Here is a 128,414-nt window from a genome sequence, read left to right as displayed (position 1 = left end):
AGTTTTCATTAGTGAATAAATTATAAAAATTACTTAGTTCTTCAAAATCATGTAACCAATTTAGAGTTAGAACAACTAACTCCATGTTTTCAAGAAGAATGGTAGAACAATACTTGGTTAGCACATGAGACCCAAGGCTAAAAGCGGATTCATTAGCAGGTGTAGTGATTGGAATGCTCAACACATCTCAAGTCATTTGAGAGATTTTGATAACAATTATGATGATCCCTCTAATAAACTAATACGTCTAACTTTTCATTAAACTTTGGAACAAGATTTTCTCCTTCCAAATATAGATCTAATTAATATTTTCCATTAGTAGAAGCATTTTGGCTCAAATATTAAACATATTCCTAAGACATTATGGAAAAAAGAAATTAAATAGTGAATAATAATTACTAAACAAAAATAAAACTAAGTAAATTACTAAACAAAAATAAATTTTATTAACTTACATCAAATGTATCAAGGACTTGCTCATCATTAGTAAATGGAATTCGTTGTGGTGGATGAGACACATGAGAAGTTGAAACATTTAACTCATTTGATTTTACTTTCTCATACTCTTCAAACATTCATAAATTTTTTTTCCTTAAAGCACTAATTTTCTCTTCGAAAACGGAAGGTTCAATTTTTCTATAAGCAAACTCAATAACTCTAAACTTCATTCATGGGTCAAGAATAACATCAATGGCAAGAATCTCACAATAATCATGCCAATACTTTGAAAACTCAGTCATCATTTTTGAAGCCATCTCTTTAATCACTAGATCATCACACACAACAAATTCGTGCAACAAACTTTCAATTTTTGAGACTTGCATAAAGTACCAATTAGATGTTGAGTAAGTTGAGCTTAATATCAAATTTGTCATGACAAAAAATGGCTTCAAGAACTCACATATTCTTGTAGCTCTATTCCATTCATCATTTGATGGGCAATGAGCATAGTTCACATCACAGATAGCCAAACAACCTGATGGACCATGGGCTAAGGGCCCAATCACTAGAGCTATGGCCAGGAGCATTCAGGAAGGACTGGACAACTTGAAGACCAGTGGGCTTTCTAAGCCCAAGGTACTATTCATTTGGACCACTCTATCATGAAGAGAAAACATAGTTCTTTTGTATATAACTTGTACATAGTTTTCATTGTATAGGTCATTTTTAGCCTTTGTATTTCTGAGGCACTTTGTTTTCTTTTTATAAACCATTATATATTATTTTTAAGGTAGGTTACTTGGAGACTTTGACTCCATTTAACCTTGTATTGAAGGTCACTTTCTTTTTCTCTATTTTTCAGTAGTAGAAGTGGAGTGGCAATTAGCACGGCTTGAGGGTGTGTTTAACAATTGGGCCAGAATTGGGCCTAGGCAAAATTTTACATATTAGACTCATTTTGCTCCTAATTTTTCATGGATTTGATTTAGCTAGGTCTCATCATTTTTGCATGAACCTAACTAAACCATACCAAACATTTTAGAAAGCATATTTTTGGAGCAAAATAGTGGATGGCCACCTAGCTTGCCTAGCTTTCTTCCTTGGCCATAATTGCTTCTAAACCTTTAAGCCTTAGGAAGCTTGTGCTACAAGCTTCTCATTTAGCTTGCTTCCCAAGCAAGCTAAGTGAGAAGCTTGCTCCACAAGCCTCCTAACTAGGTTGGAAGGTCAAGCAACCAAACCACGGTTTCTTTGAACCATGGTTAAGGTTAGTTTTCTCCATAAGCTACCTCCTCCTATATATTTGTAATTCTCTCATTTTCCCTCACTTTGGATGAATGAAATCAAAAATTCTTTTAGAATTCTCTCTTCTCAAAGTGTTAGAATCCGTGGAGAACTTTCTCCCTAGGTTCCTTCACAAAAGTTTCCACCTTTGTGCCTTGGCTCCATCAAGCTTCTTCACTTGCATGGAGTGGCCGAGCCACCTGATGGAATTAGATTGGAGAAGTGGATGAACTTGCTTGTTGAACCTTTCACCAACTCATGAATCTTCTTCTTGAGGTGAATGCTAGATGAACCTATTTAACAATGATGGGCCAATGTTTCAACAGCGGAGAATGTCCTGAAGAAAGGCCAATTGGCCAATTCCTACTTAACAATGATGAGTGATGGAAGAGCATGGGCTAAAGGCCCAACCACTAGAGCTATGGCCAGGAGATTACTTGAAGAGTTGACTGCTTCAGAGCTTAGTGGCCCAATGGGCTTGGTGGGCCTAGGGTGCTTCTCACTTGGGCCTTGATTGATTAAATACCATGTTTTATTATATTTTCTTAGTATAGGAATTTACTTTGATGTTGGTCTTGTATTTTGACCATAGATTAGGGTTTAGGCTTTTGGGCTTAATTTTGGGCTTCTTGTGCTTTGGGCTTTTGATACCCAATATTAGGCTCATTCTTCTTCTTGTAATTTTTCCTATTCATTGTATTCATTAGACCAATGTATTTCGGTCAATAGATTAGGTTTATATGTAGAATACATTAATAAGAGAAATAGGTTTCATTTATGCATCATTTAGTAGTAATTTGAATTGAATTTGAGTCACATGGATGGCATGGAGTGGTTCCGGCCATGTGAGCTTCAAATTCACTCCAAATCACTCCTAAATGACACCTAAATGATGGTAGCATCCGTGTGAGCATGTGAGTTGGCCAAAGTTTGAATTTCAAATTCAAATTTGAAATTCAAACTTGGAGCCAACTAGGTTTACTAAAGGTGCCGCCAAGTTTAACCTAATTCTCTCCTATAAATGTATCTTTTCCCACCTTAAAACACACTTTTGAATATATGATAATTTTTGAATTCAATCTTCAGCTAATTCCCTCAAGAGTAACCGAAAATTCCAAGAGAGAAACCAAAGAGAGTGCCTTCAAATCCCTTAGGAAAACCTAGTTTCCTTCTCTTTGAAGTGAGCAATCCTTTGAGTGCTTGAGCTTGGATGGTTCCGTAAGTGTTCTTCCTTCTAAGGTGTTCATCATCTTGGTCTCATCTCCATTGAAGAGGATCCGTGCCTACAAGGAGCTTAGGAGGAGATTATTCTTCACTTCTTCTACTTCCTTCTATCAGAAGCATAAGTTTATAAAGAAGCAGAAGAAAGAAAACACTTCTCCTTTAGAAGGACTTCAACAAGAAGAAATTCTTAAACAAACACTTCTTGTTGAAAAGCCTTCTTATATTCTTCTTTGTGGAAGTGTGCTTAAGTGTCATAATTTAAATCTTGAACCTAGTTCTTTACCACTTGGGGTCACACAATTATTAAAAGAATTTGATGATGTATTCCCTAGTGAGGGTCCAAAGGGGCTTCCACCTTTTAGGGGTATAGAACATCAAATTGATTTTGTGCCTGGGGAAAGCCTACCAAATAGACCCGCTTATAGGACAAATCCACAAGAAACTAAGGAAATAGAGAACCAAGTTCAAGAATTATTGGATAAGGGTTGGGTACAAAAGAGTTTGAGTCCCTGTGTTGTCCCTGTGTTGTTAGTCCCTAAAAAAGATGAAAAATGGAGAATGTGTTGTGACTGTAGGGATATTAACAACATAACAATCAACTACAGGCACCCAATCCCTAGACTTGATGATATGCTTGATGAATTGCACGGTGCTAATATATTTTCCAAAATAGATCTTAAAAGTGGTTATTACCAAATAAGAATCAAAGAGGGAGATGAGTGGAAAACTGCTTTTAAGAATAAGTTTGGATTATATGAATGGTTAGTTATGCCTTTTGGCTTAACTAATACACCAAGTACATTCATGAGGCTTATAAATCATGTCTTGAGAGAGTGTATAGGGAAGTTTGTAGTTGTTTATTTTGATGACATCTTAATCTATAGTAGGTCTCAAGATGATCATTTAGGACATCTTAGGAAGTTTTGATGATTCTTAGGCAAAACCACTTGTTTGCTAATGTTGAAAAGTTTACTTTTTGTGTGGATCATGTGGTTTTCCTAGGATTCATTGTTAGTAAAGAGGGGGTTCGAGTTGACCCCGAGAAAATCAAGGCCATTCAAGAGTGGCCCACTCCATGGAATGTTAGTGAAGTTAGGAGTTTTCATGGGCTTGCAAGCTTTTATAGAAGATTTGTGCCTAACTTCTCTACCATTGCTTCACCCTTAAATGAACTTGTAAAAAAAAAATGTACCTTTTGATTGGGGAAGTAAACATGATCAAGTTTTTAAACTCTTAAAATACCAACTCACAAATGCACTCATACTAGCTCTACCCAATTTTGAAAAGACTTTTGAGCTAGAATGTGATCCATCTGAGATTGGTATAGGGGTTGTGTTATTGCAAGGAGGACACCCCATTGCATATTTTAGTGAGAAGCTAAAAGGTGCCTCCCTCAATTACCCTACCTCTGATAAAGAGTTGTATGCATTGGTTAGGGCCTTACAAACTTGGGAACACTACTTAGTGTCCAAGGAGTTTATGATACATAGTGACCATGAGTCATGAAAGTATTTAAGAGGCCAAGGTAAGTTAAATAAAAGACATGCTAAATGGCTAGAATTTCTTGAAAAATTCCTCTATATTATTAAATTCAAGAAAGGCAAAGCTAATTTTGTGGTTGATGCTTTGTCACGAAGACATACTTTGCTTATGTCTTTCAGAACTCAAATTCTTGGATTCAACAATATTAGGGAAATGTATGAGAAAGATCTAGACATTGGTGCTATTTATGCAAATTGTCAACAAAAAGCCTTCAATGGTTACATGGCTGAGGGGTAATTGTATAAGGAAGGAAAACTATGTATACCCCAAGGCTCCATGAGGAAACTATTGATAAAAGAAAGTAATGAAGGTGGACTTATGGGACATTTTGGGGTTGATAAAACTCTTAATTTTCTTAAAGAAAAATTCTTTTGGCCCCATATGCGAAAAGATGTCCAAAGGCATTGCCTTAGATGTATGGCTTGCTTGCAAGCCAAGCCTAAAGTTATGCCTCATGGAACATATACACCTTTATATGTTGCTTCATCCCCGTGGGTAGATATTAGCATGGATTTTGTGCTAGGGTTACCTAGAACCCAAAGGGGCATGGATTCTATTTTTGTGGTAGTGGACCACTTTAGCAAAATGGCCTATTTTATTTCATGCCACAAAATAGATGATGCAAGTAACATTGCTAAACTCTTCTTTAGAGATGTGGTTAAGCTTCATGGACTTCCTAAGTCCATAGTGTTAGATAGAGACACTAAGTTCCTAATTCATTTTTGGCGTGTCTTGTGGTCAAGGCTAGGAACTAAACTCCTCTTTTCTACTACTTGTCATCATCAAGCTGATGGTCAGACTAAGGTAGTTAATATCTCTCTATCCACTATGCTTAGGGCTATTTTGAAGGTTAATCACAAATCTTGGGATGAGTACCTGCCACACATTGAGTTTGCCTACAACAGGGTAGTCCATAAGACTACCAATATTTCTCCTTTTGAGGTTGTGTATGGTTTTAATCCTTTGACCCCTATGGACTTGATTCCCTTACCTAATGTTAATCAATTTATTCATAATGAAGGGGCTTCAAGAGCTGATTTTGATAAGAAATTACATGAGAGGATTAAAACCTATATACAGTTACAAAATGAGAAGTATACAAAGGCCAATAACAAAGGCAAACGAAACATGATCTTCGAGGAGGGTGATTGGGTTTGGCTTCACCTTAGAAAGGAACATTTTCCCTAAGAAAGGAAGTCAAAACTTAGTCCCCGAGGAGATGGACCCTTTCAAGTCGTACAGCATATTAATGATAATGCTTATAGGCTTGATTTACCCTCTGATTATGGTGTTAGCCCTACTTTTAATGTTAGTAATTTGAAACCTTTTGTAGGAGCTAGTGATGATAATGATGAATACTTAGATTCGAGGACGAATCCTTCTCAAGAGAGAGGGGATGATGGAAGAGCATGGACCAAGGGTCCAACTACTAGAGGTATGACCAGAAGAATACTTGAAGATTTGACTACTTTAGAGCTTAGTGGGTCCAATGGGCTTGGTGGGCCTAGGGTTTTGTTCACTTAGGCCTAATGGGCTAATGGGCTTATTTTACTCCTTATAATTTTTCTTTTCTATTGTATTTGATTGGCCATTGTATTTAGGCCATTAGAGGAATATAGATGGATTTAAATATTAGGTCTTTTAGGCTAAATCTAAGTTTCATTAATATGTCATTGGTATGAATTTAGATCACATGTTTTAAGCATGGTTGAGCTGAACATGTGCATCCTAAATTTGAAGTTAGACGTGAAACACATAGAAGGGGAGTTGAATATGTGTGTGTGAGTACGAAGGAATTTTAAAATCTTTTTTTGCAAGAGTAATGTTCTTCGTCCAATGTACTTTTAAATACCAGAAGGTTATGTAGAATTTTCTTAACACAAGGTCATTACGTATGAAAGATTCATCGTCTGCTTAAGAAAATAGTTTATAATAATAATTAAAGTTCTTGCTTTTCCTTTTCAAGATAGTTTCATTTAGGGATAAGCAGTAAATAAAACTTTTCTGTATAATATAATAGTTAAACAAAATTTGCGTCTTCGTCTAAAAAATGGTTTTAATGAAGAATAAATAGTTGACAAAGATTTAACATGATTTTTCAATCAAGAAAAGTTTGCGTCTGAAATATAAATGAAACAATGCAATCATTTTTATACTGGTTCACTCAACTGAGCTACGTCCAGTCTCCTTCAACTGAAGGGTTCCACTAAATGTGCAATTAAGTATAAACATATTGTAGACCACTTTTGACCCGTTAAATTCACTCATCAATGCTAGTATCTTTTCATCAGCCTCTTAAGGCTAGCATTGAGTATTATGGACCACCCATGTCAAAACCACTCCTGGTCCAGGTATTCTCGACCTCTCCAGGCCTTGAGTATTCTAGATCATCCCGGTCACGAGTATTGTCAACCACACCTAGTTGGCTAGCTTCACTCACCAGCTCTAGTATTCTCAAACCATTTCTGGTTCCCCAAGTATTATCGCCCACTCCTGGCCTGCTAGCTTCACTCACCAGCACTAGTATATTCTTATCAGCCACTTCTGGCTAGTAGTGAGTATTATGGACCGTCCAGGTCAGAACCACTCCTGGTCCAAGTATTCTCGACCACTCCTGGCCCGCTAGCTTCGCTTACCAGTGCTAGTATTCTTTAATCATCCTCTCCAAGCTTGTAGTGAGTATTCTTTGATAAGCCCCTTCGGATTCGGGCTTTAACAAGTATTCTTTTTCTAGCCTCTTTAGGATTTACATATGATAGACGTATAATCAGGTTTGAGTGTTTGGGTTGCTCTCATAGAGAGGATACATATATGATCTACACTCACTAAGGTTTTGTTCCTAAGATTTACACATTTGGAACTCCTTAGTTTACAGAGACGAATACACTAAGGTACATTTGACTCTATACGCTCTATCTCTGCTTTCGTTGCATCATGGGTTGGATATCACTCTTTTTCTCGCTTGAACCATTTCGGGCTACACAGCCAACCTTTTAAGGTTTGATGTTGAGACCTATATATAGTCTTGTGAAATATGCCCGTTGCAAGTGTCCGTTGAAGGAGATATATTCGTTCACGACTAGTTTGATCTTCTCATTTAATGCTCAGGTTCTTGCATTAAATGTTGCTTCTTGTGATAGACCTTGCATGAAGTATTCTTTGTCTTGTTAGCAATAGTATCTAAGTTTAGCAGAGACCTAGGAATCTTTTTGTCCTTTTCTGGTCTCATAGTTGTGGAATTGTGTCCTTGTCTAAAAAAATCATGTACTTTTTCTGAAACATGCAAGACTTTAGTTCTGCGCTTGATTTTCTCCTTTCTTATTTTCCTCTCACAATTTTGATGACTTTTTTTGTTCTCCTATGGGTGTGGACAATATTCAAATTGTCCTTTGAAAGTTGATTCCTCAGGTGATTGCGTGACAATTTTCGTTTGCGTCTAGTAGTCAATATGTAGCTCAAATCTTGACCTTTGTTTGAGCATTTATTATTAATGCATTGACTTTTCCTTTCGTCTAGATAACTTGTATATGATCAGACTTTCAAATTATCTTTGACCAACCTTCTTTTGAGCCTTTATGTTTCACTTTAGGTTGTGCTTGACGCACTTTTGTCTTGTTCTTGATTTGGCTTATTGAATGCTTGTGTTGGCCTTTTGTCTGTCATCTTGTATCGTTTGGTCATTACGCTTGCTCTTCACTTTTCCTGTACATATGTTCTTCTGAAACACTAACACACTTGTTAGAGATAACCACATGTATTATATTTGTGTCATTCAAAACCTTGCTGGGAATTGCTTCGTCTAACTTAACAATCTCCCCATTTTTGATGATGACAAATATAATTGATCAAATTGTTTCAGATAGAACTAAAACTTCTAAAACTCATAGCAATTTCTTGTTTTTCAGCAAGTTCGCATATTATCAATGTATTACAACTCTCCCCTTTAGTATATGTTCTCCCCTAACTTGATTATTTAGCAATTATTGATTATTTGATTAATTTCTTTTCTATTTTTCCCCCTTTGTAATCATCAAAAAGAAATAGATGAGTCGCTAGGATGAGATAAAGATGGAATAAATCAGGTTTATAACATAAAACAATAAGGTATTTAGGACAATAAATTTGAGAGAGAAGTGTGTATTGAATGGAATAATGAGTGTGTACAAAAAGAAGATTCAAAAAGAGGTACAATTTTTTTTCTCCCCCTAACATGACTAGTCTTGCACAGTTGTCCTATCTTCCTCAATATGATCTTTACGACAAAGGTGGATCTTTGGAGAGCTTGGATGCAATCAAATTAAACAAGCTAACAAACTTGTTATCCAAGTCTGTTCTGAACTTCAACTGAGGCGTATTGTTGTGCCAGTTCAGAAGCAAAAGGAAAAACCTCCAGAGGAGCAGACACAGAGATTGGTTCAGTAGAGATAGGCTTAGACATTTGTGATCCAAACTGTGCGACTTCGGAAGAATCATCCCAAGGCATAGACATACCTGTTTTCAATGGTGGAATATCCCTGCACCACTTATACTCAACCTTATGCCATGTGTCTGTGACCGCCTTCCACTCATCTTTGTAGAGGTCGAGATTGAAAAGAGAGAAGTGGAAGAAGTATCTCTTGCTAAGAACGTCAAGATCAGGTCCATGTCGTCTATGAAGAAAGGCAGCAGATGTGTTGCCAAAGTGCATTCCTTTGCATGGGGTCATCCAACAATACCCACGCAGCATGAGCGTCTTAGCCTTTTCATCGTCTGAGAGACCAGACGAACTAGCTTCCTAACTGCATTTGTGTATGAAGTTCTGATAGAACTTCACAACATCATCTTTAGTGTAGTTTAGTTCTCTAGTAGGATCTTGTTGCCAATTCAAGCTTACACCTTTATAGTGATGACCTTCATCAGCCTTCATCTTGTGTTCATCAATTGGAGGAAGACACGAGCAGATTCGGTCATGATAGACATAAATTTACGCCTCTGCTAGAGTGTATAAAGAGGGAGGTATGTACAATTGTAGGGGTGTATCTATACATAGGTGCAAATGACCTATTGTTGCTCAGTCTGACGTAGAGAAGGAGCGATAGTGACTTATATGTACAGAAAGGAATTTGGTTGGTGGATTGAAAAGCTCTACCTTTGGTAGAGAATATGAAGGCTTTCTTAGATGGTTGGAGGATTATGATTGTTGTTGATGTAGAGGACAGATGAGTTGAGGAGTTTCTTGTGGTGGAGTCTAGGCAGATTTGGATTTAATTACCCCTCCTGGGTAGATTTTTCTCTTAAAGGTAAGTGGAGGAAGAATAGTTATGGTACCTGGTGGAACAACTAGATAGGCCTCAGACGGAGAGAAGGTACGTCTAGGCAATAAGGTGTGCACTTGTACACCCCTTCCTCATATTCATACAAGGCACAGGTAGAATATGTTGGCCAAGTGGAATGAAATTTTCAACTATTTGACCATGAGGGTCAATGACAGTAAGTGCAGGGAAGTGCTTCAATAGAGAACACACAGACAGAGGATGTCTAGGCTAACCTTCTAATGGCTGTGTAGAGCACAGAGGGGATGAAGGAGATTCTTGTTTTAGTCCAAAAGCGAGTGGATGAACAAGAATGGAGAATGGAGCCGGAGGTGGTGGCTGCTCCAAGTAGTAGTAGTCTGGCCCATATGTAGACTTGTTGGGCAAGATGGTTTCATACTTGTGAGTGTTTTCTCACGATTCGTGCGGAGGATTCCCTGAAGTGTCCAGTATGGATGAACCTTCCTCAAGCCAACAGTACACTAGTCTATAGTACCCTAGAGCGTGTGTGGTGGGCTTCTGCAAGACGTAGCGCCCAGGACAGTTGATGGGATAGCATCCACAAAGCACACTAACCATCCTGTCAATAATGTAGGAGTGTGGGTTTGATCACATACCAATCCTATTTCTTTTCCTAATGTCCTTATTAGTGGTGAGATGGTCAGTGAGCAATTCTGCTTTTCCATCAGTGTTAGCTATTCCAAGGAAGATGATGGATGTCGCCACCCGCCGAAACGGCACTTTGGCATTCGCGAAGACGGTCAAACTCTTTTTAGTTTTGAAAAATGATGGATTGTTAGAATGACTCATTCTCAAACTGAGACCTCATCGAACTAACAATTTTATTAAATGATTCTCACCCATCCATGTTAATCCCAAGCGGGACCCTTCATGGATTGATGGTTTTCGCAAAAAGGGGGTTCTTGGAGTCGCCACCAATATTTTACTCAAAACATTGGAAAAAGATACAAGGCAATTGATTTTCGCAAATCAACTTCGGCCATTACAACCAGAGTTGGGTAAGGGAGTCGGTTACGTGTGGGGAAGGTGTTAGCACCCCACAACGCCCCTTTCGGGTTCCCTATGACGGATTATTTCATAAATAAAAGCATAAAATTACTAATTACTCCTATTTATTATAAGCGATTATAAATTAAATATTTACATAATTTAAATATGCAATGCAACGATCAGAAAGCCGTAAATAAAAGCAGTAAAAGAAAGGATTTAGAAAGAAACCTCCGAAGCAAGCTTTTATATATTCGAAACGAAGTTTAGGAGGCTTTTTGGCGCTCCTTCACATTACAAGCTTGCTCGCTCCTCTCCTAGAAGATAATTTTTACTATGGAAATCAAAAAGATTTCCCTTCGACTAGTTCGAATCCTCAAGCTAAGTGCTCAGAATTCAAGAACTTCGTCGGATCAACTCTTGGAGAGGTTTCTAGGGCAGAGAATAGCTCAAAAACCCAAGAATACTCAGCCAGAGGGGGGAGGAATGATCCAAATGTGTGGGAGAACGTGCCAAATGCGTTCTATATATAGGAGTGAGGCGCAGTACGGCCTCTGACATCAATACGGCCCGTACTGAAGTTTTGAACTACAGTACGGCCGTATTGAATTTGGTACGGCCGTATTGAAAGTTCAGAACTTTCAATACGGCCGTATTGGTTTCAGTCCGGCCGTATTGTAGTTCAAAATGCTCAGTACGGCCGTACTGAACTTCTAGGAGGCCGTATTGAGCTCCAATCCTCCCACTTCCTTATTTTAAGCTACTCTAAGACTTCTAAACCTACAGGTAAGCATCCTAAGGTCTTCCGGGGTCTTCCAGGAGTCCTTCCGGCTGACTTCCCTTCGGTCTTCGAGAGTCTTCGAGTCTTATTTCTGACCTGGACAATTTTAGGGGTCTACAACTGCCCCCCCTTTACTTAGTCGAACGACTTTTTTGGTGTACCGGTTGACAAGTAAAGGAGTTGACCCAATTGTCCGGGGAGTAGGCCATCCTTCCGACTTGTAGTGTCTTCAGGTGGGAAAATTGTTGAGTAGCCTCTCCAGGTCGAGTATTAGTCGTCGCCTCTCCAGGCTCGTGCATACTAGCGTGTTTCTGATGACACTGGTAGCTGAGTACCGCCTCTCCAGGCTCTGCCTCCATGTTTCTGACGATGTTGGCAGCTGAGTACCGCCTCTCCAGGCTCTGCCTCCGTGTTTCTGACGACGTTAGCAATTGCACACCTCCGTTGTTTCTGACGACGTTGGTGGCTGAGTACCGCCTCTCCAGGCTCTGCCTCTGTTGTTTCTGACGACATTGGCAGCTGCATACCTCCGCTGTTTCTGACGAACGGGGTAGCTGAGTATTAGTCGTCGCCTCTCCAGGCTCGTGCATACCAGCGTGTTTCTGACGACACTGGTAGCTGAGTACCGCCTCTCCAGGCTCTGCCTCCATGTTTCTCACGATGTTGGCAGCTGAGTACCGCCTCTCCAGGCTCTGCCTCCGTGTTTCTGACGACGTTAGCAGTTGCACACCTCCGTTGTTTCTGACGACGTTGTGGCTGAGTACCGCCTCTCTAGGCTCTGCCTCTGTTGTTTCTGACGACATTGGCAGCTGCGTACCTCCACTGTTTCTGACGAACGGGGTAGCTGAGTACCGCCTCTCCAGGCTCTGTCTCTGTTGTTTTCCTGACAACTTTGACAGCTGCATACCTCCGCTGTTTCTGACGAACAGGGTAGCTGAGTACCACCTCTCCAGGCTCTGTCTCTGTTGTTTTCCTGACAACATTGACAGCTGCATACCTCCGCTGTTTCTGATGAACGGGGTAGCTGAGTTTGCCCTCTCCAGGGTCTGCGGTTTGCCCTCCCCAGGGTCTGCCTCCGTGTTTTTGACGACGTTGGCAGAGTGAGTTTGCCCTCTCCAGGGTCTGCCTCCGTGTTTCTGACGACGTTGGCAGTGTGAGTTTGCCCTCTCCAGGGATTTGTGATGGTTTTGTCTCCACAGTCCACGATGCTGCTTCGACGGTTGTTTTTGATTTTGGTGCCGCTGAGGGCTGGATAACGCAGGGATCTGTCTAGGGGATGTGCAGTTACTCATAGGTTCTCGTGTCCCAACTTTCCATTGCGTAGTTGGTGCCCACTGGGGAATTTCTGATTCCTTGGGGTGCAGACAAAAAGATGCTCTTTCTGAGGTGAGCGGTGCCTTATGATTGGCTGACGTCCTTTCGACGTTGGTGGAGTATCCCGGTTATCCTTATTCGGGTGACTCTTTTTGATTTTTTGATTTTGTTGGGGTGCCTCTGAGTAGGCTGTTATCCGCTAGGGGATTCTGTCATGTTGATCTTGATTTGGCCTCTTCTGTTAGGCAGATTATTTTGATGTTCAATGATTGGCCAAGTGCCAAATTCCGCTTGGGGAATGATTATTGATCTTTTTTTTTATTTTCTCTTTTGAAGGGGTGCCTCTGAGTAGGCGAATGGGAATTGAGGGTCTTATGCATCCCAGAATATTATTTGGAAAGCCTCTTCAGGCTTAGCTTCACTCGTCGCTCGAGTTGGAAAGCTATCTTCCACTGAGGAAGTCTAGGTCCTTTGACTCGGATATTCTGTTTGGATGATCGTGCTTCCGTTGGGGAATTTTGCTGATCTTGATAGCTTTCACTGGGAGTTCGACCCAAGAGTGGAAGCTAAGGATGTCTCTGGGGAGTATTATTTCGGCAAGCCTCTCCAGGCTCAGTTATTCTGTACGATTTTGTGGATTTTCTATATTTTGCCTTTTTTTGTCGATTTTTGGCTTTTTCTGTATTTGCCTTTTTTGTCGATTTTGGCTTTTTCTGTTGGTTGCTGTCATACACAAGCAATTTTTCTATTTTTCTATTTTATGAGATGCCTCATGATGAGGTCTTTGAATGTGCAACTAATGGGTGTGATGCACAAAATGCAAGTTTATTCATTATTATTATTTTTTCAATAAACAGAGAATAAGTGATCTTCCAGTACACCTATCATCTGTATGCATGTATGCGGTATGATGCACCTAATTCTATTTGATTTATTTTTCAAAAGAATTAACCGATGCATTTCTTTGTTTGGATTTTTGCCATTCCTCTAGACGGGCTGTGCGCTGCCGATTTCTATAACCGAGGAATGATGCGTTGTTATATCGAGATGGGTGTCATCAACCAAGTGATCCTTCCCTTCCTTTAGAAAATGTATCAACCCTCCTATTGACCACTATATCTCCATGTTTCCACTAGATTATTCTAAAATCATTTGGGGCAAGAGAGAAAAGAAAGGAAGGATATATTTTTTTGTTCGAAAGTTTGTGTTTTAGAGGGGATTATTATTATTTAGAAGCGGTTTTTGTAAGAATGGCTGGCCAAGGTAGGCTTATGTGTTTAGGCTTGTTTGATTAAACACTTATGAAGTTAAGAAAGTCTTGTTATTGATGTTGTGATTTGACAACTTGGATAGCTTCCCTTGAACCTTTCTTTTTGAATTCGGCTCATGGTACCATCATGGATTTCTTTTGCTTTTTTGATTTGTCCTTATTTTTGCCTAAAACACCCCTTTATGGTGTCTTAGCGGACCTTTGTTTTTGTTTATTTTTGTAACCCTAATTTTTGCCTAGGTCACCCTTTCGTGGGATTCCTAGCGAGTTCTTTGCTCTTATTTTTGCGCAGCCCCCTTTTTGGGTTTCCTGCCGAGCTTTTTGTTTTTTAGGATTTTATTTTTATCCTTGATGGCACTTTTCGAGGCCAAGGAAAGGTGCTCCAAGCTGTCATGCACATTTCCACATAAAAATGATGCAGGTTTATTGTTATTAAGACGATTTTAACCTCATTCATGTTTATTCAAACAGGGTTAAAAATAGTGTGGTCTAGAAATTTAAGCGAGAAGAGAAGCAATAAGAAATAATGAAGAATGATTTTATTATAATCTTAATGGAAACATGTGCCCTATCGAGGCTCGGGGGTCGGGCTGTCCCCGAGGAGTGATCTCTAACAGTCATCAGGTCTATACATCCCTATCGGAAGAAGAAGAGCACTTGATGACGATGACCGGCCTTGACACTTGTGAACCGGCCTTCCTAAAGATCTGGTTTAAAGAACGTCGAGAAGGATCTTGATTCCTCTTCGTCCTTTGATCTTTATTAGGGTTGTATCCTAACCCTTGTTTCCCCGGATTCTCCTTAATGATGGGTAGCTCGGGAATTCCTTGGGAATCCTTGCCAAGTCCCTGTCCAGGCAAGTATCCGTGCTTTGTGAGCATGTAGGCTACCTTCTTCGTTTCTCGGGGAAACGTTTCGACATTGGCGATTTCCAATGCTTGGAAGGCGGTCTCTAGAGCTTCCTCTGCTGCGTCCACATAAGGTATAGCAGATGGCTTGCTGATGAGTATGTCATCTTCAGCTTGTACGGTCACCAGCTTGTCACCCACTATGAATTTGACTTTCTGGTGGAGCGTAGAGGGAACAGCTTTCGCATCATGAATCCAAGGTCGGCCGAGGAGACAGTTGTACGCGGGAGTAATGTCTATCACTTGAAACTCGACGTTAAAGATGGTGGGTCCAATTTGGATTGGAAGGTTGATTTCTCCCACCACTTCTCTTTTAGAACCGTCGAAAGACAGCTCATCAATCTCCTCCTTGGATTCTTTATTTTCCTCGGTTTTCTATTTTTCTTTTTCCTATATCCTTGGGAGCTTTATCATGAAGATCTTCGGGAGTGTAGATCCTGCCACTCCTAGTCATGCCCCCAAGTCCAGCGATGTTTGAGATATCGCTGTCGGCAGAAGAATGGATGTCGTATATCCATGGCACAGCCTTATTCGATTCATAGGGAAAAGGTCTTGGAACCGTGATCTTTAACGGTGTTGGACCTTCCCCTTTGTTCGTCTTGATTACCAACAACGGAGTTGACGGGTGTTCGCTTGGCGCGGTTGTTGGCTTACATTTAATAACAAATGGCGTGCGATCCATTCTGAACATACGCATCGATTAACTCTTTCTTTTTATTAATGTTATTAATAAATTACTTGGAGAGATGTATGCAAATGAATGACTATGAAATGCAAAGGCAATTGAAAGATTTCATAGATCTCAAAAACTCGATTTTATTGATCATAGAAAGTGTACAACTTATTATACAATGCTTTGAAGCAATTTTTTACAAAATGAGAAAAGCCGATAGAAACCCACAGGCGGGTTCATGTTTCTTCTCCATTCGTCTTCGGCTTCCTCAACATGGCGGGCCATTGCTTCGACTTGCGTATGGATAGCTTGGCTCATATTATCACTGATTTTTTGAGCGTCCTTCACCTTTTGAGTATAATAGTTGATCATGGCTTGCAACTCATTAAGCTCGTCTTCGGCTCGATCCCTCTCCTCTCGGAGCTTAGCCATAAATGCTAATCCTTCCCTTTCCTTCTTGCGAAAGTCGGAAAGGCTTGCGGTTTGTTGTTGAGCAACTTCCCGCCATTGTTGCGCATCGGATCGTGTCAAGAAAAAATCATCTTGCATGTCCTTGATCAACTGTGCCTGCCTTGCGTATTCGGCTTCAAGGCGTGCTATCTTTGCGTTGACATCTTGGAGTTGACTACTCGGTTCAATCTTTGGCATTTTGGATGCCCGAATAGCCTTCTCATTAAGATTAGCACACTCGTCTTTGAGCCGCTCTATCTCATGATCTTTTTTCTTGCATTGCCTTTGTAGACCATCAATGGTGAAACTGGATTCTTCATTTTTCTCCTCAAGAACTCTCATTTGAGCTCCCATAATTTCCAGCTTCTTGGTCAAGGCGTCGACTTGTTCTTGCAACACCCTCCTTGTGACTGTGGTTGCGCAAGAAGTGGATGGTTGGGGCACCCCCCTCTCGCTCCTCCAAATCTCGTAGTCGGTGGAGACGGATACCTGAGGCTTTCCAAGCTCTCGATCTCCCTCATAGATTGGTTTCTCCCACGCTCTAATGACAGCGTGCATGTCCCTTTGATGCTCGGAATCAAAGGAGAAACACAATCCTCCAAGCTCCTCTTTAGTAGGAATAATTTGAGTCTTCATAAGTTGCCTCATAGCCAATCTAGGTGAATAAGCTATGCAACCTCTGAGACCCATCAAAGGTACGCTTGGGTAACTGTCGCATCTCATCAATATGTTGCTCGGACGGAACCAAGGACAAACCCACGTGAAGTGCCCAATACTCCACTGTTCCATCTCTTCCTTCCATTCGGAAGCATAACGGCTGTAGACCCCTAAAATTGTCCGGGTCGGAAATAAAGCTTGAAGACTCTCGAAGACTGAAGGAAGATCAGCCAGAAGGACTCCTGGAAGGCCCTAGGAGGGTTCTCTGTAGGTCTAGAGGTCTTAGAATAGCTCAAAATAAGGAAGTGGAGGGAATGAAGCCCAATACGGCCGTACTGAACTTAATACGGCCGTATTGAAGCTTCAATACGGCCGCAGTGAACTCAATACGGCGTATTGAAGTTTCTGAAACTTCAATACGCCCGTACTGAAATCAATACGGCCGTATTGAAGCTTCAATACAGCCGTATTGAACTCAATACGGCCGTATTGAAATTTCTGAATTTCAATACGGCCGTATTGAACTCAATACGGCCGTATTGAAGTTCAAAAATTTCAATACGGCCGTATTGCTTCTGTAGGCCGTATTGCGCCTATTCCCTATAAATATGACGTCAATTGGACGTCATTCCACACTTTTTCAGATAGTTTTAACCCTCTCCTTGAGTATTCTGGGGTTTTTGAGCAGTGTTCTGCCCTAGAAATCACTCGGAGAGTTGATCCGACAAAGTTTTTGAGCCCTGAGCCATTTTGCTTGAGGATCGAACCTAGTCGAAGGGAAATCCTCCGGATTTCCATAGTTAAAAGTTTTTAGGAAGGAGCGAGCGAGCTTGTAGAGCGAGGGAACGCCAAAAAGCTTCCCAGTTTTACTCAATATATAAAAGCACGCTTCAAGAGGTTTCTTCTTAAATCCTTCCTTTTACTGCTTTCTGTGTGCATATTTAAACTGTCATCATGTAGATAATTAATAATCGCTTATAATAAATAGGGGTAATTTAGTAATTTTACGCTGTTATTTTAGAAAATAATCTGTCATAGGGAACCCGAAAGGGGCGCTGTGGGGTGCTAACACCTTCCCCACGCGTAACCGACTCCCTTACCCGACTCTGGTTGTAATGGCCAAAGTTGATTTATAAAATCAATTGCCTTATCCCTTTTTCCAATGTTTTGAGTAAAACATTGGTGGCGACTCCACGAACCCTCCTTTTGCGAAAACCACTAATCCATGGAGGGTCCCGCTTGGGATTAATATGGATTGGTGAATCATTTAATAAAATTGCTCGTTTGACAAGGTCTCAGTTTGAGAATACGTCATTCTAGCAATCCATATTTTTAAACAATTAAAAGAGTCCAACCATCCTTCGCGAATGCCGAAAGCCCGTTCGGGCCGGTGGCGACAGATGGCGACTTCACTGGGGAAGCCTCGAGAGTCAGTCCCATTTAGTGACAGATTGTTTTTAACAAATAATAGTTAAAAATTACTTCATTACCCCTTGCTTGTATGATAACATGCTTTATATATTTGGCTTTAAATAACTGTTGTTTGTTTAAATTTCCGCAATTGTTTGAAATAAAAATTGCACACAAACCTTTGCACACAACAGTTCCCTCTATACCCGGGGGCATGAGTGGTAATCCATAGGGAGTGGATGTTAGTACGGCCGGTTGAATGGGTCTATAGGAGCCTACGAGACCGTTGTCGGAAAAACATCACTCAAGGTGATAACCATGAACTTGAGTCCGACAGTGCGTTGGAACTTTCCATCGACTTACGACGAGAGGAATTGGGTCCCTATAATGGGGGCACCTTGGGGGCCTTTGACCAAGTGAGAACAGTTAGATCCTCCTTGAATATGCACTTTTCTGCAGGAGACCCCCACCTCGTGATTCGTTCGTGACTGTTCGTGGATGAGTGAATTGTTTATGTAAATGCTTATGTGCAATTGTTTGTGCATTAATAAATAACCTCGTAATAAGGTCTAAGAATAAATCCCCATGCATGAAAATGTCATGACATGAGAGGAAAAACCAATGTGTGAAAATATAAAAGTAAGGGGCATGTGCATCATTACCAATAAGAGACCATGCATCCTCATAAAAACATACATTTTAGGGTCACCAATACCTCTTGACATGAGTGAAAGAGACCCATGACTATAGAGATTCTCCGTTGGGGAGAGATCATAGATAAAGAAGGGTGGTAAACTTCCGTCTTAAAAAGGCAGCGCCTTAAAGATGGAGGTTTATCAAGCTCATGTTAAAGAGTGTATTCATTCCATAAAATAAACTAACTAAACATTCATTTTAGAAAGTGGCTGGTCATCTCTCTGTCCTTACGCGCGCACAGAGAATCAAGAAAATGGAAGCATTGGAGGAGCAAAACAAGAAGCTCACAACCGAGCTTTCACAGCTTAAAGAGCAAATGGCGCAAATGATGGAACTCATGCGTCACCACAACGTCCATGGATCTCATCACAGTGAACATGGGTCCCATCATGAGGGAGAGGAGGAAGAGCATGAAAAAGATCCTCCACACACTGTACCCCTTGGGGCTGGAATCATGATTAAAGAGCCCGAGGTTTCAAAAGAACAATTCCACGCCCTAGAAGATCGGTTGAGGGCTATGGAGGGGCATGATTTTGACATCAAAGATGCCGCTGACATGTGCTTAGTGAGGGACATCCAATTCCCTCCTAAATTTAAAGTGCCGGATTTCCCAAAGTACGTGGGATCGACTTGCCCCAAAAGTCATCTCACCATGTACTGTCGCAAGATGGCTGCATATGCCACAAATGAAAAGCTCTTGATCCACTGCTTTCAAGAGAGCTTAGCTGAAACTGCACTCAACTGGTATATGCAGCTAGATGGAAATCTAGTACATACATGGAGGCAGTTGGCCGACGCCTTTCTCAAGCGCTATAAATACAACATCGACCTAACACCCGATAGGTCTGATCTTCAAGCCTTGAGTAAAAAGAATGATGAATCCTTCAAGGCGTACGCCCAACGTTGGAGGGAGTTGGCGGCACAGATAGAGCCCCCGCTGTCGGATAAGGAGACGGTGTCCTTATTCATCAACTCGTTGACTGGTCCCTATTACGATAAAATGATAGGGAACACAACGACACTTTTCTTGGACATCATCACCATTGGAGAAAGGGTGGAACAAGGACTTAAAAGTGGGAAGCTAGCTAAGCCTTCCCAACCATATGAAGCTAAGAAGGCCTTCGGGATCAAGAATTGAAAGAGGTCAACATTGGGACCCGTATCAGTGATGGAATAAAAACACAATTGATTCAATTATTGAGGGAATACAAGGACGTATTTGCATGGTCGTACCATGATATGCCCGGGTTGGACTCCAACATTGTCGAGCACAAGTTGCCATTGAAAGAAGGGTTTCGACCCGTTAAACAAAAGCTTCGACGAATCAAGCCCGAATGGTCTTTAAAGATCAAGGAGGAGGTGGAAAAACAATTAGACGCGGGATTCTTGGTTGTATCCCAATATCCCGAATGGCTGGCTAACATTGTGCCAGTTATCAAAAAGAATGGAAAGGTTAGAGTGTGTGTTGACTATAGGGATCTGAATCGTGCCAGTCCAAAGGACGATTTTCCCTTGCCACATATTGATACACTCGTGGATCACACAGCCACGAACACGCTCTATTCCTTTATGGATGGATACTCGGGGTATAACCAAATCAAAATGAATATGGAAGACCGCGAGAAAACTCCTTTCATCACACCCTGGGGCACTTTTTGCTATAGGGTAATGCCTTTTGGACTTAAAAATGCGGGCGCCACCTACCAACGAGCGATGGTGACACTATTCCACGACATGATCCACAAGGAAATTGAAGTATACGTGGATGACATGATCGCAAAGTCGAAAGACGAGATGAACCATATTCAATATTTGAGAAAATTATTCAATCGGCTTCGCAAGTATCAGCTTAAGCTAAATCCGGCTAAGTGTACTTTCGGAGTCCGGTCGGGTAAGCTTCTCGGGTTCATCGTTAGTGAAAAAGGCATAGAGGTGGACCCCGATAAAGTAAAGGCAATAATGGAAATGCCTCCTCCTAAAACCGAGAAGGAGATAAGAGGATTCCTTGGCAGGGTGAACTACATTGCAAGGTTCATCGCACAGTTGACTGACACGTGCAAGCCAATATTCAAGCTATTGCGCAAGAATCATTCCGAAACTTGGGATGAGAATTGTCAACGAGCTTTTGACAAGGTCAAACAGTGCTTGGCCAATCCACCAGTATTGGTGCCACCTGTCGAGGGAAGGCCATTAATCCTCTATCTAACAGTGCTTGATGAGTCCATGGGAGCCGTGCTAGGGCAACAGGACGAAACTGGAAAGAAAGAACGAGCCATCTACTACTTGAGCAAGAAATTTCTAGATTATGAAACCCGCTACACGCCATTAGAAAAGACTTGCTGTGCGTTAGCGTGGGCAACACAAAGGCTCAGGCAGTATATGATAAGGCATACTACTTGGTTGGTTTCCAAAATGGATCCAATTAAGTATGTGTTCGACAAGCCAATAATCACTGGGAAGATCGCCCGATGGCAAGTACAATTATCAGAATTTGACATCATACATGTCACACAAAAAGCCATCAAGGGTAGTACCCTAGCTGATTACCTAGCACACGGGCCGACCAATGATTACCAATCCCTTCAGGATGATTTCCCCGATGAGCATATAATGAGTATACAACATGAAGAACCAAAAGATGATGCGTGGACCATGTATTTTGATGGAGCCTCCAACATGCTTGGACAGGGGATTGGGACAGTGTTAATCTCCCCACAAGGAAAGCATATCCCTCTAACAGCAAGACTCAATTTCGACTGTACAAATAATATGGCCGAATACGAGGCTTGCGCGTTAGGAATCCAAGCGGCTATCAACAATGGTATCCTCAAACTCAAAGTATTTGGAGATTCGGCTTTAGTCATCCATCAGCTACGAGGTGACTGGGAAGTCCGAAATCCTAAACTGATACCATATGTTGAGCATATCAAAGATTTGACACAATTCTTCCAAAGTGTCATCTTTGAATACATTCCAAGGGAGGAGAATCAGTTTGTTGACGCCCTTGCTACGCTCTCATCAATGTTCGCCTTGGATAGTGAACATGAAATGCCTGTCATTAATATCCGGCGGCATAATAAGCAAGCGTTCTGCCTTCTGATAGATGAAGATATCGACGATTGTCCATGGTTCCACGATATCAAACAATATCTGAAAAAAGGGGAATATCCTGACATGGCCAACGATAATGACAAAAAGCATATCCGAAGAAGGGCCATGGGATTTCTGCTAATAGGAGAAACCCTCTACAAAAAGAATTATGACTCGGTCTTGTTGAGGTGTATAGACCAAGTCGAAGCTCAAAATGTGATCAAAGAAATACATGAGGGGGTTTTCGGTACCCACATTCCCGGACCTGCAATGGCTAAGAAAATCCTTAGGGCAGGGTACTATTGGTCGACCATGGAAAGGGATTGTTACCAATACGTTCGGAAATGCCACAAATGTCAAGCATATGCCGACAATATTCATGTCCCACCAACGCCACTCAATGTGTTGGCTTCACCTTGGCCATTTGCAATGTGGGGCATGGATGTTATTGGACCCATCGAACCAAAGGCATCCAATGGACACAGATTCATCCTTGTGGCCATTGACTATTTCACCAAATGGGTAGAAGCGGCATCATATGCTCATGTGACCCGAAAGGTGGTAACATCCTTCATAAGGAAAAACATCATATGCAGATACGGTATTCCCGATAAGATCATCACTGATAATGGATCCAATCTAAATAACAAGATGGTGGAAGGATTGTGCCAGGAGTTCAAGATCCAACACCACAACTCTTCCCCATACCGACCAAAGATGAATGGGGCAGTCGAGGCAGCCAATAAGAATATCAAGAAAATAGTACAAAAGATGGTTGTCTCATTCAAAGACTGGCATGATATGTTACCCTTTGCTCTCCATGGATACAGGACTTCAGTACGCACATCCACAGGAGCTACTCCATTTTCCCTTGTTTATGGAATGGAGGCAGTTCTGCCTGTTGAAGTCGAAATACCTTCTCTGAGAGTAATCATGGAAGCAAAACTTTCCGAGGCAGAATGGGTTCAAAGCCGGTATGACCAGTTGAACCTCATTGAAGAGAAACGGCTGAACGCCATATGCCATGGTCAAGCCTATCAGAGGAAGATCAAAAAGGCTTTTGACAAGAAAGTCCACCCTCGAGTCTACCATGAGGGAGAGCTAGTGATGAAGAAATTGCTACCAGCTCAAAAGGACAAAATCGGAAAGTGGGCCCCGAATTACGAAGGACCGTACGTAGTAAAGCGAGCCTTCTCCGGAGGAGCACTGATCCTCACAAACATGGACGGAGAAGAACTTCAATACCCAGTCAACGCTGACGTGGTAAAGAAGTATTATGCTTGAAGACGTTGCTTGCACAAGCCCGCTAGGATGAAAACCCAAAAAGGGCATCCTAGGCAAAAATTAGGGCAAAACAAAAAGCCCGCCAGTACAAGGGTACTAGGCAAAACAAAGGCAAAATTATCCCCGCTAGGATACGTCCTAGGCAAAAATTAGGGGCAAAAGAATAAGATGTAAAAACAAAGCAAGCAACGATCACTTGAATCGAAAACCGAAAGGCGGTACAAGTGATAATCTTCTAGAAGCAAGCGTCTTGCAGTATCTACACTCCTGGCTCAGGCATCTCACCCGAAGCAATTAGGGGAACGGGAAGGGCGACAATTACAGATATAATTGTTTAAAGCTAAAATGTATATAGCCTACCCTGGCCAGCCATTCTTCGGAAATTCCTTCTGTACATCTTTCTGTAAAAACATTTGTGAATATTAATAAAATATCCATTCATTTCTTTTCTCTCTTGACCATGTGATTATGCCTTTAAATTGGTATTTCTAAAAATTGTATGAGATTCCTTAATAATCGGTCAATAAAGAAAATTGGAGGGGTTCCTGTAAAATCCATAATCTCCTGCATAAAAGGCTCACAAAAATCCTCCCTCGCGTCTATGACAGAAACTCCTCCAAAAAAAGAAGAGGATAGGGAGAGTCATTCACTTTTCTAAATAAAAGAACAAAAATAAAAACTTGCATCGCGTGCATCACACACATTAGTTGCACATTCAAAGACCTTATCATGAGGCAATTACATAAAATAGAAAAATAGAAAATTGCTTGTGTATGACAGCAGCAAGCAAAATACAAAGATTCAGAAAATCAACAGCATCATACAGAATAACTGAGCCTGGAGAGGCTTGCCGAAAGAATACTCTCAAAATAACTGAGCCTGGAGAGGCTTGCCGAAACAATACTCCCACAGAATAATTGAGCCTGGAGAGGCTTGTCGAAATAATACTCCCACAGAATAATTGAGCCTGGAGAGGCTTGTCGAAATAATACTCCTTCAGAATAATTGAGCCTGGAGAGGCTTGTCGAAATAATACTCCTTCAGAATAATTGAGCCTGGAGAGGCTTGCCGAAATAATACTCCTGCAAAATAACTGAGCCTGGAGAGGCTTGCCGAAATAATACTCTCTCATAATAACTGAATTTAATTTCTTTAGCACTTTTAATTTCTGTACAGCAAAAGCCAAAAACATAAAAAAGGCAAAATACAGAAAAAGCCAAATCAGAAGAAAAGGCAAAATACAGAAAAAGCCGAAAATGAAAAAAAGGCAAGGATATAGAAAATCCAACAAACAGTTTGTACAGAATAACTAAGCCTGGAGAGGCTTACCAAAATAATACTCCACATCCTCCACAGTATGCAGAATAACTGAGCCTGGAGAGGCTCGCAGAAATAATACTCCCCAGAGGGAACCTCAGCTCAAGCTCACGGGAAAATCCCCAGCGAGAGCTATCAAAGCAAGATCGACGCAATCCCCAATGGAAGTGCGATCATCCAAACAGTATATACAAGTCAAAGGACTAAAACTTCCTCAGTGAAGATAGCTCTCCAGCTCAAGCGTTGAGTGAGGCTAAGCCTGCAGAGGCTTCCTAAATAATACTCTGGGATACATAAGATCCCTAAATCCCCAGTCGCCTACTCAGAGGCACCCCTTCAAGAAAAATCACAAAAAGATCAATAACCATTCCCCAAGAGGAATCCGGCACTCAGCCGAACACTGAACATCAAGATAATTCGCCTACTCAGAGGCACTCTTCCAAAAAAGGAAAAAAAAATATATCAATAAATATTCCCCAAACGGAATGTGGCATCCAGCCAAGCACCAAACATCAAGATCATTTGCCTAACAGAAGAGGCCAGTCAAGAAATGAATGACAAAATCCCCAGCGGATAAACAGCCTACACAGAGGCTACAAAAATCAGAAAATCCAAAAGAGATACCCGAATAAGGACAACCGGGATACTCCACCCACGTCAAAAGGACGTCAGCCAAACATAAGGCATCGCTCAACTCAGAGAGAGAGCATCTGTGTCTACACCCCAAGGAGTCAAAAATTCCCCATGGGTACCAACAATGCAATGCAAGTTGGGGCACAAGAACCTATGAATGACTGCACATCCCCTAGACGGATCCCTGCGTTATCCAGCCCTCAGCGGCACAAAATCAGAAAAACCGTCGAAGCAGCATCGTGGACTGTGGAGACAAAAATCATATCAAATCATTGCCGAAGTGATCAGAAGACACGGAAGCAGGCCTGGAGAGGCAATACTCAACTGCTGAATGTTAAGAGGCAGGACCTGGAGAGGGTAAACTCAACTGCTGAATGTTAAGAGGCAGGACCTGGAGAGGGTAAACTCACACTGCTGAATGTTAAGAGGCAGGACCTGGAGAGGGTAAACTCACACTGCTAAATGTTAAGAGGCAGGACCTGGAGAGGGTAAACTCAACTGCTGAATGTTAAGAGGCAGGACCTGGAGAGGGTAAACTCACACTGCTGAATGTTAAGAGGCAGGACCTGGAGAGGGTAAACTCACGCTGCTGAATGTTAAGAGGCAGGACCTGGAGAGGGTAAACTCACGCTGCTGAATGTTAAGAGGCAGGACCTGGAGAGGGTAAACTCACACTGCTGAATGTTAAGAGGCAGGACCTGGAGAGGGTAAACTCACACTGCTGAATGTTAAGAGGCAGGACCTGGAGAGGGTAAACTCACACTGCTGAATGTTAAGAGGCAGGACCTGAAGAGGGTAAACTTAGCTACCGAGGTTGTCAGGAGCGCCGAGGTATGCAACAACCTGGAGAGGTTACTCAACAATTTTCCACCGGAAGACGCTACAAGTCAGAAGGTCGGCGCATCACCCGGACAATTGGGTCAACTCCTTTACTTGTCAGCCGGTACACCAAAAGACCGTTTGACTAAGTAAAGGGGGGGCAGCTGTAGACCCCTAAAATTGTCCGGGTCGGAAATAAAGCTTGAAGACTCTCGAAGACTGAAGGAAGATCAGCCAGAAGGACTCCTGGAAGGCCCTAGGAGGGTTCTCTGTAGGTCTAGAGGTCTTAGAATAGCTCAAAATAAGGAAGTGGAGGGAATGAAGCCCAATACGGCCGTACTGAACTTAATACGGCCGTATTGAAGCTTCAATACGGCCGCAGTGAACTCAATACGGCGTATTGAAGTTTCTGAAACTTCAATACGCCCGTACTGAAATCAATACGGCCGTATTGAAGCTTCAATACAGCCGTATTGAACTCAATACGGCCGTATTGAAATTTCTGAATTTCAATACGGCCGTATTGAACTCAATACGGCCGTATTGAAGTTCAAAAATTTCAATACGGCCGTATTGCTTCTGTAGGCCGTATTGCGCCTATTCCCTATAAATATGACGTCAATTGGACGTCATTCCACACTTTTTCAGATAGTTTTAACCCTCTCCTTGAGTATTCTGGGGTTTTTGAGCAGTGTTCTGCCCTAGAAATCACTCGGAGAGTTGATCCGACAAAGTTTTTGAGCCCCGAGCCATTTTGCTTGAGGATCGAACCTAGTCGAAGGGAAATCCTCCGGATTTCCATAGTTAAAAGTTTTTAGGAAGGAGCGAGCGAGCTTGTAGAGCGAGGGAACGCCAAAAAGCTTCCCAGTTTTACTCAATATATAAAAGCACGCTTCAAGAGGTTTCTTCTTAAATCCTTCCTTTTACTGCTTTCTGTGTGCATATTTAAACTGTCATCATGTAGATAATTAATAATCGCTTATAATAAATAGGGGTAATTTAGTAATTTTACGCTGTTATTTTAGAAAATAATCTGTCATAGGGAACCCGAAAGGGGCGCTGTGGGGTGCTAACACCTTCCCCACGCGTAACCGACTCCCTTACCCGACTCTGGTTGTAATGGCCAAAGTTGATTTATAAAATCAATTGCCTTATCCCTTTTTCCAATGTTTTGAGTAAAACATTGGTGGCGACTCCACGAACCCTCCTTTTGCGAAAACCACTAATCCATGGAGGGTCCCGCTTGGGATTAATATGGATTGGTGAATCATTTAATAAAATTGCTCGTTTGACAAGGTCTCAGTTTGAGAATACGTCATTCTAGCAATCCATATTTTTAAACAATTAAAAGAGTCCAACCATCCTTCGCGAATGCCGAAAGCCCGTTCGGGCCGGTGGCGACAACGGCGGCATACGGGGATCTTCGAAAAACTCCTCAACGGATCGGGCAAAGTCCCCATGTGACTAGAGGCGTAGAAGTGTGTGATGCTCCACACATATAACAAGGAGGTGCAGCATCGGATAATCTTTCCTTGCTTCTGTTGAGATATGCTGACAGAAAGCAAGGTGTCGGCAAGAATGGCAGGCACGGGACTCTTCATGTGCACGTCCCATGCGAAGAAAGCGTCCATAGCGGCATGGTCCACTGTGTTAGCGTGAAAGGGGAATAGAACCGTCCCAAACACGGCTAACGCTAGAGTCTTGTTGAAAGCTAACCAATCTCCCTCATCAGCTAAGGAAGAAAGGTGATCCTCAATCATAGCAAGCTTCCAACCTTTGATACTGCCGTTCCCCACTAAGGCAGATGATCGTGATGGTAGTTTGACTTGAGTAGCGACCCTCTCCACGGCCACATAATTACCATGAAAGACATAGACCCCTGCTGATTTGGGCCATCGCATCATGAGCTCGTACTCCTCGAGAGTAGGAACTAAGTCAAGCTGGGGGAACTCGAAGCAATGCAGATCGAGACTCCAAAAATGGACCAATGCTCTCAGAAAGGTCGGATCCACACATATCTTCATTAAATCGAGGACTCGTCCATATGATTTCTCAAACTCAACACGAGCCTCACGTGGTATCAAAGAACAGAGGTGGTCCAACCTCTCGGCACGGTATAATAAGAAGTCCACTTTCTTCAATTGCCCTTGCACTCCCCTAGATCCCTCCATGATCTACAACAAGAATGCATGATATGAGATGATGTTGTTGAATATGCATGCATTTGTGTTTATTCAACTAAGCATTATCATGTTTTTAGGTGTTCCTAAGATGATGCATGATATTGCTTGGTTGGGATAAATAACCCTTTTTCTTTTTTGTATTTTTGGGTATTTTGTTTTTTTTTTGTATTTTTTTTTTGTATTTTTTTTTTGGTGAAAAGGGAAACTACCTATATGAATGTGATGAAGGTAGATGTTAACACCATGTAATGGAAGATTCTTATTCCTATTTATTCTTATTATTTTTTTTAAGGAAATGTTGTATGTTTAAAGAATGCAATGTATGCTCAAACAATGTCACATAACAATGCACAAACAATTCACTCATCCACGAACAGTCACGAGCGAATCACGAGGTAGGGGTATCCTGCAGACAAGTGCATATTCAAGGAGGTTCTAACTGTTCTCACCGGTCCAAGGCCCCCAAGGTGCCCCCATTATAGGGACCCAATCCCTCTCGTCGTAAGTCGATGGAAAGTTCCAACGCACTGTCGGACTTGAGTTCATGGTTTTCACCTTGAGTGATGCTTTCCGACAACGGTCTACGGGCACCTATAGACCCATTCGACAACCGGCCGTACTAACATCCACTTCCTATGGCTTTCCACTCATGCCCCCGGGTATAGAGGGAACTGTTGTGTGCAAAGGTTTGTGTGCAGTTTATATTTCAAACAATTGCGAAATTTAAACATTCAACAATTATTAAAGCCAATTAGATAAAACATGTTATCATACAAGCGAGGGGTAATGAAGTAATTTTAAACTATTATTTTAGAAATAATCCATCACTAAATGGGACTGACTCTCGAGGCTTCCCCAGTAGAGTCGCCATCTGTCGCCACCCCGCCGAAACGGCACTTGGCATTCGCGAAGACGGTCAGACTCTTTTTAGTTTTGAAAAATGATGGATTGTTATAATGACTCATTCCCAAACTGAGACCTCATCGAACTAACAATTTTATTAAATGATTCTCACCCATCCATGTTAATCCCAAGCGGGACCCTTCATGGATTGATGGTTTTCGCAAAAAGGGGGTTCTTGGAGTCGCCACCAATATTTTACTCAAAACATTGGAAAAAGATACATGGCAATTGATTTTCGCAAATCAACTTCGGCCATTACAACCAGAGTTGGGTAAGGGAGTCGGTTACGTGTGGGGAAGGTGTTAGCACCTCACAACGCCCCTTTCGGGTTCCCTATGACGGATTATTTCATAAATAAAAGCATAAAATTACTAAATTACCCCTATTTATTATAAGCGATTATAAATTAAATATTTACATAATTTAAATATGCAATGCAACGATCAGAAAGCCGTAAATAAAAGCAGTAAAAGAAAGGATTTAGAAAGAAACCTCCGAAGCAAGCTTTTATATATTCGAAACGAAGTTTAGGAGGCTTTTTGGCGCTCCTTCACACTACAAGCTTGCTCGCTCCTCTCCTAGAAGATAAATTTTACTATGGAAATCAAAAAGATTTCCCTTCGACTAGTTCGAATCCTCAAGCTAAGTGCTCAGAATTCAAGAACTTCGTCGGATCAACTCTTGGAGAGGTTTCTAGGGCAGAGAATAGCTCAAAAACCCAAGAATACTCAGCTAGAGGGGGGAGGAATGATCCAAATGTGTGGGAGAACGTGCCAAATGCGTTCTATATATAGGAGTGAGGCGCAGTACGGCCTCTGACATCAATACGGCCCGTACTGAAGTTTTGAACTACAGTACGGCCGTATTGAATTTGGTACGGCCGTATTGAAAGTTCAGAACTTTCAATACGGCCGTATTGGTTTCAGTCCGGCCGTATTGTAGTTCAAAATGCTCAGTACGGCCGTACTGAACTTCTAGGAGGCCGTATTGAGCTCCAATCCTCCCACTTCCTTATTTTAAGCTACTCTAAGACTTCTAAACCTACAGGTAAGCATCCTAAGGTCTTCCGGGGTCTTCCAGGAGTCCTTCCAGCTGACTTCCCTTCGGTCTTCGAGAGTCTTCGAGTCTTATTTCCGACCCGGACAATTTTAGGGGTCTACAATGGAAAGGAATGAGACTTTGGGGGCATGATCCTGAGATCGTTCTTGATAGCAATCTTCCTTTTTCTCAGAGCCAAGGTATTTGCAGAAATAACCTATAAGGACACATTAGGTAGGATTCATAATTGTTTGGTTTATCAGTAAATTTTAATCAGACACAGTTTATATGAGTTCAAAGGAAGGGAAGATAGAGAAATGTCACTTACGAAAGAGGAATGTATAGTGACGAGAAGAGAGGGAACATTTTCAGGTATTTTCATCTACGTTGAAGTAGTGAGAACTTTAGACGCAGGTTTAGCCACCATTTTTTATCCAAGCTTTATAATCCTTTTCTTTGTGGATTGAGGTGGTGCAGGAGGAGGTAGCAAGGCTTTTCTTTTTACAACATTTTCGATGGGTTGGCTATCCTCATCATTAGACATGGATTCTTCCTCTATTTGAAGAACCATTTTCTATCTAGTTGTTGGTGTTGCGGCAGCTAGAGGTTCTATCTTCATGGGAGATGTAGATGATTGACGCTTTCTTGTTGAACATGTTGCATGCTGCCTTTCTCCAATTTCCTTATTTATTTATATTTCTTCGGTGAGGTCAGGAATGGTGTAGTTTACAGGCATTTTCTCCAGATTAACCTTTCTAAAGACAATAGGTTGTAGCCGTTTGTTTGACCCCATATCCGTGATCTTCTACTTTTCTTCCTTGATTTTAAGCAAGTGGAATGTGTGATAGACGTTTTGATCCTAGAGGATTTTATTTAGAAGAATGGTATGAACTATGAAATTCTTGTATTCTTTCAAACACCTTTTGCAATGCTAAAATAGTGTTTGAGGCAGGTCAAAGGAAGTTCCTGTCATCATATGAATAAACAAAATTTGTGCATATCTGATATGTTGTCTCTGCCACCTATCTTGTGGAGGATTAATTTGTTCAAAATTTGTTGATAAATTTTGGCCTTGTCATTAAGCTTGTTGTAAACTATTGGTCCTTTTTCACCTTCTTTGTGAAGAGCTTTGGTAATTTTTGTCAGCCCACTAGCATCAGACATCCACTCTTCCCAGTAGACGTTTCTGTCTCTCTCCATCCTACTGCTTGAGCGATGGTGTAAGGGGAGATTTTGACTCTTACCCCGAGCACCGTTCCTTCAAAGTATCTTTGATGGATCCTTAAAGATTTGTAAAATGTTTTTATTAGCCTAGGATAAACAATTTCCTTAATGTTGAAAATACCCAAGTATTTTGCAGTTGGCCAAATCCTCATAGATAGGTATACCCCATTCCTACATTTTGTTAATGTCGAAGCGATGTTCTAAGTACATAATTGGTTTTTCCTCTATAGAGAAGGTATGAGCACAGTCAGTAGCTTTGCACATTTCTGTGGGAATGTTCACATTTGCGGCATTTCTAGTTTATGCGGCCATTACAATGGAAGAGAAAGGTTTCTGAGATGAGAGATTAGGGTTTAGAGATCTGGGCCAGAAATGAAGAGTTTTGAGTTTCAAAGATATGAAGCATAGGGAGTACGTTTTCGAACACGAGGGAAGATATAAGGTTTTCGAAACTGAAGAATAATTTCTATTTTTATTTCCCTTATGATTCGCATGACATGGTGCCCTTTTGCCTTCCTTATGTAGAGTGTCCTACAACTTGCATTAATTTTAGGTTAGAGGATTTGTCTTTTCAAGAGAAAATCCCAAACGACGGTTTTCTCGTTTAATAATTTAATCTTTGTACACTTTTAAGTGTGGAGAATTTTTGTCTCTGACTATTCTGAGTTTATTAATAAGGATTGTTTAATGAGAGTATGAAGAACTAAATGTTCAGACGTAAAGAGAATTTACTTTCTTCATAAGACAATGAGTTTCAGACACTCTCACTTCTTACAACATTTTGAGAGATATTAAGACGTAGTGGTTTATTGCGTTTACTTTCCTACTGTGTTTCTAATTATATGAAGTGGTACATGTATAGGTATTATGATGCATCAGATGTGATCTACTCTTATATCATATACAACATTTTTTATTTGAGTAGATAAGATGATACCTGTTTTACCTTTACCAGTCATCAGTCTTCCTTACTCTTCAGCTTTCCTTTGTCCTTCGTTCTTCTATGGATCATTGTATTCCTGATGGAGGGCCACCCTTGGAGCTTCATGTTGGACCCATTACTAGGTTCATGGCTAAGAGAATGGAGAAAGATGAAGCAGATACCATGCCTAGAGCCATACACATCATGAGTGTGGAGTATTGATCCATCTCCTAGGCCCATTTTGAGTAGTATAGGATTTTATTGCTTTATTTCCTTTTTTACCCTTGTATTTTGGGGTACTTTAGATAATACAAATTTATTGTGTGTTTTCATTTAGCCTTTGTATTATGGGGAAAATTAGTTTAGAATTTATTTTAGGGCTTAAACCTTGACTTGTGAGGTCAAAGTCAATTTTTTTTTTCCATTTTTAGGTCAAAGGGTATTTTGGTCTTTTTGTAGGAAGGAACCCACACATCACTAGGGTTCATTTAGGTTGCATTTGGGCTGCATTACACGACCATGCAACCCTAAATGCAACCCTAGATGCCTTCCCACTCCTATAAGTACCCTTAGCCTAGCACCTTGTACACACTTTGGAATATATGAATTTGAGTGAGCATTTTTGCCTCAAATCCTTTCCTTAGTCACTAGGTCTACATGGCCTACCTCTCCTATCTCCACCCTAGAGGGAGTTTAGGGTTCCCTTGAGTGGCCTTCATCTCCACTTGGTGAAGAGAGCCAACTAGAACACCCAAAAACACCATCCTCCCAACCTTTCTCCCATTCGCCCAAGACTCCACCTTTCACGCCCACCATCAATTAGCCTCACCCTTGAAGGAACGTCCACCCTCTAAGGTCACCATCTTGGCCTTGGCAAGGAGCTCCTCTTCACCATTGAACATTTTGATCATCCCCTTGGTGGAAGGAGTCCATCAATTCCCCTACTTTGTTAGATGCTCAACCCAAGGGGTCAAGCTCTGATACCAATTGAAGTTAGACATGAAACACATAGAAGAGGGCTTGAATATGAGTGTGTGAGTACGAAGGAATTTTAAAATCTTTTTTGCAAGATTAATTTTCTCTGTCCAATGCACTTTTAAATACCAGACGATGTAGAATTTGCTTAACACAAGTCATTACGTCTGAAAGATTCATCGTCTACTGAGGAAAATGGTTTATAATAATAATTAAAGTTCTTGCATTTTCCTTTTCAATATAGTTTCATTTAGGGATAAGTAGTAGATAAAACTTGTCAGTATAATGTATTTGTTAAACAAAATTTGCGTCTTCGTCTGAAAAATGGTTTTAATGAAGAATAGACAGTACACGAAGTTTTAACATGATTTGTCAATTAAGAAAAGTTTGCATCTGAAATATAAATAAAAAAATGCAATCATTTTTATACTTGTTCACTCAGCTGAGCTACGTCCAGTCTCCTTCAATTGAAGGGTTCCACTAAATGTTCAAATAAGTCCAAAAGTATTATCGACCATTTCTGACCTGTTGACTTCACTCATCAATGTTAGTATCTTTTTATCATCCTGTTCAGGCTAGCATTGAGTATTATGGACCACCCAGGTCAGAACCACTCCTGGTCCAAGTATTCTTGACCACTCCTGGCCCGCCAGCTTCACTCTCCAGCGCTAGTATTCTTTAATCAGCCTCTTCAGGCTCGTAGTGAGTATTCTTGGACAAGCCCCTCTAGGCTTTAACAAGTATTCTTTTCCTAGCATCTTCAGGCTTTACATATGATAGAAGTATAATCAGGTTTGAGTGTTTGGGTTGCTCTCACAGAGAGGATACATATATGATCTACACTCACTATGATTTTGTTCCTAAGATGCACACATTTGGAACTCCTTAGTTTACAGAGACGAATACACTAAGGTACATTTGACTCTATACGCTCTATCTCTAGTTTCGTTGCATCATGGGCTAGATATCACTCTTTTTCTCGCTTGAACCATTTTGGGCCAAATAGCCAACCTTTTAAGGTTTGATGTTGAGACCTATATATAGTCTTGTGAAATCTGCCCCTTGCAAGTGTCCGTTGAAGCATATATATTCGTTCACGAATAGTTTGATCTTTTCATTCAATGCTCAGATTCTTGCATTAAATATTGCCTCTTGTGATAGATCTTGCGTGAAGTATTCTTTGTCTTGGTAGCAACAGTGTCTAAGTTTAGCAGAGAACAAGGAACCTTTTTGTCCTTTTCTAGTCTCATAGCTGTGGAATTTTGTCCTTGTCTGAAAAATTAATGTACTTTTTCTAACACATGCATGCTTTTAGTTTTGCGCTTGATTTTCTCCTTTCTTCTTTTCTTCTCACAATTTCGATGACTTTGTGTGTTCTCCTATGAGTGTGGACGATATTCAAATCATTCTTTGAAAGTTGATTCCTCAGGTGATTGTGTGACAATTTTCATCTGTGTCTAGTAGTCAATATGTAGCTCAAATCTTGACCTTTGTCTGAGCATTTGTTATTAACGCATTGACTTTTCCTTTCGTCTAGATAACTTGTATATGGTCAGACTTTCAAATTATCTTTGACCAACCTTCGTCTGAGCCTTTATGTTTCGCTTTAGGTTGTGCTTGACGCGCTTTTGTCTTGTACTTAATTTGGCTTATTAAATACTTGTGTTGGCCTTTCGTCTGTCGTCTTGTATCGTTTGGTCATTACGCTTGTTCTTCACTTTTCCTATACATATGTTCTTGTGAAACACTAACACACTTGTTAGAGATAACCACATGTATTATATTTGTTTCATTCAAAACCTTGCTGGGAATTGCTTCGTTTGACTTAACAAAATTCACATCAAGTGAATCTCAAATGGAACTTAGATGATGCTAGTTGTAATAAATCTCGAATTAGCACATGGCACACCAAATTTTGAATTTCAAATTCCATTTGAAATTCAAATCTTGGCACCAAGCTTGTCATTTGAATTAGGCGCCAACTAGCTAGCTTATCCAGCCCTATATATTGATGCATTCACCCTTATGTAATCACTTTGAGCATTATATGAGAATTTTTGAATTTGAATCAGCCATTCTGTCCCAAAGTCACCGAGAAAGCCATAGGTCTTAGCCTTAGGAAAATCTTCTTCTCCTAAAGCTTGTCCATGAGCTTTCCTTTGTTTCTTTAGCTTGGATGCTTCCAATCCTTAGCTTAAGGAATCCTTCATTTCTTGCTCTAATCTTCCAATTCATCTAGCATTCACCTCAAGAAGAAGATTCATGAGTTGGTGAAAGGTTCAAGAAGCAAGTTCATCCACTTCTCCAACCTAATTCCATCAGGTGGCTCGGCCACTCCATGCAAGTGAAGAAGCTTGATGGAGCCAAGGCACAAAGGTGGAAACTTTTGTGAAGGAACCTAGGGAGAAAGTTCTCCATGGATTCTAACACTTTGAGAAGAGAGAATTCTAAAAAAAAATTTGATTTCATTCATCCAAAGTGAGGGAAAATGAGAGAATTACAAATATATAGAAGGAGGTAGCTTATGGAGAAAACTAACCTTAACCATGGTTCAAAGAAACTGTGGTTTGGTTGCTTGACCTTCCAACCTAGTTAGGAGGCTTGTGGAGCAAGCTTCTCACTTAGCTTGCTTGGGAAGCAAGCTAAATGAGAAGCTTGTAGCACAAGCTTCCTAAGGCTTAAAGGTTTAGAAGCAATTCTGGCCAAGGAAGAAAGCTAGGCAAGCTAGGTGGCCATCCACTATTTTGCTCCAAAAATATGCTTTCTAAAATGTTTGGTATGGTTTAGTTAGGTTCATCTAAAAATGATGAGACCTAGCTAAATCAAATCCATGAAAAATTAGGAGCAAAATGAGTCTAATATGTAAAATTTTGCCTAGGCCCAATTCTGGCCCAATTGCTAAACACACCCTCAAGCCGTGCCAATTGCCACTCCACTTCTACTACTGAAAAATAGAGAAAAAGAAAGTGACCTTCAATACAAGGTTAAATGGAGTCAAAGTCTCCAAGTAACCTACCTTAAAAATAATATATAATGATTTATAAAAAGAAAACAAAGTGCCTCGGAAATACAAAGGCTAAAAATGACCTATACAATGAAAACTATGTACAAGTTATATACAAAAGAACTATGTTTTCTCTTCATGATAGAGTGGTCCAAATGAATAGTACCTTGGGCTTAGAAAGCCCACTGGTCTTCAAGTTGTCCAGTCCTTCCTGAATGCTCCTGGCCATAGCTCTAGTGATTGGGCCCTTAGCCCATGGTCCATCAGGTTGTTTGGCTATCTGTGATATGAACTATGCTCATTGCCCATCAAATGATGAATGGAATAGAGCTACAAGAATATGTGAGTTCTTGAAGCCATTTTTTGTCATGACAAATTTGATATTAGGCTCAACTTACTCAACATCTAATTGGTACTTTATGCAAGTCTCAAAAATTGAAAGTTTGTTGCACGAATTTGTTGTGTGTGATGATCTCGTGATTAAAGAGATGGCTTCAAAAATGATGACTAAGTTTTCAAAGTATTGGCATGATTATTGTGAGATTTTTGCCATTGATGTTATTCTTGACCCATGAATGAAGTTTAGAGTTATTGAGTTTGCTTATAGAAAAATTGAACCTTCCGTTTCCGAAGAGAAAATTAGTGCTTTAAGGAAAAAAGTTTATGAATGTTTGAAGAGTATGAGAAAGTAAAATCAAATGAGTTAAATGTTTCAACTTTTCATGTGTCTCTTCCACCACAACAAATTCCATTTACTAATGATGAGCAAGTCCTTGATACATTTGATGTAAGTTAATAAAATTTATTTTTGTTTAGTAATTTACTTAGTTTTATTTTTGTTTAGTAATTATTATTCACTATTTAATTTTTTTTATATAACTCTAAATTGGTTACATGATTTTGAAGAACTAAGTAATTTTTATAATTTATTCACTAATGAAAACTTTCTTATTTATTTTTTATAATAGCTCGTGTTAACACTTTTTTTTCTTCTTTTTATTGTAGATAGATATAAAGTGGATATTAAAAGAGAAGAAATTGTTATTGATATTTTTTTCAAGACTCTAATTAAGTTTAATGTTGATGAATATTTTGCTCATGATTTGATGTACTTAATTACTTAATTTCATGACTATTATTATAGTTTTCTATGATAAAACATCAAAACTTTTATGATTATTTTATCTATTTATATTGACTCTCTTTATTTTAAATATTTTTTAATTTTTAATATATAAGAGAGGAAGTTGCATAAGATTAGAAGTTGGTAAAAATAATTTATTAATTCTTTTTTTTTTAATTTTTTTATGGGTTGGTGGACTCGTCTGTATAACCCACCAACTCATAGTGGGTCAAACTGGGCAAAAAATAACTAAGTAAATATAAAATGGATCAGGTTGAGTTGTCCCATACTTGAGGTAGGTCATTTCATATGGACTGAATTGTCCCATTTTGACACCTCTAAGTAAAACCTATTCCATTTGATTCTACACCGTTCTCAAAGACAGAGGAAACCATTCCTCTCCCATCCTCAACAATATATTCCCATTTTTTTAAAAAGAATAAAATATGGGGTTAATGAATAATGATATCTACAAATCCACAAAATTAACCGAAAGAAAACTTACTCACACGTGACCAGTGATGGATCCAGAAAAATTGTTAAGTGGGAGCAATAAAATACTTTATAATTTTTTTATTAAAAATATAATAATTTAAAAAATATATATTTGTGATAAAAATTTAATATACCTATTTTTTATAAATTAAAATTTTTTCATAAGTAGAATGACAATTATTCATTTTTTTCTGTCTGATATTATATTTAAGTGTGATGTAATTTTTAGTGATTTATTTAATTTTAGAGAAACAAAATGGTATAAATTATTAAGATAAAGATAATATAATTATTATTTATTTTCTTTTGTATCTTTTCTAAATTTTTACATTCATTTAAAACAAAAGTATTTTATGATAATACCTATTTTTTATTAAATATGTTTAAGTAAAAAAATAAATAAAAATTTTGTGTAATAATTACCTTTATTCTTCTTAATTTGGATCATCTTCTACTAACACATAATGTAAATATACAAAATCAAAAAGATTAAAAATTAAAATAAAAATTAAAAAATAACCTATATTTGTAAATTAAATTATAACATCTTTAATGAATAAAGAAGTAATAAATTTTTAAGTAAAAAATTAAAGTATATTATCATAATAATGATAAATAAATAAAAAGTCAAGACAATTTTGTCATAAAATAAAAAAAATTACATGATAAAATAAAATAAAAATGCAATATTAATATATTTTAACATATTAGATATAAAAATAATCATTGCAAAAATTGTTACATATAATCACAAAAAGTGTTATTATAGTCTATATTTACTTTTTTAATAATATTTCAACATATATTATATCTTTAGTATATGTAAAAACAATTTTAGTAATAAATATTATATCTCTATAAATGTATGTCATTATTTAACAATTTTTTGTAATAAATTAAAATATAATTTTTATATATATTATAAAAAGTAAATAATATATAAAAATAAATAAGCGTAAAATTTTAGTGAGGGCATCTGCGCCCACAGTGATATGACTGCATCCGTCCCTGCACGTGATCATGCTAATCACACTCATTATTACGAGGTTTTATCAACCATGTGCTGTACACAAGATTATTAAAATAATATAAATAGTAACATTAAAATTTTCATTTGCTAGATACATTAGAAAAGCAACAAACCACCCAATCAATACAAAATATGAACAAGAACAACCTTAACGGCTTCTCTCACAACATCAGCAGCAAGTTGGAGAAGATCATCAGCACAAGCACAAATCAATGCCCAGTTGAGCAACTTCAAGAGCAGCACTATTAATTACTGTCAAACAAAGGATAATTTATAACTTCCCAGGTTCACTTGTCTAGTATTGACATTCTAAGTATTGACATTCTATAACCATATAGTCACTTCCCAATTTTTTCATCGTCAGCACAAGTATTATCTGATTGCCCCGAGCAAATTGGCACCATCAAGCTTCGCACCTTCCAAGTGCTGAGTAATATAAAATGGAACAAAGAAATTGTGTTGGCTTATCAGTTATCACAGTTAGAATAGAAGAAATAAAAACACTTGCCATTATTTTTCCACCACTCTTTCCTTTGGCACCAATTATCTAAATGACACATGAAAACACCAAAAACCAAGAATATGCATTTTTTCTCTAATAAAAAATTCCACATGTTTTAAAACATAAATAAACAAAAGGAGCATTAAAACAAAAGGGATTGAAAACCTCAAATCTGAGCCGACAAGGTATTTATCAACCTTCTCATTTAATTGCCTAACTTTTATGTACTTTTGGCTCCGATTAATAGTTTTATGTAGGAAACAACAAATTATATAGGAGTTCTCCATGCTACGTGATTTACTTTATTCATACTTTGAACAATACAGAACGACCTCCGGTTTTGCAGGGTTACAATCTGGTTCAACCATATGTGAATAGTCTGTGGAACACACTTGAATAACATACTTGAACTGAAATGCATGAGTTCAGTTCACTTCACTTCAGTTCCAACTACATTTTTGAAATTAATTGCTTTAAACTGCAAGGGGATCCACCAATTATTGGCAGCAGTAGCACAAACAAATACACCACAAATATTCCCCATTCCCATCATATAAATGAACATTTGAATTTGAAAATAGCAAGTCAGGACCCATATCTGATGGGGCTCAACACCTCTCCACAATGGAAAATACCCCATACCCAGTAAGTTTGGATACCCTACACGGGGTTGAGATACCATTACATATGAAGGCCGAATGCCTTCCCATGCCGAGATACCACAAAAATAAAATGCTAGAAAATATATTCAATTCAAAAAGTATAAAAGTGAAAAAAGGGGCACCACCAGTCCAAGAATACAAAAGTAATAAAGATCAACATTTTCTTCATTTTCCCTACCAGTTTCAACAGCAGCATTGCCGGAATGGGTTCTCAAAGTTTCCTCATCAACTGTAGGCCAAGAAATTGAATCCACATCCACCAACTTCCCTTGGTAAACATCCTTGTCAATGTCAAAACTTGACATATCACTCAAGTTGCAAAGAAGCATGGCCAGGAAGACAACCTTGTCAAACCTAACCACATGTTCAGTATAAACCAGAACCTTTGCCCCTTCAACCAGGTTCTTAGCACCAAGTCTTCTGGTCCTTCCTTCATCTCATTCTTTGTTAACTTGAGCCAAAGAATCCTTTAGCACAGTCATCTCTCATGAAAGCTTGTGGTTAGCCTCTTCAGCAGCTGGACATTGATCATTAAATTTGGCTTCTTTTTCTTTAAGACATAACTTTGCTTTGAAGGTTAACAATGTCATCGGCAAGCCCTTCATTCACTTGCAAAGCTTCCCGTAGAGATGTCGAAGACAACTCAAGGTCCTTTTAATTCTTGATCTCCTCTCCTCAACTTTCTACCTTAGTCAATTTGAACCCTAAAAACTAGGGAATCACCCAAGCACGAGAATAAAGCTCACAAAAGGAAGCCAAACTAGCTTCAAGAATCCCTTGTATACAGAGATCTTTATTGTAAAATGACAGGACCAAAGGATTAAAACCTTGGCCAAAAAAACCCTCCCCATAAACTATCGGAGTAAGGAGGTTGTTTGGAGTTGGAGGGTCAGAAATGTTGGTGAAGGTGTCAGCTTCACCGGCCTAGTATGTTGAGGGCATGCCTAACGACCTTCTGACCTTTTCTCGATGACTTTTGTGTTGTTTCTTTTGGTGTGGACAAACGAGAGGAACATGTTGTAGTTCTGATTGTAATGCATTCCTCCAACAGGGTTCCCAACGGTGGCAACATCTTCTCAAGCTTTTCTATCCTTCTTTACCATCTCCACATGAAGATTATGAAACTCTTACGGAACCATCAAACTTACAAAAATATGGAAAAGAAATGAGGCTATTAGAATACAAGCAGACAAGTTGAAAAGAAAAAGAAACAAAAACTTGCAATTCACATCAGCCCGAGGAGTAAGGGAAAGTGTTATAGACACAATGTTTTAGTCAATAGTAGACGAGGAGTTGCTTTACAACCAACAAGTGTTTGACCACCTTTTTGATCAACTCTATCGTTCAATCATTGTATTTTTTTGGGGGACCTATATCCAATAGAATGGAAATTTTTATATATAATTACCTCCAGGGTAAGGAAATGTGCTTTCTTGGTTTGGTTGGGTAAGACATTCAAGAAACCCCCTTTGAATCCTTTGAACGAATTAGTGTAGGGTTCAAGGAGTTTAAGGTTAGACTAACTTATAAATAGCAACCATCCAAACCTATCTCCCAAACGGGTGTTATAAAAATGGAGAAAAAGTGTTGGGGCAGGTTCAATGCTAAGAAGCCAACATACAAATCGAAAGCTTGGAGGTAAGCCTAATTGTTGGGATAGAATAATGTCAATACCACATTCAACACCGAAAGGAAACTCATTGTGAATGAGACAAAGGGGAGTAAAACTTGTAGACTTTAGAAGATGCAGTCATAGACATAGAAAAAACACATCTCGTTATGTTCTACTTCTTAGCATACATGCTCCCAATTGGTACATCGTTGCACCTTCATGCAATCACCTTTTGCTAACTCAATTATATCTTGTATCGACAAAGGTTTGCGCCATTGAATTTAAGGTATACTTCAAGAAATACAAAATCACCTCCTCTTCACCTAATCATATTCGGACAAGGAAATTTCGACACTATCTTCAAGATTATCAACTTTCACCACAAGAGCATTTGATTGAGGTTGGATTATTAGCAGGAAAGCCTTGGTCACAAATTGGAGAAGCCAAGCTATAAGAAAAGGAAGTTGATGTTGACAAACCCTTGGAGGAAGGTTTACCTGTTGATCGAACCTCCCAACCTAACATTCCCCGGTTATCGAAACAATTGGACTCCCACAAAGTATGACTAAGTCATAATGAAATAATAGGCATTCGTACTTAATAGGTACTCAACTTGCAAAAGGGAAGACTCTTAAAGTGGAAGGTTCTTGGAAATCTTAGTACTTGATATGAGATGATCTTTTAAGGTGAAGTGATTTGGTCAAATCATGGGTCCTCTAGTTACATCAAGGGAAGGGCTTGAAAGCCCAAATGTGAAAACTGATGTAAACCATCAAATCATTATGAATTACATGTAACACCTTGTTTCACCTTTTGAGGTAAGGATGTGAAGCAACATCTTCTCCCTTTCTTGACACACGATAACCCTAAAACAATATGCATCTACAAGGGGAAGGAACCTACATGTGACAATCTATATTCATCAAACATCAAATGATCTTTGACGGCATCCCAACAAGTGTTCGACCAAACCTACCTCATTTGTTAAGCCTTTTCTTCCTTTAGACTCGAGGCTTGGAGGCTTGTGTACCAAATGGTGCTAAACAGCCAATGTTGTCAAAAATGGTTATAACATCGTTAAAAAGCTATGGTGGGGCGAATTTTGGGTTCATCGCTATTCGCCATCCATTATATGGCAATTTATGGCATCATCTACCATATCTACCATAGCACCCGCCATGGCCATTGCATCGTGAAGTTTTATGGTGGCCATGGTAGTCGTGATGGTTTTTTTTTTTTTGAAAAAACTTGTTCTTAGGCTTCAACCCAGGCCCAAATGGAGTGAGCCCTTAGGCTTTTTACTTGACTCACTTTGATCTCTATCCGTAATCGCCCTCACAAAACACAAACAATACTCATGCAAACCCTAGCTACGTAAACCTCTCCAATCACCTTCATTCAACATCGACCACCACTCCCTATTCACCTTTCCAGCTGGCAACCTGAACCGCAGTGGCCCAACACTCTAACAAACATAAGTTTTTTTTTTTTCTTCCATTTTTAATCCTACTTCTTCCTTCATTTATTCTTCATCTACTTGTTGATGCTTACTTTTTCATTCTCTCCTTTTTTTTTCTTAATTCTTCCTTCATGTTTTCCTACTTCTTCCTTTCTATGCATTTGCATTAACATTTTTTTTGTTTTTAATCTGACTTCTACCAATTGGGTCCAATTTAAGTTCCTATTTTGTTCTAAATTCTAAGATTAACATTGAATTCCTATTTTATTATTGTTCTTATTCTTATTTTTAGGACAATGTCTAGCAATCCAAACCAAAGTCACATTCTCAAACTCTATTTAGAGGATAGACATAGGATAGAAACATTGTCATCCTACCAAAGAGAATGATATCAATGAAATTTTTTGTAATTATTGTCAAAAAATTATGAAAAGGGGAATTACAAGAGGAAAGCAACATCTAATACAAAAGAAGGGAAATGTTGCCCCTTGCCAAAGTTGTTCGAAAGAGGTTATAGATGAGTTGCGGGTAATTGAAAGAAAATAAAAAGATGAAAGAGAGTAAGTCATGCCAATGAGTAGTGGAAGATGTGACTCTTGTTAGTGAAATTGGGGAATTTTAGATAATTAGAAGCTCAAACACTTGGTTCCCATGAGAGGAAGAAGATCACTATGAAAAAAGGACCTATTGACCTCTTTTGTAAATTTCAGAAAACAACAATTGCAAGAAACAAGGAAAAATTGAAGCAAACAAGTATAAGGGAGACTTGTGACAAGGGAGCTACAGCAAGGATCCACCAATATATAGCCAGATTTTGGTATCAGGTTGGATTATCTTTTAACATGATCAAATTGGAGAGCGTCCATGACATGGTTGCTTACAACTATTGGATCTTTTGGACTACATTTGTGACCTCCATCTTATCATGATATAAGAGTTTCACTTCTCCAAAAGGAGGTAGAGTATACTAATAATTTGATGAAGAGTCAAAGGTAGCAATGGGCTAGCTTTGAGTGTTTCATCATATTAGATGCTTGGACAGATAAGCAAAGATGCATGGTTAATTTTTTGGTTAACTCTTCTGTAGGGACAATGTTCATCAAATCTATTGATGGGTCTAATTTTGTGGAAACTAGAGAGAAGTTATTTGAGTTACTTGATTCTATTGTAGATGAGATTGGAGCAGTGTTGTTAAAATCGCGACCCAACTCGTAAAATCTTGTGAGATTGTACTGTTTGTGGAAAAATTCCTTGCTAACTCGGATGCAAAATCAGGGTGGAATAAGATCGGAGTAAAATCACGATCTTCCGGGTGATTTGTGGGATCTTCGATCTTTCACGATTCGAAAAAATAAAAAACGAAATATTGGGCAGATCGCACCTACAGATCTTCAACGGCAAAAACCCTAATTTCTTCTTCCTATGTATATTACTGCATCACAACAAAAGAAAAAGAACACTCCGCAACACCAGAAGAAGAACACTTCTCCACAGTACAACTAGAAGAAGATCGCAGTACGGCAGAATAAGAACGCAGGACAGCGGCAGAAGAACCGTATGGTAGTGGAAGCGGTGGAAGAAGAAACACGGAAGACGGAACCACAACAAAAGAAGAAGAAAGCTTTGTGCGTGTTTCTCTGGACCCTTCTTTTCTTTCTTATATTATTTTCTTTTTTCTTTTAAGATTTAATTATATATTTATTATCTTCCTTTGTTTTTTTTACATTTATAGTTCTACACATTACCTGTTGTTTTTTTTTTTTTTTTAACTTTTAAGTTTTAAATATATTTTAATTTCTTTCTTTTCTTTTAATTTTAAGTTTCAAACATATTTAAAAATATAAAATGTTTGCACTCTTACCATTAATAATTTATTTACTTTTTATTTATATAATTTTTTCTTTAACTTTTTGCTTTATAAATATATTAAATCTAAGATTTATAAATTAATAATTTTTATTTTTTAAATATCTATTGTATTACTTTTGAAGTATTGTTATTTTTTCTTTATTAATTAAGCATTATATAATTCTTTTTAAGAATTTTAAAAAATAGTGAAATATGTTAATTTTTAAAAAAATTCAATCCTAAATAAATATAGTAATTCAATCATTTTTTATTTTTTGATGTTAAATCCTAAATAAATATAATTTTATTATTAAATTTAATCTCGATATAATTGAATAATTCAACCTTTTTTTATATTAATTCAATTAATTCCTTTTTTAAATTCTTTTCTTCCTTCACTAATTTTTTTCTCATTTAATTTATTATTTTTATCAGCTTTTGTTTAAAACTATTGAAGAAAAAATGGCATCAGGAGAACGAACTCAAGGAAATGAACCACCACGAAAATTGCATAAAAATGCCGCTGGAATGAAAATTGATGTGGCATGGAAATATTGTGTTTCTGTTGATGGGGATGCAAGAAAAGTCAAGTGCAAATTTTGCGAAAAGACATTTACAAGAGGGGTTTATCGTTTGAAACATCATTTAGCAGGAACATCCAAAGATGTTGGAGCATGTAGATCAGTTCTTGAAGATGTTAAAAAAGAAATGTTGGGTATTATTTCATCATTGCAACAAAATCTCCAAAAAAAATCCAATGACATTGAAGAATAGGTAGTAGTTTTGCTGTTCAATTAGAAGGTGGTGATATTGGTAGTCAAAATCTTTTCAAGAGAAAACTTAGCTCCCAAATGACAATCAACAAGATCCTTAAGAAGGATTTGAGGGAGGAAGCATGTCAAAACATTGCTCTATTTTTTTATTTGAATGTTATCCCTTTTAATGCAGCCAATAGTGAAGCATATAAGAAAATGCTTGAATCAGTTGCTCGAGACGGTCTAGGATTTGACCCACCATCCTACCATGAGATTAGGGTGAAATACTTAAAGTATCATGTCAAAATGACCAATCTTTCTTTAAATGATCATAAAACTTATTGGAAAAAATTTGGATGCACAATAATGACAGAAGGATGGACAGATAGGAGGAGGACTATTAAATTTTTTAGTAAATAGTCCACTTGGAACAATTTTTTGAAGTCTATTGATGCATCCAAGATATGCAAGACAGCTGACAAAATTTTCAAGATGTTAGATGATGTAGTTGAAGAGGTTGGGAAAGAAAATGTTGTTCATATTGTAACAGACAATGCAGCAAATTACAAGGCAGCTGGGGAAATGTTGATGAAGAAAAGGACTAAGTTGTATTGGACACGTTGTGCAGCTCATTGCATTGACTTAATGCTTGAAGATTTTGAGAAAAAGATACCACTATGGTAGAAGGATCACATCATACATCTATGGTAGAACAAGTCTTATTGTTTATTGCATAAATTTACTAAGGGGGGTGACTTGATTAGACCTAGCTTGACTCGTTTTGCTACTTCCTACTTAACCTTGGGATGCTTGAATGAGAATAAGGGTCCATTAACTAGAATGTTTACATCTAAAGAATGGACTTCTAGTCAATTAGCAAAGACCAAGGATGGAAAGTTTATAGAGAATTTGGTTACAGATAAGGAGTTTTGGAAAAATGTTATGAATTGTATGAGAGGTGCTTTTCCCTTGGTTAAAGTTTTGCGCTTAGTGGATTCAGATGAAAAGCCAGCCATGGGGTTCATTTATGAAGAAATGGATTGAGCTAAAGAAAAGATACAATATGCTTTTAGAGAAGATGAGAGTAGGTAATTATCTTTGTTAAGATAATTCTATAAGATATAGTTTAGATATACTAGTTTATCTTCTCTTTAGTTAGTTTTATCTAAATCCCTAAACTTTAGGGATTGATTATGTTTTCTTCCTATTTATTTTATTGTACCTATTCAGATTCATAATAAGAAAATATTCATATTCAAGTTGGTACCAGAGCACTCTGGTCCAGGAACCCTAATCCAGCAGCCAACATCTAGGGTTTCTAGGGTTTTCGAGTTTTGTCCGCGGTTGCCGGAGTTGACACCGCCTGCACACTCAGAGGCCGCCGATCAGCCTCCCCGTCGCGAGCCGCCGTCAGCCGCCGTGTCACGCGCCCTCACGCGCGGTCATTGTTGAAGAAGCTCGCCGGCGCGTGGGCTTCACGCGCCGCCCTCCCAGCCTCCGTTTGCGACGCGGTTCACTCCGTTGAACTCGCCGGACCTCCCTCTTCCCGTTTTGACCCCTTTCAAGTTGTGGGTCACACTCTAGGTGGTCTGTTGGTGGTCGTTTGGTTGCGGGCTCGGAGTTTCGTGGTTGTTTGGTTGCTGTCTCGGAGTTCCGTGGCTGTTTGGTTGCTGTCTCGGGGTTCCGTGGTGGTTTGGTTGCTACCTCGGAGTTCCGTGGTTGATTGGGTACTACCTCGGAGTTTCGTGACTAATTATTTACTGTTTTTCTTCTTTTTTTCTTCATGGCAGAGATTCCTAAGGAGAATCCAAAAATTGAATCTTCCAAAAGGGGGCTGGTCTCCTTTGCCTTTTCTGGATCACCTACTATTACATCTGAAAAGCTTAATGGTAAAAATTATTTGGATTGGTCCACTGCGGTTGAAATGTGGTTTTTAGGTCAGGGTCTCTATGATCATCTTACTAAAAGGGCGTCTGAAGTTGATAAAGAGGTGAGAGATGAATGGCAACGGACAGATTATCAACTTGTATCTTTATTGTGGCAGTCCATTGAGCCTAAATTAATGGTGCATTTTCGTCCGTACAAGACATGCTATGATATTTGGAAGAAGGCTCGAAATGTCTATGCCAATGATATCCAAAGAATATACGAGTCTGTTCATGGTCTGGCAACTCTTCGTATGGTTGATAATGATTTGCCAACGTATTTGAATCGTGCTCAATCCACTATTGATGAGCTCAAGCTAATGTTGGTTAGTGATGATCCTCAACAAATATTAAACAAACTTGATAATATGTTCATGGTGTTTATCCTTCAAGGACTCCACAAAGATTACGGATCTGTTCGAGATCAAATCTTGACAAATCCTGTCATTCCTACAGTAGAAGAACTCATAGATCGATTGATTCGGGTCCCTTCACCAGAGGCAGATCCTCACACAGAATCTGAGTCCTCTGCTTTTATCTCTAGCACAGCTGACCGTGGAAGTCGAGGACGTGGTCGAGGTCGTGGTCGCGGTAAAGGGAGTAGAGGAAACCTCCATTGTACCTACTGTCAAAGAGATGGACATACACGAGACAGGTGTTATTCCTTGCATGGCTTTCCGAGCAAGACAGCTAATGTGGCTCAATCTCCAACTTCAGCTCCAGAGCTCAAGATTGAACCGGAGGGCAATCATCCAATCACATTATCTACCGATGATTACCAAGAGTATCTTCAATTCAAGGCAACTAAACAGGCCTCTTCTTCCATCACTGTTGCCCATACTGGTAATTCTACAGTCTGTCTCTCTCATTCTACGTCTATTGGACCTTGGGTTTTGGACTCCGGTGCTTCTGATCACCTAACTGGTAATGTCTCCCTTTTCCCTAACCTATCATCACCTAGAACTCCACACCATATCACTCTTGCAGATGGGTCAAAAGTCCAAGCCACTGGTATTGGTCAAATATCACCTCTCCCATCACTACCGTTAAAATCTGTTTTACTAGTTCCTGGATGTCCCTTTAATTTGATTTCTATAAGTAAGTTGACTCGGTCACTAAACTGTGTCATAACCTTCACTTCTGATTCTTTCTTGATACAGGACCGGAGTACGGGACAGACGATTGGAGCCGGATCTGAATCACATGGTCTCTACTACCTTCAGCCTTCTACCTCTACCATATGTGCATCTATTGAGTCTCCTGGTTTACTTCATCGTCGCCTGGGTCATCCAAGCTTGAATAAATTAAAGAAAATGGTACCTCATCTCTCACGGTTGGAGTCCTTAGAGTGTGAGTCGTGTCAATTAGGGAAGCATGTTAGAGCTTCTTTTCCTAATAGTATTAATAGTCGAGCTATGTCTCCTTTTGATGTTATTCATTCTGATGTTTGGGGTCCTAGTCGCGTTCCTTCTCTTTTAGGACATAGGTATTACGTCACCTTTATTGATGATTTTTCTAGATGTACTTGGATATTTTTAATGAAAAATCGTTCTGAGTTATTCAATATTTTCCTAAGTTTCTATTCAGAGATCAAAACTCAATTTGGCAAAGTAATTCGGATTTTACGAAGTGATAATGCTAAAGAATATTTTTCAGATTGCTTCAAATCATTTATGGTTTCCCATGGCATTCTACATCAATCTAGTTGCCCTCATACACCTCAACAAAATGGTGTAGCTGAGCGAAAACATAGACATATTGTGGACACTGCTCGTACTCTTTTATTGAATGCCAATGCACCCCCAAAGTTGTGGGGCGATGCTGTCCTCACTGCAGGGTATTTAATAAATCGAATGCCATCGTCTGTCTTGAATGATCAAGTACCTCATTCCCTATTGTACCCATTGGATCCCCTTTATTCTGTTCATCCTCTTGTCTTTGGTTGTACCTGTTTTGTCCATGATCTTTTCTCAGGACGTGCTAAGTTGTCTGCTCGGGCCATCAAATGTGTTTTCTTAGGATACTCCCGTGTCCAAAAGGGGTACCGTTGTTACTCTCCTGCTACGCATCGATTTTACACCAGTGCAGATGTCACTTTCTTTGAAGATACACCATATTTTAGTGCCACAGATGTTTCTCCGGTTGACTCAGATCTCCTCTCTCAGGTATTGCCTATTCCTCATTTTGATCATAATGTGTCTCCTACCACACCTGCTACTTTAGAGGCACCAGATCCTCCCGCACTACCAGGGTCTGACCATCCTCTACACCGATTTGGGATAACCTATGAGCGTCGATCACATATTGTTGTTCCTCCCAATGATTCCTCAATTGAGCCATGTGATTCTACTCCTGCTTCAGTCTCCTCACCTACTCCGGCCCCACCTACCTCAGTTGACTTGCCCATCGCTCTTCGTAAAGGTAGACGTTCTACTTGTAATCCTCATCCTATTTATAACTTTCTTTCATATCATCGTTTGTCTCCTACCTATTATGCTTTTGTCTCTGCTATTTCCTCTATTACCATTCCCAAGACTGTACAGGAGGCCTTAACCCATCCAGGATGGCGTCAAGCAATGATTGATGAGATGACAGCTTTAGACTCCAACCACACTTGGGTACTTGTCCCACCTCCGCCTGGAAAATCTGTTGTTGGTTGTCGGTGGGTATTTAATGTAAAAGTGGGCCCTGATGGACAGGTGGATAGATTGAAAGCTCGTCTTGTGGCTAAGGGATACACGCAAGTATATGGTTTGGATTACAGCGACACCTTCTCTCCAGTTGCGAAGATGGCCTCAGTTCGTCTCTTCTTAGCTATGGCTGCTACGAGGCATTGGCCTTTGTTTCAATTAGACATCAAAAATGCCTTCTTACATGGTGATTTGGAGGAGGAGATTTATATGGATCAACCTCCTGGGTTTATTGCTCAAGGGGGGTCTGGTCTTGTATGTAAATTACAAAAGTCCTTGTATGGCCTCAAACAATCACCTCGTGCTTGGTTTGGTCGGTTTAGCAAAGTTATACAGGAATTTGGAATGATCCGCTGCGGGACAGACCACTCTGTTTTCTTTAGATGCTCATCGACACATAGATTTATCTATCTTGTTGTTTATGTAGATGATATTGTGATTACAGGTGATGATCAGGAGGGCATCAAGGCACTGAAGCAACACTTATTTAAACACTTTCAAACTAAGGATTTAGGTCCCCTACGTTATTTCCTCGGGATTGAGGTTGCTCAGTCAAAGTCCGGTATTGCTATTTCTCAGGGAAAATATGCCCTTGATATTCTAGAAGAGACCGGACTTACAGATTGTAAGCCAGTTGACACTCCCATGGATCCTAATGTGAAGCTTATGCCTAATCAGGGGGAGCCTTATCCTGACCCAGGGAGATATCGGAGATTAGTAGGCAAATTGAATTATCTCACCATGACCAGACCTGATATATCCTTTCCTGTCAGTGTTGTAAGTCAGTTTCTTAACTCTCCCTGTGAGAGTCATTGGCTTGCAGTTGTTCGAATCCTTAGATACATCAAAAGATCACCAGGAAAAGGACTTGTTTACAATGATAGAGGACATACAAACATTGTTGGATATTCAGATGCAGATTGGGCAGGTGATGCAAGTGATAGGCGGTCAACATCAGGCTACTGTGTCTTCATGGGTGGTAATCTTGTCTCATGGAAGAGTAAAAAGCAAAGTGTTGTTGTACGATCAAGTACAGAAGCAGAATATCGTGCTATGGCTCACACCACATGTGAGCTCTTGTGGCTAAAATTCTTAATTCAAGAGTTGCAGTTTTGCAAGGTTGGTCATATGGAACTAGTTTGTGATAACCAGTCAGCTTTATACCTCTCCTCTAATCCAGTTTTTCATGAGAGAACAAAGCATATAGAGGTTGACTGCCATTTCATCAGAGAAAAGATCCTCTCCGGTATCATCAAGACCTCCTCAGTTTGCTCCAAGGATCAACTTGCAGATATCTTTACTAAATCTTTACGTGGTCCTCTTCTATTCTATGTGCTTCATTTTATAAATTATAGACTTAAGACTTTGGTTGAAAACTATTTTTTTTTTCAATTGTAGCTACATTCCCTTATGGGAAATTATTGATCAAAGATGGGACAAACAATTACATAGGCCTTTGCATGCTGCATGTTACTACCTTAATCCTATACTACATTATGCTCCTAATTTTAAGGTTGATTGGGAAGTTAAGAAAGGATTCATTGATTGCATGGAAAAGATTGTTGGAGACTTTGAAATAATAGGAAAAATTGATGACCAACTTGAGGATTTCACGAAAAAAAACAAGACCTTTTTGGTCATCCTATAGCTCAACGTGCTCTTAATACCAAAAGTTCAACAGATTGGTGGGAATCTTATGGAGATAAACATCCAGAATTGCAACAATTTGCAACTCGGGTTTTGAGTTTGACATGTAGTTCATCCGGCTGTGAGCGCAACTAGAGTGTCTTTGAAAGGGTAAAAATTCTAATTTAAAATGGTATATCTGTGTATATATAATGTATTTCATTTCCTTCTTCCTATTATATGATAATTGATTTTTCATTTAGGTCCATACCAAGAAAAGGATTGTTTGTTGCAAAAGACCATGAATGATGTAGTTTACGTCATGGCAAATTCCAAATTGAACAAGCGAGTTAGGAAAGAAAAAAACTATGGTATTGAAGACCTTTCTTCCGATGATGATTGGATTGTGCAGATAAAATGATCGAATTTCAAATTTGAATTCCTTGAATTAATTGGAAGACCTTTCAAATACTTGAAGTTGGACAAGATATTGGAACTAGTGGTGGTAGTGATGCACTTGTGGACGATTTGGATGTTCCTCCTATTGAAGAGGATGAATTAATTGGAGTTGGAATGGTGGGAGATGCTAATGCCATTAATGAGAATGAAGATAACATGGATGATGTTTGTCAAGAAGAAATTTATGCTGTCCTAGAATACAAGATTTATATGAATTTATAATTGTTATGTTTTTAGTTATTAAGTCTTGTGACTTATGAACTTTCTAATTCTATTAGGAGTTGTCAAACTTAATTTCTATTTCAAATTTGGGTATTATATTTTAATAACTTGAGTAGGAATGTAAGATCTTACAATCCAAGTTACAATTCTCGAGTTACGGTGTTTCACTCTCTTTCCGATCCTAAGTAAAATCTCGATTTTAACAACATTGGATTGGAGGGGAAAAAGTTGTCCAAGTAATCACGGACAATGGGAGTAACTAAGTTCTTACTGGCAAGATGTTGTATGAAAAAAGACCCAAAATTTATTGGACTCTATGTGCAATACATTGCATAGATTTAATGTTGGATGACATTGGGAAGCTTCCCAATATTAAGAAGACAATTCAATGGGCAATCCCTCTTGTTGGCTTTATTTAGTCATTCAAGCACTTTAAGTTTGTTAAGATTTTATACAAACATAAGGAAGCTAGTGAGACATGTAGTGACTTGATTTGCAACCTCTCTTCTTTCCTTGGAGAGGGTCCACCAAGAAAAATCAAATTTAAGAAAGATGTTTGTTTCAAATGAGTGAAATTCAGACAACTTGTCAAAGGAAGAGAAACAAGTAAAATTGTATTAATGCCTTCTTTTTGGAGGAATCTATATATACCTGAAGTCATGACTTCTCTGGTGAAAGTACTTAAGCTTGTTGATGGTGAGAAAAAGCCAGCTATGGGCTATACATATGAAGCTATGGACAAGGCAAAGGCAGATATTATGAAGTCTTATAATAAAATGAGACCAAATATAAAGCAGTGTTTGAAATTGTTGATAAAAGATGGAATGTTCAGCTTCATCGCCCATTACATGCAACTGGTCATTTTTTGAATTCAGAGTTGTTTTATGACAACTCTCAGATGGAATTTGATAGTGAGATTATAAAGAGCTTATATGCATGCATCAATAAGTTGGTGGGAGATCTACGAGTGGAGCAAAAAACCATGTTGGAGCTGCACACTTCTAAAGTTGCAATAGAAATTTTAGGAGTGAAGTTGTCATATTAATGAGGAAAACGGTTTCACCAGGTAAGAAACAAAGGAAGCAACCTCCAAAAGGGGAAGGAGCATCATCTCAAAAGGCTTCTAAAAGAGACAATGGAGGGCCTTCAACTAGGAAAGGAAAAATGGTTCAAGTTGTTGAAGAAGATTCAGAAGACTTTGGTGAGGAGTTAGAGGAAGAATTGCCAAATATTAATTTTGACAATTCAGAAAGAGAAATTGAAGGCTATGCCACTTTGACTTTCAATGAGGAAAATGATTACATTGAGAAAAAGGAGGAGTATTATGAGGATGAGAAGGATGATGAAAAGATCAGCAAAATGTGTCTTACACTCTTGTCTTTCTACTCTTTTTGTTGTGTTTTAATCTATTATGTTTGAGACTTAATGAATTATGGCAATGTTGTTATGATATTTAACTATTTAAGTTGATATTCTGTTGTTTTTAATTTATCTTTGATGCTTGTTATGTAATTTTTTACTTATATGTATATATATATATATATATACACACCCACCCACACGCACATACATATTTTTTTTTGTATACATTTTTTTTTGTCTGCCACATGTTTAAAAAGGATTTTCAACGCATCGTCATAGACCGTTAACCATTATCGATAACCTTGTAAACAATTCTTTGCAAGATAGGTTTACATATCCACGTTCTCTTATTTTGTATTCATCAAAGCAATTATAACATTGTAGAGACAATGGACATCATTGGAATAGATTTGCTCAGCCTTCACCCAAACCTCATAATAGGTGAAATAAGCCTAGTATTGTGGATAAAGGTTATGGAGAACCACAGGACGCTGCATAAGGAGACATCAATTTGCTGCCAACGAGCTTGATTTGTGGTATGAATATCCTTGGCTTGGGTTGTCAAGTGATCAATGCAACCTTGACCTGGGAACCACAACTAGGCAGTGGTGGCCATAAATCCTAAACCCTAAACCTCGGTACCAATTAAGTTTTCACATGAGATCAACTGTACATTGTTAAAGGTCATGACAGATCTGGAATCAGAAGAGGAATCATGAAAAGCCATGAAAAGGGGAGTTAAAGAAGGTTGGGCAAGGTCATTGAATGTAGAGAAGCGTAGCAAAGGGGTCATCAATCAATGGAAGTGGCTAGAAAAGGCATGATGTGCTAATCTGTGGCAGGCACATGAGTTTTACACGCCAAAGAGTGGGACGCATGAGGCAGCAAACAAAGGAGATACAGATTGCACAGTAGACACCAAAGGGTGGCAACTCCGGTGGTATGGTAGTGTCAGAGAAGGACAGCTCAACAATGGCCAAAGGAGGCCAGAAGTGACTTATGGTACTGTGTACACAAAAAGGGGCACACTGCAGTGGGGGAAAATGAGAATGGAAAAAAAAGGCCTGAACTTTGGATACCATATTAGTTTTGCTGAAATGTGTGTACTAACACACATGCAGTGCTTTTTTTATAATCAATAATGATATAATTAAGGAAACAAATAACAGTTGTAATCTCTAATTTTCAGCTATACAATAATGATATATTTTCCTATTTACATAAAAAATTAAAAAGAACTAGAAAATTGCAGCTAAGTAACATACCGTATCTCGAAGATTGACATGACAAAGATAGGCTCGTCGAAGGTTTGCACCCTTCAAGTTGGCATTGTTCAGTTTAGCACCCTGAGAAATGGGGAATTAATTTCAAACTAAATATGATAACAACATTTTGCAAAGCCATAATATTATTCGATCAAGAAAAAATGAATTGAAAATTGATAGTAAATTAAACCAACATACCCATATGTTTAATAAAATTACAACCTTGTTTTAAAATTACACCTCCATTATTTTAAATCTCAATATAAAACCTCTCTTCATGTTTTCAGAATAACAAAGACATCCCATTCTTAACATAACCGCCCTTAATGTTTTGTTGGAAGAGAGGTCAATGTAATTTGAAACAGAAAGGAGGTTTTTCTGTAATTTTATAAAAGCTCAAGACAAATCCACATAAAAATGGCAGCCAATGCACAAGACTCCTATCATGAGGGGTCTAGTGTCACAGGTACAGAGCCTTGCATCTGTGATAGAAGAGACTGTTTCTATCATAAGAACCCATGACAACATATCACAAGTATGCAACCTAATCATTGCACTAAAGAAGCTCAATAATTTACTCTAAATAATATACACATGCATGCTTATATGTTTAGCAATGATACATGTATGATGCGTAGCATAATTCCCCAAACTTCAGCTTGTACGTATTTATGTTATTCAATACTCTACAAAGTTATTCAACATCAGTGAGAGTCTCGGGGAGGAGTATTATTAGAGTAGTTTTACTCTATAAGATTTTACTTGTTCTTTTTTACTTTTTATATTGTACAGAAGTAGTTCATTAGCTTTAGCAGTCACTTTCTAACTAATTAGTAATTTTGATGTTATTAGACAGCATCATCAATTCCATCTGTAACTTTAACTAACTATAGGTTAGTCAGAGTCTACTGCATCAATAAAAAAGGACATTTGTAATCAGTTTCAGAAGAAATGAAATTCATTTTTAACATTATAAATCTTAGTTGATCAGTTTCTCTGAAACTTAATATGTATTAAGTGTGTGTTAAAAGATAAAGAAGATAATGCATAAATATTCTTCATAGTGTTTCTTTTTAAGAAAATAATGCAGAACTCATCTTATCCTTTTTTGTGTTAAGCATCTGTGAAACTATTATATGAACCCAAATAGGTCATAAGTATTTTACCTTTAAATTTGCTCCTTCTAGGACTGCCCCCTCTAGATTGGCATTAGTAAGATCTGCATTCTGTGAAGTTAAAAGACACTAACTAATTAGCCATCACAGACTTTTATTCAAGACATAACACTAAATCTGCTTGCATCAAGCTACAACCCATCTCTTGAAATCAAAATTATCTGTCCAGTAAAATATATTATAAATAAAACTTTCATTGCCACTATACAATTAACAATTAAAAAGGTCAAGTCAACACTTGATTGATTTATAAACAAGTTTTATTGATTTAAAAGGTCAAAAGTCATAACGATGCTTTGTGTAAATTAACTAAGTACAGGAGTGCATACGTGATTATATATCTGCTAGGCGCAGAGACCCAAGGCCCGTTAATAGAAATGACCCAAGATCCATTATTAAAAATGTAGTGCAGAAGGTAGCGTAGGGACTTGGGAAATGAGGGTGGGTTTCAAAAGCTTTAAATAGCACTGTGTGGTGTTAAGAGAGAGGGTTGATTAATGATTATTATTGTTATAACTGGAAACAGTTGAGAGAAGGGATATTTCCCTTAGCAGAGGAATAAAACACTGAATTTCTTTTTTGGCTTCTTGATCCTTTTCTTGTTCTGTTTTTTCTTCCTCTCATTAAGAATCTATCAATTTTGGTCCGACCTGCTGTATTTCCGAGAACCCACCAGCACAGATGGAGTCAAGAGTTGGAGAGTTGGAGTGTTGGAGAAAACTGTTTCAGCAATTGAAACCTCAGCTGGAGTCTCATCATATAGTTGTTTCTTAATCCTTTTTAAGATTTCTATTATTGCAACAAACATTTGTTCTCAACATTTTGTCCATCCTTGCAGTCTGGAAGCCAATTTCCCATATGCAAAATGCATTTTGATAATACACAAAGAAGTCGAAGGTTTGGATGGATACTTTACATTGGGAAGAATATTGGTTTAATATTAATTATAATTCAGCAGCTAAATGTATCCTGTTTGAAGGTGTTTACAGGCGACCCCCACCTTCCTTAGCCAAGTTTCTGCCAGGAAAAATTATCATTAAGAAGTAGTGCAAGATTTGAAGACCCCCACCTTCCTTAGCCAAGTTTCTGCCAGCAAAAATTATCATTAAGAAGTAGTGCAAGATTTGAAGAACCGAGATGAGGCTTTGAGGAAATTAAAGTATGACCTCAGCAGAGCTCAAGAGTACATGAAGGCTCAGGCAGATAAGGGTAGACGAACATCCACACAGTTCAGGTGGGTGTTTGGTTCTATCTTAAAATTTGGCCCCATAGGCAGGGGTCTTTAGCAAAAAAAATACACTCGAAGCTTGTTGCGTGCAATGCTACTATGGACCCATCTTAGTTACTAAGCAGATGGGATCAACTTCTTTTCATCTTGAACTTCCATCTCAAGCAAAAATTCACCCAGTTTTTCATATGTAAGGCAACAGGGGAGCGTCCTGTATAAACCTCGCCTCCATTAGAGGTACAAATAGTGATTCCGAAAGCTATTCTTGCTACAAGAATTATCTCCAAAGGGGGAGAACCAGTAGCCCAAAGTCTGGTTCAGTGGGAGAACAAGTCAGCTGACGAGGTCATGTGGGAAGACAAATGATTCATTCAGGAGCAGTTTCCCTCATTCAGCCTTAAGGACAAGGTTGTTTTACCTAGGGGGAGGTATTCTTAGGGACCCAGAGACCCAAGGTCCATTATTAGAAAGGACCCAAGGCTCCTTAATAAAAAGGTATTTTAAAAGGAAGAGAAGGGACTTGGGCACTTGGGGTGAGTTTCAGTAGCTTTAAATAGGGCTTTATGGTGTTCAGATAGGGGGTGGATTATCATGGTAATAAATGTGAAAACAGTTGAGAGAAGCAGTATTTTCCTTACACAATTCTTTTTCTGGCTTCTTGATCCATTTCTTATTCTATTTTTTTCTTTCTCTCATCAAGATTCTATCAAAAGCACTACATAATAGTCTATGTTGGCATGGATAATCATTCATACTTTTTGGCTTTTTACATACTTGAAAATATTAGCTAATAAAGATTCAGATTGATCCAAATCCATAATTTCTACAAATGTATCCCTTTTTCAATGATATACATCCCTTATATTGATCAAATCATATTAATGCTTTCAATGAATCTTATTTTTTTATATTAAATTGCACCAGGAAAGCCACAGGGCCAGGCCAGGTAGATTGCACTGGGAAGCTGCAGGGCAAGGTAGATTGCAAGAGAAAAATCATTGGCCAAGTTATTGCACAAGGAAATCCAAGGGGCCAGGTTCATTTTTAGACAGTTGATCATGGACCAATATCAAATCGATGATAGGCTAACTCATGGATCTAAGTCAACCCAAAAAGCTAACTCATGGAGTGTGAGAATTGTCCAAGCCTTTACAAGATCTACTTTGGCCATATCTATAGTTGATGTGGGTTCTCAACAAAGCACAAAGTAAACAAAAAAATAATGGAAGCTTTCTTAAAACAAAAGCTAACAGTCCTGCCATGCCCCATAGATACTGTTTGACTAAGGGAATATCCACATAGGTATTACAATGATGACAGGAAGGTTCAAACTTAAAACTCCATGCATACTACCTAGACTCTCCCACCACTAGGCTGATCCTAGTTGTTTTTTGACTAGAGGAATATTGATAAGGTTGACTGGGCCCAACAGAGAAAAATAGAAATTTAAGTGGCATATTTGTTATTTCTTGATTTTATTTTTAACAGGACTTAGGTTCGAAAAAGATACAATCTTGAGGCTATAGCACTTGTTCCTCTTCTGATAAAATGACAAAAGAAAGAATATAGAATAATATGTTTTTTATTAAAAATAAATAATTAAATAAATAAAGAGGTTATACTCTGATGGACCTCACAAGATAACTAAAAAAACTTAGGAAACAAAAGGGAAGATATGTACAAATTCAAATAATTAATTAGACTAGTTTCAAGTTTGGTGAACCTGTAGATGAGCAGTCCGCAGGTCTGCTCCACAGAAGCTACAATCCACTAAACAAGCATCTGCAGTAGGGGTGGGCAAATTAAACTGCACTAAACTGAACTGTTAAAAACTATATTAAACTGAAAAGTAGTTCAATTAAACTGAACTGAACTGAAAATTAGATTACAAAAACTGAACTGAACTGTTTTTTATTCTATTAAACTGTATTGTATTGAACTGTACTGAACTATACTGAACTATAATATGAACTAAACTGAACTGCTCTGCATTTTAATCTATTTATGAACTGCACTATTTTCGAACTAAACTATTTATGAACTGCTTCTAAACTGTGCCGAACTGTTTATGAACTATACCAAAATCTGATTATTCAGCTGCCTTGTTGCCCTTGTACAAAATCTGTTTATGAACTGTATGGATGTATGGGAGTTTCTCGCATGTGACAGAACCCGGATTGAAAAGATAAAATCCTTAGCATCTGTTCTAGATTTAGGGACAAAATCTATCACTAACTAATATGCATGGGAAAAATTACATACGAGACAAAATCAGTACCAACATATTTGCAGTTTTCTTTATACAATATATAATAACAGTTTTGAGTGGATACCTCAATATAGGAATTCACGACCAACCCAGCCGCAGAGCAATCAAAAACATAAATTGATGGGGTCTTCAGCCACGAATCAAGTTCACTGATAGCTAAGGGGATATACTGCGTATAACTCTGAACAAGATATGACAAAGAATGAAAATAAGATTTATTTGCAGTTTAGTTTTTATCAGTTATTATCAATTTATCATAGTAAAGTCAGAAGCATAAAAATTTGCCCTTTTCCAGTATAATAATTATAGTCAACTTTTAGTTCTCATAAACAGAACAATCAGCCCCTATTTGTCAACTTGTCCTACATTGTCAATATGAAGAAAGCAACATTTGATTTATCAAATAACTCTCACTTTAAGAACCAAAAAGAACAAAACGAACATTGACCTTGTTGAAGACCCAATATGAACAAAACGAACATTTGATTTTTCTGCAACATTGAAACAGGTACGCATCAAAAGCTGTTTACACCATAACCATCATTGCAAGCATACATCACAAAGACTACATAATCAATTTATCTCATTTGTCATTCACCAAGCCACAATTAACTCTAAATAATTTGGCTAGGGATCAAAAAGTTAATAATGAAGAAAAAGTTGAACAAGACAAGAATGAACCAAAGACTCCAACCATACAAATAAATGAAGAACAGCACACTACATGTTTTACTGCCAAAAAACACATTTTACAATTGCTTTGGATTGATAGCAATATGAACTTGTAAAAACAAACAGTTACTAACCAAAATACATATATAATATTATTAAGAAACATAAAGTTATTTCCAAACATTTAGAGAGCAAAAAGGTGCAAAAAACACTCGAATCCATGAAGTAAAAGAAGTCCTTTATCAAATGGGGAGGAAATTTATCTTTTAGATGATACAAGCCCACCCTTAGCCCCCTCAACCCAAAAAAAGAACCAATAGTAAAAACATTAACAGAAAAATAAACCATAGCACTGAAAACAGTCATCCGAACCAATCAATGTCACCATAAAGGCCATTGTGATTCACAACATTTCACACTTCATCATGTAAAGTTATTTCAAAAGCAGAAAGAAATATGATGTTTTACTGAGGTGAAATGGAGAACCATATCATTCTTCATAGTTGAACCTCAAGTTAAATCCAGTATGGTAATAAGACATTTCAAAAAAATTTAAATGTTAGTCAGCCAGAGTATATGGAACTTCCGTGCAAACAACAATTTCATAACATTAACTGTGATCAGCTGCTTATGTTGAAGAAGCCTCAATTTTTTTGGCAAAAAAACAATGGCACTAATTGTAAAAAGGAAGAGCACCGGAGAGAATAAATAAAGATCATTGGCAATAGAAAACTACTAAAACAAAATTTCTAGTAGATACAATCAGACTAGGCGGAAGTTAAATCACCACTTTTCACAAAAAGAAAAACATATATAGTTAAATTTAAAACTATATATGTTTTTCTCACCAATATCGCAGAACTTAATCTTTGCACTAACTCACTAAATTATATAGGTTTCTCATAAACAAAAAAAAAACTGTAATTTGTGAAGCATTTGTCTTGAGAGTCATTAAATGGAAATCAAGCTAAAATTATATAGGTTTCTCATAAACAAAAAAAAAACATAAAACTATAAGTTGTATGTTCAAATATGTAGGTTCTCCCATGAACAACAAAATCAAAAAATTAATACATCTTCAAATATAAGTTGTATCATAAAATAAAACTTATCAAGCACATCTTCAATCATCCAAATGAATAACCCTTCCAGACTATGATCAATGCATCTTGTACAAAATATGATGGTTTGTCTCTCATTTTTGTTGCATTATTAGGAAGAAATAATTGTAAAATGCAAGTCAAGGGAGAAAAATCTGAAATCCACCGTCAATCACCAAGAACAACAAATTAACAGTATGTTTGATCTTCTTCTCACTTCTTCGTTTCAACAACTGTTTTCTAAATCAATTTTCGCAGAAAATAAACACACTTAACAACAATAGAAGTGCGATGGCTGGTGTGACGTGTGAGTTAGGGATTCCGGATTCGCGTACGTGAGCCAAGCGTCGTGACCGTGCCTGCGTGCTTTTATTTTTTTAATGTGTAGTTATTTACAGTTAACCAAACTGTAACTTAAATAAGTTCAGTTTTTTAAAACTGAATTAAAAAATAGTTTTATTTAGTTTTATTTTAAATAGTTTTAGTTTTTTAGTTTAAAATAATTCAGTTATTTAATAGTTTTAGTTAAGTTTAGTTAATTTTGCCCAGCCCTAATCTGCAGGATAGCAGTTTCAAACAAACTTAACTTCATTTCCAAGTATATAGTTTGATATATCAACACAAACAAATGCTTGTTGCCCTTCCCATCATGTTTCAGTGTAACCAAGAAAATAACATGGATATTGCAAACAAAATTTAAATATTTTGCTGGAAACCTGAAAAATACTGTTGGTGGATTGATCAATTTTGCCAACTAGAGAGATAAGGCTTGGTTGTTGTTGTGTAATGGTTTGGTTAAATGCTAATGGTAGAACGGACAAGCAAACATGTAGCAATAATACATGTATTGATTCCAGACATGATATTTAATAAAAAAGCATATAAACATCAAATTACTTCCGGACCTTGTAGATTTGCACTCTGAAGGCAAGCACCAGCCAATAAAGCTCCACGAAGATTTGCCCCAGTAAATTCACATCTTCCCTAGGCAAGAAGAAATAATTTAGAGGGCTGCAAGTATGTTTTTGCAATTGAATAGTAGAGTTTTCTGACTGACTTACTCACGCAAAGTTGCATTATGAAATATGGAAGCCTCAGCATCAACATCCTATTAATTAGATTAAATAAGTACAGGATAAATTATAAATTAATATTAGATCTATATGGTAATGTGATTAAGAATAGCTAAATATACATTTTTGTAACCAACTAAAAACATGATAAGCAGGTAGCATCACAAGTTTGAAAAGGTAAACAAGAAAAAATGTTGTGCCCATAACAGCAAAACATTTGTTTGCTAAATGCTCATAAATTTTACATCATATATATTGTAAAGTTAAAGAAGGATATTTTCGGTCTGGTCAATAAAGTGGGATTTTATTGTTCTCCAACAAATAAAAGCCTTAAAGGAATTATATGTGAGAGAGAGAGAGAGAAAGCGAGAGAGAGAGATGAGAGAAGATTTACAATAGGCAAAAGAATGTAATTCATTAAGTGACTGAAACAGAATACAGGACATGTTTATATAGAGCCAAATAAGATTGGTCTATAATAACCGAAATATCTATAATAGCTGAAATATCTATAATAACCGAAAATAACAATAAAGGAGTAAAACTATACTCTAATAGCCCCCCGCAAGCTCAAGTAGGATGAGGAGACTCAACTACTTGAATCTTGGACCGAAGATCACAAAACCGCGAAGGCGAGAGAGCTTTGGTGAGCACATCAGCACATTGATCAATAGCTGGAACATGAACAACTTGAAGACACTTGGCTGCCACTTTCTCACGAACAAAGAAGAGATCTAATTCCATATGCTTGGTACGCACATGAAGAACAGGATTGTGAGCGAGAGCCACAGTGCTCAAGTTGTCACAGAAGATAATTGGAGTAGAATGATTGACTTGAAGTTCAGAGAGCAAAGTTTGTATCCAAGTAACTTCAGCTGTGGCAAGGGCAAGACTCCTGTATTCGGCTTCCGTACTAGAGCGAGCAACGACAGTTTGCTTTTTGGACCACCAGGACACGAGATTTGGTCCAAGGAAGATGGAGGCACCAGATGTAGATCGCTTGTCATCAGGATCAGACGCCCAGTCTGCATCACAATAGGCATGAATTGAGAGAGAGGAAGGGGAAGAAGCAGGTTGCAGACGGAGACCCCAGGACGTAGTGCCCTTCAGATACCTGAGAATTCTTTTAACAGCAGCCCAATGATGTGTAAGAGGATGGGACATGAACTGGCAGACTTTGTTTACAGAGAAGCTAATTTCGGGTCTTGTAATGGTAGCATATTGCAATGCACCTACAACTGAACGATAGAGAGAGGCATCCAAGAAATCTTCAGATCCTGCTTTTGATAGTTTGCTTCCAGAAATCATGGGAGAAGAAATAGGTTTTGATCCTTCCATATCAGTACGATTCAATAGATCCCGGATGTACTTACTTTGAGTGAGAATGAGAGAACCATCAGGTTGAGATTTTACTTCAATGCCAAGAAAGAAATCAAGATCAAGGAGGTCTTTGAGAGAGAAGATTGAATGGAGTTTGCTAGTGATTATAATGTCATCAACATATACTAGAATGTAGATGACATTATTGGCATGAGAGTATACAAACAGAGACGGATCACATTTGCTGGCAGAGAAGTTTAATTGCAGCAGAGTTGATTTGAGCTTGTCAAACCAAACGAGGTGCTTGTTTGAGCCCATAGATGGCTTTGTGTAGTTTGCAGACGAGATTTTTTATCAGATGCTTCAAATCCAGGTGGTTGTGTCATGTAGACTTCCTCTTCAAGGGTGCCATTAAGGAAGGCATTATTAACATCTAGTTGTTGAATGGGCCAACGATGAGTTAGGGCAAGGGTGAGAATGAGCCTGACAGTGATGGGTTTGATAACAGGGGAGAAAGTTTCATGACAGTCAAAGCCAAATTGTTGATTAAATCCTTTGGCAACAAGACGTGCTTTGTACTTTTGGATCGTACCATTAGGATTTTCCTTGACACGGAAGACCCACTTGCAACCTATAGTAGTGCGATGCGGTGGTAGAGGAACAAGAGACCAGGTGTTATTGTGAACAAGAGCATTGTATTCTGTTTGCATGGCAGCAGACCAAGTAGGATTAGATAAGGCTTGTTTGATGGTTTTTGGTTCAACATGAGTTAATAGGAGGGTGGGTTGTAGACGCGGTTTGACTATACCGTCTTTTGCTCTTATGGTCATAGGGTGCACATTGTAAGGGTGAATGACAGGAGCTGAGGAAGGGTCAAGGTTGGAGGATGTTGGAATGGATAAAGTGGAGGGAGAGGTACCCGTGGCAGCAGTACCAGGGATGTCAAAAGCTAGGCTTGGTGAGGTTGCGGGTGGATTGGGGGAGGTGGGTTTGGTCTCATGGGAGGGTGTGGGAGTGGGGTTTATAGTGAGAGGAACCGAAATAGGATGGTGGGAGACACTGGCTGTGGAAGAGGAGAAGAGTTCCTTTTAGGGAAATTTAGTTTCATTAAACACTACATCATTGGAGATGTAGAGACGCTCATCAGCAGCAAGACATTTGTAACCTTTGTGGGAAGTGGAGTAACCAACAAAAACACATTCTTGGGATCGAAATTGAAGTTTGTGTTTGTTGTAGGGCCGAAGATGGGGAAAGCAAGAGCAACCAAATATTCTAAGAGAGAGATAATCTGGTGGTTGATGGAATAGTTTGTGATAAGGAATAGCATTTTGAATAGATGAGGAGGGAAGTCGATTAATGAGATAAACGCCAGTGAGAAAGGCATGATCCCAAAATTGCATAGGTAATTCAGCTTGAGCCAACAACGTGAGACCAAGTTCAATAATATGCCTGTGTTTTCTTTCAACAACTCCATTCCGATGATGAGTGTGTGGACAGATTAGACGGTGTTGAATTCCAACTTCATTTAAATAATTAGTGAAGGAACGATACTCACCACCCCAATCAGTTTGCAATGCTTTGATCGGGTGGTGATATTGATTCTTAACCATAGCGTGAAACTGTTTGAAAACATTAAAGGTTTGAGCTTTACTTTTGAGAAGATACGTAAAGCGTGTGTGAGCATCAACAAAGGTGACATAGTATTGATATCCACAGGTTGACGTAACCGGAGCAGGTCCACACAAATCACTGTATACTAAATCAAAGGGTGTATTGTAAACAGTTTTAGACAGATTGGAAGGTAATCTGTGGGATTTACCAAGACAACAAGGAGTGCAGAAATCTGATTTATTATTGGTCACAAGTTGAATGTTGAAGTTCCGGGAAACATGTTTCATTACATCAACATTAGGATGTGCTAATCTAGAGTGCCAAGTGGCAAAAGAAACAGAACTCTTTGCTGTTGTATTAACAGAGAAGGTTCTGGCCGGTTGCACCTGCTGGACAGATTGTGTACTGGGAGTTGGAAGAAGTGCAGGAAACTGGTACAGGCCATTAGGACCAACCAAGCCTTGGAGGAGAACTTCTTTAGTGTCCTGTGATTTGACCAAGCAAATATACGGGTGAAATTCAAAATATACAGAATTATCCTTGGAGAATTGACTAACACTGATTAGATTTTTTGTGATGGAGGGCACAAATAGAAGATTGTTTAGAGCAAATTGAAACTTAGGGTTGATTGGAGAATGAAAGGTGGTAACACCTGTGGAGTTAATGTGAAGCCCTTGTCCATTACCCACATGGATTTGATCGGGTCCTTCAAAAGGAGTAAATTGTTGAATATTTTGAGAGACATTGGTAACATGATTTGATGCCCCAGAATCTAGATACCAATTGTTGTTGCTTGAAGAGGAGGACGATGCAATCATGGCTTGAGGTTGCGCCTGGGTGGAGGTGAATTGGACTTAAGGAGTAAATTGAGGTCTAGGTCCAAGAATTCCATTTTGATGAAGAGAAGGCGAAGCAGGTTGATTGTTGTACCATACGCCTGGGTTTGCATGTTGGTTGGTAGAGGCAACATAGGTTTCAAGAGGTGAGGATGGAACATAGGTTTCATCAAAACGATAATAGCAGGCAGAGGCAACATGTCCGTATCTATGGCAGACTTGACATTGGTACCCAGCAAATCTGCCTTGTCCACGGCCTGTCCGATTGGAGAAACGGCCACCACGAAAATTGGTGCGACCCCCTCGACGTTGAGAAAAGGCAGATTGGTTTTGTTGATGAGCAAGATGTGCTTGTGGGTTCGTGACAGACAGATTGGGTTCAGGGGTGGTGGTGGTGACATTAATGGAGGCAGCGGCTTTTTTCTTGAACTTGTCAAGACGGGATTCATGGCCAAGAAGTAAGGTCTCGACTTCATCTATGGTCAGAAGGTCAAAACGGCTACTGATGAGAGACATGGTGGATTCGTACTTTTCGGGCAGTCCTTCAAGAATTATATCAAGGTGTTCCTTTGGAGAAACAGAGTCGCCTATGGCTGTGAGGGCATCAACTAGGGTTTGAATTCGAAGCACATATTCAGAGATTGACTGATTTTCAAGACTTGTGCTGCGAAGTTCATTGCGCAATTGGCGGGCTTTGGCATTCATATGGGAGTGAAAGTATGAGTGAATTTTGTCCCAAAGTTGGAAGGAGAATTTGCAACCGATAACTCGTGTAAGCATGTCTTTAGACATGGAGGATTGTAACCAAGAAAGTAGTAATTGGTCTTGCTGTTCCCACGCAAAATAGGATTCAGAGATGCGACCAGCATCTCGGTCAGCAAGGGTTGCAAATTTCTGAGAAATTTGGGGGTTGACAAGATAATGATGAAGGCGGTGACCCTTGATGAATTGTTCAACCTGTTGACACCAAAGAAGATAACTCTTGGTGTCAAGTTTTGCGGAGATGGTGTGAGAGAAGGTGAGGGACGGATGAGAGTTAGGGGGAGGATTCTTGGAAGGGACGGTGTTTACGGGGTTAGCATGAATGGGTGGAGGAGGCGGTGGTGGTGGGGAAGAATTCATTGTAGAGGCAGATTCAGCCATAGGAAGATGTTGGACAAGCGGAAACGGAGAGAAGAAGAAGGGGATCAAGAAGCTCTATGATACCATAAAGGAATTATATGTGAGAGAGAGAGAGAGAGAGAGAGCGAGAGAGAGAGAGAGATGAGAGAAGATTTACAATAGGCAAAAGAATGTAATTCATTAAGTGACTGAAACAGAGTACAGGACAGGTTTATTTAGAGCCAAATAAGATTGGTCTATAATAACCGAAATATCTATAATAGCTGAAATATCTATAATAACCGAAAATAACAATAAAGGAGTAAAACTATACTCCAATAAGCCTAAACCCAGGAACAGCCTGACTAAATTTAACCCAAGATTCAGTTATTTAAGATCTAATTTGCATTGTACAAATAGGCCCAATCAACTTGCAAAATTAATACCCCAAGTATTGAATCTAATCAGAACCATACTTACTCGAAACTTTGCGCATTGAAGGTTTGCTCTTGAAAAAAACACATTTTTAAGACAAGCATGGCTAAAATCCACATATGATAAATCCTGAAAATCCATAATCAAGAGATCAAGACTATGCGAGGGGATGATGTAAGCAGATATATTACCAAGCATATATTTTCCACTTCAAAACTCCATTGAATATGAGTTAGACTTGAATCATACATTACTTTATTCCCAGAAAATGGTTATTGAAATGATATTTTCTTCACCCAAGGTAAAACACCTTGCATGTCATCCTCTGCTGCAAACATTCTTAAGATGTCCCAATTGTTAATATTGAAAGCAAATATGCAGTTGTATAAAATTGTCAAAATATGAACACAAGATAAAGCAAACTTAAGAGGCAAGAGATATATTTAATGGGAAAAAAAAAACATTCAGGTTTCTCCAGAACTCAAATACAAGTAATCAGATGGATTATTTATAAGCATAATAAGATACTGCTCAAAAACATTTTTGGTCCAATTACCAGTTTGCAGAGGTCAAGGCCAGAAAGATTCACCCCTCGAAACCTTACTTTCTCAGATTGAATACACTTGATGATATCTATACGTGTTAACTCTGTACGGAACTCATCATCTTCCTTCCTCTTATTAGGTACAGCATGGATTTCATCTATAAGCCCCTGCAATTTAGCAAGTGATCATAGGTTTTATGATTTCAATAAGGACTGAAGTTTAAGTTTCTTTTCGATTTGGTAAAGTAATTGGAAGAAATCTAGGCAAAACGCATAGAAGAAACTTCAAGTCTAATATCATGGCATATATAATTTAGCAATGATATCAAGTGGAAGTATGCATTTATCTGTTTATGATACAGCAAAAGACATTGTTTAGAGTTAAGACGGGAAAAGTTTCCATCACAGATTGCTGTTCTTGATACAAAAACCACAATGAATATGAACCTTGTATTTAAAGCTATGTTCTGGAAAATCTGATGAAGAAAAAAAAATGAGGGCTGATCAATCTAACAGGCAAAAACTTCAAAGATTATAAATCAAAATCAATTTAAAACTAGAAAAGAAAAGGGGCAAAGGGAGAATTGACACTGCATTGTCTTTAGAGTTAAGCACAAAAGATGAGAATCTATCAAATGCATAAATTAACCTAACACATAATTAAAAATGACTAAAAATAAAATAAATAAAAAATTACATAAAGGATCTAATGGCAGTACATGGCATCATCACAAAGCCAAGGCAACAATCTTATCGAAAAATAACTTGACATGACAAATAATCATGTACTACTAACTAGACTCAAAAAACCACAACATGTACTAGAAAAACCAAACAGAAGGAATCCCATCATGGTTTTAAATTACAGCCAGCAATCACAATTGCTATTACAGTTTTCACGGCTGCGCATTGCAACAACTGTAATTTAAAACCACTTATCCTAAGAAAGGTATAAACTTAAGCTTCAAAAGCAATTGATGGCAATCAAATTCCAACATGACAGAACAGTGCTTACAAGTAGCTGATAGTACTCAGCTTCCCTCAACAGCTCGGAGTACTGAGATTCCTCTAGAGTGGGCACCACGCCATCCCTTAACCAATTGAGAATGTGCCTGAAGTGTTTGCCATCCCTATCAACAAACACATACCCCTGCACCCATTGCCACTCACCAAATCAATAACTAAACATCCCTAAAATTAAATGCATAATTAGACAAACACAGAATTTCGATACTGATGATAATAATCATAATAGTAGCAGTAGTATTAATTAATCAGGGTAAAATTTGGTTTTTAACTCTCTCAAGAAGATTTGATCGAAATTAATTTGAGTCCCTACAATTTAAAAATGGTAGTTATAAATTATAATCCTCGAATTTATGAAATACGTGGGGATTTCATCCGTGATCTTATATTTTATTTTGGCTTGACCGAGGGCGAAATCTAATGCAGTTGAAAATCCAAAGTTGAGGGTCCTAAAACAAATATTAGGTTAATAATAATTATGATGATGATGATTTGTAATTGCCTTCTGAGGATCTTGGCAAAGCGTGTGGCGGCCACTGAACATAGCGGCTAGCATTGAATCGGGTTCCCGCTGAGTGAGAGTGTCGGTGGTGGTGCAAAATTTCTTGCCTCCTGGGAATAATTTAAGGGAGAAAATTAACGGAATTGGAGGGAGGGGAAAACGGCGTCGTGTTGGGAGGTAGGGGAAAAGGGATATTACCGATGTTGAGGCGAACGACGGAGGATAAATCGGATTGGAAGTCCTTCATTGTGGTGAAGCCCAGCAGAAGCAGACGCTGCCACTGGAGTCTATTTTTATTATTATAATAATTCGGATGGAAATTGGAAAAGGAAACAAAAATGGTTTGGTTTGGTTGGTTCAAGACAACATTTGATTCAACATAGGATAAGTGAAGACAAAAGACATGTTATTTTCATGAATTCAATAGATATTGGTAGTTTGCTTAAAACTTCACTTTTTCAATATAGTCGAATTTGCTATAAAGTACCACTTTACTTTATATCTTTTGATTATTAAAAAAAGTTAAACATTGGTTGCACAGAAATAAGAGGGAAAGAGTAAAAATAAGATTCATTGATCAGTAGAGTTGAAATTATATTTGTTATAGCTCATCTTTAGAATAAAAGAGTATTTTTTTTTTTGTTGTGACTCAACACTAAATTGGAATTAAATTTTGTTTCTATAATATTGGAATTAAATTTTGTTACTTGATTAAAGAGTATAGTTGTCAAATCTTTTGTGTTAATAAATTTTGGTAATATAATATCATAGGTATTCATCTTAAATTAAAATGCATGTATTCTAATTACTCATCTCAAATTATTAAATGTTAACATATTTGATGATACTTATTATAGTCTATGTCTTCTTTATATATATTTTTATGAAAAATATTTTCTTAGTTTTGGCTTTGTATTTTTGGATTAAATATTTAAGAAATTTATCTCTTTGTAATTTCTTTTTAGGAGTGTATTTAGTATTTTATAGGTTGTAACTAGTATCTCTTAAATGTGTTTATTTGATTTGTTTGGATCATAAGAGAATGGAGACTATTCTCCAAAGAAGTGGGTGTTCACTTCTTGTGTAATTATCTCTCATTAGTTCAAATAAAACCCATAAAATCACATGACCCAAACATTAATCACACTTTTGACATGTTTGCTTCTACACTCATTTTTCTACTAACGTACCCGGATCATACCTTTAGCACCTTACCATGTGATAAGCTCTCATGTGTTAATATAGATCTAGGAGTGGGATGTCCATTTAGTAGGCAAAGTTCATATTTGAATTTCAAATTTAAACTACAGTCAATTAAATTGAGGACAAGTTAACCTAACCTTGGTTAGATTAACTTGCACCACAAGCTCTCAAACTCTATATATAGGAACCCCTTGTACATTAGTCTTCTCTTTTTGAGATATATGAGAATCAAGATTGAGTTTTCTCTCACACTTTTCAAGTCTAGGGGTTTTTCTCTTTGAGTGCAACTTCATTTGCATCTCTTATCAAGGATCATTTTCTTATAGTGAGAATCACATTTTGGCTTATCTTGCTCTTTGAATGGTGCCACCATCTTCTAGTATTTTCCATCATTTGAAGTTTCTTCTACATTCAATCCCCATGCAAGAAATATCAAGGGAGAAGGAAGAAATCTAGAGGAGAAGACAATCCTCTTTGAAGGTTATTCCATCATTTTTGGTATTTAGAGCATGGTCATCTTCATGAGGTTGAAAAAGTATGTTGTCTTTGTTCTAGTATTTTTGTCATGTTCATAAATGCTTTTCATGTCTTGTTGTGCTTATGATGAAGTAGATTTGGTTATTGTATGCTAAATCTTGGATCTATTTTTTGTCTTGAAATAATTTTGGTTTATATTTTTAGATTTAGTGTTATATGAACCATATCTTATTGTATTCCTTTAAGATTCATGTTCCTTATGTTTCTCGCTTCATTTTGATGCATTTTGTGTTGAGTATAGAAATATTAAAAATAAATAAATTAATTAAAAAATTAAAAAATATATATATAGAATTGTTCTTACCGGAAATCTGTTGTAGAGCTGATCCGCCTAGTAAGATCGGTGAGCCTCCTTTGCTTGGTACATTGATGCTCCAAGATGGGGGTGGTACCTGCAAAAAAGAGACTCCGATGCCAAAGTTAGGGTTTGTATGAGTATTAGTCTCGTCTGGGGCGAGATCCTCGGGAATCAGTTGCGATTCACTTAACTGCTGAGCTGACATCGCGTAGCGCGTGCCCGAGGTCATGTTGCGCTGAGATACCGAGCTTAGAGCTCGGTTTCGCAGTACGGATAGTACACTAGCCCCCGAGCTCCGAAGATTGTAGGTCGAGGAGTTAAGACCGAGCTCGCTGGGGGGAAGTGACCTTTCGCGTACGCTTGCTTGCCGTGATGTCGCGTGTCATGATTAGTCACTTCTAAAAACGTGCAAGTGGCGCGTTAATAGAAGTGGCGGTTATGCAATGGGAGGAGAACGGGGTTCTGACTGCTGCCCTTGGCGAAGCAAAGATGCAGGGGGCCGAGCTCTAGGCAGCGAGGGGGGGCCTCGCCCGGGTCCAGAAGTCGTTGGAGATCGCCCTGCGCTCCAACGAAAGCTATGCCTCCCAGGTAAGTGAGCTGCAGGGGCTTGTTACCTTGTCTAGGGGCGAGTTGGTGTCTGCTCGGGGCCAGGTTCGCTCTTTGGAAGAGGAGGTTGCATTTTTGAAGGGTGACTTGGCATCAATATATGAGGAGCGTCTCCGCGACGAGGTCATTATTAGCAGCAAAGAGGAGGAGATTGCTGCTCAGAAAGTGGACCTGTCGACGCTGGAGGCCGAGAAGGCGGCGTTGGAGAGAAAACTTGAGGAGGTAGAACGCTCCACCGTGGTGGAGCATAAGAGGGGTTTCCTCAAGGCTGCCCGCCAGGCCCGGCTTCTTGCACCGAGGTTTGATCTCTCAGTTATGCATGTGGAGAAGGTCGTCCGCTTTGGCAAGCTTGTCAGGAGGACGATGTGGAAGAGAGCTCTAGTTAGAATGCCTCTGTGTAGGGCGATTTTGTTCTTTTTGCTCTATTTTTCTTTTTCTTGGATTTGTGTATTGAACTTTGGGAACTTTGCTTATATGTATATATTTTTCTTTGCCTTTACGCTTTGGCTCTATTTTTGCGCATTTTGAGACATACGTTTAATGCCTGTCGTATGCCCTTATACTTGGAAATATTTTTCCTTGGGTTGATCTTGCCGAGGTCCGCATTCGACCTTGGTACTGAGTAACTTTTGTGGAGGTTCGAATTCGATCTCCATCGAACCGATGTTCGAACTCGACCTCAGATTTTCGCTAAGTAATTTTTGTGAAGGTTCGAACTCGACCTTAGTCCAACCGAGGTTCACGCTCGACCTTAGGTTTGTGTGTTAAGGTTCGTATTCGACCCTAAACGCGTCAAGGTTCGTATTCGACCTCAAATCAAGATGTTAAGGTTCATATTCGACCTTAAATAAACGTGTTAAGGTTCGTACTCAACCTTAATCACACTGAGGTTCGAATTTGACCCTGGATTTTGCGTTAAGTGATTTACATAAAGGTTCGTACTCGACCTTTATTTAGCGTGAGGCATAAAATGGTGCAGAGAGAATAAAATGAGTCATTTTATTGATCGTGTGATTGTGCCTCGTTAAAAACCCTCTCAGCCAAAACCTATTTTTCTGTTTTTTGGGACAAAAGATTGAGGCGGGAAAAGAGTGCACAACTCATTCGTACAAAGTTTTAACTAAAAGTTTTTAACTAAAATAAAACTTGAGATGCGTAGCATTCCAAGTTCGCGGTATAGGTTTTCTGCTGAGCTCCTCTAGTCGGTAGGCTCCATTTTCCAAGTCTTCTGTAACTCGGAATGGGTCACCCCAAGTGGGCGCTAGCTTCCCATCTGTCGTGTCTTTTCGTGCTTCACCTAGTAATCGCCATACCAAGTCACCTACTCGGAAAGAGCGAGGTTTCACTCTTACCTAACACTAAGAGTTAACTCAAATATGTAAATGGAAAAGAAAAAAAGCAAGGCACAATTAAATTCAAACAAGTCTCGGCCAAAACTATAAAATGACTCAAAAGTGTTTAGCATATGAATACAAGCATATCTTGAATATTTTTGACATTTTAAAGGACTAACATGACATGACAACCTAAGATTCAAAAATTAAAATCAAAACACATGCATACCAAAGATATAGCCGAATCGAAACAAGCAAATAAGAATGACTCAAACAAATTAAAATCAAGCACAAGTTGAATCCTATTTGTGTTGATTGTGGATTGAAACTCAAGATACAATCAACAATTGGATCTATTGATAAAATGATTTCAAAAATTTATAGATCTGAATAGAAACTCAATGTGTGACAAACAAGAACACAAGACACACAAAACAATCTGTCAAATTCAAGTAAACTTATCTCCAAAGAAGCACCATGCTCTAGATGCCAAAAATGATGGAGAAAACTAGGAGAAATGATTGAAGAACTCTTCCTTGCTTTCACCTTGCATAGGATCTCCTCTTTGAAGAATACTTGACCGAATGAAGAAGGCTAAAAGAATGTAAGATTTTGGAGCAAAGTGACCTAAACTATGGATGGAAGTATCCAAGCTTAAGCATCAAAAGATTGTTCACTTCAAAGGTAGGAAACTAAGCAAGGTTCCTAGGGTTTGAAGACACTCTCTCTCTCGGTGACTCTTGAAGAATTTGGCTGAAGAAATGTTTACAAATTCTATATATCAAAAGTGATTACATGAAGCTAGGAAGAATGCTTTTATAAGGCCAGATTTAGGAAGCACATGGCTCCAATGTGGAGGCTTCACATGTGGCGCCAAGATTTGAATTCAAATTTGAAATTTGAATTCAAATCTTAAACCACATGTGCATCACCGGATTCCAAGGAGCTAAATGCATTTAGGTTTGATTTATTTTGCATTTAGGGTTGAATTTGAGTCACACATGTTCAGCCAAAGGTGGCGCCAACCATGTGACTCAAAATGCAACTTAAATGCAAGCTAAATTAAACCTAGTTTTGCCTAATCCTCTTAAACAAGTATTCCTCCATAATTCCTATACTAATGACCTAAATACAATGGTCAATGAAATACAATAAATAGGAAAAATTACAAGAATGAAAATGATCCCAATATTGGGTGTCAAAAGCCCAAAGGCCCATGAAGACCAATTCTAGGTCCCTTAAGCCTAAAGTGCAAAATGCTACTCTATGTGGTCCAAAATACAAGACCAAAATATATGAAAACTATACTAACAAAACATAAGAAGAATGTTCATAACAAGATAGACCCATGTGAATCTTCACTTGTCCCTAATCTCTAGGTTTAACCACTTTGAAACCTAGCAATGGTGGTTATCTCTTCTTCCCTAATACCAACCATCTTCATTAGCAACTCTATTTATTGTCTATATTCCTCCACACTAAGGTTTTTTTTTTGAGTCTTTGGAGCTTTTCCATTAACTCCCTCTCAAAATAAAGAGGAATGTGCCTTCTCCTTAAGCCACTTTTAAGCTCATTCCAATATTGAATTGGAAGCTCATGATGAGTTCTTCTTTCCCTTTCAAGGGAAGTCCACCAATACATGGCATACCCTTGAAAGCTTAGGGTAACCATTGGAACCCTTCTCTCTTCACTCACATTGTGGCAAGTGAAGAGTTGTTCAACCTTCATCTCCTAATCCAAGTAATCATCTACATTATCCTTTACATGAAAGGGAGGAAGGTCAACTCGAGGTTCTCTTAGAGAGCTTTATTCATGCCTAGGCCTATGTTGCTTAGGGGGTCTTTGATAGTAGCCATCATCATGGTGACTACTATAAAACCCTTCACTTGGAGATGAGCAAGTGTGTGAATGATTGTTTTTGGTCTGTGAGTGTCTTCAACATGTTTGCCTCTAGGAGGCTTAGAAGGCCCTTTACCATCATGCCTTTTGGGCCTAGAAGGCCCATGGTTATCATGGACCTTGGGTTTGCTAGTATCACCACTCACTATTGTTTCATTGGGTTTAACAACCCTCATATTGTTTCATTGTTTTTTCATTTTCTTTCTTTTTTCCTAATGTAATCCCCAAGTTCCCTAAGTTCATCTTTAGTACTCCTATGACTTCTAGGAGTATGATGACCATGCACACTACTATCATGAGAATGATCACTCATTTTTGCAAAGGAAAGGTTTTCACCAATTTTCAAAAGAACTTGCAAATTGAGTGATAAAGGCTTTCACAAAGGTTTTCTATTTTTGGTGCGAGACAAAGTACTTGGAGGTCTAAGTATACAAGTTGCACTATCAACGGAGGTGAGCTACAAGGAGCCACTTAATAACCAAACCTTTTCAAGTGAAAATTACTAAACCCTCCTATACTTGTCTCACAAATCAATTTTTCACACAAAGCAAGTCAGGTAATAATGTGTGTGTGTGAACGAAACCCCTAGTAGGCAAGTAAGCCTTCTAAAAAACTTGGAATTAAACAAGTAAAGAAACCAAATAAAGCATATACTAGTTGAATTTCCTTGGGTGGAAGTCCAAGTGACACTTAGAATCCTTTGGACCACTTCCACAAGTACTAAACATTCTATGGAAGCAATAAAACTAGTCGAATCCTAGAAGAAGCCCAAATGACACTTGAAGCCTTTTGGGACATTTCCACAATTGCTAAACAGTTTTGAAATCTTTATTTAGAACTATTTAGGAAGTGGTGGGATTTAAGCAAGATAATTTCCCAAACAACAACTCCTAAATGTGTGTTTGATTAAACAAAGAAAAACTAAAAATTAACCCAAGGGTAGGATTAAATATTTACAAGAAAATTAATGGAATACAATTCAAGAAATTGAAAATTTTCACCCAAAAATTGGTGACCAAATTTGGAGACAGCTTTGTGACTGATTTAGTGACTGGTTTGGAGTCCCTAGTACTGTGCACACAATTTCGTTGCCAAATGCCGTCTCTAAAGGGCAATTTTCCCTTATTGGAATAGTGCTCTCATAATCCATCTCTAATTTTTGTCGCAACTTCAGTCTCAACTAGAACTAGAATTGGTTTTCTAGAAATCCGTCTCTAATTCAGTCTCTAATTCCGTCTCAAAATCTGCCACCTAAACAAAAAATTTTCTTGGTTGCAAAAATGAGCAAACAAGTGAGCCATTCTAATGTGTATCACTCAAGGATTTTATTACCTCAATCTTCCTCAATTTGTGGCCTCTTTGAGATGAATCCAATATGTCTCAATTATCCTTCCTTTCCAAGTGTAATGGCTTGAAAATGGATTATCTTCACCAAGGTTTAACAACCATCAAGAGAATGTGGAGTCCAATAAAATCAAAACTAAAAATGCACAATTAGAAGAGGCTAAACTAAAGTAGGAATTATTGTGACAACTCAAAGAGAGCCAAGAAAGACACAAAGCAACAATTAAGGCACAATTTCAACACTAGCACTCAAAGGAATAGTCTTAGGAATGGCTCTAGAATTGATTATAAAATCAAAACAAAAACTGTGCTATTAAATTGAGTATTTAGAAATATTTTTCCAGCCACTGGACAGCAAGTTAACCTCAAGAAAAATCACACAAAATGTTCAAGGCTAAGTGCTCCTAATAGTTCTTTGCTTTTCACTTTTCTTTTTCAAGCTTTTTTGCTTTTATTTTCTTTTCTTTTTGTTGTCTTCTTGAATCTTTCTTTTCTTTTCCTTTTTAATACTAAATATGAGCACTTAAAAACAGAGGCCAAACAATTATAAAAGAGGTTTTCAAGTGGTGGAGAAAAGAGGAGTAAGAAGTGTAAGTGTACAAGTCAAAAATTCAATCACAAATGTTACTAGTGTTTAGTACTAGTTTGTTCTTCTTTTTGTACACCTTTGATTTTTTTTAACACACTTCGTACTCTGTTTTGTTTTTCAAAACAAGCAAAAAAAGACACAAGGAATTGCTTGCCTTATATTTCTAAGAAACAAATAGCAATTGAGGTTCACAAAAATTGACTCTAGAACATGTTAGGACTAATAACATGCATTAGAATCATTTAATGAGCACATCTAAGAATCATATATGTCCAACCAGCAATAACACCACACAAAATAGAATAAAAAGGTGATCGAAGCCGTATCCGGTCAAATAAATACAATTAACTGTAGTACTAGGAAGTGACTCCTAGGTCGTCTCCCAAGGACCGTCTTTTACTGTTAAAGGCTTGAACACGCAGGGGGGTTTGTTTTCAGATTTTTCGTTTGAAACACAATAATACGAAATAAATTAGTAAGTAAAACAGATTGGCTCCTTGTTTGGATTGTAACTCTTTTATCCTTGGTTCTCAAAGATTACTCTATTAACCACTTAATCCTTGTTCCATCCGAGTTAATCAACTAAGTGACGATTAACTCAAGATTTCCCTACACGAATTAAGCAAACGTATACAACATCAACCTCCTCTTCACAAATTAAGCAACTATGGAATTTATACAGAGGTTGACTGGAGAAGAACAAGCAGAACAGAGATGAACACACATTCCCAACCTCAAACAGAGATTACAATCCACAACAAGAAGCCAACCCAGTGGTTTTTAGCCTTCCATTAAATCAAACGCAGCACAAAAACGAAAATGCAAGGAGAAGAAGGAAAACAAAATTACAAGACAGAGAAGAGAAACAAAAATGCAATGTATTCTTCAAATGTAAATATTCAACTTCCACAACCAGAGAAGACAAAAGCAAAACGAAAAATGGCAGCTGAGCAAAATGTAAATTAACAAAGAAGGAAGCTAAAATGTGAAGAAACAGCTCCAGAAACAAAACGTAAAACCCAACACAAATGGAGGCTATTGTTCACGTAGTCACATCAACCTTCCTTGTTAGTGGCTGCCAAGTCAGCCCTAACCTAGACCTAAACCTAAAACGAAATTGGGCCCCTCCACCATACAAGTCTGACCCAATAATACAATAAAATAAAATACAGATTGAAATTAAATGCTGAGGTGGAAAAATGGTGCAGCAGTGACATGGCAGATGACGTGGCAGATGATGTGGCAGCTCCAGTTGAAGTCCAGAAATTAATTCCAAGCCCAGATAATTACTAAACTGCCCTGACAATAAAAATTTGGAATAATTAGACTCAAAAATTTTAAATTAGTTAAAATATGAATTACTGGTCCAATTAAAGCCCAAATAGAAAATAGTGCAGATAATCAACAATTAAGCGCAAATCAGAGATTAAAATAAGTATAGAAAGGTAAGAAAATAGGGGAAAATAATAACTCATCAAAAGGCACACAAGATATTTAATGAAAAGAAAAGCAACTACACATGACTCTAAGACAAAACTAGGAGATTAAGAAATGAAAAATGCTTGTATTCTTGTTTCTTTTTAGGAGTTTCTTTTTGACTGAAAATAATAGGAGTCCAATGGAAGATAGAAGCAATCCTAAAACATTAAAAAGCATATACAAAGAATACCTAAAGTCACATAGAAAGATTGATTCACCAGAAGTAGTGCATGAATCAAAACAAGCAAGATGATGTGAGTTGTTCTATAGATTTATTAATGTGACAGAAGAACAACTCAAGGCACACAAAAACAAGACAATAAAGGAAAATACAATTAGGAATAGTTTTAGACACTTTATAACATGATTTGACCAAACAAAACAAGACAAGAAAGCTTAAGAACGAATTTACCAAGGAGACCTAGCTCTTGATACCAAATGATGGAAACTTGTAGTGGAGCCGGATTGATGTTGATTCCTCTTCAAGTTCCTCCCTAGACCTTTGGCTCCTTGATTCTTCTCAAGCTTTTCCAAAGCTTCCAATGGAGAAGTTTTGGATTTCACCAAGGTTTGGTGAAGAACACTCTTCAAGAGGCGCCACTCCTTTGAAAAGATAAGCCACTTCAATCCTCACCATAATCTTGTTTGAGGGGATAAAAGAATTGGATGAATATCAAAGAGGTTGGAGACTTTTAGAAGAGATAATTTCTGAACAATTTCGAAATTCACTCAAATATATGATCAAAAGTGGTTACAAAGGTAAGAAAAAGGTTTATATAAAGTGGGGAAACTTATGGTGCAAGCTAGGCTAACTATGGTTCAAGAGAACCATGGTTAGCTTAGCTTGACCGACTGTCGCCACCCCGCCGAAACGGACACTGGCATTCGCGACGATGGTTGAACTCTTTTTAAAGTTTTGAAAAGATGAATTGTTAGAACGACTTATTCTCAAACAGAGACCTCATCGAACTAACAATTTTATTAAATGATGCTCACCAATCCATGTTAATCCCAAGCGGGACCCTCCATGGTTTAGTGGTTTTCACAAAAAGAAGGGGTTCTTGGAGTCGCCACCAATGTTTTACTCAAAACATTGGAAAAAGGGATAAGGCAATTGATTTTCGCAAATCAACCTTGGCCATTACAACCAGAGTTGGGTAAGGGAGTCGGTTACGTGTGAGGAAGGTGTTAGCACCCCACAACGCCCCTTTCGGGTTCCCTTTGACGGATTATTTCGTAAATAACAGTGTAAAATTACTAAATTACCCCTACTTATTAGAAACGATTATAAACGAGATATCTACATGATGAAAACTTTAAACATGCAATGCAGCAATCAGAAAGCGGTAAAAGAAAGGATTTGGAAAAGAAACCTTTGAAGCGTGCTTTTATATATTCAAAATAGTGTTAGGAGGCTTTATGGCGCTCCTTCCCTCTACACGTCCGCTCGCTCCTTTCCCCTAAAATAAATTTTTACTACGGAAATCAAAGAGATTTCCCTTCGACTTGTTCGAATCCTCAAGCTAAATGCTCAGAACTCAAGAACTTCGTCGGATCGGCTCTCGGAGAGAGTTCTAGGGCAGAGAATAGCTCAAAAACCCAAGAATACTCAGCACGAGGGTCCGGAAGTGTGAAAAAAGTGTGGAATGACGTCCAAATGACGTCCTATTTATAGGATTGAGGCGCAATACGGCCTGGGGGGTCAATACGGCCCGTATTGAAGTTTTGAACTACAATACGGCCGTATTGAATTCAATACGGCCGTATTGAAGTTCAAAAACTTCAATACGGCTGTATTGGTTTCAGTGTGGCCGTATTGTAGTTCAAATAGTCCAATACGGCCGTACTGAACTCCAGGGAGGGCGTATTGAGCTCCAATCCTCACACACCCTTATTCTAAGCTACTCTAAGACTCCTAGACCTACAGAGAATCATCCTAGGGTCTTCCAGGAGTCCTTCTGGCTGACTTTCCTTCAGTCTTTGAGAGTCTTCGAGCTTTATTTCCGACCCGGACAATTTTAGGGGTCTACAGCTGCCCCCCCTTTACTTAGTCAAACAGCTTTTTGATGTACCGGTTGACAAGTAAAGGAGTTGACCCAATTGTCCGGGGAGTAAGCCACCCTTCCGACTTGTAGTGTCTTCAGGTGGGAAAACTGTTGAGTAGCCTCTCCAGGTTGAGTATTAGTCGTCGCCTCTCCAGGCTCGTCGCGTACCTCGGTGTTTCTGACAACCTTGGTAGCGTGAGTTTGCCCTCTCCAGGGTCTGCGGTTACCGTGTTTCTGACGACGTTGGCCGCTGCATACCTCCGTGTTTCTGACGACGTCGGTAGCTGAGTATTAGTCGTCGCCTCTCTAGGCTCGTGCATACCTCGGTGTTTCTGACAACCTCGGTAGCGTGAGTTTGCCCTCTCCAGGGTTTGCATGCCTCCATGTTTCTGACGATGTTGGCAGCTGCATACCTCCGTGTTTTTGACGACAGGGTAGCTGAGTATTAGTCGTCGCCTCTCCAGGCTCGTGCATACCTTGGTGTTTCTGACAACCTCGGTAGCTGCATACCTCCATGTTTCTGACGACGGGGTAGCTGAGTATTAGTCGTCGCCTCTCCAGGCTCGTTGCATGCCTCAGTGTTTCTGATCACTTTGGCAGCTTGAGTTTGCCCTCTCCAGGGTCTGCGGTTTGCCCTCCCCAGGGTTGCATACCTCCGTGCTTCTGATCATTTTGGTAGCGTGAGTTTGCCCCCTCCAGGGATTTGTGATAATTTTGTCTCCACAGTCCACGATGCTGCTTTGACGGTTGTTTTTGATTTTGGTGCCGCTGAGGGCTGGATAACGCAGGGATCCATCTAGGGGATGTGCAGTTACACATAAGTTCTTGTGTCCCAACTTTCCATTGCGTAGTTGGTGCCCACTGGGGAAATTCTGATTCCTTGGGGATGCAGACACAAAGATGCTCTTTTTGAGGTGAGCGGTGCCTTATGATTGGCTGACGTCCTTTCGACGTTGGTGGAGTATCCCGGTTATCCTTATTCGGGTGACTTTTGATTTTTTTGGTTTTGTTGCCTCTGCTTAGGCTGTTATTCGCTGGGGGATTCTGTCGTATTGGTTTTGACTGGCCTCTTCTGTTAGGCGGATTATCTTGACGTTCGGTGTGTGGTTGAATACCGAATTTCGCTTGGGGAATGGGTATTCATCTTTTTGGATTTTCCTTTTTTGGAGGAGTGCCTCTGAGTAGGCGAATGTGGATTGAGGATCTTATGTATCCCAGAGTATTATTTAGAAAGCCTATTTAGGCTTAGCTTCACTCGTCGCTCGAGTTGGAAAGCTATCTTCCACTGAGGAAGTCTGAGTCCTTTGACTCGGATATTTCGTTTGGATGATCATTGCTTCCATTGGGGAATCTTGCTGATCTTGCTTTGATAGCTCTTACTGGGGATTTGGTCCAAGAGTGGAAGCTGAGATGCCTCTGGGGAGTATTATTTAGGCAAGCCTCTCCAGGCTCAGTTATTCTGTACAATTTGTTTGGTTTTCTGAATTTTGCCTTTTTTGTCGATTTCGGCTTTTTCTGTATTTTTTTGCCTTTTTTGTCGATCTCAGCTTTTTCTATATTTTTTCGATTTCGGCTTTTTCTGTACAGAAATTAAAGTGCTAAAGAATTTTTGAATTCAAAGTGGAAAATTTCATTAAATGAAATTAAATTTGTACAATGATAATGAAAAGTGGGGCGCAGCCCGATCAAACAAATACACAAAAAGCAAGAAAAATAGCCGGTCTTCACTCCTCTGCCGGCGGATCCTATGGAGGGTCTGGGAAGCGTCGATGCAGCCAGACTGACAGGCTGTCAAACTCCTGTCTGAGGGCGTCAATACTGTGCTGAGCAGTGTCAAATCGAGCGTCGATGCTCTGCTGCAACGCGTCGAAACGAGCATCAAAGTAGGCCCTGTCGTGCTGCGAGGTATCGGCCTCCGGCTGCGGGTCCACGTCACCCGGGAGCTCGATGTCTGCGAAGAGCTCGCTGAAGGTGTCGTGGGCGGTCGCTCGTACATATTGCCTCCCTGCCCTGGCAATAATCCTCATGTTGAGCAGGGTGGCAGCATTGATAGGCTTTGGCGCCAACTCCCCCGCATCTACGCCATCGGGGCACCCCCAATTCTCGGCGAGTCGTGAAAGAAGCGTGGAGACCATAATGTATCCTCGCCGAGCTTCGTTACCCTCTCTTGCCCCCAGATTCTTTATATGCTCGAGGAAAAAGAATCCGGGGTTGGCCCTCTGTCCGGTGGCCATACAGTAAAGAGCCAGTAGATCCTGCCGCGTCACTGACTCTGGGCTCTTTGGTCTGGCATGGATGGAGCTGGTGATCAGCTTGTGGCAGATCCGGAGTGCGGTCGGGAGCCGAGTACCCTTCACTCCAGCGTGATAGTCCATCTGACCCGTGATCTCTCTCCACATCTCTGTCGGGGTCAGATTGTCGGGGCACTCGCAGATGGCGTCCCGATACTCCAGCTGATCGGCTCGCTGAAAGAAGCTAGCCTGGACGTTGAACTCATCCAACGTCAGGGAGCGGTATCCTCCCTTCATCCAGAAGTCCACCGAGTAGACTGTCGCGCCAAAGCTGTTCGTCGACTCTGTGAAGCCGACGGTCGCCAGAAACTCCTTCGTCGCAGTCGGATAGATCTTAGGGTGGGGGTCAAGGAGGAACCCCCATCCTATGGCGTTGATGTAGCCAACGACCTCATCCTCCCATTCCATCGCTCGCAGGATGTTGAGGTCGAGCACCCTCGATGACTGGAATACGAACGACTCTAGGAACTCCAGCCTCTCTTGATGTCGCGCGGTCATCTCGAGCTGCGCGGGGACTCTCTGTCTCTTTCTTGATGACACGGCCATTTCTCAGAATTAGGGGGATCTCAGACTCACTCACAGACAAGGTATGCAGAGGGATGAGAATGCTGTGCAGAATGAGAGGGGAAGGGACGTATTTATAGAAAAAATCAGGTCAGTACGGCCCGTATTGAATTCAATACGGCCGTACTGACTTTGCCGTTATTGTACAAAATGGGAGACCAATACGGGCCGTATTGGATTCAATACGCCTGTATTGGTGTGACTGTTAGGGTCAATACGGGCGTATTCAGTTCAGTACGCCCGTATTGAACTGAAGGGTTGCCCATAACCCTAGTTTCAATACGGGCGTATTGAACCTGGTACGGGCGTATTGAGCCCCTTTTTTTTTTGAAATAAACAGAGAATAAGTGATCTTCCATTACACCTATCATCTGTATGCATGTATACGGTATGATGCACCTAATTCTATTTGATTCATTTTTCAAAAGAATTAATCGATGCGTTTCTTTGTTTGGATTTTTGCCATTCCTCTAGACGGGCTGTGCGCTGCCGATTTCTGTAACCGAGGAATGATGCGTATTATATCGAGATTGGTGTCATCATCCTAGTGATGCTTCCCTTCCTTTAGAAGACGTATCAACCCTCCTATTGACCACTATATCTCCATGTTTCCACTAGATTATTAAAATCGTTTGGGACAAGAGAAAAGAAGGGAAAAATATTTTTTGTTCAAAAGTTTGTGTTTTAGAGGGGATTATTTTTGAAAATGGTTTTTGTAAGAATGGCTGGCCAAGGTAGGCTTATGTGTTTAGGCTTGTTTGATTAAACATTTATGAAGTTAAGCAAGTATTGTTATTGACGTTGTGATTCGACAATTTGGATAGTTTCCCTTGATCTTTTCTTTTTGAAGTCAGCTCGTGGTACCATCATGGATTTATTTTATTTTTTGACTGTCCTTATTTTTGCCTAAAACACCCCTTTTGTGGCGTCTTAGCGGACTTTTGTTTTTATTTTTGCAACCCTAATTTTTGCCTAGGTTACCCTTTCGTGGGATTCCTAGCGGGTTCTTTGCTCTTATTTTTGCGCGGCCCCCTTTTTTTGGGTTTCCTGCCGAGCTTTTTGTTTTTATGATTTTTGTTCTTAAAGGATTCCTTTTTATCCATGATGGCACTTGTCGAGGCCAAGGAATGGTGCTCCAAGTTATCACACACTTTCGCATAAAAAATGATGCGAGTTTATTGTTATTAAGACGATTTTAACTTCATTCATGCTTATTCAAACAGGGTTAAAATATTGTGGTCTAGAAATTTATTATAAGCAAGAAAAGAAGCAATGAGAAAGAATAAAGAACGATTTTATTATAATTATAGTGGAAACATGTGCCCTATCGAGGCTCGGGGGTCGGGCTGTCCCCGAGGAGTAATCTCTAATAGTCATCAGGTCTATACATCCCTATCGGAAGGAGAAGAGCACTTGATGACGCCGACCGGCCTTGACGCTTGTGAACCGGCCTTCCTAAAGATCTGGCTTAAAGAACGTCGAGAAGGATCTTTGTTCCTCTTCGTCCTTTGATCTTTATTAGGGTCGTATCCTAACCCTTGTTTCCCCAGATTATCCTTGATAATGGGTAGCTCGGGAATTCCTTGGGAGTCCTTGCCAAGTCCTTGTCCCGGCAAGTATCCGTTCTTGATGAGCATGTAGGCTACCTTCTTCATTTCTCCGGGAAACGTTTCAACATTGGCAATCTCCAATGCTTGGAAGGCAGTCTCTAGGGCTTCCTCTGCTGCATCCACGTAAGGTATGGCGGATGGCTTGCTGATGAGTATGTCATCTTCAGCTTGTACAGTCACCAGCTTGTCACCCACTATGAATTTGACTTTCTGGTGGAGCGTAGAGGGAACAGCTTTCGCATCATGAATCCAAGGTCGGCCGAGGAGACAGCTGTATGCAGGAGTAATGTCCATCACTTGAAATTCGACGTTGAAGATGATGGGTCCAACTTGGATTGGAAGATTGACTTCTCCCACCACTTCTCTTTTAGAACCGTCGAAAGCTCGGACGATCATGTTGCTTGGACGCATTTGGATTCCCTTGATTGCCATTTGATCGAACGTTCTTTTTGGCATCACATTCAAGGAAGATCCGTTATCCACCAAGACTTTAGCGATGTGATATTCCTTGCACTTTACAGAGATGTGCAAGGGTTTGTTGTGGTTCGGTCCCTCAGCGGGGATCTCTTCATCAGTGAAAGTGAGGTGATCATTAGCCGTGATGTGACTAACAATCCCCTCAAACTTGTCTTGGGAGATAGTATGCGACACGTATGCCTCGTTCAAGACTTTCAACAGAGCTTGTCGATGTGGTTCGGAGCTTAGGATCAACGACAACAGAGTAATCTTTGCTGGCGTCCTATGAAGTTGATCCACGATGGAGTACTCGCTCTGTCGGATATATTTTAGCAGCTCGTCAATCTCCTCCTCGGATTCTTTACTTTCCTCGGTTCTCTCCTTTTCTTTTTCTTTTCCTTTATTCTTGGGAGCTTTATCGTGAAGATCTTCGGGAGTGTAGATCCTGCCACTCCTAGTCATGCCCCCAAGTCCAGTGATGTTAGAGATATCGCTGTCAGCAGAAGAATGGATGTCGTATATCCATGGCACAGCCTTATTTGATTCGTAGGGAAAAGGCCTTGGAGCAGTGATCCTTAACGGTGTCGGACCTTCCCCTTTATTCATCTTGATTACCAACAACGAAGTTGATGTGCGTTCACTTGGCGCGGTTGTTGGCTTACATTTAATAACGAACGGCGTGCGATCCATTCTGAACATACACATCGATTAATTCTTTCTTTTTATTAATGTTTATTAATGAATTACTAGGAGAAATGTATGTAAATGAATGACTATGAAATGCAAAGGCAATTGAAAGATTTCATAAATCTCAAAAATTCGATTTTATTAATCAAAGAAAGTGTACAACTTATTATACAATGCTTCGAAGCAATTTTTTACAAAATGAGAAAAGCCGATAGAAACCCACAGGCGGGTTCATGTTTCTTCTCCATTCATCTTCGGCTTCCTCTACATGGCGGGCCATTACTTCGACTTGCGTATGGACTGCTTGGCTCATATCATTGCTAGTCTTTTGAGCGTCCTTCGCCTTTTGAATGTGGTAGTTGATCATGGCCTGCAGCTCATTAAGCTCGTCTTCGGCTCGATCCTTCTCCCCTCGGAGCTTAGCCATCTGTGCTAATCCTTCCCTTTCCCTCTTACGAAAGTCGGAAAGGCTTGCGGTTTGTTGTTGAGCAACTTCCCGCCATTGCTGCGCATCGGATCGAGTCAAGAGCAGATCATCCTGCATGTCCTTGATCAACTGTGCCTGCCTCGCGTACTCGGCTTCAAGGTGTGCTATCTTTGCGTCAATATCTCGGAGTTGACTACTCGGTTCAACCTTTGGTATTTTGGATGCCCGAATAGCCTTCTCATTGAGGTTAGCACACTCATCCTTGAGCCGCTCTATCTCGTGGTCTTTTTTCTTGCATTGCCTTTGTAGACCGTCAATGACGAAACTGGATTCTTCGTTTTTCTCTTCAAGAACTCTCATCTGAGCTCCCATGATTTCCAGTTTCTTGGTCAAGGCGTCGACTTGTTCTTGCAACACCCTCCTTGTGACTGTGGTCGCGCAAGAGGTGGATGGTTGGGGTACCCCCCTCTCGCTCCTCCAAATCTCGTAGTCGGTGGAGACGGATACCTGAGGCTTTCCAAGCTCTTGATCTCCCTCATAGATTGGTTTCTCCCACGCTCTAATGATAGCGTGCATGTCCCTCTGATGCTCGGAATCAAAGGAGAAACACAATCCCCCAAGCTCCTCTTTGGTAGGAACAATCTGAGTCCTCATAAGTTGCCTCATAGCCAATCTAGGTGAGTAGGCTATGCAACCTCTGAGGCCCATCAAAGGTATGCTTGGATAGCTGTCGTATCTCATCAATATATTGCTCGGACGAAACCAAGGACAAACCCATGTGAAGTGTTCAATGCTCCACTGTTCCATCTCCTCCTTCCATTCGGAAGCATAGCGGCGGCATACGGGGATCTTCGAAAAGCTCCTCAACGGATCGGGCAAAGTCCCCATGTGACTAGAGGCATAGAAGTGTGTGATGCCCCATACATATAACAAGGAGGTGCAGCATCGGATAATCTTCCCTTGCTTCTGCTGAGATAGGTGGACAGAAAGTAAGGTGTCGGCAAGAATGGCAGGCACGGGACTCTTCATGTGCACGTCCCATGCGAAGAAAGCGTCCATAGCGGCATGGTCCACCGTGTTAGCGTGAAAGGGGAATAGGATCGTCCCAAACACAGCTAACGCTAGAGTCTTGTTGAAAGCTAACCAATCTCCCTCACCAGCTAAGGAAGAAAGGTGGTCTTCAATCATAGCGAGCTTCCAACCTTTGATACTGCCGTTCCCCACTAAGGCAGATGATCGTGATGGTAGTTTGACTTGAGTAGCGACCCTCTCCACGGCCACCTGATTGCCATGGAAGACATAGACCCCTGCTGATTTGGGCCATCGTAACATGAGCTCGTACTCCTCGAGCGTAGGAACTAAGTCAAACTGCGGGAACTCGAAGCAATGCAGATCGAGACTCCAGAAGTGAACCAATGCTCTCAGAAAAGTTGGATCCACACATATCTTCATCAAGTCGAGGACTCGTCCATAAGATTTCTCAAACTCAACACGAGCCTCACGTGGCATCAAAGAACAGAGGTGGTCCAACCTCTCGGCACGGTACAATAAGAAGTCAACTTTCTTCAAATGCCCTTGCATTCCCCTAGATCCCTCCATGATCTACGATAAAAATGCATGATATGAGATGATGGCGTTGAATATGCATGCATTATGTTTATTCAACTAAGCATTATCATGTTTTCGGGATGTTCCTAAGATGATGCATGATATTGCTTGGTTTTGGATAAATATATTTTTTCTTTATTTTCTTTGGGTATTTCATTTTTTTTTGTTGTATTTTTTTGGGTGAAAAGGGAAACTACCTATATGAATGTGATGAAGGTAGATGTTAACACCATGTAATGGAAGATTTTTATTCCTATTTATTCTTATTTTAAAAGGGAATGTTGTATGTTTAAATAATGCAATGTAAGCTCAAACAATGTCACATAAGCAATGCACAAACAATTCACTCATCCACGAACAGTCACGAGCGAATCACGAGGTAGGGGTATCCTGCAGAAAAGTGCATATTCAAGGAGGTTCTAACTGTTCTCACTGGTCCAAGGCCCCCAAGGTGCCCCCATTATAGGGACCCAATTCCTCTCGTCGTAAGTCGATGGAAAGCTCCAACGCATTGTCGGACTCGAGTTCATGGTTATCACCTTGAGTGATGCTTTCCGACAACGGTCTACGGGCACCTATAGACCCATTCGACAACCGGCCGTACTAACATCCACTCCCTATGGCTTTCCACTCATGCCCCCGGGTATAGAGGGAACTGTTGTGTGCAAAGGTTTGTGTGCAGTTTGTATTTCAAACAATTGCGGAAATTTAAACATACAACAATTATTAAAGCCAACTAGATAAAGCATGTTATCATACAAGTGAGGGGTAATGAAGTAATTTTAAACTATTATTTTAGAAAAAATCCATCACTAAATGGGACTGACTCTCGAGGCTTCCCCAGCAGAGTCGCCATCTGTCGCCACCCGCCGAAACGGACACTGGCATTCGCGACGATGGTTGGACTCTTTTTAAAGTTTTGAAAAGATGGATTGTTAGAACGACTTATTCTCAAACTGAGACCTCATCGAACTAACAATTTTATTAAATGATGCTCACCAATCCATGTTAATCCCAAGCGGGACCCTCCATGGTTTAGTGGTTTTCACAAAAAGAAGGGGTTCTTGGAGTCGCCACCAATGTTTTACTCAAAACATTGGAAAAAGGGATAAGGCAATTAATTTTCGCAAATCAACCTTGGCCATTACAACCAGAGTTGGGTAAGGGAGTCGGTTACGTGTGAGGAAGGTGTTAGCACCCCACAACGCCCCTTTCGGGTTCCCTATGACGGATTATTTCGTAAATAACAGTGTAAAATTACTAAATTACCCTTATTTATTAGAAACGATTATAAACGAGATATCTACATGATGAAAACTTTAAACATGCAATGCAACAATCAGAAAGCGGTAAAAGAAAGGATTTGGAAAAGAAACCTTTGAAGCGTGCTTTTATATATTCAGAATAGTGTTAGGAGGCTTTATGGCGCTCCTTCCCTCTACACGCCCGCTCGCTCCTTTCCCCTAAAATAAATTTTTACTATGGAAATCAAAGAGATTTCCCTTCGACTTGTTCGAATCCTCAAGCTAAATGCTCAGAACTCAAGAACTTCGTCGGATCGGCTCTCGGAGAGAGTTCTAGGGCAGAGAATAGCTCAAAAACCCAAGAATACTCAGCACGAGGGTCCGGAAGTGTGAAAAAAGTGTGGAATGACGTCCAAATGACGTCCTATTTATAGGATTGAGGCGCAATACGGCCTGGGGGGTCAATACGGCCCGTATTGAAGTTTTGAAGTACAATACGGCCGTATTGAATTCAATACGGCCGGCCGTATTGGTTTCAGTGTTGCCGTATTGTAGTTCAAATAGTCCAATATGGCCGTACTGAACTCCAGGGAGGGCGTATTGAGCTCCAATCCTCACACACCCTTATTCTAAGCTACTCTAAGACTCCTAGACCTACAGAGAATCATCCTAGGGTCTTCCAGGAGTCCTTCTGGCTGACTTTCCTTCAGTCTTTGAGAGTCTTCGAGCTTTATTTCCGACCCGGACAATTTTAGGGGTCTACACCGACCTAGTTGGTTTAGGAGGCTTGTGGAGCAAGCTTCTAACTTAGAAGCTTGGAAAGCAAGCTATGTTAGAAGCTTGTAACACAAGCTTCTAAAGCGTGCAAGACAAGCCAAGTAATTTGGCCAAAGGATTAGGCTAGGCGGCCAACACTTGTTTTTCCTTATTTAATCCAATCTAAAAACTTGGAGTTGCTTTAGTTAGGTTCACCAAATGATGGTGAGACCTAGCTAAATCAATTCCTTGGAAAATATGGAACAAAACAAGCCCAATATGTAAAATTTGGCCTAGGCCTAATTCTGGTGCAATTACGAGTTGCACCTACACACCTTGCTATTTGTCACCCCACTTCTACTACCGAAAAATATGAAAATGAATGACCCTTAATACAAGGTCAAATGGAGAAAAATTCTCCAAGTAACATACCCTAAATTCCTAAAGGATAACCTATAATAAAAGAAAGAAAGTGTCTCACAAATACAAAAGCAAAATACACCTATACAAGCAACTACTATGTACAAGTATCATACAATGTATATACAATGGAGACTAAGAGACTAATAAGAAGAATCATACTCAATGTTCATGAAAAGCAAAGGTCTAAGAAGCAGCTCCTCTATAGAAGCCTCTTCTAGACTCCTAACCATGGACCTAGTTAAAAGTGGTCTTCAAGTGTGAGCCTCCTTGGATCAACCTTCACCCTTCTTGATTTTACCTATTCCAAAGTGATAGAATCATGACTAAGAGGGAAAGAGGTGATAACTTGTAGGAACCAAGAGGTATGAGCTAGACATGAAAATTTGGGCCAGTCAAGGCCTAATGGGCCCAATGGGCTGGGAAGGCCCAAGTTGAACTTCATATAGGCTATATCTTGAGATATCAATTTTCTTATATTTTGTATATCTTATATTATTATAGGTTTCATATATTTTGGTCTTGTATTTTAGACCACATAGAGTAACATTTTGGGCCATAGGCTTATTGCGCCTAGTTTTGGGCTTCATGGGCCTTTGGGCTTTTGGCACCCAATATTGGACTTATTTTAATTCTTGTAATTTTTCCTTTTGATTGTATTTGGTTGTACATTGTATTTAGGCCATTAGAATAGGAATTTAAAGGAACTAAGTATTAGACATGAATCATAGAATTGTAATTACATTTAAGAGTAATTAGAGTTACATTTGAGTCACATGTTTTGTGCCAAGGGTGGCTGCACATGTGATCACTCAAATGAACCCTAAATTACATTTAAATGTAAGTAGGATTCTAGAAAGGTGGCTGCCACATGGGAGAACATAGTGAACGTCCAATTTGGAATTCAAATTTGAATTTGAATTCAAAATTGGCGCCATTTGGAGAACATGGAGTTGGCGCCATTTTTCCCATTGATTTGTGGCCTATATATGCTAGTTCCCTACATTATGTATTCACCTTTTGAGATTAGAGAATTCTGAAATAAAACTTTAGCCAAGTTCTCTCCAAGAGTCACCCAAGTCTAGTTTTAGCTTTCAGGATCCAAAATCTCCAAAAGCCTTTGTGAGCTTTTCTTGGCATTCTTTGCTAGAGTGCTTCCCTCTTAGGTTTAAATCTTCAAACCTAGTCTTTTTCTTCATTCCTTCCATTCAAGTTCAAGGTCTCAAGAAAAAGAGCAAGTGAGAATACAAGCAAGAGAGATTCATCCTTCATCTCTTCTACTTGGATCCATCATTTTTGGTATCAAGAGCATAGGTTCAATCCTTGAGGTTAAGCTCTTCTTTCCATCGATTGGTTTATGAATTTTGTGTCATTTCTTGTCTCAATTGTGCTTTGCTTTTTGGATCTAAATTTTGTTCAAATTTTTTTAGAGATCCAATTGGTGTGATTGTGTTTGAAAAATTCGGCAATCACATTGAGTCTAGGAATTCTACCTTGTCCAGTTTTCAATTTTTTTGAGTCTTATGAACAATTGTTTGATTCGGTCATTTGAAATTTGTATGCATGTGATTTTGATTTTTAAATCCTAATTGTTGTCTAGAAGTCATGTTTAATCATTTCTTTGTCGTAAATTCAAGACGTGCTTAGTCTAGCCAATTTTCAATTTGATTTGGATCTTGTTTTCTTGCTTTGGCCGAGAGCAATTAATTTTGTGTGCCTTGCTTATGTGCTTTTCATTTTATCACTTTGAGTTCATGTCCATCATTAGTTCATTGGTGGATTCTTAGAGTTAGGATCCCTTGGTGTCACATTTGTATGTTTGAATTTGATTCCAAGAAAATTTCCTATAAAAATTGTGATTACCTTTGCTAGATTTTTGGTTAGTAGACTAGTTCAATTTTGGTGCATGAATTTGTCATTTATGAATCTGTAAATTTTCTTGTAAAATAGAGGAAAAACAGAACCAACATTGAAAAACAATTGTGCAAGTGAATTTGGATTGAAAACAAGCAAGTGTTTGCAAAGAAAATGCACCAAACTTCTTATAAATTTTGAACTGTCTCTAGTTGAAAATTGTTTTAGCAATTCAGATTCAATTTTTTCAACTAGTGTGGCTGGAAAATTTTGCTGGAAAAAGGCAGTGAGATCTTCTTTGAATCAAAGAAAAATTGAAAAGAACGATTAAAAAAAAAACAAAAAGTAGAAAAAGCCAAGAAGAATCGATGAACATTCAATTTTGCCACTACATTGAATCCGGTTTGCTATTTTGATTGGTTCTTTGCTTAATCTCCTTTTTCCTTTTAAGTTTTGTTTTCTTAATCTACTCTAGTGCCAATCTAAGACTTCCCTATTGTGTGCTAGCTTTCATTTGGAGTCTTAATTTCTTGCTTTGTGTCTTTGTTAGCTTTCTTGACAGTTTTGTCACTACTATATACTCCTTGTTGGTATAAGCTTTCTAACTTCTTATTTTTGTGCTTGTCAAGTTTTCATTTCAAAATATCCAGTGCTGGAAGTTGTGCTAAACTCTTGCAAGAAGTCTCAACATTGTTCACAAAGGCTAGAAGGAAAAAGGATTGCTAATACTAAGCCAAAGGACTTGAAAATTAAATTTAACCAAACCTTGTCCTAACTTTCTCAAATTTTTCCTTCATAAGAGTGATCACACCTTTCCATAATTGTGAGCAGCCAATTTTCTGTAATTTTTTTGTTCAATTGTGCGGGTCAAGAAAATTCAAAAAGAAATCCAGATTAGAGACGGATTTAGAGACCAATTCTGGTTGCTGGAAAATCTGTAACAAGCAAATCCGTCTCTAATTCTGTTGCAATTTCCGTCTCTAAAAATCTGTTTTAGACTAGTTTATTTTTCTTGCAATTTTATTTGCTTTAAATCAATTGTAATAACTTGGAGGGAGTATTAAGAAGATGGTCGGGTATACCTAAAAATCCTTATAGATCATTCACGTGTAAATCTAGTGGAAGTGGCTTGAAAATTTCATATGATTGAAGCTTCCACTTAGGAAACTGACTAGCTTGTTTGTCTTTAATTCTTGCTATTGTTTAATTGTTTTGATTGCTGTAAATTCGACTAGTTTGTGTAGCTTATACTTGCCACGTTTAGATAGAGTTCAAGAAAATTTTTGAAAATCATAAAGCATCAATTTTTTTGTGAAAAATTTTGTGGAATTGAAGCTACCATAAGGGGGTTTAGTAATTTTCACTTGAAAAGGCTTGGTTATTAAGTGGCTCTTAGTAGCTCACCTCCCTTGATAGTGCAATTTGTATAATTAAACCTCCAAGTGTTAGTTTTGTTCCTAGAAAATTCCAAAAACATTTTCTTTTTGCATTGCATATAAAAATATTCTTGAAACTTAACCATGAGTAGGCATTCTCAAAGTGGTACTGATTCGGGCTCTCCAAAAATATTTTCTCATTTAGTCAAAGAACTAAAATCACTAAAACTTTGGAGAAAGAAAGAGGTACTTGCTGATGGACTCCTTCCACCTAGGGGTGATTAATAACATTCAAGGTGAGGGGGAGTTCCTTGCCAAGGCCAAGATGATGACCTTAATGGTGGATGTTACTTCAAGGGTGGAGAAACAAGGAAGGTAGGCGTGAAGGGTGGAGGTTGGGCGAATGGTGAGAATGAAGGGAGGATGGTGTTTTGGACGGTTCTAGGTTGGCTCACTTCACTAAGTGGGGTGAAGGCCACTCAATAAACCCTAAAATCACTTAAGGGAGGAGATGGGAGGTCTAGGTCGTGATGACCTAGGTGATTAAGGAGAGGATTTAAGGCAAAAATGCTCACTCAAATTCATATATTCCAAAGTGTGTACAAGGTGCTAGGCTAAGGGTATTTATAGAAGTGGGAAGGCATCTAGGGTTGAATTTAGGGTTGCATGGTCGTGTAATGTAGCCCAAATGCAAGCCAAATGCAACCTAAATGAACCCTAGATGATGTGTGGGTTCCTTCATACCAAAAAACCAAAATACCTTTTGACATAAAAATAGAAAAAAAAAGTGACTTTAACCTCACAAGTTAAGGTTTAAGCCTTAAAATAAATCCTAAACTAATTTCCCCATAATACAAAGGCTAAATGAAAATAAAATAATAAAATCCTATTATCTAAAGTACCCTAAAATACAAGGGTAAAAAAGGAAATAAAGCAATAAAATCCTATACTACTCAAAATGGGCGTAAGAGATGGATCAATACTCCATACTCATGATGAGTATGGCTCTAGGCATTGTATCTCCTTCATCTTCCTCCATTCTCCTAGCCATGGACCTAGTAATGGGTCCAACATGAAGCTCTAAGGGTGTCTCTCCATCACTTGCCAAAGAAAAAGAAAGAAATGAAAGGGAAGTACAACTTGTTATCCTTGAAGAAGAAATACAAAAGGTTAAACAACAAAAAGAAAAACTTTTCGCAAAGCTAAAACCAAAAAAGAAAAGTAATAAAAGTTCTCATAGCTCCGCAAGACAAAAGGAGGTAGAAAGTTTAAATCTGGATGAATATTACCAACCTACCCCTAGGAGAACCATTAGAGAGCCAAAGGTCAGTGAATCACGAATTGATCTCCCTTCCTTTCATGGCAAAGAGGATGTGGATGCCTACTTGGATTAGGAAATGAAAGTGGAGCAAATCTTCACTTGTCACCAAGTAGGGGAAGAGAGAAAAGTTCCCATGGCCACCTTAGCTTTCCAAGGACAAGCTATGTATTGGTGGACAACCTTGGTTAGAGAAAGGGACTCTATAATGATGCACCCATTGAATATTGGAATGATTTAAGGAGTGCTATGAGAAGAAGGCACATACCTTCTTATTATAGTAGGGGGATTTTGGATAAACTCCAAAGAATCCAACAAAAGAATATGAGTGTGGAAGAATATAGACAAAATAATGGAGTTGTATTTAATGAGGGTTGGGATAAGGGAAGAGGAAAGATTAACCATTGCAAGATTCTTGAGTGGTCTCAACTTTGATATAAGATAGAGTTGAGTTACTCCCTTATAGGGACCTTGATGACTTGGTCCAACTTTGTATAAGGGTAGAACAACAACAAATTAAAAAATCTTCCTAATGTACCAACTCTAAATCTTATATCAAGGAAGATCTCAAGAGGGAGGGAAGTTCATTCAAGAGTTACTCTAAAGAAAATACCTCTAAAACTCAGAAAATGAAAAAGATATGGAAAAGAAAAAGATCACCTCACAAACTAGCTCAAGGACCAATGAGATTAAATTTTTCAAATGTCAGGTAGATGCCATATTGCCTCTCAATGCCCCACCAAAAAGACTATGATACTTAGGTAAAAGACATTTATAGTGAAGAGTCCTCATCTTCTTCATCTTCTTCTAGTGAGGATGAGGAGGAAGCTAATGAGAATGATGGAGGCCCATGGGCCAAAGTGATAGATCATGGGCTAAGGGCCCAGTGACCAGAGCTATGGCTAGAAGAATACAGGAAGAGTTGGACCTAGAGAAGACTAGTGGGCTTGTCAAGCCCAAGGTAATCTTCACTTGGAATACTCTATCATGAAGAGAAGGCCTAGTTCTATTTGTATACATTGTACAATTTATACATAGTCTTTTGTATAGGTCATTTTTGCCTTTGTATTTGTGAGGTACTTTATTTGCTTTTCTTAGTGTTTGTATATTGATTTCAAGGTGGGTTACTTGGAGAGTTTAACTCCATTTAACCTCCCTAGTTGATACTTTCATTTTCTATTTTTTTCAGTAGGAAAAAGGGGGTGTCATTTAACAATGCTTGAGGGTGTGCTTAGAAATTGGGCCTGAGTTGGGCCTAGGCAAAATTTTTCATATTGGACTCATTTTGCTCCTAATTTTTCATAGATTTGATTTAGCTAGGTTTCATCATCATATGATGAACCTAACTAAACCAAATCAAAGATTTTCAAATTAATTCAAGGAGCATTTTTGAACCATGGGCCGCCTAGCTCTTCCTTTCTCCTTGGCCGAATTTTCTAAGTGTTTCTCCTTGAGTTTGGAAGTTTGTCTTGCAAGTTTCTAAACTCAAGCAAGGTTAGCTCACCTTACCATGGTTCTTAAGTGAACCATGGTCAAGGTTAGCTTCCCTTGCAAGCTAGCTAAACCGTAGAGAGTTAAGTTCACCTTACCATGGTTCCTAATGAACCATGGTTAAGGTTAGCTTCTCCTACAAGCTACCTTATCCTATATATTTGTTTTCTACACTCTTGTAAACACTTTTGACATAAATGAGAATCAATCTTCAGATTTTTCTCTCAACTCAAGAGTCCAAAACCGTGGAGAACTCTTTCTCTAGGTTTCCCTCAAGGTTCCTTCCAACCTTGCCTTGGTTCATCAAGCTTCTACTTCAAGCTTGAAGTAACCGAAACTCATTCTTGGCTTCACCTCCATTGGAGCTTCTTCAAAGGAGGATTCAAAGACTTTTCAAGTGTCTACCTCAAGTGCAATTCGGTCCTAAGCATGGAGGAGTTGAAGAACATCAATCTTCTTCAACACACTTCCATCACAAAGGCCCAATTACTAGGGCCATGGCCAAGAGGATGCATGAAGAATGGGCCAATAATAAAGAAAAGCCTATAATTCATTTTAGTTGGGCTATTTTCTAAAAGCTCATGTAGATTAGGGTTAGGCCAATGGGCTTTTATTTTGTTTTGGGCCTTGTATTTTGGCCAAGTAGATTAGAAATTTCATTTCCACGTAACTTGAATTTAGGTTGAAGAGAAGTTTCATGTGCATCTCAATTTAAATGTCATTAGCCTTGCATTTAGAGATCATTTCGGCCATGTGCTTCGATGCACATGGGGTGTCCAAAATTTAAGCTCAAATGAATGCCAAATAACGACATTCAAATGGAGTAGCACATGGGGGGGGGTGACGGTTTGGCACCAAAATTTGAATTTAAACATTCAAATTTTGGCGCCTAAGGTTTAATTAACCATACCATGGTTTAATTAAACCTTAGGTTAAGCCTAGCTTCCCTAGCACAGTTCCTAAAACCTATTTAACCTTGTGTGGCTGTGTAATTTGTACTTTTGGCATTTATGAGATTCATTTCAATCACATTTGAATCCCTCACCGAAAGTCTCTCTCCCAAGGAGAACTCTCTCCTTCTCATCTCCTTGAGCCTTCCTTTTTGGAGTTTTAGGATATCTTTCCAGAAGTGCTAGCATCCTTGAATCAACATTGATTCTTCCAAGCTAGTTCCGGCCTTGAAGTTCCTTTTGGCTTGAGCTTGAAGAGTTAATTTCATCTGATCAAGAAGCTTGTCACATAGGAGCTTCATCAAGTGGTATCTAGAGCATTGGTTTCATCAAGAGATAAGTTTTTGATCTTTTAGTGAATGTTTTCTTTCTTTGATCCTACAAATTTGCTTTACATGTCATGAGTAGAGTTTCTTCCTAGATCTAATTTCTTCATCTTATGATAGATCTAGTTTCCTTTGTTTGAAAAGTGATTCATATCATTTTGCATGATTATTTGATCCATATGAATCATAAGCCATAAAAAACGTTAGGTTTCTACCTTGAGTGCATTTTTATTTCTTGAGTCTTCTTCATTTTGAGTTTTGAATCGGTCATATTCTTGTGTTTGAGTCATTTAATTTTTGAATCTATTCAATTTTTCATTAGAAGTCATGTGTAGTTCTTACTTGTCTCATAATTCCTAGTGTGTGCTTAAAAAAAATTGTGTGATGCATGAACAATTCTGTTTTGACTGAATACTAAATGAGCTTTGGTACTTTGATTTTGAATCATTGAGTTTATGAATTACTATTAGATCATTAGTAATTCTCCTTAGAGTTAAGTTTCCTTTGTGTCATTTGGTTGTCTAATTTTTGTTTTCTAATTTCTGTGGATCTAAATCTTTTGAAATTAGTTGTTAGAAAATTTTTTGAATTCAAATTTTGAAAAGAATTCAAGTTAGGCCATGGGACATGGATTGAATTGTTGAAGCAAGAAATGCATGAGTTCATTTCATGGCATTTAAGAGTAATTCCAATTACATCTTGTAAATTCAAACAATCTGGTGGTACCTAGCTTGTTGTATGTGATTGAGAATCTTATTTGAATTTTATAGAAGGAAGAAGGAAACTCCTATATATAAAAAAAAACAAGACATGTATAAGAAAATGATCATATAAAAAAATCAAAAGCTAAAAAGGAGTTCAAAATCTTTGAATCAATTCGGTCAATGAGTTTTGATGTTACAAAAAGTGAGCAACTATTTCAACTTTGAGACATTGTGAGTTCTTTTGGTTTTGTTAATCTAATCTAGCACCATTCTTAGGTATACTCCTTCTTGAAGTTAGCCAAATTCTTTCATTCAAATTCATATCTCTACTCTATTCTTTGTCTTCCTTGATTTCTTAATTGTCTTGGCTGTTAACTTGCTATTTGAATTCTAAATGTTGGTTCAAATAGATGCTAACTTTTCTTGATAGAAACTAAGGCTCCAAGGGTCATCAAAAGGAAGCTAAGGTAGCTTTGAGGGAGGAGTTTGATTTGGAGAAGTTTCGGATTAACCTACCAAAGAATTCATACTCAAACCTATTCATATAACTCTAAAAGGATCTAGCAATTCACACTTTGGAATGGAGGAGTCATTCGGCCAAAATTGAATTCAACCAGAATTTGAGAAAAAAATTGTAGCAAAATCTGAAAACAGAGTTTAGAGACAGAATTAGAGACAAAAATTTTCCATCACAAAATTTCTGTCACTAAATCCATCGCTAAATCCGTCTCTAACATGGTGGCTATTTTCTTTTAATTTTCAAGTAACCTTTTTTATTCAATTTCGTTTTTTCTTTTAATTTTCAGATGTAATTGGTCATTTGGAGTGTCTTGGGAGTGTCTTAGGTACACAACCATCTCTCCATAGAGCCTATAGCTTGCATTAGTCTTGATGAAAGTGGTTCTTGAAGGTCTTTGGTGCCTTTCAAGCTTTCACCTTAGGAACTCGTCTAGTTAGTCTTTAATTTCTAGCAATTTAAATTGTTAATTGAATACTTGTTCGTCTAGGTAGTTCACTAGCCCAAGGAAAACAAAATTTTCATTAAACAAATTGTTTTTTTGGTAGAGATTAACTACAAGGGGGATTAATAATTTTTACCCGAAGAGGCTTGGTTATTAAGTGGCTCTTATTAGCTCACCTCCCTCCAAGGTTCAATTTTTATACTTATTCCTCTAAGTACTTGATCTAAAACCTTTCAAAATTCCTTTTCAAAATTCTTTTCTAAAAGAAAAGCTTTTGCCTATAATGGAAGATTTTTCTCCTCATCAAAGTGATAGTGATGCAAGTGCATACAAAGATGTTTCAAAAGTAGCACATGATTTGAAATCACTAAAAATTTGGAGTAAGCAAGAAGCCAAACAAATAATTAAAGAGAAAATTTAAAGAAAGGCTCTACTTGCAATCTTAGAAGAAGAAATCTGAATTTTGAAGTGTCGCCACCCGCCGAAACGGACCTTGGCATTCGCGACGATGGTCATGACTCGTTTTAATTTTTAAAAGTGGTGGATTGTTAGAACGACTTATTCTCAAACTGAGACCTTGTCGAGCTAACAATTTTATTAAATGATTCACCAATCCATGTTAATCCCAAGCGGGACCCTCCATGGATTAGTGGTTTTCGCAAAAGGAGGGTTCTTGGAGTCGCCACCAATGTTTTACTCAAAACATTGGAAAAAGATTTAAGGCAATTGATTTTTATAAATCAACCTTGGCCATTACAACCAGAGTTGGGTAAGGGAGTCGGTTACGCGTGAGGAAGGTGTTAGCACCCCACAGCGCCCCTTTCGGGTTCCCTATGACGGATTATTTCGTAAATAACAGTGTGAAATTACTAAACTACCCCTATTTATTATAACTTAAATATCTACATGATGACAATTTTAAATATGCAGCAATCAGAAAGCAGTAAAAGAAGGGATTTTTAGAAAAGAAACCTTTGAAGCGTGCTTTTATATATATCAATGAAGTCTAGGAGGCTTTTTGGCGCTCCCTCCCTCTACAAGCTCGCTCGCTCCTTCCTAAAAAAGAATTTTTGACTATGGAAATCCAAAAGATTTCCCTTCGACTAGGTTCGAGACTCAAGCAAATGGCTCGTGACTCAAGAACTTCGTCGGATCGACTCTCAGAGCGATTTCTAGGGCAAAACACTGCTCAAACACCCCAGAACACTCAAGGAGAGAGTCAAAACTGTGTCAAAAAGTGTGGAATGACGTCCAAATGATGTCCTATATATAGGAGTGAGGCGCAGTACGGCCTCTGACATCAATACGGCCCGTACTGAAGATTTGAACTACAGTACGGCCGTATTGAATTCAGTACGGCCGTACTGAAGTTTCAAAAACTTCAGTACGGCCGTATTGGTTTCAGTACAGCCGTACTGAAGTTCAAAAACTTCGGTATGGCCGTATTGGCTTCAGTACGGCCGTATTGTAGTTCAAATTGTCCAGTACAGCCGTACTGAACTTCTGGGAGGCCGTATTGGGCTTCAATCCTTCCACATCCTTATTTTAAGCTACTCTAAGACTTCTAAACCTACTAATAATCATCCTAGGGTCTTCCAGGGTCTTCCAGGAGTCCTTCCGGTTGACTTTCCTTCGGTCTTCGAGAGTCTTTGAGTCTTATTTCCGACCCGGACAATTTTAGGGGTCTACAGCTGCCCCCCCTTTACTTAGTCAAACGGCCTTTTGGTGTATCGATTGACAAGTAAAGGAGTTGACCCAATTGTCTAGGGAATGAGCCATCCTTCCGACTTGTAGTGTCTTCCGGCGGAAAATTGTTGAGTAGCCTCTCCAGGTTGAGTATTAGTCGTCGCCTCTCCAGGCTCGTTGCATACCTCGGTGTTTCTGACAACCTCGGTAGCTGAGTACCGCCTCTCCAGGCTTGGCTTCACTCGACGCCCGAGCCGGAAGCCGCATACCTCCGTGTTTCTGACAACGGGGTAGCTGAGTTTGCCCTCTCCAGGGTCAGTTTCACTCGACGCCCGAGCCGGAAACTGTATACCTCCGTGTTTCTGAACACTTCGGTAGTGTGAGTACCGCCTCTCCAGGCTTTGCTTCACTCGACGCCCGAGCCGGAAGCTGAGTATCGCCTCTCCAGGCTGAGTATTAGTCGTCGCCTCTCCAGGCTCGTGCATACCTCGGTGTTTCTGACAACCTAGGTAGCTGAGTACCGCCTCTCCAGGCTCAGTTTCACTCGACGCCCGAGCCGAAAACTGAATACCTCCGTGTTTCTGGACACTTTGGTAGTGTGAGTACCGCCTCTCCAGGCTTAGCTTCACTCGACGCCCGAGCCGGAAGCTGAGTATCGCCTCTCCAGGCTGAGTATTAGTCGTCGCCTCTCCAGGCTCGTGCATACCTTGGTGTTTCTGACAACCTCGGTAGCTGAGTACCGCCTCTCCAAGCTCAGTTTCACTCGATGCCCGAGCCGGAAACTGAATACCTCCGTGTTTCTGGACACTTTGGTAGTGTGAGTACCGCCTCTCCAGGCTTAGCTTCACTCGACGCCCGAGCCGGAAGCTGAGTATCGCCTCTCCAGGCTTTGCTTCGGTGTTTTTGGCAACCTAGGCAGTTGAGTTTGCCCTCTCCAGGGATTTGAGATGATTTTGTCTCCACAGTCCACGATGCTGCTTCGACAGTTGTTTTTTTTGATTTTGTGCCGCCGAGGGCTGGATAACGCAGGGATCCGTCTAAGGGATGTGCAATTACTCATAGGTTCTTGTGTCCCAACTTTCCGTTGCGCAGTTGGTGCCCAATGGGGAATTTCTGATTCCTTGGGGTGTAGACACAAAGATGCTCTTTCTGAGATGAGTGGTGCCTTATGATTGGCTGACGTCCTTTCGACGGTGGTGGAGTATCCCGGTTATCCTTATTCGGGTGACTCTTTTTGATTTTCTGGTTTTGTTGCCTCTGTGTAGGCTGTTATCCGCTGGGGGATTTTGTCGTATTGATTTTGATCGGCTTCTTCTGTTAGGCAGATTTATCTTTTCGTTTGGTGTTTGGCTGAATGCCAAATTCCGCTTGGGGAATGGTTATTGATATTTTTGGATTTTTGTTTTTTTTGAAGGAGTGCCTCTGAGTAGGCGAATGGGGATTGAGGGTCTTATGTATCCCAGAGTATTATTTAGAAAGCCTCTTCAGGCTTAGCTTCACTCGTTACTCGAGTTGGAAAGCTATCTTCCACTGAGGAAGTCTAAGTCCTTTGACTTGGATATTTTGTTTGATCATGCTTCCGTGGGGAATTTTGCTGATCTTGCTCTGATAGCTCTTACTGGGAATTTGGCCCAAGAGTGTGAGCTGAGAAGTCTCTGGGGAGTATTATTTTGACAAGCCTCTCCAGGCTCAGTTATTCTGTATAATTTGTTGGGTTTTCTGATTTTTGCCTTTTTGATTTTTGGCTTTTTCTGTATTTTGCCTTTTTTTGTTGATTTCGGCTTTTTCTGTATTTTGCCTTTTTTGCTGATTTCGGCTTTTTTCTGTATTTTTTGTTGATTTTGACTTTTTCTGTATTTTTGCCTTTTTTGTTGGTTTTGGCTTTTTCTGTACAGAATTTAAAGTGCTAAAGAATTTGGGCTCAAAAGTAGAAAATTTCATTTATTAAATAGAATGAAATTTGTAAAATGGAAATGAAGAAAATGGGGCCCAGCCCAATCAAACAAATACACAAAAAGCAAGAAAAGCAGCCGGTCTTCACTCCTCTGCCGGCGGATCCTGTGGAGGGTCTGGGAAGCGACTATGCAGCCAGACTGACAGGCTATCGAAATCCTATCTGAGGGCGTCGATACTATGCTGAGTAGTGTCAAATCGAGTGTCGATGCTCTGCTGCAGCGCGTCGAAACGAGCATCGAAGTAGGCCCTGTCTTGCTGTGAGGTGCTGGCCTCTGGCTGTGGGTCCACGTCACCCGGGAGCTCGATGTTCTCGAAGAGCTCGCTAAAGGTGTCGTGTGTGGTCGCCCGTACGAATTGCCTCCCTGCCCTGGCAATGATCTTCATGTTGATCAGGGTGGCGGCATTGATGGGCTTGGGCGCCAACTCCCCTGCGTCTATGCCATCGGGGCACCCCCAAGTCTCGGTGAGTCGCGAAAGTAGTGTGGAGACCATGATGTACCCTCGCCGAGCGTCGCTACCCTCTCTTGCCCCCAGATTCTTTATGTGTTCGAGGAAAAAGAATCCGGGGTTGGCCTTTTGTCCAGTGACCATGCAATAGAGAGCCAGTAGATCCTGTCGTGTCACTGACTCTGGGCTCTTTGGTCTGGCATGGATGGAGCCAGTGACCAGCTTGTGGCAGATGCGGAGCGTTGTCAGGAGCCGAGTACCCTTCACTCCGGCGTGGTAGTCCATCTGACCCGTAAGCTCTCTCCACATTTCGTTCGTGGTCAGATTATCTGGGCACTCGCAGATGGCGTCCCGGTACTCCAGCTGATCGGCTCACTGGAAGAAGCCAGCCTGGACGTTGAATTCGTCCAGCGTTAGGGAGCGGTATCCTCCCATCATCCAAAAGTCCACTGAGTAGACCGTCGCACCATAACTGTTCGTCGACTCTGTCATGCCGACGGTAGCTAGGAACTCCTTCGTTGCTGTCGGATAGATCTTAGAGTGGGGGTCAAGGAGGAACCCCCATCCTATGGCGTTGATGTAGCCAACGACCTCATCCTCCCATTCCATCGCTCGAAGGATGTTGAGATCGAGCACCCTTGACGGTTGGAATATGAACGACTCAAGGAACTCCAGCCTTTCTTGATGTCGCGCGGTCATCTCGATTTGCGCGGGGACCCTGTGCCTCTTTCTTGACAATTCGGCCATTTCTCGGAATTTGGGAAGATCTCAGACACACTCACAAAGAAGGTATGCAAAGGAGTGAAGAATGCTGTGCAGAAATGAGAGGGGAAGGAGCCTATTTATAGAAAAATTTTACGTCAGTACGGCCCGTATTGAATTCAATACGGCCGTACTGACTTGGCCGTTAGTGTGCAAAATGGGGGACCAATACGGGCCGTATTGGATTCAATACGCCCGTATTGGTGTGTCTGTTGAGGTCAATACGGGCGTATTCCGTTCAGTACGCCCGTATTGAACTGAAGGGTTGCCCGTAACCCAAGTTTCAGTACGGGTGTACTGAAATGGGTACGGGCGTATTGAGCCCCTTTTTTTTTTTTTTTTTTTTTTTTTGAATAAACAGAGAATAAGTGATCTTCCATTACACCTATCATCTGTATGCATGTATGCGGTATGATGCACCTAATTCTATTTGATTTATTTTTCAAAAGAATTAATCGATGCGTTTCTTTGTTTGCCATTCCTCTAGACGGGCTGTGCGCTGCCGATTTCTGTAACCGAGGAATGATGCGTGTTATATTGAGATTGGCGTCATCAACCAAGTGATCCTTCCCTTCCTTTAGAAGACATGTCAACCCTCCTATTGACCACTATATCTCCATGTTTCCATTAGATTATTCTAAAATCGTTTGGGACAAGAGAGAAAAGAAAGGAAAGATATTTTTTGTTCAGAAGTTTGTGTTTTAGAGGGGATTATTATTATTTTGAAAATGGTTTTTGTAAGAATGGCTGGCCAAGGTAGGCTTATGTGTTTAGGCTTGTTTGATTAAACACATATGAAGTTAAAAAATCGTGTTATTGATATTGTGATTCGACAACTTGAATAGTTTCCCTTGAACTTTTCTTTTTGAATTCTGTTCATGGTACCATCATGAATTTATTTTGATTGTCCTTATTTTTGCCTGAAAACACCCTTTTGTGGTGTCTCAGCGGACCTTTGTTTTTGTTATTTTTGCAACCCTAATTTTTGCCTAGGTCACCCTTTCGTGGGATTCCTAGCGGGTTCTTTGCTCTTATTTTTGTGCGGCCCCCTTTTTGGGTTTCCCGCCGAGCCTTTTTTTTATTTTAAAAGATTTCTTTTTATCCATGATGGCACTTGTCGAGGCCAAGGGAAGGTGCTCCAAGTTGTCACACACACTTCCACATAAAAATGATGCGGGTTTATTGTTATTAAGACAATTTTAACCTCATTCATGCTTATTCGAACAGGGTTAAAATAATGTGGTCTAGAATTTTATTGCAAGCAAGAAAAGAAGCAATAAAGAATTAATGAAGAATGATTTTATTATAATCATAATGGAAACATGTGCCCTATCGAGGCTCGGGGGTCGGGCTGTCCCCGAGGAGTAATCTCTAATAGTCATCAGGTCTATACATCCCTATCGGAAGGAGAAGAGCACTTGACGACGACGACCGGCCTTGACGCTTGTGAACCGGCCTTCCTAAAGATCTGGCTTAAAGAACGTCGAGAAGGATCTTGATTCCTCTTCGTCCTTTGATCTTTATTAGGGTTGTATCCTAACCCTTGTTTCCCCGGATTATCCTTGATAATGGGTAGCTCGGGAATTCCTTGGGAATCCTTGCCAAGTCCTTGTCCAGGCAAGTATCCGTTCTTGGTGAGCATATGGACTACCTTCTTCATTTCTCGGGGAAACGTTTCAACATTGGCGATCTCCAATGCTTGGAAGGCGGTCTCTAGAGCTTCCTCTGCTGCATCCACATAAGGTATGGCAGATGGCTTGCTGATGAGTATGTCATCTTCAGCTTGTACTGTCACCAGCTTGTCACCCACTATGAATTTGACTTTCTGGTGGAGCGTGGAGGGAACAGCTTTCGCATCATGAATCCAAGGTCGGCCGAGGAGACAGCTGTATGCGGGAGTAATGTCCATCACTTGAAATTCGACATTGAAGATGGTGGGTCCAATTTGGATTGGAAGATTGACTTCTCCCACCACTTCTCTTTTAGAACCGTCGAAAGCTCGGACGATCATGTTGCTCGGACGCATTTGGATTCCCTTGATTGCCACTTGATCGAGCGTTCTTTTTGGCATTACGTTCAAGGAAGATCCATTATCTACCAAGACTTTAGCGATGTGAGACTCCTTGCACTTTACAGAGATGTGCAAGGGCTTGTTATGATTTGGTCCCCCAGCGGGGATTTCTTCATCGGTGAAGGTGAGGTGATCATTAGCCGTGATGTGACTAACAATCCCCTCAAACTTGTCTTGGGAAATAGTGTGCGACACATATGCCTCGTTCAAGACTTTCAACAGAGCTTGCCGATGCGGTTCGGAGCATAGGATCAACGACAACAGAGTAATCTTTGCTGGCGTTTTATGAAGTTGATCCACGATGGAGTACTCTCTCTGTCGGATAAACTTTAACAGCTCATCAGTCTCCTCCTCGGATTCCTTATTTTCCTCAGTTTTTTCTTTTTCTTTTTCTTTTCCTTTATTCTTGGGAGCTTTATCATGAAGATCTTCGGGAGTGTAGATCCTGCCACTCCTAGTCACCCCCCCAAGTCCAGCGATGTTAGAAATATCGCTGTCGGCAGAAGAATGGATGTCGTATATCCATGGCACAGCCTTATTCGATTCGTAGGGAAAAGGCCTTGGAGCAATGATCCTTAACGGTGTCGGACCTTCCCCTTTATTCGTCTTGATTACCAACAACGGAGTTGATGTGCGTTCCCTTGGCGCGGTTGTTGGTTTGCATTTAATAACATATGGCGTGCGATCCATTCTGAACATACGCATCGATTAATTCTTTCTTTTTATTAATGTTATTAATAAATTACCGGGTGAGATATATGCGAATGAATGACTATGAAATGCAAAGGCAATAAATCCCAAAAATTCGATTTTATTGATCAAAGAAAGTGTACAATCTTATTATACAATGCTTTGAAGCAGCTTTTTACAAAATGAGAAAAGCCGATAGAAACCCACAGGCGGGTTCATGTTTCTTCTCCATTCATCTTCGGCTTCCTCTACATGGCGGGCCATTGCTTCGACTTGCGTATGGACCGCTTGGCTCATATTATCACTGATCTTTTGAGCGTCCTTCGCCTTTTGATTATGGTAGTTGATCATGGCCTGCAGTTCATTAAGTTCGTCTTCGGCTCGATCCTTCTCCTCTCGGAGTCTAGCCATCTGTGCTAGTCCCTCCCTTTCCTTTTTGCAGAAATTGGAAAGGCTTGCGGTTTGTTGTTGAACAACTTCCTGCCATTGTTGTGCGTCGGATCGAGTCAAGAGCAGATCGTCTTGCATGTCTTTGATCAACTGTGCCTGCCTTGTATGCTCGGCTTCAAGGCGTGCTATCTTTACGTCAACATTTTGGAGTTGACTACTCGGTTCGACCTTTGGCATTTTGGATGCCCGAGTAGCCTCCTCGTTGAGGTTAGCACACTCATCCTTGAGCCGTTCTATCTCGTGGTCTTTCTTCTTGCATTGCCTTTGTAGACTATCAATAACAAAACCGGATTCTTCATTCTTCTCTTCAAGGACTCTTATCTGAGCTCCCATGATTTCCAGTTTCTTGGTCAAGGCATCGACTTGTTCTTGTATTAACCTCCTCGTAGTTGCGGTTGCGCAAGAGGTGGATGGTTGGGACACCCCCCTCTCGCTCCTCCATATCTCGTAATCTGTGGAGACAGATACCCGAGGCTTTCCGAGCTCTTGATCTCCCTCATAGATTGGTCTCTCCCACGCTCTAATGGCAGCGTGCATGTCCCTTTGATGCTCGGAATCAAAGGAGAAACACAATCCTCCAAGCTCCTCTTGAGTAGGAACAATCTGAGTCCTCATAAGTTGCCTCATGGCCAATCTAGGTGAGTAGGCTATGCAACCTCTGAGGCCCATCAATGGTATGCTTGGATGTCGCCACCGGCCCGAAACGGGCTTTCGGCATTCGCGAAGGATGGTTGGACTCGTTTAATTGTTTAAAAATATGGATTGCTAGAATGACGTATTCTCAAACTGAGACCTTGTCAAACGAGCAATTTTATTAAATGATTCACCAATCCATATTAATCCCAAGCGGGACCCTCCATGGATTAGTGGTTTTCGCAAAAGGAGGGTTCGTGGAGTCGCCACCAATGTTTTACTCAAAACATTGGAAAAAGGGATAAGGCAATTGATTTTATAAATCAACTTTGGCCATTACAACCAGAGTTGGGTAAGGGAGTCGGTTACGCGTGGGGAAGGTGTTAGCACCCCACAGCGCCCCTTTCGGGTTCCCTATGACAGATTATTTCTAAAATAATAGCGTAAAATTACTAAATTACCCCTATTTATTATAAACGCTTATAAATTAACTATCTACATGATGACAGTTTAAATATGCACACAGAAAGCAGTAAAAGGAAGGATTTTAAGAAGAAAACCTTTGAAGCGTGCTTTTATATATTTCGTAAAACTGGGAAGCTTTTTTGCGTTCCCTCGCTCTACAAGCCCGCTCGCTCCCTCCTATAAAATTTTGACTACGGAAATCCGGAGGATTTCCCTTCGACTAGGTTCGAATCTCCAAGCTAAGTGCTCGGAATTCCAGAACTTCGTCGGATCGACTCCCAGAGAGATTTCTAGGGCAGAACACTGCTCAAAAACCCCAGAATACTCAAGGAGGGAGTCAAAACTGAGTGTGAAAGTGTGAAATGACGTCCAATTGACGTCATATTTATAGGGAATAGGCGCAATACGGCCTACAGAAGCAATACGGCCGTATTGAAATTTTTGAACTTCAATACGGTCGTATTGAAGTTCAATACGGTCGTATTGAAATTCAGAAATTTCAATACGCCCGTATTGAGTTCGCTGCGGTTGTATTGAAGTGTCAATACGGTCGTATTGACTTCAGTACGACCGTATTGAAGTTTCAGAAACTTCAATACGCCGTATTGAGTTTCGCTGCGGCCGTATTGAAGCTTCAATACGGCCGTATTAAGTTCAGTACGGCCGTATTGGGCTTTTTCCCTCCACTTCCTTATTTTGAGCTATTCTAAGACCTCTAGACCTACAGAGAACCCTCCTAGGGCCTTCGAGGAGTCCTTCTGGCTGATTATCCTTCAGTCTTCGAGAGTCTTCAAGCTTTATTTCCGACCCGGACAATTTTAGGGGTCTACAGCTGCCCCCCCTTTACTTAGTCGGACGGCCTTTTGGTGTATCGGCTGACAAGTAAAGGAGTTGACCCAATTGTCCGGGTATTGCGCCGACCTTCTGACTTGTAGCGTCTTCCGGTGGAAAAATGTTGAGTAGCCTCTCCAGGTGGGTGCATACCTCGGCGCTTCTGACATCCTCGGTAGCTGAGTTTACCTTCTCCAAGGTCAACTTCACTCGACGCCCGAGCCGGAAGTTGGACATCAACGCGCCTCTGATGACGCTGATGGTTGAGTACCGCCTCTCCAGGCTTAGCTTCACTCTTTGTTTGAGCCGGAAGCTAAGTACCTTTGTGACGACGGTGAGCAGTGTGAGTTTTGCCTCTCCAGGCCTTGCTTTGCTTGTTGCCCAAGCTGGAAGCTGTAAGTACCGTCTCTCCAGGCTTAGCTTCACTCTTTGTTTGAGCCGGAAGCTAAGTACCTTTGTGACAACGGTAAGCGGTGAGTACCCCTTTTCCAGAGACAGCTTCGCTCATTGCCCGAGCCGGAAGCTGCATACCTCCGTGTTTGTGACGACGGGGTAGCGTGAATATCTCCTTTCCAGGGATTTGGTGATGATTTTGTCTCCACAGTCCACGATGCTGCTTCGACGGTTTTTCTGATTTCGTGCCGCTGAGGGCTGGATAACGCAGGGATCCATCTAGGGGATGTGCAGTCATTCACAGGTTCCTGTGCCCCAACTTGCATTGCATTGTTGGTACCCATGGGGAATTTCTGACTCCTTGGGGTGTAGACACAGATTCTCTCTCTCTGAGTTAAGCGATGCCTCATGTTTGGCTGTCGTCCTTTTGACGTTGGTGGAGTATCCCGGTTATCCTTATTCGGGTATCTCTTTTGGATTTTCTGATTTTTGCTGCCTCTGTGTAGGCTGTTATCCGCTGGGGATTCTGGATGTTGATTTTGTCTCCACAGTCCACGATGCTGCTTCGACGATTGTTTTTGATTTTTGTGCCACTGAGGGCTGGATAACGCAGGGATCCGTCTAGGGGATGTGCAGTCATTCACAGGTTCCTGTGCCCCAACTTGCATTGCATTGTTGGTACCCTTGGGGAATTTCTGACTCCTTGGGGTATAGACACAGATGCTCTTTCTCTCTGAGTTGAGCAGTGCCTTATGATTGGCTGACGTCCTTTGACGTTGGTGGAGTATCCCGGTTTATCCTTATTCGGGTAACTCTTTTTAATTTTTGGATTTTGTTGCCTCTGTGTAGGCTGTTATCCGCCAGGGGATTTTGTCATTGGTTGTAATTGGCCTCTTCTGTTAGGCAGATCATCTTGATGTTCAATGATAGGCTGAGAGCCGGATTCCGCTTGGGGAATGATTATTGATCTTTTCGATTTTTTCTCTTTTTTGAAAGAGTGCCTCTGAATAGGCGAATTATCTTGATGTTTGATGATTGGCTGAATGCCAAATTCCGCTTGGGGAATTGTTATTTTCTTTTTTTTGGGTTTTCCTTTTTGAAGGAGTGCCTCTTGTGTAGGCGACTGGGGATTTGAAGTTCAGTGTTCGGCTGAGTGCCGGATTCCTCTTGGGGAATGGTTATTGATCTTTTTTATTTTTCCTCTTTTTGAAGGAGTGCCTCTTGAGTAGGCGATTGGGGAATGAGGGATCTTATGTATCCCAGAGTATTATTTAGGAAACCTCTGCAGGCTTAGCCTCACTCAACACTTGAGCTGGAGATCTATCTTCACTGAGGAAGTTTAAGTCCTTTGACTTGGATATTCTGCTTGGGAGATCGTACTTCCATTGGGGATTTTTGACGATCTTGCTTGATAGCTCTTGCTGGGGATTTTGAATCCATGAGTTGAGGTTCCCTCTGGGGAGTATTATTTCTGCGAGCCTCTCCAGGCTCATTTATTCTGTACAGTTGGGGAGTATTATTTCTGCAAGCCTCTCCAGGCTTAGTTATTCTGAAGGAGTATTATTTTTGCAAACCTCTCCAGGCTCATTTTGTCGAATTTTGACTTTTCTGTATTTTGCCTTTTTTTTTTGTCATTTTTTGGCTTTTTCTGTATTTTTGCCTTTTTTGTCATTTTTTGGCTTTTTCTGTATTTTTGCCTTTTTTGTCATTTTTTGGCTTTTTCTGTATTTTTGCCTTTTCTGTTGTTTTTCGGCTTTTTCTGTACAGAAATGTCTCAGTTATTCTGAGAGAGTATTATTTCGGCGAGCCTCTCCAGGCTCAGTTATTTTGAGAGTATAATTTCGGCGAGCCTCTCCAGGCTCAGTTATTCTGAGAGTATTCTTTCGGCAAGCCTCTCCAGGCTCAGTTATTTTGAGAGAGTATTATTTCGACAAGCCTCTCCAGGCTCAGTTATTCTGTGGGAGTATTGTTTCGGAAAGCCTCTCCAGGCTCAGTTATTCTGAGAGTATTCTTTCGGCAAGCCTCTCCAGGCTCAGTTATTCTGAGAGTATTCTTTCGGCAAGCCTCTCCAGGCTCAGTTATTCTGTATGACGCTGTTGATTTTCTGAATCTTTGCATTTTGTTTGCTGCTGTCATACACAAGCAATTTTTCTATTTTTTCTATTTTATGTAGTTGCCTCATGATGAGGTCTTTGAAAATTTCTTTATGGCCAATACGGCCGCATCCATTTCAGTACGCCCGTATTGAGTTGAAATTTTGTTCATAACCCTGATTTTAGTACGGGTGTACTGAACATGGTACAGGCGCATTGTTTTTTCTGAAATTTATATTATATATATATATATATTTTTTTTTTAATAAACAGAGAATAAGTGATCTTCCAGTACACCTATCATCTGTATGCATGTATGCAGTATGATGCACCTAATTCTATTTGATTCTTTTTTCAAAAGAATTAACCGATGCGTTTTTGTGTTTGGATTTTGCCATTCCTCCAGACGGACTGTGCTCTGCCGATTTCTGTTACCGAGGAATGATGCATATTTGATTTTGGTGTCATCAACCAAATGATTCTTCCCTTTCTTTAGAAGATGTGTCAACCCTCCTATTGACCACTATATCTCCATGTTTCCACTAGATTATTCAAAAATCGTTGGGACAAGAGAGAAAAGAAGGAAAGGATATATATTTTCAAAAGTTTGTGTTTTAGAGGGGATTGTTTTATTTTTGAAAAATGGATTTTGTAAGAATGGCTGGCCATGGTAGGCTTATGTGTTTAGGCTTGTTCGATTAAACACTTATGAGGTTAAGCACATCTTTGTTATTAATGATTGTGCTTTGACAACTTGGATAGCTTTTCTTGAGCTCCTTGTTGAATTCAATTGATGGTACCATCATGGATTTATTTTGTTTTTTCCTTTTTTGATGGCTCTTACTTTTGCCTAAAACACCCATTTGTGATGTCTTAGCGGGCTTTTGTTTTTGTTCATTATTTTGTAACCCTAATTTTTGCCTAGGTCACCCTTTTGTGGGATTCCTAGCGGGTCTTTTGGTCTTATTTTGTAACCCTAACTTTTGCCTAGGTCACCCTTTTGTGGGATTCCTAGCGGGTCTTTTGCTCTTTAGGATTTCTTTATCCATGATGGCACTTATTGAGGCCAAGAAAAGGTGCTCCAAGTTGACACACACACTTCCACATAAAAATGATGTGGGTTTATTATTATTAAGATGATTTTAACCTCATTCATGTTTATTCAAACAGGGTTAAAATAATGTGGTCTAGAATTTTATTGCAAGCGAGAAAAGAAGCAATAAAGAATTAATGAAGAATGATTTTATTATAATCATAATGGAAACATGTGCCCTATCGAGGCTCGGGGGTCGGGCTGTCCCCGAGGAGTGATCTCTAATAGTCACTGAGTCTATACATCCCTATCGGAAGGAGAAGGACACTTGATGACAACAGCTGGCCTTGACGTTTGTGAACCAGCCTTCCTAAAGATCTGGCTTAAAGAACGTCGAGAAGGATCTTGGTTCCTCTTCGTCCTTTGATCTTTGTTAGGGTTGTATCTTAACCCTTGTTTCCCCGGATTGTCTTTGATAATGGGTAGCTCCGGGATTCCTTGAGAGTCCTTGCCTAATTCTTGTCTTGGCAAGTATCCGTTCTTTGTGAGCGTATGAGCTACCTTCTTCATTTCTCGGGGAAACGTTTCGACATTGGCGATTTCCAATGCTTGGAAGGCGGTTTCTAAAGCTTCCTCCGCTACATCCACGTAAGGTATGGTGGATGGTTTGCTGATGAGTATGTCATCTTCAGCTTGTACAGTCACCAGTTTGTCACCCACTATGAACTTAACTTTCTGGTGGAGCGTAGAGGGTACAGCTTTCGCATCATGAATCCAAGGTCGGCCTAGGAGACAGCTGTATACAGGAGTAATATCCATCACTTGAAATTCGACGTTGAAGATGGTAGGTCCAATTTGGATTGGAAGATTGACTTCTCCCACCACTTCTCTTTTAGAACCGTCGAAAGCTCGAACGATCATGTTGCTCGGGCGCATTTGGACTCCCTTGATTGCCATTTGATCAAGAGTTCTTTTGGGCATCACGTTCAAGGAAGATCCGTTATCCACCAAGACCTTTGCGATGTGATACTTCTTGCACTTTACAGAGATGTGCAAGGGTTTGTTATGATTTGATCCCTCGGCGGGGATTTCTTCATCGGTGAAGGTGAGGTGATCATTAGCCTTGATGTGACTAACAATCCCCTCAAACTTGTCTTGAGAGATAGTGTGCGACATATATGCCTCGTTCAAGACTTTCAACAGAGCTTGCCGATGCGGTTCGGAGCATAGGATCAACGACAACAGAGTAATCTTTGCTGGCGTCTTATGAAGTTGATCCATGATGGAATACTCGCTCTGTCGGATATATTTTAACAGCTTGTCTTTCTCCTCCTCGGATTCTTTTTCCTCGGTTTTTTTTCTTTTCTTTTTCTTTATTCTTGGGAGCTTTATCATGAAGATCATCGGGAGTGTAGATCCTGCCACTCCTAGTCATGCCCCCAAGTCCAGCGATGTTGGAGATATCGCTGTCGGCAGAAGAGTGGATGTCGTATATCCACGGCACAGCCTTATTTGATTTGCAAGGGAAAGGCCTTGGAACTGTGATCCTTAATGGTGTTGGACCTCCCCTTTGTTTGTCTTGATTACCAACAACGGAGTTGACGTATGCTCGCTTGGCACGGTTGTTGGCTTACACTTGATAACGAACGGCGTGCGATCCATTCTTTGAACATACGCATCGATTATTTCTTTCTTTTTATTAATATTTATTAATGGAATACTAGGAGAGATGTATGAAATGAATAACTCCTAGATCCCTCCATGATCTATATGCATGATATGAGATGATGGCGATGAATATGCATGCATTGTGTTTATTGAACTAAGCCTTATCATGTTTTCGGGATATCCCTAAGATGATGCATGATATTGCTTGGTTTGGATAAATAACCCTTTTTTCTTTTTTGGGTATTTTTATTTATTATATTTTTTGTATTTTTGGGTGAAAAGGGAAACTACCTATATGAATGTAATGAAGGTAGATGTTAACACCATGCAATGGAAGATCCTTATTCCTATTTATTTTTATTTTAAAAGAATAGGAATGCTGTATGTTTAAAGAAATGCAATGTATGCTCAAACAATTTCACATAAACAATGCACAAACAATTCACTCATCCACGAACAGTCACGAGCGAATCACGAGGTGGGGGTATCCTGCAGAAAAGTGCATATTCAAGGAGGATCTAACTGTTCTCACTTGGTCAAAGGCCCCCAAGGTGCCCCCATTATAGGGACCCAATTCCTCTTGTCGTAGGTCGATGGAAAGCTCCAACGCACCGTCGGACTCAAGTTCATGGTTATCACCTTGAGTGATGTTTTCCGACAACGGTCTCATAGGCTCCTATAAACCCATCAACCGGCCGTACTAACATCCACTCCCTATGGATTACCACTCATGCCCCCGGGTATAGAGGGAACTGTTGTGTGCAAAGGTTTGTGTGCAGTTTTTATTTCAAACAATTGCGGAAAATTAAACATACAACAATTATTAAAGCCAAATAGATAAACATGTTATCATACAAGCAAGGGGTAATAAAGTAATTTTAACTATTATTTGTTAAAAATAATCTGTCACTAAATGGGACTGACTCTCGAGGCTTCCCCAGTGGAGTCGCCATCTGTCGCCACCGGCCCGAAACGGGCTTTCGGCATTCGCGAAGGATGGTTGGACTCGTTTAATTGTTTAAAAATATGGATTGCTAGAATGACGTATTCTCAAACTGAGACCTTGTCAAACGAGCAATTTTATTAAATGATTCACCAATCCATATTAATCCCAAGCGGGACCCTCCATGGATTAGTGGTTTTCGCAAAAGGAGGGTTCGTGGAGTCGCCACCAATGTTTTACTCAAAACATTGGAAAAAGGGATAAGGCAATTGATTTTATAAATCAACTTTGGCCATTACAACCAGAGTTGGGTAAGGGAGTCGGTTACGCGTGGGGAAGGTGTTAGCACCCCACAGCGCCCCTTTCGGGTTCCCTATGACAGATTATTTCTAAAATAATAGCGTAAAATTACTAAATTACCCCTATTTATTATAAACGCTTATAAATTAACTATCTACATGATGACAGTTTAAATATGCACACAGAAAGCAGTAAAAGGAAGGATTTTAAGAAGAAAACCTTTGAAGCGTGCTTTTATATATTTCGTAAAACTGGGAAGCTTTTTTGCGTTCCCTCGCTCTACAAGCCCGCTCGCTCCCTCCTATAAAATTTTGACTACGGAAATCCGGAGGATTTCCCTTCGACTAGGTTCGAATCTCCAAGCTAAGTGCTCGGAATTCCAGAACTTCGTCGGATCGACTCCCAGAGAGATTTCTAGGGCAGAACACTGCTCAAAAACCCCAGAATACTCAAGGAGGGAGTCAAAACTGAGTGTGAAAGTGTGAAATGACGTCCAATTGACGTCATATTTATAGGGAATAGGCGCAATACGGCCTACAGAAGCAATACGGCCGTATTGAAATTTTTGAACTTCAATACGGTCGTATTGAAGTTCAATACGGTCGTATTGAAATTCAGAAATTTCAATACGCCCGTATTGAGTTCGCTGCGGTTGTATTGAAGTGTCAATACGGTCGTATTGACTTCAGTACGACCGTATTGAAGTTTTAGAAACTTCAATACGCCGTATTGAGTTTCGCTGCGGCCGTATTGAAGCTTCAATACGGCCGTATTAAGTTCAGTACGGCCGTATTGGGCTTTTTCCCTCCACTTCCTTATTTTGAGCTATTCTAAGACCTCTAGACCTACAGAGAACCCTCCTAGGGCCTTCGAGGAGTCCTTCTGGCTGATTATCCTTCAGTCTTCGAGAGTCTTCAAGCTTTATTTCCGACCCGGACAATTTTAGGGGTCTACATTGGATAGCTGCCGCATCTCATCAATATATTGCTTGGACGGAACCAAGGACAAACCCATGTGAAGTGTTCCATACTCCACTGTTCCATCTTTTCCTTCCACTCGGAAGCATAGCGGCGGCGTACGGGGATCTTTGAAAAACTCCTCAACGGATCGGGCAAAGTCCCCATGTGACTAGAGGCATAGAAGTGTGTGATGCCCCACACATACAACAAGAAGGTGCAGCATCGGATAGTCTTCCCTTGCTTCTGCTGAGATAGGTTGACAGAAAGCAAGGTGTCGGCAAGAATAGCAGGCACGGGACTCTTCATGTGTACGTCCCAAGCGAAGAAAGCGTCCATAGCAGCATGGTCCACTGTGTTAGCGTGAAAAGGGAATAAGATTGTCCCAAACACGGCTATCGCTAGAGTCTTGTTGAAAGCTAACCAATCTTCCTCATCAGCCAAGGAAGAAAGGTGGTCCTCAATCATAGCGAGCTTCCAACCTTTGATACTGCCGTTCCCCACTAAGGCAGATAAACGTGATGGCAGTTTGACTTGGGTTGCGACCCTCTCCACGGCTACATGATTGCCATGAAAGATATAGACCCCTGCTGATTTGGGCCACCGAAGCATGAGCTCGTACTCCTCGAGAGTAGGAACTAAGTCAAACTGGGGGAATTCGAAGCAATGCAGATCGAGACTCCAGAAGTGAACCAGTGCTCTCAGAAAAGCTGGATCCACACAAATCTTCATCAAGTCGAGAACTCGTCCATATGATTTTTCAAACTCAATGCGAGCCTCTCGTGGCATCAAAGAACAGAGGTGATCCAACCTCTCGGCACGGTATAATAAGAAGTCCACCTTCTTCAACTGCCCTTGCATTCCCCTAGATCCCTCCATGATCTACAGTAAAATGCATGATATGAGATGATGGCGGTGAATATGCATGCATAGTGTTTATTGGACTAAGCATTATCATGTTTTCGGGATATTCCTAAGATGATGCATGATATTGCTTGGTTTGGATAAATAATATTTTTCTTTATTTTTCTTTGGGTATATTTTTTTGTATTTTTCGGGTGAAAAGGGAAACTACCTATATGAATGTGATGAAGGTAGATGTTAACACCATGTAATGGAAGATCCTTATTCCTATTTATTCTTGTTTTATGTTAAAAAGGAATGTTGTATGTTTAAAGAATGCAATGTATGCTAAAACAATGTCACATAAACAATGCACAAACAATTCACTCATCCACGAACAGTCACGAGCGAATCACGAGGTAGGGGTATCCTGCAGAAAAGTGCATATTCAAGGTGGTTCTAACTGTTCTCACTGGTCTGAGGCCCCCAAGGTGCCCCCATTATAGGGACCCAATTCCTCTCGTCGTAAGTCGATGGAAAGTTCCAACGCACTGTCGGACTTGAGTTCATGGTTATCACCTTGAGTGATGCTTTCCGACAACGGTCTACGGGCACCTATAGACCCATTCGACAACCGGTCGTACTAACATCCACTCCCTATGGCTTTCCACTCATGCCCCCGGGTATAGAGGGAACTGTTGTGTGCAAAGGTTTGTGTGCAGTTTATATTTCAAACAATTGCGAAAATTTAAACATACAACAATTATTTAAAGCCAAATAGGTAAAACATGTTATTATACAAGCAAAGGGGTAATAAAGTAATTTTAAACTATTATTTTTAGAAATAATCCATCACTAAATGGGACTGACTCTCGAGACTTCCCCAGTGGAGTCGCCATCTGTCGCCACCCGCCGAAACGGACCTTGGCATTCGCGACGATGGTCATGACTCGTTTTAATTTTTAAAAGTGGTGGATTGTTAGAACGACTTATTCTCAAACTGAGACCTTGTCGAGCTAACAATTTTATTAAATGATTCACCAATCCATGTTAATCCCAAGCGGGACCCTCCATGGATTAGTGGTTTTCGCAAAAGGAGGGTTCTTGGAGTCGCCACCAATGTTTTACTCAAAACATTGGAAAAAGATTTAAGGCAATTGATTTTTATAAATCAACCTTGGCCATTACAACCAGAGTTGGGTAAGGGAGTCGGTTACGCGTGAGGAAGGTGTTAGCACCCCACAGCGCCCCTTTCGGGTTCCCTATGACGGATTATTTCGTAAATAACAGTGTGAAATTACTAAACTACCCCTATTTATTATAACTTAAATATCTACATGATGACAATTTTAAATATGCAGCAATCAGAAAGCAGTAAAAGAAGGGATTTTTAGAAAAGAAACCTTTGAAGCGTGCTTTTATATATATCAATGAAGTCTAGGAGGCTTTTTGGCGCTCCCTCCCTCTACAAGCTCGCTCGCTCCTTCTTAAAAAAGAATTTTTGACTATGGAAATCCAAAAGATTTCCCTTCGACTAGGTTCGAGACTCAAGCAAATGGCTCGTGACTCAAGAACTTCGTCGGATCGACTCTCAGAGCGATTTCTAGGGCAGAACACTGCTCAAACACCCCAGAACACTCAAGGAGAGAGTCAAAACTGTGTCAAAAAGTGTGGAATGACGTCCAAATGACGTCCTATATATAGGAGTGAGGCGCAGTACGGCCTCTGACATCAATACGGCCGTATTGGTTTCAGTACGGCCGTACTGAAGTTCAAAAACTTCAGTATGGCCGTATTGGCTTCAGTACGGCCGTATTGTAGTTCAAATTGTCTAGTACGGCCGTACTGAACTTCTGGGAGGCCATATTGGGCTTCAATCCTTCCACATCCTTATTTTAAGCTACTCTAAGACTTCTAAACCTACGAATAATCATCCTAGGGTCTTCCAGGGTCTTCCAGGAGTCCTTCCGGTTGACTTTCCTTCGGTCTTCGAGAGTCTTTGAGTCTTATTTCCGACCCAGACAATTTTAGGGGTCTACATGAAGCAAAAAGAAGAAAATTTACACATGAAGCACCAAAGTAGACATGGTAGTTCCCATTCCCATAGTTCAACCTTAGGGGTATCTATCCAAGAAGAAGGCCCAGCCATAGGTGACCATTATCAACCACCCTCTAGAAGGTCTCATAGGGCACCCAAAGTAAAGGAACCCAAGGTGGATCTCCCTTATTTTCATGGAAAAGATGATGTTGAAGGGTACCTTGATTGGGAAATAAAGGTTGAACAAATCTTTGCTTGCCATCAAGTAAGTGAAGAGAGAAAGGTGTCTCTTGCCACTTTGAGCTTTCAAAGCCACGCCATGTATTGGTAGACATCCTTTATTAAGGATAGGTGTCTCCATAATGATCCTCCAATTCAATATTGGAATAAATTGAGGAGTGCATTAAGGAGGAGACACATACCCTTATATTATACTAGGGAGCTTATTAATAAGCTCCAAAGACTCCAACAAAAACACATGAGTGTTGAAGAGTATAAACGAACCATGGAGTTATATATGATGAGGGTTGGGATTAAGGAAGAAGAAAATCTTACCAGTTCTAGGTTTTTGAGTGATCTTAAGTTGGAAATAAGGGATAAAGTGGAGCTTTTACCATATAGAGATTTAAATGATTTAATTCAACTTTGCATCAAAGTTAAACAAAAAATTTTGAGAAAAAATTTCAAGAAGAAAAACTCTTACTCATCTTCTTATTACAAGAAGGATCACAAGAGGGAGGAAAATTTTTTTGAAAAGAAAACAATGTTTGATTCCTCCAAGAACCTAGACAAGGGTAAGGAAAAAGAAAAAGGAAAAGGAAAATACACCTCACACACTAGCACTAAGTCTAGTGAGATAAAATGTTTTAAATGTCTTGAGAGAGGCCACCTTACTTCTCAATGCCCTAACAAAAAGGTTATGATTTTAAGGGGCCAAGACATTTATAGTAGCCAAGATGAGGCTACTATTTCTCCTTCTTCAAGTGAGGATGAAGAAGAAACAAGTGAGGATGAAAAATGTGAGGTCACATACCCTTATGATGGGGAATTTCTTATGGTAAGAAGGTTCCTCAGCGACCAACCTAGTGATAGAAATTCACAAAGGGAGAACATATTTCATACAAGATGTAATATTTCAAATAAGGCTTGTTCTCTCATTGTGGATAGTGGTTCTTGGTGCAATTGTTGTAGCACTAGGATGGTTGATAAGTTGGGTTTAACTACCACACCCCACCCCACCCAAACCTTATCAACTTCATTGGCTTAATAATGATGGGGATATGGTGGTTAATCAACAAGTGGAGGTAGAGTTTTCTATTGGGAATTATAAAGATAAAGTTAAATGTGATGTAGTTCCCATGGAGGCTTGCCATATTTTGTTAGGAAGGCCATGACAATTTGACAAGCAAACAACTCATGATAGCCTTACTAACAAGATAACCTTCAGACATAAGGGTAAAAAGTTTGTACATCATCCCCTCTCACCATCTCAAGTGGCTGAGGACCAACTACAAATGAAGACTAAACGTGACCAAGAGAAGGAATTGAAAAACAAAAAACAAGGGAGATTAAAAAAACCCTAAAAATTAGGAATCAAGAGGATTCTAGAGAGTCTAGTGTTTTCGCTCTAGAGATAGTTCAACAAGGAGAAAATCATTCTACTAAAACTTTGTCAAAAACATGTCTCTTGATTCAACCATCTTCATATGTCCTCATCTGTAAAGGAACACTCACATGCACTGCCACAAGTCATGTAAACACTTCTCTACCTCTTGATATTCAAAGTCTTTTAGTTGAATTTGATGATGTATTCCCTAATGAGGGACCCAATGGTCTCCCACCTTTTAGGGGAATAGAACATCAAATAGATTTTGTCCCAGGAGCTATTCTTCCCAATAAACCAGCTTATAGGATAAATCCACAAGAAACTAAAGAGATAGAGAAACAAGTGCAAGACTTGTTAGATAAGGGTTGGGTTCAAAAGAGTTTAAGCCCTTGTGTTGTGCCTGTTTTATTGGTGCCAAAAAAAGATGGGAAATAGAGGATGTGTTGTGACTGTAAAGCCATCAACAACATCACCATAAAATATAGGCGCCCAATTTCTAGGCTTGATGACATGCTTGATGAACTATATGGTTCATCCATATTTTCCAAAATAGATCTTAAGAGTGGTTATCACCAAATACGTATTGAAGAAGGCACTACTAGAAAAACACTATTTAACATCGCTACATCTACATCGGTTTTAACAGAACCGATGTAAATAAGAAATGCGGTGGCAGTTTTGTAAATAAATAAAAGATGTAAACATATTTACATCGGTTTTGTAAAAAAACGATGTAGATGTAAACAATTTTACATCGGTTTTACCCTTAACCGATGTAAAAATGAAATTACAAAATTATTCTACATCGGGTTTACATGTAACCGATGTAGAAGTGATGACAAATTTATGCGGACATCACACGCAACTCGCAACTGAACCCTCTCTCGACACAATACCCTCACGAGGTCTTTTGGTGCTGGCCCTCAAACTCACGAAAACCCTAGTTGTTAGTGTTCCAAATCCACGAACGGCCGGAGCTCTCCCAAAATGTGGTGGTGCTCCAAATCCACAAATACTCTTGGAGGAGCTGTCCGAAAATGTGAGCTCAAAGTCGTAGGTTTTGCTATGGGAGAGAATGGTGGAGGCCCTATCTCTGCCATCGGTCTCCACCCTCATGGTGCAGACCTTTGTCTTTGGTTGGGAGGTTTTGCAAGCGTGCTTCATCTCTTCCATAAAATCGACGCCATCCCCTTTGGCGGCAGGGGCCTCCGAGGTCGAAGGAGGCAGTGGCGGAGGTGCCCAAGGAAGGCGTCTTGAGGAAGGTGGAAATGGTGATGTGCCAAGAGGTAGGGTTCTCAATATGCAAGAGGATAAGCTTGTCCTGCTTGACCACTACATGGGAGAGGGCGTATTGCAGGCGCCAGCGGACTCGCAGGTGGGAGGAAAAAGAAAAATGAAAACTTGCTTTTGTCTATCTCAGAATCTGTGTTCTCTCAAATTCAGTATGTCTGAAGGTGAAAGTGAAGGTCTGTTGGAGTACGTGGATGTGGATAGAAAACTCGTTGACAGCATCGCTAACAACTCTCTCGTTTGGAGCTCTTTCCATGGCCTCATTGTTGCCGACAAAACCTATCAGGTCACTCTCACTCTTGTTCTTCTTTCTAAATTCAATTGGCCACTGTAATGTAATTTCGATTCATTGTTGCAGGCTTCGGGATTCTATCCCTTTGAGAAATTCTTTGAGAAGATTGGTTTAACAATGCTCAACAAGTATGTGTTATATAAATCACTTTGTGAATGTACTTGGCTATTTTCAATTCTAAATTTATTTTTGATGTTGCAGGCTTCTTCGACTGGTTCTAGACCATAATATTGCTGATTATGTCACTGCAAAGAACAATGTTGTGTTGTCATACAAGGATATGAGCCACACCAATTCATATGGTCTTATACGTGGCATACAATTTGCTTCCTTTGTTGTTCAATATTATGGGCTGGTATTAGATCTTTTGCTTCTTGGACTGACTCGAGCCAATCACTTTTTTCACTTTGCATTGGTGTCTTTCAGAATTTTAAAACTGGCATTGGATGTGTAACCTAACATGTTAGAGATTGAAACTAGTGTTAAAAAGTCTGGTTGTCAGTTGATTTCAGAATATATCCACATCTTCCCCTGATAAAAAAACGTTGCATTTTCTAATTGTTAATTTCCTTTTCTTTTATGTTTTTGCAGTTTTGAATTTTTCTTTTAAAACCTATGTTTTGAATTTTTTGCAGTTTTGTTAATTTCCCCTGGGAGTTGTTCTCTTGTTTCTGTTTCTTTGATTTATTCTTTTCTCTATTTTTTTTGAGGGCTGGGGTGGGTGGGGACTGATGATAATAACCTGCAACTCGAGGCCACCACTCAGTTTTGGAAGCTGCTTTCGATTGGTTCGGATTGGCTTCTGTGTTTAATATGTTGTTTGATGAATTTTAATGGACATTTGGTGAATTACTTAATTTAGTTTTTATGTATCAGAACGTAGTCCTCCAATTGAGGAGGTTATACAAACCGGTGTAGTTTCTCGCTTTGTTGAGTTCCTGATGAGGGAAGACTTTCCACAGCTTCAGGTTTCTACTTGTCTGCTTTATTTTTGTTTGTCCGTTGAATTTGTGATTTTATTGTTACTTATGCTGATATTTGAATATCGAGTGTTGTACAGTTTGAGGCTGCTTGGGATTTAATAAATATAGCTTCTGGAACGTCTAAGAACACCAAGGTGGTGATTGACCACGGGGTTATCCCGATTTTTGTGAAGCTACTTGCTTCTCCTAGTGACGATGCTCGTGAATAGGTATATTTTACGTGTCTTAATGTGCTTTCGTTTACCTAAAACTTTGGGATTCAGATTTTTTTTGCCGGGTCAATGAAGTTAAAAGGGGGGCTCGTGATCGCAAAACGCGTTTGTGGATCTGGATATGTTTGTTGTGTTAATGATGTTGTTATGTGCATGCTTGCACATGCAAAAGAAAGGAATTTGGGGTGGGGTCTGAATGCTTGAGCTGGGTGTTTTTATTTATTTATTGAAGTGGGTATGTCTGATTTTCAGGTGGGTATGGAGTTTTGGGCTAGATGGGCTCATGAGGCTCTCTGGCATGCTTCCTTGTGGCACATGCATGAGGTATGCTTTCAATTCTTTTATCTTCCATCTAAATCCTGTCTCCCTCCATCACTTCTTAAGTCAATTTTCATCACATGTAAGAAAGAATTAAGCATCAAGATTCAAACTCTATTGATGGTTAATCATGGGTTCATTTCTTTTGGGTCTAATTGTCTAACACCACAAAGTCCAAGACCCACAATAAAAAATGTTTGGCTTTGGTTAGACTTAGACGTTGGGATGCCTCAGCGACCAATAACCATAAACTATTTGATCTGTGTGTGAAACAGAAAGTAACAAAAATATTTACTTCAATTGCAATCCCACCATCGACCAAGAGAAGGACCCTTTGAGCTTAACGATGTATTCGCAATAATCAATGCTATCCCTGCCATCGCTCTCCTTGCCTATGGTTTCTTTCATAAGGGATTGGTCCCTGGCCTCTGCTTCAGTACGGTGCGTGTATTCTCAAATTCTAATCTAATAATTTCTTTTTTATTTAATTTATTTATATATTATTTTCCCCGTTCCAAATAATAAGTCTATCATTCGAGTATATTTTTTTACAAAAAAAAAATGGTTTCTTTAATTAAAGATTTGATTTTTTAAACAAGTTCTTAATAACGAATTTTATAAATGAAAAAATATGATTAAATACTAAAATGGTTAGCCAAATTTCTAATAGAGTGGGTGATATTTTGTATTGATAACTTATTTATAAAAGAATATACAATTTTAAGAAAATATGTAGACCTTTATCTTAATTCTATTATTTTGTTTTCATTGTTTTTATTATTTCACAATTATCACCTTTTGATTGCAGCTAAATCTGTTAGTCAATTATGTTGTGACAATCATGCTCAAATGTTTGTAGTGGTTGATTGATCATACAAATTTTTTGTCAAATCAAGTTTACATTGGTGGCGATTCATACTCTGGTATTCCTATTCCAGTGATTGTTCAAGAAATTTCACAAGGTAAAAAAATCCGTATATTATTCAACCATGGATAAATATCCGGGTTAGAATCTTTATCTCTTATGAGTATATTTATTTTAACTTTTTTTCTTATAAATATTAGGAGTTCTGAATATGTTTATGTTAGAGATTCAAACTAGTGTTATATGTGTAAATTTATCTTTAACATTAATTATTAAATTACCATTATTTATCCTATTTTGCTGATCCATTACCGTTTTTCAATAATTATATATTTGCTTCCATTTAGGCATTGATCTCATCATCATTATTATTATATAGTAATAAGATTGACAACAAATAGTGCGTCTTAAAGCATTTGATTTTTCGTTAACTGTTTGTACTGGTGTTTGAGAGTAAAGTTTCAGGAGCTGTTTGCCCTACAAATAAGCATGATTTTTTTAAAAAAAAAAATCAATCTACATCGGTTCTCAAGAGAACCGATGTAGATTTAAGCATAAATCTACATCGGTTTTCCAGAGAACCGATGTAGATTTATGCTTAAATCTACATCGGTTTTTCAGAACCGATGTAAAAAACTATACATTTTCTACATCGGTCTATTCTACATCGGTTCTAAAACCGATGTAGATGGCTTTAGAGAACCGATGTAGAATGTGCATATTGTAGTAGTGAGGTGATGAGTGGAAAACTGCTTTTAAAACTAAATTTGGATTATATGAATGGTTAGTAATGTCTTTTGGGCTTACTAATGCACCAAGTACATTCATGAGGTTGATGAATCATGTCCTTAGGGATTGCATTGGTAAATTTGTAGTTGTTTATTTTGATGATATTTTAATCTATAGCAAAATTCTAAGTGACCATGTGGATCACTAAGGCAAGTGCTGCTTGTGCTTAGAGAAAATCACTTGTTTGAAAATGTAGACAAGTGTACCTTTTGTGTGAATAATGTTATATTCTTGGGATTTGTAGTGAGTGAAAATGGAGTTCATGTAGACCCTGAGAAAATCAAAGCTATTCAAGAATGGCCTATTTCTACTAATGTAAGTGAAGTTAGGAGCTTCCATGGTTTGGCAAGCTTTTATAGACGTTTTGTTCCTAACTTCTCTACATTAGTTTCACCACTCAATGAGTTAGTGAAGAAGGAGGAATTTTATGATATTCCGGAAGTGTGATTTGCTTATCTTTCAATAAAATGTTGAAGATCTTATCAGCTTTCATTACATCGAAACTATATTTCCTATTCGAACCAACCTCTGTATTATTTTCCCCGGGTTTTAATAATTGACATTGATAAGTTGGACCAGGTTGTAATTCAGCTAAGTTCACTTCCATATCTTCATTTAGACTCTTGAAATTATCATTTTTAACATCCATGTTGTCTAGATATGCCACTTTTTCTTTTCGAATAAACTTATCAAATTTTCTCAACCTCTCATTTTCTGCTCGAATTTGTTCAATTCGTCTCACTTTCTCTGCTAGTTAAGCCATATCTCTCAGTTTCTCATTCACAAGTTTCTTTCGAATCAAAAAATCTAATATAGTGGTTGCAATTTTTACCAACTCATGCTCAGGAATATTTGTGTAACATCGAGACTTTAGTTGCCTGAATCTATTCAAATATTCATCCAATGTCTCATGATGTTGCTTCTTTATATTCATCAAATCAACTATGCTCACCTTAGTTTCCTCTCGAAAAAATGTTCATCGAAACTCCTTTCCAGTTGTGCCCAAGTAATAATCGAATTAGGTGGCAAAGTCGTAAACCACGTAAAAGCATGTTTGGTTAGTGAACTTGGAAAATATTTCATTTTCATATATTCATTACTCACTAGGTCTCCACACTCGACTAAATATCTCGCTATATGTTCTACGGTGGATTC

General features: G+C 39.5%; 1 protein-coding gene across 1 annotated transcript; it reads right to left on the bottom strand.

Annotated features, from left to right (window-relative positions):
- Positions 1-38,995: 38,995 nt before the first annotated feature.
- Positions 38,996-70,642, bottom strand: LOC145949319 (FH protein interacting protein FIP2). Its single transcript, XM_083062487.1, has 11 exons — positions 70,467-70,642; positions 70,269-70,378; positions 69,756-69,890; positions 68,753-68,908; positions 68,242-68,325; positions 62,882-62,928; positions 62,726-62,799; positions 59,503-59,561; positions 56,543-56,602; positions 55,377-55,457; positions 38,996-39,415 (listed from the first exon to the last, which is right to left on the bottom strand). The coding sequence occupies exons 1-11, from the start codon at positions 70,513-70,515 to the stop codon at positions 39,362-39,364; spliced, it is 909 nt and encodes a 302-aa protein (XP_082918613.1). The 5' UTR covers positions 70,516-70,642; the 3' UTR covers positions 38,996-39,361.
- Between the last annotated feature and the right edge of the window lie 57,772 nt (positions 70,643-128,414).

Source organism: Cajanus cajan, chromosome 1 (assembly GCF_000230855.2).
Source record: "Cajanus cajan strain Asha chromosome 1, NIPB_CcT2T_4, whole genome shotgun sequence".
Classification (NCBI taxonomy): domain Eukaryota; kingdom Viridiplantae; phylum Streptophyta; class Magnoliopsida; order Fabales; family Fabaceae; genus Cajanus; species Cajanus cajan.
This window is presented reverse-complemented; position numbering and strand designations above follow the sequence as displayed.

Coding starts and splice junctions, on each gene's coding strand:
- LOC145949319 (XM_083062487.1), bottom strand. CDS start 70,515: ATGAAGGACTTCCAATCCGATTTATCCTCCGTCGTTCGCCTCAACATC. Junction 68,909..69,755: donor CTGAGTACTATCAGCTACTT/GTAAGCACTGTT, acceptor GCTAAATTGCAG/GGGCTTATAGATGAAATCCA. Junction 39,416..55,376: donor ATGTCAATCTTCGAGATACG/GTATGTTACTTA, acceptor TATATTACTCAG/CACTTGGAAGGTGCGAAGCT.